This window comes from Odocoileus virginianus, chromosome 8 (genome assembly GCF_023699985.2).
Source record: "Odocoileus virginianus isolate 20LAN1187 ecotype Illinois chromosome 8, Ovbor_1.2, whole genome shotgun sequence".
NCBI lineage: Eukaryota > Metazoa > Chordata > Mammalia > Artiodactyla > Cervidae > Odocoileus > Odocoileus virginianus.
Window position 1 is genome coordinate 73,513,739 of NC_069681.1, and position 144,179 is coordinate 73,657,917.

At 46.0% G+C, this 144,179-nt stretch overlaps 3 protein-coding genes, 2 long non-coding RNA genes and 2 other non-coding genes across 13 annotated transcripts in view; 5 read left to right on the top strand and 2 right to left on the bottom strand.

Moving 5' to 3' along the window:
• Positions 1-40,557: 40,557 nt before the first annotated feature.
• On the bottom strand, positions 40,558-97,829 carry USP12 (ubiquitin specific peptidase 12). Of its 6 annotated transcripts, XM_020916305.2 has the most exons (10): positions 78,364-78,667; positions 68,818-68,945; positions 66,131-66,211; positions 58,538-58,751; positions 53,180-53,406; positions 51,175-51,251; positions 50,972-51,055; positions 47,481-47,678; positions 44,940-45,018; positions 40,558-43,769 (listed from the first exon to the last, which is right to left on the bottom strand). In XM_020916305.2, the coding sequence occupies exons 1-10, from the start codon at positions 78,392-78,394 to the stop codon at positions 43,668-43,670; spliced, it is 1,221 nt and encodes a 406-aa protein (XP_020771964.1). In that variant the 5' UTR covers positions 78,395-78,667; the 3' UTR covers positions 40,558-43,667. The 6 variants fall into 6 exon arrangements, with proteins under 6 accessions (XP_020771964.1, XP_070327814.1, XP_020771967.1 ...); XM_070471713.1 differs by lacking the exons at positions 68,818-68,945; positions 78,364-78,667 and adding an exon at positions 97,583-97,829; XM_020916308.2 differs by lacking the exons at positions 68,818-68,945; positions 78,364-78,667 and adding an exon at positions 86,748-86,771.
• Positions 97,830-101,074: 3,245 nt separating this feature from the next.
• On the bottom strand, positions 101,075-108,596 carry LOC139036256 (uncharacterized). 2 transcript variants are annotated; one of them, XR_011488959.1, is made up of 3 exons: positions 108,512-108,596; positions 104,692-104,878; positions 101,075-101,288 (listed from the first exon to the last, which is right to left on the bottom strand). It is a non-coding gene; the product is annotated as an uncharacterized lncRNA (long non-coding RNA). The 2 variants fall into 2 exon arrangements; XR_011488958.1 differs by lacking the exon at positions 108,512-108,596 and adding an exon at positions 105,036-105,256.
• An 8,314-nt stretch (positions 108,597-116,910) lies between these two features.
• Positions 116,911-124,723, top strand: LOC139036257 (uncharacterized). The gene is made up of 2 exons (XR_011488960.1): positions 116,911-117,196; positions 124,560-124,723. It is a non-coding gene; the product is annotated as an uncharacterized lncRNA (long non-coding RNA).
• Positions 124,724-131,399: 6,676 nt separating this feature from the next.
• On the top strand, positions 131,400-135,411 carry RPL21 (ribosomal protein L21). The gene is made up of 6 exons (XM_020916319.2): positions 131,400-131,461; positions 133,539-133,617; positions 133,859-133,920; positions 134,396-134,508; positions 135,019-135,169; positions 135,277-135,411. The coding sequence occupies exons 2-6, from the start codon at positions 133,551-133,553 to the stop codon at positions 135,364-135,366; spliced, it is 483 nt and encodes a 160-aa protein (XP_020771978.1). The 5' UTR covers positions 131,400-131,461; positions 133,539-133,550; the 3' UTR covers positions 135,367-135,411.
• LOC139036424 (small nucleolar RNA SNORD102) lies at positions 134,225-134,295 on the top strand. The gene has a single exon (XR_011489212.1). It is a non-coding gene; the product is annotated as a small nucleolar RNA SNORD102 (small nucleolar RNA).
• Positions 134,542-134,668, top strand: LOC139036382 (small nucleolar RNA SNORA27). The gene has a single exon (XR_011489178.1). It is a non-coding gene; the product is annotated as a small nucleolar RNA SNORA27 (small nucleolar RNA).
• An 8,325-nt stretch (positions 135,412-143,736) lies between the features above and the next one.
• RASL11A (RAS like family 11 member A) overlaps positions 143,737-144,179 on the top strand; it is a 2,599-nt gene continuing 2,156 nt past the window's right edge. Inside the window, exon 1 of the mRNA XM_020916304.2 lies at positions 143,737-144,022. Within this exon, the coding sequence (XP_020771963.1) occupies positions 143,914-144,022 (109 nt within the window). The 5' untranslated portion in view covers positions 143,737-143,913. The remainder of the gene's footprint in view (positions 144,023-144,179) is intronic.

The following is a 144,179-nucleotide window of genomic DNA, read 5'->3' on the forward strand; positions in this document are numbered from 1 at the left end:
ACTAGGGACAGAAGCTAGGAGACTATTGGAACACTTTCCAAGCTCTCCTTGTAGAACAGCTCTCCTTGTACTGTTCCTTGAAAAAGCTGATCCTGATTCCTGCCGACACACCCATCACCTGGCACTCCAGGCGGTCCCCGGATGTCATCAAATATTGACATCCTGTCCGGGTGAGCGGGCAGCCAGCTCTGGGATCCTCTAACCTCGGGAGGCCACCCACTGAGCCGTGTGCTTAGAGCCTTTTATTTGTGATCTAATTCATCAGCTAGCTTGTACCAAGAGCCCACCTTATCTCTCCAGTCAGGGTCTACTGGGCAAGTGACTTTTTCCCCTTCTTTAGATGAGTACGATCACGCCAATCTTCTCTCAAATATGTTGTACTTTAAAATGCCCACAGAAATGTCCCTGGTGGTCCAGTGGTTAAGAATCCACCTGCCAATGCAGGGAACAATGGCTTCCATCCCTGGTCGGGGAAGATCCCACGTGCTTTGGAGCAAATAAGCTTTCGAGCCACAACTACTGAGCCTGTGAGTCACAAGGACTGAGCTCACGAGCTGCAACTACTGAAGCCCAAACACGCAAGAGCCCGTGCTCTGCCACAAAGAGAAGCCACTGCAATGAGAAGCCCACACTCTGCAACTAGAGACTAGTCCCCACTCGCCACAACTAGAGAAAGTCTGTACACAGCAACGAAGACCAGCGCAGCTATAAACAAGTAAACAAATTTTAATATACATTTCTAAAAATAAATAAAATGTATTAAAATATAAATAAGAAAATATAAAATAAATATATAAAAAAACACTATGTGCCATCAATGGAAATAAAACCACCTCCTGTAAAGGAAGTAATCTGGACCCCCCCCCCCAAAAAAAGCAACAAGACCTATCAAGTTTCCAGATCTACCAACTAGTGTACAGGAAACACAGAACTAGAGAAAAATATCAAATGACACCCAGGGCTGCGCATGGCAGCATCTAGAACATTGGAAACCATATCTTGATTGATCTCTATCCTTGCTGGGTACATGGCCGGGGAGGGGGGGTTGGTTATCGTATTTACTCTGCTTCTATGAATGTGTGAAATTTTTGATAATAAGGGTTAAAAATAACTACAAGTATTTGGCACATACACATGTACACAAATACAAAGCAACACTCAGACACCTCTCCATAACCCACCGTGCTTGGAGACAGTGATAAGGAAAATGTGAAGGATGGACCCACACCCCACCTGCTGTTATGGGCCCCTTCCCTGCCCTCTCATCTCCACCTGGACCAACAGGCTCAAGGGCCCCCACGCCCTCCTTCCCCTGCAGATCCTGGCCTCGCACAGTCCCAGGGCACAGGGCTGGGGCCCACAGGCTCTGAACGGTGTGGTCATGATGGGTTCCAGGAAACACCACGTCTGGGTGCATGAATGCTGATCTGACTCTGCCAGTCACCAGCTGAGAGGCTTTGGGCAAATAACTCCTGTGAGTGTTACCTGACCTCTCTGAGCGCTGATGCCTTCCTCTGTCAAAAGAGGAGGATTATTTGTTCAGAACACACTGTGATGGGTGTGAGGACAATGAAGATAAGAATCTCTGCTCTTAGGAGGGAGACCGTGCTTCAGGAATGTCCAGCACAAGGTTGGACACCAGAAGGACCATCCCAGAGGCAAAGGCCACTAAAGAGCTCTGGGCAGAAGAGAATTATTTGTCCCTGAATATCAGGGAAGGCTCCCTGGAGTAGGTGGCATTTGAGCTGGACCCTGGTAGACAGACTGGCAGGGGACAGGAAGAGGAGAGGAAGCCAGCAGAGGGAGCCCTGAGCCCATGAGAAGGAAGATGCCTGGCTGTAGGTCTGAGAAGGTAGGTTCCATCCCTGGGTCGGGAAGATCCCCTGCAGGAGGAAATGGCAACCCGCTCCATTACTCTTGCCTGAAAAATTCCACGGAAAGAGGAGCCTGGTGGGCTACAGAACATGGGGTTGCAAAGAGTCGGATACGACTGAGCAACTAACATACACATACAGGTTACAAAGAGAGGGTGGCTTAGGGAGAAAGACCTGATGCCATTTGCAGCCAGAAAGAGGAGGGACCCAGGGCAGCCTCTGTGAACCAGCTCTGATGGTAACAAAGACAGAAGACGTCTGACAATACAGCGGGCTTCCTCCTCCTAGGGAAAAGGCACACACACACACACACACACACACAGGGGTGTGAAGACCGAACCAGGGTCCTGTGCATTGCAGGCACATTCCTTACCATCTGAGCCTCTGTGGAAGCCCAGGTTTGGGGCAGGAGTTCACAAACCAAGTGGGAGAGAAAGGACAGCTGGAAAAAGGAAAGACGCCAACTGCCACATGCAGACACATTCGCCCCCAAGATTAGGCGGGGAAATGTGTCCTCTTTTCCCCCATGTCGGACCTCTTTGCATCCTGCCCAGGTTCATTCTAGAATCAGTCCTCCAGGACTGAGAGAACGGGTCGGGGAGCCACCTGACCGCTGCAGCCAGAGCCTGGCTCCCTGAGGGGGTGACGGGAAAGAGGCCACCCTGCCCCCGCTGCCTAGCACACCACGTTCTCTCTGTTCTCTCTATAGAAAAATGGCATCACAAAATCAAAATGCACGTGGGTAAAGAAACATAAGAAAAATGTTCCATCAGGCAGCTGATTCACAGACGGGTCCATTTCTGTTTGTGGTATTTGTAGTCTTTTTAAAATTTGTAACTTGATGAGACTTTTCTCTTCTTATTCTTTAAAAAAAAAAAAACTCTAGCAAACTCGGTCTTATTTTTATTAAACTTCAGCACCCCCTCCCCAAATCCTCATCCCAAGTCCTCACAGTACAGAACACCCCCAAATGTGCACCTACCCTTGTTCCAGGGCAAGTGAAGCTCCTGGGAGCTCCCCTGCCCACAGCCCACCTCTCCTTGTCCCTCCTTAACTTGACTGACGGATGCCCAGCGCCCACAGGGAGCAATGGGCAGCTGGAGGTAGGGCCATGGAACCCTGATGGCAAATGGACTCTGTGGGAATGCAGGCCTGGGAAGATTGCAGACCCCGAGAGCCACAGCACCCTGGTTAGGTTCACTGCCCACCTTCTGGGGGCCTCTGGACACACTGCACCCCTCCCACCCCCACCCCGGCCAGCAAGAGAGCCAGAGACGACGGAGTATGAAGGAGCCAGTGGGGGACAGCACTGGTGGAGACAGAAGCCAGTGTCCTGAGGGGACCCCGTGTGGTTTCTGGCGGTGGCCCCCTCCACGGTCACAGCTTGGGACACAGTGGCTGAGGCCCCCAAAGTGGACTCTGAGGCCCAGCTTCCTCGGGAGTCCACCTCCCGGCTCTCACCCTCATCTGATGCTCTGCAGGCTGCTGATCCTCTCCAAGCTACTCCCAAGAGACGCGACTATCTCCACTGCCAGCAGAACCCAGCCCTGCACCTCCGGATTTCAGAGGCTGCTCGAGAAACACTTGCTAAATATGTGCATGCTACGTCATGTCTGACTCGTTGCAGCCCCATGGACTGTCAAGCTCCTCTGTCCAGAGGATTCTCCAAGCAAGAATACTGGAGTGGGTAGCCATTCCCTTCTCCAGGGGACCTTCCCAACCTAAGGATCGAACCTGCATCTCCCACATTTCCTGCATTGGTAGGTGGATTCTTAACCACTGGCCCACAAGGGAGTCCTCTCCAGGTGATTCTTATGAGCTCTGAGGTCTATGAGGCAGGCCTTGGCTGTGACATTCCCTTTCTGATGGCTTGCAACACCTGCTCTCTGGGTGTCTGTGGCCCATGGCACAGAACCGTGCTCCTGTGTGGGCAGAGGAGGGGTCAGGGCATCTCTGGAAGGGGGTTGCTGATGGGCTTCCTCTGAAACACTGTCCAGCACCTGGTAACTCAGAAGGAGCCCCCTGCCCACAGCAGGTGAAGGAACAGCATAGGGCCCTGGAAAAATGCTCACTGGACAGGAGTGACAGCCAGAGACAGTCCCCCATGGTGACCCCGCTGTAACCAGACGGGTTCTGGGCTGGGGAGGCCCTCCAGCCTCTTTTGCCAGCGAAGATGAGAAACCATCTTGCAGCCGCAGAACCTGATGTGAACTCCCTGGTGTATCTTTGAATTTTCTAACGATAAAGATTAAACAATAAGATGCCTGTTGGGGGTGGGGGGCAGCACCCACTGCCATCAGAGGGCTGGGTGTGGGTTCTGAGGGCCGTGGGGACGGCGTGGAACTCGGGGAGTTTTGCTCCCAGGCTGTGAGCTGCCTGGCTGGCGGGCTCCATGGGGAAAGTGCTGAGAAGACCCACCCAGGCCTCGCGGGCCCTGTGCCTGCTTGCTCCCTGGCTCCCTACTGGACGGAATCTTCAGCCCCAACCCAGGGCCTGGCAGCAACCTGCATAGGAAACTGGTCAATGTCAGGACAGCAGCTGGGCTGGAAGGAGATGCGGCTGGCCGTGGCCAAGAACTCACAGGACACGGGCCCTCCTGCGAAGGCCACCCCCCTGACCGCCAACCGACGAGTCAGAGGGTCCCTTCCCGGCTCTGAAACCCTGAGGAGCTCCAGGCCCAGCCTGGCCAGCCCTGAGCAGGATGCCCAGGCCCTGGGGGTCAGCGGTGGGGCGGGGGTGGCCAGGACTCCACCCACGGTGGGGAACAGCTTCCGAGAGTGTACCCAGGACGACACGAGCCATGACCCGCTGCCAGACTTCCCGACTGCAGCCACGTGAGGAGGGCAGCTTTCTAGAACGTTCCCACTCAGCCCTCTTCTCTCCTCTTCCTCCACTCCTATCCCCTTCCCCATTCCTCTCCCTCTCCAGTCCCTACTCAGCCCTTTTATCTTCTCCCCAGACACCATTATCAGCGATATTTTCCTGCTAAGCAGTCAGAAGGGGTGACCAGGTGGGCCGTGAGGGCAGCTGCCCCTCGAGGGGTCAGCGCCCCCCTCCACCTCCAGCCTGGCTCCTCTCACCCGAGCCAGCCCCCGCTCCAGCCGTTCCCAGGGTCCCCGGGCAGATGTTAGCTGAGGACTGCAGAGCCCTTCCCGGGAAGGACTCCATGCCACCACACAGGCCAATTAACAAGGGTCCACAGCTCCACAGCACATGCTACACTGCTCACGCATCATCAATTGATGACCCTGCTTTCGGAGATCCCCCTCCTCCCCACCCAACTCATGATTTAAATTGTATTCAAGGAAAAGGAGCTAAGTGTTCAAAAGCCCACAGATAGCAGTAAAAACCAAGCAAAAGCCTAGAGGAAAAACGGTTTACCCTGATGTGTTTTTCACCTCACAAACTGCGAAATAAACAGAGCACATGAAGACCCACAAGTGTTTTATGGCACCTCCTGTGTGTTATTTCCTGAAGATGCATCTCTACACATCTCAGCCTCCATAATTTAGCTAAAGTCACAGAGGTAAAAGCAGCTGGGCCACCTGTCCCCACATCTACCAGCGAGTCTCGTGGCTGTGTTACCCATGCTTCCGGGAATCACAGCCCTTCCTGGCTGGCCAGGGGATGCTGCGGCCAGCTGGCAGCCATACCACAGGCAACTCCTGTCCCTGGGCTGGTGGCATGCCACTCGGCCTTGTTCCAGCAGCCTAGAGTGCATTGTTTCCATTTTATAGCCATTGGCTTTCACGAAACCTACTTCCCACATGCAACCATGAAATTAAAAGATGCTTACTCCTTGGAAGGAAAGTTATGGTCAACCTAGACAGCATATTAAAAAGCAGAGATATTACTTTGTCAACAAAGGGCCGTCTAGTCAAGGCTATGGTTTTTCCAGTTGTCATATATGGATGTGAGAGTTGGACTATAAAGAAAGCTGAGTGCAGAAGAATTGATGCTTTTGAACTGTGTTATTGGAGAAAACTCTTGAGAGTCCCTTGGACTACAAGGAAATCCAACCAGTCCATCCTAAAGGAGATCAGTCCTGGGTGTTCATTGGAAGGACTGATGTTGAAGCTGAAACTTGAATACTTTGGCCACCTCATGCGAAGAACTGACTCATTTGAAAAGACCCTGATGCTGGGAAATATTGAAGGCAGGAGGAGAAGGGGACGACAGAGGATGAGATGGTTGGATAGCATCCCCATCTCAATGGACATGAGTTTGGGTAAACTCTGGGAGTTGGTGATGGACAGGGAGGCCTGGCATGCTGCAGTTCATGGGGTCGCAAAGAGTGGGACACGACTGAGCAACTGAACTGAACTGAACTTGTCCCACGCTTCAATCTAACATTGGCAACTCACATTAGTCTCTTCAGGCCCCAGCCAGTCACAAGGAGTTAGGTGACTCTGATCAGGTCTGACGCATCACTGGGCAATGTCAAGCTATGCCCTGGTTCCCTCCACCAACTTGAATAAAATGGCAGAATTCAAGTGTCTAAATACTCAGATCTTCCACAAAGCCTGAAGGATTGCTGTGGAATTGGGTTTAAAAGCAGCAGAACTGCCATCAGGAAATGATCTAAGGCTGGAGATATACAGAGTGTGTGTGTGCTCAGTCATGTCTGACTCTTCACAACCCCGTGGACTGTAGCCTGCCAGGCTCCTCTGTCCGTGGGATTCTCCAGACAAGAATACTAGAGTGAGTTGCTGTTTTCTTCTCCAGGGGATCTTCCCAGTCTAGGGATCAAACTCACCTCTCCAGCATCTCCTGCATTGGCAGGCAAGTTCTGTACCACTGAGCCACCAGGAAAACCTGTAAAAGACGTGAGTAGGTGGGCACACAGCCTGGCTGGTTGGAGGTGGTCTGTGATGACTGTGCTCAGACTCTGTGCCTGGTGTCACGTGGAGAGATGGCAGCAGGGGGTTTAGATGAGTCCTTTTGGGGGCAAGGTGGCTGAAGAGGATGGGATGCTGACTGCAGAGTTCTCACCAGTCTTATTAACAGCATCAAAAATGCCAGGTTCTCAGACTTCCCTGGTGGCCGCGTAGTTAAGACTCCATGCTTCCAGTGCTGGGGGCTTGGGTTCAATCCCTGATTGGGGAACTAAGATCTCACATGCGACACAGTGCAGCCAAAAAAATTACTTTTTATGTTAATTAAAAAGTGCAAGGTTCCTGAAGATCTTGTCAGTAACCTACATTCAAAGTCCTACTTGAAATGAGGCTCTCCCCTTCATGGACCGAAGGTTAAGAGGGGGCTCCCCCATCTCAGTCACTCCTTAAACAGCAAACCTCCTGCCCGGGGTTAAAGTTATAGGGACTGAAATAAAACAGAGGGACTCCATAGGGAAACAGGCATTCTTCACCGCTGTTATGTACACAACTGTATTGACATTTTTCTTATATTGCAATATTAAGCCCAAAGTCTACCTACAGAGTGCCCTTCCGGTCAAGGTCAGTGGTTTTCAAACTCATACATTTTTTAGTATCCTGCACAACTGTTGAATTAAAACCATTTCAGGATGCTTTATGGGAGGCTGAAGGGAATTTCAAAGGTAATTTTGGTTGGACACGAGTTTTGCCTTTCGTGCTGATATCAGCACCTAACCTGTGTGCAATCCTCCCCACCTCACCAACCGCATAACCAGGAAATCAATGAGTGTTAACATCCTGCTCACTCAGTTCTCCCGGGACGCACTTCCCCAAAGAACCCAGACTGTCTTGTATCTTCTTCTACTTCTCCGTCATCAAATACAGAGAAGAAAAAAGCAAAGACAGGAGGAGTACATTAGTAGGATTAATAGCATTCTCTCTAAGGATTCCCCTTAGATTTGGGGGGTTTTTGCCCTTTCTATATTTTGCATAAATATTTCCAGGTCAAAAAATAATGCTCACCCTACAATAAAAGGGAAAGAGAAAGGAAACCCAGCACGTGAAGCACAGCCCAGGCGCCGCTCAGTCTGAGGCTGCCCGTGTTTATCTCTGGTGTCCGCTGGCAGTTGGAAGCATTACAGCTTGCTGATAACCAGCAGTGAGTAAGCATCACGGCCGCTCAGAATGTCACCCTGAAGCACTAATAAAACGCCCACAACTTCTGCGCCGGCATCACTCCACAGCCAGCATGCTCCCAAAGGCAAGCTTACACGTTTTCAGGTTACAAATGTCCATTTCCTCTATTTTCCGCTACCTCACCTGGACTCTTGGCACTCAGGCCGGTCCCACTCAAGAGCCTTCCACACCAGCTGCAAGGTCTTTCTAATCTTGGAAGATGGAGCTGGGTGGGCTGGAAGTTCCCCACGCCTGCTGCCTCAAAGCCAAGCTTCACAAATGTTAAACCAGGAGCTGCAGTCCACGGGGTCGCAAGAGTTGGAGGCGACTTGGCGACTAAACCACCACCATCACATCTGAGCTGCTACAGAGACAATAAGTGTGAATGGGCCCCTCACTACACCCAGGCTCGCACCTCCCTTGCCGTCAAGGCTCTGGGGGATCATTCTTAAGGCAAAGTTTAGCCACAGTTCCAGGAACAGGAGACAGGGCAAGAGACTCCTAGAAGGCTCTTTGTAAATGCCTTCCCTGGAGGGGTTTAACAACTGGAGCTCCCCAGTTGGTGGGGAAGAGGTGCTGTATTCAGGTTTCGGACCACTGGAATCCTGGGCTCTGCTCCGGAGGGCGGCCACCAGCAGACAGGGGTGCTCATGCTGGCTGTGAGCCGGGTCGGAGGGAAGCAACAGGTGATAAAGAGCAAAGAGGGGAGAGAGAGATGTCCCCTGGGGCTGACTGCAGAGAGAGGTCAATGACTGGTCAGGAGAAGAAGGCAGGGGAGGGTGAGGACTTCTAGCTTCCAAGGTCTAGGAGAAAGGGACAACCAGGCTCGAGGGCAGGGGGCAGAGGGCAGAGGGGTGGAGACGAGAAAGTGCTTGACTGCTGTTCAGTCGCTCAGTCGTTCAACTCTCCACGACCCCACGGACTGCAGCACACCCGGCTTCCCTGTCCTTCACCATCTCCCAGAGCTTGCTCAAACTCAGGTCCATTGAGTCGGTGATGGCATCCAACCATCTCATCCTCTGTCGCCCCTTCTCCTCTTGCCCTCAATCTTTACCAACATCAGGGTCTTTTCTAATGAGTTGGCTCTTTGCATCAGGCGGCCAAAGTATTGGAGATTCAGCTTCAGTCCTTCCAATGAATATTCAGGACTGATTTTCTTTAGGATGGGCTGGTTGGATCTCCTTGCAGTCCAAAGGACTCTCAAGAGTCTTCTCCAACACCATAGTTCAAAAGCATTGATTCTTCAGCGCTCGGCTTTCTTTATGGTCCAACTCTCACATCCATACATGACTGATGGAAAAACCATAGCTTTGATTAGATGGACCGTTTCACATTAAAAACAACAGTGGAACTTGGATCTGTCACTACACAAACATGTAAGCACAAGGTTGACCAGCAGATGTCAGGCTAAGACAATCTATTTTCTGTGAAGCAACACCTCCCAGCTGATTAATTACCTCTGTGAACCCAAAGCTGTACCTTCACTCAGAAAGGGTGTGACCCACTTGTCAAATAAATCAAATCTCTGTCTTTATGCCAACATCCTAAGGAGCAAAGGGAACATGAAGAATTATAGCTCCTTTTCTCTATGTGTTTCTTTTCCTCCCTTGACCCCAACTACATTTAAACAGGTATTGGAAGTCAGAAAAGATCCTAAGTTAGAAAAACAGTGTAATTTGAGATGTGGTGCTTTTGAGGACTTAAGAAAAAAAGCTAAGAAAATTAAATTGTGGACATGGGCTTTGCAGCATGAGGTCTCCAAATTCGTCGAGTCAGTACCTTCGGTGTATCATCAGGAAACAACCATCAAGGGTCTTTGGGTCCTGGGGGACGAGCCGGGTGCTGGAGACACACAGGCCCCCAAGCAGGGTTCCCACTCTCTGGCTTGATGCCTCCCCCGTAAGGTCCTTGAGCACCTACATCTTGGAGCTTCCCCGCTGCGTCTCCTGCACAAGCACTGTGCAGGCACGGGGAGGGGGGTTGCTAATAAATATGCGTCGCTTCTGTCCTGCACACGCAAGAGCAAGCTCTCCAGCAGGGCACTGCCCTGACTCCAAGATGACATCAGTAACTTCTAAACTGTGCAGTTCAGGCACCAACGCACATTCAATTTCCCTCTCGGTTTCCCCCAGCTCCACATACAGCTCGAACCAGGATTCGGTGATTTCCGTACCATTTCCTGAGCACGTACATGCTCACGCCTGGAATCATGAGAGCAGCACAGGGTGCCCCCTCGACAGCCACACCTCAGTGAGGCTGTGATTATCATCCTTCCATCATAGAGATGAAAGCCGAGGCTTAAGGACGCTCAATTTGCCCAATGGCAGAAACATTGAGTCGGTCTTTTAAGTGACAGGGATGCTGCTGCTAAGTCGCTTCAGTCGTGTCCGACTCTGCAACCCCAGAGACGAACAGCAGGAGTGTGTAACTGCACACGTGGCCGGGGGGATGGTGTGGCGGTGGCCCAGGCCCCACCCTCAGTGTTCCAGATGAGGATCTCCGTGTCCAATGATCGTGCCTGGTTTGTGAATGAAGCAAACTGTGCAGTGTAGCCACACGCCTTAGACACACGGCCTCCTGCCAGGAGCCGGACGTGCGAACTCCCTGAGGAGAGACCTCCCCAAGGAGAAACGCTCCCTTTGCTGGCTGCGAGTAGCAGACACACCCACTCTCCCGAATTAATTGTACACTGGTTCCAGCTCAGGGGTTCCCAGAGGAAAGCCATTCACCCAGAACCCTGATTAAACTGAACACTCAATTCTCAGTGAAGTCACCTAAGATCTCAGCTCAAGGCTGACGCATTTGTAAAGATCTTTTGAAATAAGGGCGTTTTCTCCTCTTTTCCTCCCCAGACCTCACATACCGGCACTCAACCGCTGCCTGCTCCTAAACCTTGCCATCTCTTGCCTCCTCTCTTCAGAGAAAACATCCTAATGAAAGCCCCTGGATACCCCTGGGAGCGACAGTCACAACGAGCCTAACCTCTGCTTTCCTAGAACCAGTGATGCCCAATGTCCAGGGCAATGAAATCAAGGCAGGACTCCAACTCCACAGACCAGGTGAGCTTGGGGTCTGCCCCCAAGCCGGAGCTCCGCTCCACTGTCCTCAGGAGCTGAGCTGGAAATCCGAGGGCCCCCTGGGCTCTCCCACCCTACCTCCCCAGCGGCCAGGAGCAGAGCACCCTCCCCACCATACGTGCCCCGACCCCGAGCTCCTCCTCGCCTCCCCAAGCACCCATGTTCCCCTATTCCTCCTTCTCTACAGGGTCGTGTGTAACTGCGCCTTTCACATTTCCTGCCCATAGTTTCCCTTCGCTCCAGTTTTCTTCTCGGTTTACTTTTCTGTCCTGTTGTACATATTTGTGTCCGTGACTGTGGGGACTGGACATGGCAGGGTGTATGCGTGTCCATCACGGCCGGAGATGGAGATGTCCGTGGCAGAGGTCAGCAGCACTTCCCGCTCACACCCAAGGAGGCCGAGGTACGTGGGGCAGTGACCCTGTGGTTCAGGGGGCAGCAGGCGGTCCAGGCTCCTGGCTCATCATCCCAGGCCTCCCCTTGCCCCGCCCCACCACTGTGCACCCATCTCTCTGCCCTCAAGCTTATAAACTGTAGGGTCAAAGACAAGAGAAGGCCACCCCCTTCTCTCATAATACAGGCGGGGCCAGGGTGGACAAGGCCACAAAATAAACAGAATCAAATTTAAAAGGGCCCTCACCTGGAAATGCCCTCACCTGGAAGGTAGGCTCCTCCCCGCCCCAGTTCTGCCACACTGTGGGGGTGACGTGAACTACCCTCCCTGACCTTGAACCTTGACTCTAGTCTAGTTTCCACATTCCTCTGAAGTCATTCCCCTTTGTGAGATGAGATCCAAATGACAGGAAAGAAACCAGGGTCCCCAGTTAAACAAGAGCAAGCCCAGCAGCAACCCTGAGTCACAGACACCCAGACCCCAAGCAGCTGGCGAGGGCACCTCCTCTGTCCCCTCCTGCAGCGGGGCCCCCAGTCCCTCTCCTGCCTCAACTCGGCCCAGTTGACCAGGACCCCTCCCGACCCCAAGGACTTCTCACCCAGGGCCATGGAGCCCCCTGGGGTCTGTGGGCAGGTTTGGGATGTCATGTGTCAACTTGGACAGACGAAAAGATAACTCGATCTTCAGTCTCTTCTAACTGCAACTTAACATTTCCTTAGACAGAACAGCCTCCAGTGGAACTTCCCAGCTTTGTTCAGGTGGAGATGATGTCAGTCACTCTCCACTTTACCGCATGCTACATGGAGACCTCGCATCAACTCAGCTCGGGAAGCCTCGCCTTTGCTAACTGCAAGATTTGTGTCTAGAGACAGCGTCTGACTCGGTGGTTAATCTGTTGATCTCCAGATGTAGAAAATTAGACAGCAAGGGCCTGCACTAAGGTTCCTGACAACTCTGCCCCGTGTCTAGTGTGTTCCCAGGGAACAGACCAAAGAGGGAGCCCAGCCCCCATGTGCCCGTTGGGGCTGGATCTCTGGGAGCCTGGCTGACCTTCGGCCTTACCCAGCCCTCTGGGAAGAGTGCCTGAGATAAAATGAGATGCCCACGCTGGTCCTCAAACAGCTCGGTGTAGGCTCACCAAGTGTGATGTTTGCTCCAGTGGAGACTTGGACCCGAGGAAATTCAGCTTGTCCACACAGCATTCCGCAAACACCTGCTGAGTCCCTACTGCGTGCCAGACACTGCACAAAACATCATCAACAATCCAGGGGATTCTGGGTGGGGCCCCCCATAGATGAAGCACTGACCCAAACAAAGTCCTTGACCAGAATCCTGGAGACTCTGATGACAAGCATGCATTTTATTCCTGATGCAAAGCAAAACCTCAGGAGGGTTTAAGCCGGAAACCATCACATCCATGAGCGCTTTGGAAAACATCCTTCTGGGCACAGCTCAGAGACTCTGGGCAAGAAGCCCGGATGCAGCCACACTGGTGAGTCAGGAGACCCGTTGGGCACCGGACAAGCTGAGGTTACCGGGCAAGTCCCTCATCTCTGGACACAGGGCCTTCACTTGGGAATGGTGGGGCGGACTGGGTGAACGGCAGATCACAAGTGACCCTGTGAAATGGGGGCCTTCCTGGGGCAGCCTGATGACTGGTGTGGGCCCCGGGCACCTCTACCCAAGGCTCCTCTGAGTGGGATGGATGGCCTACGGGACCCAGGGCTGGCCATGGTTCCCCCAGACCCCGTATGCTTGGAAGGGTACCGGGGGCAAGTGGGACCTGCAGCACAGTCATCCATCGATGCGAGTCCTCCCAGGGCATCCCAACAGCCCACCAGTGACCCAAGGTGGGAGCTGTATTCTCAGTAACCACTGAGCATTTGCCCAGCACACCCTAGGCCTGCAGCACCTGCCGCTGCTGATTCCCCGCCACCCGCTGGGTCTGACCCTGGACACCCTTCCATGAGGATCCCTCCTGGGAGTCCTGAGTCGTCCAGGTGCCTCCCCTCCAAGCTGTACTTCCCGGCAGAGCATGAGCCCATAGCCACTGCCCCCCTTTCTCCAGCAGTCAGTGCCCCCGAGGGCGGGACCACCATGCACCGGAAGCAGGTGCTAGACAAACACTGGCTGAAGGAATAAGTGGACACCTTTTTAAAGCCATCAGGACTTCCCTGGTGGTGCAGTGGATAAGACTCCGCCTGCCAATGCAGGGGACAGAGGTTCAATCCCTGGTCTGGGAAGATCCGACATGCCTCGGAGGAACTAAACCTGTATGCCACAACTATTGAGCCCGAGAGTGCTGCAACTACTGAAGCCCGAACGCCTGTGGGCCACAACCAGAGAGCCTGCACGCCTAGAGCTCGAGCTCCGAACAAGACAAGTCTCCGCAGTGAGAATGTTTCTAGCAGAGAACAGGAGCCCGCTGGACACATCCCTGGGCACCCCTCGTGAACCTCCACCTCCTGACTCTGCATTCCCTGAGGGCCTGTCCACGAGTAAGGAAAGCCCTCGATTCCACAACTGGAGAAAGCTGGCATGCAGCAGTGAAGACCCAGTGCAACCAAAAATAAAATTAAAAACAAGACAAAACATTTGACACTGGGCTGCAATACACCATGATGTGAATCATAGTTCAACACCACTGAAATATCTCTTTAAGCAACAAACTGACCAGTTTCTCTGCTAAGACTTGTGTTCAGTTCAGACTAGGCAATTTGTGAGTCTTCCACTTCAAGTGGTTTATCCTGGGCAGAGAGCAGCAGGTAACTGACAGCTTGCTCAGCACCCGTAGATATCTCATCTGTCAACCCAAGCCCGGGGCCTGTACAGAACCTCAGCGATCACAAGGAGGCATGAGCTGGGGGGAAATTCAGCCATCGCCCTCAGAGCAGGTTGCTAAATGGACAAGTCACTACTCTAATTTTTAAATTCATATGATTATACTTTAAAAGCAGCTTCGGGTATTGATTTTTTTTCAGTATTCAACAATATCACTAAGCCTCCGTGATTTCAGAACAGTCAGGATGGGTTTATCTCAGAATGCCAGCTGGAGTGTGGGTGGCAGTTGGTGCCAGCCCAGGGGAGCGCCAAGTCGCCAGGTGGTGCCAGTTCAATCACTGATCACTGAGGCAGGAGGCAGGAGGAGGCAGGGTGCTGCCCGCTTCACTGCCACACCTGGTTTATTCCTTCCAACGACCTCTGCCTCCAGGCCAGGAGCCCAGGTGAGGCAGCAGGGGAGACGCCAGCCTTGCTCTGCTCAGGCAACCTCAACAAGCCCCGAGAGCCACAGCCAGCAAGCAAAGCTCTCTGCCTGCACGTTAAAAAAAATGGACCACCCAGCCTTTCTCTAGCAGGACACGTGCGTCCTCCAAACACACGGTCTCCCCAAGGCCAGAGCGGCCAGAGCCAGGGGGCTCCCTCAACCATAGCTGGCACCCTCGGTGGCCCAAAGACCAGGGGTTGAGGGGCAGACAACCCAAACAGAGACTTAGGTGTTCCAAAGAAGAGCTTGGACAAAGCTAGGTTGTCTGGCCCTCAGCAGGGACACTCCTTAGCAGATGGGGCTCTGCCAACCAGATGCGTGTGTGTGTGTGTGTGTGTGTGTTGTGTGTGTCTGTTGTATATGTGAGCGAGCATGAGGCCGGGGGCAGGGCAGGGAGCAGGAAGGCATAAAAGCAAAATCCACCCAAGAGCTTTCTCGCCAAAACTGCCTTCAAGCAAATGGGTTTTCAAAGTAAAATCCTAACTGACGGCCCTCCTTCTTTTCAAATGCTACGTCCAACCAAGACCAAGACCGAGAGAGCATTTGGGCTGTTAACAGCGCAGTGAACATGGGTGCCCCTCTCGCACCTCCACCTCCTGACTCCGCACTTCCTGCAGGCCTGTCCAGCTGCCAACCACAGGCCCCTGCCCAGCCCATTCCTCTCTCTTCCATGCAGACCAGCAGGCAAGGTTTGCTGGCCTGCCCACAGCCTGCACCTCCAGCCAACCCCTGAGACAGCACCCTGGGAATGCAGCGTGAGGAGGTGATGGGCTTCCGTGCCAAACAGACAAGGGGTAGGTTCTGCGGCTGCTACTTGCTAACTTTGGGTGCATCACTCAACTCCCTTGAGCATCAGGTCCATCATCTGTATAATGGGTATAACCCCTCAGTCATGGATCCTCGGGTGAAAGTAACAGAAGCCCACTGAACTGGCTTAAGCCAAAAAAGGGAGGTGGGGGGGGGGGGAGTTACTAAAGGGATGCTGAGGTTAATCAGAGAATCCAAGGAAGAGCTGGACCAAGGAAAGCTCAGCAGGCTACAGGCTTCATGAAGAGGGCAGATCAGAGATAGTGCTGAGAACTGGGCCAGTTCTGAGTGCAGTGCCTGGGCAGCAAAGCTTTGCTCAGTGTTCACCATCGTTATTAACAGGGTTTCTCTGGTGGCTCAGCGTAAAGAATCCACCTGTAACGCAGGAGACACAGAAGAGACAAGTTCGATGCCTGCCTCAGGAAGATTCCCTGGAGGAGGACATGGCAACCCACTTCGGTATTCTTGACTAGAGAATCCCATGGACAGAGGAGCCTGGTGGGCTGCAGTCCATGGGATCACAGAGTCAGGCACAACTGAAATGACTGAGCACACACACACATTGTTATTAACAAGCCAGCTACTCCCTCTCCCAGAGACTGTGAGACAGAAACAGAGATTTCTCACTCGTGTGAACTTCATGTCTGTTCTGTTGGCATCTTCAGTATTTCTAATTAGACAGTAGAATTAGATGGTAGCATTTTCCAGACACGGTAAGGGATTTGTTCTATCTCAGTTGTTTAATTTTTCCAATCAGAGTCTAATTTCGTTCTCATTTGCTCTGTGACAGGGGCAGACAGCGGCAGAGCTGAGCTACAGAGAGGAGCCTGTGTCGGGGCGGTGGGGGGGGGTGCGGTTCCCTAGTTTTGCCCACTCCCTCCCCTGGCCACTGAGGTCCTAGCACAGAGGTGGGGTGACATCCGGATGCTCCCGCACCCACCAGCGTGGGCATCCCTGTGGCTTCTCTGAAGCCCCCCACCCCACCTCTCAGGGTGGTGGACCACCGCCACAGCCACCTTCACGAAGGCAAGATACTCAACACAGCAACACGTGGTCAGCCTCAGTCACACAGACAGACCCACTGTGCAGCGTTTAGTCAGAACTCTGGAATCTGAAAGATCCCACTTTAAATCTGAACTCCAGCATTAACCCCTTGTGTGACTGAGAGCAAATCATGTACTACCTTTTCCCCCATTTTTTTATTACAGTAAAATACATGTAACAAAACCTGCCATTTGAATTATTTTCGAGTGCACGGTTTAATGGCCGCACACACATTCGCACGTCACCCTGCAGTCACCACCATCCATCTCCGGAACTCTTCTCACCTTGCAAAACTGACACCCTAAGTCCATTTGTGGTAGTTGGGGTTCTTCAGAGAAACAGAACCACAGCCACATAGACACACCCAGAAATAATGCTTAACCAGCTATCTGGGCACCACTGACCCACTCAGATTTGTGTGTGTGCTAAGTCGCTTCAGTCCTGTCTGACTCTTTGAGACCCCAAGGACTGTAGCCCCCCAGGCTCCTGTGTCCACAGGATTCTCCAGGCAAGAATACTGGAGTGGGTTGCCATGTCCTCCTCCAGGGGATCTTCCCCACCCAGGGATCGAACCCGGGTCTCCTGCATTGGCAGGCAGGTTCTTTACCCCTAGTGCCAACGGGGAAGTGAGAGCAGTGTTTGTCAGGCACGCTCCTGCTGTGTACAGGACCCCAGCTCCGGCTGCAGACTGGCTAGCAAAGCACTAAATGCTCTCCCGCCTGGGCTGTGTGTGATAGACCAGCAGACAGTCCCCTCCTCCTGCCGCCCAGACAATGAAAGTACCATCGATGACATTTAAAATCAAGATTCAAGCTCAAAGTCCTTCTTCAAGTCTCCTTGCCATCTGCTCCTAAGTCTTCATCTCTGAAATACTGTGCAATTGCTCTTCTTTCCAGAATCTCCTGATTCTGACATAAAAGGATATGTCTGATGCTTTGCTTAGTCTCAGAGGTGAAACCAATAAACATGGATGAGGTGTGCACCATGGGCAGGAATAAAGCTCCCCTGAGCCCGTTACTCGTAATTGTTGGCTGTTACGTTTTGTTCTGTACCTTGAAAGAAGGTGAACAGGGTTGCTCTGTTAAATGAATGAAAAAGCTGTTTTAAGTATGGGATAATTAATAGATTATCTTATATAGCATTCTATAAAATATAAAACAATGAAAGCATTTTTCAAACTAACTTCAAATTGCAGTCTTCCTCTCCGCAGAGGTTTTCTTTCCCGCTGCTCGAAGCTGATGTCCTTGTTTACTGTCAGTGTGGTAGGATGTATCATCATCCCCTGGGAATGTGACATAAAGTCCTCCCTGCACAAGGTAAGAGACTGGAAAACAGAGCAGGGCAGAGTTCATGTGAAAAAATCAGCCTTGAAACATATAGTAACATTGGCACCTCATGGCATTCCAAATTTGAGGGGCAAAGGCTATTTGCAGACCCTGCAGTAACCACTGGGCTTCCCAGGTGGCTCAGTGGTAAAGAACTTGCCTGCCAATGCGGGAGATGTGAGTTTGATCTCTGAGTCAGGAAAATTCCCTGGAGGAGTACATGGCAACCCACTCCAGTATTCTTGCCTGGGAAATCCCATGGAGAGAGGAGCCTGGTGGGCTACACAGTACATGGGATCTCAAAGAGTGGGGCATGACTTAGTGACTAAACAACAGTAGCCTCTGCTTTTTATTAGATGCCTCAAAGTATAGTTCTGATGTTTCAGATGTATTAATGTATCAGGATACATAAAGATACAATTTTTCACTCACCAAACAGAGGGAAAAAAAGAGTATCTATAAATCACTGAGAATACATGAAGAGTATAACTTAACAAGAAAATGTGGAGACTGAAATTTCTTAAATTGTTAGTAAAACACCAAGACATACAGATACACACAAACACGCATAGCACACATCCCATACCATCACTGCTTGAAATGAGAATGTGTTAGTTGCTCAGTCATGTCCGACTCTTTGGGACCCCATGGATTGTAGCCCACCAGGCTCCTCTGTCCATGGGATTTTCCAGGCAAGAATACTAGAGTGGCAGTCATTTCCTCCTCAAGGGGATCTTCTTGACCCACAGATCAAACCCATATCTCCAAGTCTCCTGCATTGCAGGTGGATTCTTTACTGCTGAGCCACTGGGGAAGTCCACTTAATCTGTATGCTTGGCCATTTCACACAGTTCCATAAATTCCATCACAGCTCCAAATGATAGTGAAATAACTCCATTAACCTTCAGAGAATTCTACCAAGCGGTGGGACTTTTAACTCCAGTAAACAGAGGACAGCCCAGGTTCTCTTGTAATGTTACCTACACAGCTGCTTCTATCCAAAAGGACCCCACAAACGGTTCATCCAACCACCCAGCACAGGTGGAGTATGAACTTGGTCTCCACAGCCAAGAAGAGTGATGATCGACAGAGCATTAACCAGTCTAGGCATCTGGATCGTGGCCATCCTGCCCTTGGGGGCAGCCACCTTCCTGTATTTCAGAGACCTTTCTCAGATCCTAAGTTGTGGAGTCTGAGTCTGAGACCTTCCTGGGATAATAAGAAACAGAGAGGTGATGGAAATTGACATGAAGCTTTAGCCAAAGAAATGTTTTAACTGAAAAAGCTATTTGTAGACCATCCTGTACTATGGATTCATTTCTACACAACATCTGTATGTGGCAGTGTGTGTTTCGAGTAAACTCTGGAGAATATTACCAAAATGTAACCAGTGGTTATTGCTCTGATTGAAGCTGAATTTTAGAGTACTTTAAGTTTCTACTTGACTTTGATACTGAACCTTTTGATAATGAGCATGTATTAGTTCTGAAATCAGAAAAAAAAAATCATTTTTTAATTTTAAAGAATAAATGTGCAAAATAAGTTTCAACCTATCATTTTACATTATATCAGATATGGTTTTATTAATGGCAAAATGAGTGACTAAAAATAAGATTATCTTAGCCCAGAGGCCCTATTTTTTTTTCATTTCCTCATTTTTTATGCCCCAAAGAATATAGAATAGTTAATAGGATTCTAATTTTTAAAGGTGGTAATCACTCTTTAGCCCTGACGTGAAGGCACCGAGCAAATGAAACAGAGGAGTTAAATAAATTCAATGTAGAAAACAACAAACTTTATCAGAATTTATATTAGGATTTTCAGTCATCATGAGGTTCAATGCTGAACCCTATTTCACTCTCCTCTTCTTCTTTAGAATAATTGAAATTTAATAAACAGTCATATTCTACAATGTCATTCCATGACAAATTGCAAGCATTTCCCCACATTGTTAAAAATTCTCCAGAAACAGATCTCGTATCTGCACAGAAAACAACTATAACAGCTGTGTCACAGACAACCATGTCTTGGTCGATTTGGCCACTAGTCTGCCATTGGCCTTCTAGGTCTTTAATTAGCTAGTGGAAACAATCATCGCCTATTCATCAGCTCCTTCATCTACCAATTCAGTGAACACCTTTTGCACACTGGCTCTGCATCAGGCACTCTGCTAGGCACGGGGATATAGCCACCAACAAAGCAGATGTGTCTTCCCTGTGGGTGGAATTTAGACCTGGTTGCAGGGCAAATATCAACAGGTCAAATGCCCATATTGTCACTCACTGTGCTGACCACTTCTGACACAGTTTGATGACACCCAATTTAAAGTCACCTCCAATTCCTCCAAAAATTAAAAAATTGAATGATCATATGATCTAGCAATTCAAGTAAATACTCCGAGGTATTTATCCAAAGAAAACAAAAACACTAATTCAGAAAGACACATGCACCTCCATGTTCATAGCAGCATTAGCTACAAGAGCCAAAACATGGAAGCAACCTAAGTTCCCATAAATAAATGACTGGATAAAGAAGATATGGTGGAGTGGATAAAGATATGGTGGACTGGATAAAGAAGACACAATGGACTACTACCAGTAGTCCAGCACTGACAGACGTCAGTCTGCTCTTTTCTGGCCCTGTCCCTCCAGCAAGAGGTTCAGGTGCCCCTCCTCTGAGACGTCTTCTGACCCCTCGGTCTGGGTTCTGTTCCCCTGGCTCCCTGTGGTCACCTCTAGGACAGCACTTCCTGCATCAGACTGTCTGTCTGTCTGTCTGTCTCCCCTGCTGGATGGGGCACTCTGAGGCCAGGAACAGGCCCTCCAGCTCTGACTCCCAAGGCCCACCCAGATCCTGGTGAGAGGGCTTGCGGGCAAACATCTGCAAAATGAGCAAATTCACTGCGGCCTCTCCATTTTCACCTCCACCCAGGGGACTGTTCCCCATGGAACTTTCTGGGGACAGATGCACGCACGTCCCGACCCCGAGTCCTCAATACTTTCTTCTACCTGCAGTCAGGCCAATTAGCACATCTGCACGTCAGGCCAGGCGGGCACCAGCTGGAGGGGCCGCTCAGCTCAAAAGCTGATTCAGCAAGCAGTCCCTGACCGGTGACGCCCCAGACGCTAGGAGCGCCCCGGTGAGGTCAGGGCCCTGCCTCAGCTGCTGGGGGACCGCAACTGACCTCCTCCCCTTGACTGCCCAGCGAGTCTACGCCCAGCAAAGGCCAACATTAAAGTCAAGCTGCTTCTGCTGAAAGCCTCCGTTTACACAGCAAGGGAGCAATGACACACCTCTAACCATGTCTTAATAAGAAAGTGCCATGAACACTCCATGCCCGTGTTGTAACTGCGGAGGGCTGGCCCCGACCCATCCTCTGAGGTTTTATCCCCACTCACTCAGCTTTTAAAACAACAGCCTGGGCCTAAGCAGCTTGATAGCCTCTACAGACTGGCCCCGATCTGGGGAGGACAGGAGCGCTCCAGCTCACATTTGTGGGGTCTCCAGATCCCCTGGAGGAGGGCATGGCAACCCAGTCCAGTATTCTGGCCTGGAGAACCCCCGTGGACAGAGGAGCCTGACAGGCTACAGTCCACGGGGTTGCAAAGAGTCGGGCACGACTGAAAGACTGAGCGCACACGCACTCTTCACCCCAGTGTTTCCCCCTCAGCTGTCCGGCGCCTTGTGACATTTGTTTCTGGGAAAAGGAGGGAGAGGGAGGCCCCGGCAGCTGCTTCTGATGTGTGCGCACTCTGGGGGCCGGGGGTGGGGTGGGGGGTGCAGGGAGGGACAGCTGCTGGGCCAGCTGGCCTCCTCTCTCCCTAACGCCACCCGGCTTCCTAACCCGTCCGCGTGCCTCCTCGGGAGCCCAGAACCCTGGTGCAGCGGGACATAGCAGCAAGGATCGCCGGCAAAGCACTCTACACCTGGCCTCTCAGAAACACTTCTTCAGCTGTTAGCTGTGCCAGATGGTGGGCAGGTGTAGAGTATGAAGAGTAAACCTCAGCTCTCCTCATTCCTCTCCCTCCTGGGTTCCAGCTGAAGAGATGAATAAGGTGAAAATGAAACAGGATACAGCAGCCACTTCAAGAAGCACTCTGCATTCTACCTGGGGGAGTCAGGGGGTCTTCCTCGAGGAGGTGATCATGCCTTAGCTGAGTCATGAAGTAGATGCAGTGGCTGCATGAAAAACTGGGAGTAAGGGACAGAGATCAGACTGTCCAAAGGGACAAGCAAGAGAGAAGGGGCCCCACATGGTCAGAAAACCACACGAGCCAAATATCCACAAATCCAAATGCGGTCACATCAGTTATATGAGGATATGCTCAGGTGCAAGAAAAATAACACCCAGCAAAAAGTCACTCAAGGGCTTTCCAAACTTCAGAGTGTATACAAATCACCCGGGGATCTCATCAAAATGAAGATGCTGATTTTTAAATGATTCAAAGAAGACCTGGGGTGGGGCCTAAGCTCATTAGAAATGTGGAACATAACTGACAATGTAATTGGCCAAGATAATGGATAATATAATCAGGGTGAGCTGTGGACCACACTTCTGGTGGCAAGGGTTAAAGTTCCAGGATATGCCTGGACCAGGTTGTTGGACCATGGGTCCAGTGACTTGACCACGTCAGCAGGGGTCAGATCTTCTGTCTTTCTACCCTGCTTCCCCAGCACCACTGTCCTAGTCTCATGTTCTTGTCATCAAAGCTGACCGTTTCAGCTCTAGACAGTTCATCTTCCCCCAACACATCCTCCCACAGCACAGCTCCTCCCAAGAGCAAAGAGTGCTTCTCCTCCCAGAGCTCTTCCTTCTCATCAAGGAGAAAAACTTCCCCACATGCTTAGTCGCTCAGTCGTGTCCAACTCTTTGCAACCCCGTGGACTGTAGCCCACCAGGCTCCTCTGTCTATGGGATTCTCCAGGCATGAATACCAGAGTGGGTTGCCATTTCTTCCTCCAGGGGATCTTCCCAACCCAGGGACCGAAACTACATCTCTTACATCCCCTGTATTGGCAGGTGGATTCTTTAACACTAGTGCCACCTGAGAAGTCCCAGTCTCCATCCACATGTTTACATATATATATATATACACACACACATACATATACACACACATACACACACGCACACATACACACACACACTTACTTATCTGTTTGTCAAGAGAGAAAAGAGAGAGAGTCATTATAAGGAACTGGCTCATGCAATCCTGTAGCCTGGGGAGTACCAAGACCTGCAGGGTGAGTTGTCGGCTAGAGACCCACGAGAGCCGATGGTACGACTCCAGTCCAAGTCTGAAGGTCTGAGAGCCGACAGAGTCAGTGATGTAAGTTCCAGTCAGATGGCCAGCAGACTCTAAACCCAGGAAGACACGATGTTCCAGTTAACCTTCCAGTGCTATCCAGACCTTCAACTGATTGGACGAGGCCCACCTGCATTAGGGAGAACAACCTGCTTTTCTCAGTCTACTGATTCCCATGTTAACCTCTAGGTCTGACATATATACCGTACCGTGTGTAAACTAGATAGCTAGTGGGAACCTGCCGTATAGCCCAGGGAGCTCAGCTCAGTGCTCTGTGATGACCTAGGGGAGTAAGACAGGGAGTGGGAGGGAGGTCTAGGAGGGAAGAGTTATGTGTATCCGTACGGTTGATACACTCTGTTGTTAGCAGAAACTAATGCAACATTGCAAATCAATTATATGCCAATAAAAATAAACAAATAAATGTCAATTGCATCCCATACACCCTCACTTCAACACACAGAATTACATTTGGCTAAATATCTGGGCACGCCCATGGTCCAGCCAAGAATACCAAAACAACTCTGAAAGTGACGATCCAATAACACCACCTAATTTCAAGACTATGCATATGCTACAATTATCTAGTCAAGGCAGAAGGCAAAGAGATGAATGAAACAGACCCACACATAAGCGCACAACTGGCTTTTTACAAAGATTCAAAGTAAAAATGATCCAAACTAAAAACCAAAACTATGATCCAAAATGATCCAAACCAAAACTAAAACCTCTGCATTTTTGAGAATATTATTAAGAGAACAAGAAAATAAATAAAACCAGTCACAGATTGGGAGAAATATCTGAAAAACCATACAGCTATTAAAGAACTTATATCTAGAATACACATTTTTAATCAGTTTTTTTCTTTCAGTTTCATTGAAGTAAAGTTGACATAGAGCAGTGTGGAAGTTTAAGGTGTGCAGCATAATGACTTACAGCTACTGTGAAATGATTATCACAGTAAATTTAGTTAACAGCTGCCACCTCATATAGACACAAGAGGAAACAAGAAAAAAAGGAAAAATTTTTTACTTGTGATGAGAACCTTTAGGACATATTCTTTTAGCAACTTTCAAATAACAACATACAGTAGTGTTAACTACAGTCATGGAATTAGTTTATAGATTCATTGTAGCTTTTCTCTCACCTTGAAAAGCTTGGCTCACTACATCAACAAATTTACCTATTGATTTCATCCTCCTGTGTAATTAGCTTCAAAATTACTAGACCAACATTACTACAGATAATGAAATTACAGTAATGAAATTACTACGGTGAATGAAATTCAAGATTTCTCTGCTATTCTTTTTGATGTTAGACCATAACCCACCGTCAGAATGCCACATTTCTGGAGAGTCAGACATGCAACAAGTTCTAGAAATAAAAACACTGCAGATGTGGCACAGGACACACTCAGCAACCAGTGGAACAGAGCAGTAAATTCACAGAAGATCTGTGTGTGTAGGATTGTAACCAGACACTGTCCTTGTCTTGGTGTTTCAGCCGAGGATCCGTGGCTGAGAACAGATGACAGGTACCCACATGATCCAGAGATGCTGGACCAGCTATGTCAATATCGCTCACAGGTGCCCCAGACACAGTCTCCATCTGAGCCGGGAGTGATGGGAGAGGATGGAGGGAGATGGTCAGTGGGAAGGAAGGATTTCCAGCAGGGACTGGTCAGGGTGATGGTATCACTCCTCGCCCGCACAGAGGAGGAGAGGTTCTGCTCCCTCCACTTCTCCCAAGCTAGTGAGGGGACTGCAGCCCCCAGCCCAGAGCAGGAAGCCACGCCAGCGGTGCAGTCAGACCTGCGGAATGCCAGGAAGTTGGACGGAGCAGCTGAGGAGGGATTAATCCTTGAGCTTCTACACAAGCCCCGACAGCTGAATACCAGGTGAGCGTGATCCTAGGGGTGGGGTGTGCTGGGGGGAGCCCCTTCCCGGCCTCTCCAGTCACCTTCTCCAGGATAATCCCGGGCAGGGGGTCAGGTTATCACAACACCATCCCACCCCAAGGCTCTTTCCATCCTTCCTGCCTCACCCTGCCTCTCTGAGCCTTCAGCCCAGTCCCCAGTGAAGACGTGAGGCTGCCATGACCTCATTCAGGCCTAAGAAAAGAGTCATACCCTCTGCTCCCTCCAGTTATGGATCTGGTGACTTCTGCTGGGGCATTTTACACATTGTGCAGGCAGTCACTCTGCCATGTGGACCCAGGGCTGCTGCTGGGAGGCTCCAGATTGCTGACGGACCATCTAAGATAGTCAGAGGCCTAAGCATCACTGACAGAGCCAGCAGTGGATGCAGGAGCCCCAAATGAGTCACTGCTCTTGAGGAATGATGCCTGGTGACCTCTTCAAACCCAGGCCTTTGGACCTGCTCTTCTCTTGCTTGTGACACCCCCTCTTGCCTCCCCCCAAATCCTACCAGCCCCCCTTTCTCCAGGATACCCTCAGCTCACAGCTCTGACCCAAGTCTTCAAAGATAATGGACCACTCTGGGAGGAGTTTCTCAAGTTGTCGCTGGTTGGTTTTGTCCCCAGTTCTCACTTCCCTAACTGGATTTTTGACGCCTGCCCTGGGGTCCTTTTCCTGGTTCTCAGTCCCAGGCTCTTTCTTGTACATGATGAGCTCCAGAGAGGTATTCTCAACATTTGTGTGTTTGGAAAACAGCGTAACAAAAATTCAATTAATAAATAAATGTGAGGCTCCTCAGAATAGTAACACTGGCTCCCCACCCCTACCCCCATACGCCATGAACCACATAGGGAGATTACTAAGCCTCCTTAAGTAACCGCAGCTGACAAACCATTGCCAAATACAGTCCGCTGTTCTTTAATGTGATGCCTGTGTTCTGAAAAATCCCCCTCTGGGCGCAAAATAAAAAAATCACTCCACGAACAGCCCTGGACTCACAGGAGTAAATGGGGCCCGTGGAACAACCCTAAAGACCAAGGACACCTTCATACACACACACAGGACCCTAGGGATCATATTTTAACATGATTAATGGTTCACAAACACACAAAAAAGAGAATGAACATGGCACTGTACCTTGGAAATGACCTGAAGCTGCTCAGGGAGGGGGCTGGCAGGGCTGCAGCCTGTGTGTCTTCATGAAAGGTGGGAAGTGTGACACCCATGGGCTGGGGGCAGGGCCCCTTATCCTTGGTTATCCTTGACCAAAGTGAGGCAATCTTTCCAGCCTTTTATCCTGAGGTCTGGTTTCCTGCCTTGGAGAGGCAGGTCCTTTGAAGCAAGTGTTTATGGTAAATATCTGTTTTTATCAAAGCTGAGAATCAAATCCAGTATTACCGACTTCTCTTACAATCCACTTGGGAATCACTACTGGAAATGTGTTTCTGACCTTCTCATTTTTCTTATCGGCACTCAGCGCTTGGGGAAATGTGGCAGGACCTGAAACCACTGAGCAACCGGGACGGCGTGGAGCCGAGCGGCTTCCACAGGGCTCGGGGATTCCTGCGAAGGTGTCCGCACACCTACAATGCAATGCCTTCCCTACACATGCTCCCTGGAGTTGTGGGCCTGGAGCCTCACACTCGAGTGGGTGTAGAATAACCATTTCTTCTTTTGTAATAGAGAAAAGCTCACATGTGCACAAGCAGAGCGAAGCCTTCCAGGACCACGGGTGCACGGAGTCCCAGTCGCTGGGAGCTGTCTGAGAGGGCTGTGCACTTGCGCGCGTGTGCTCACACCAATGCTTGCATTCATGTGGCACATGTGCTAGTGTGCATGCTCATGTGCACGTATACATGCCCATGTTCACAATCCCTACCCTGCTCATTTTATGTGGGTGCAGGTTGACGCTCACAAGCAAACACAAAATTCATGTTATGCTTAAATTTCCCCTAACAGCAGGTGTCCCCAAGGTCTGGAGACTAATGCCTGATGACCCCAGGTGGAGCTGGTATAATAATAAAAGAAATAAAGTGCACAAAAGATGTAGGCTTCACAGGTGGCTCAGTGGTAATGAATCTACTAATGCAAGAGATATGGATTGGAACCCTGGGTCAGGAAGATGCCCTGGAGAAGGAAATGGCAACCCACTCCAGTATTCTGGCCTGAAGAATCCCATGGACAGAGGAGCATGGTGGGCTACAGTCCATGGGGTCACAAACAGTTGGACACAACTGAGCATGCACACGCAGGAGCAAGAAATGTAATGCGCTTGAATCATCCCGAAACCATTCCCCCAACCACCCCCACTCCATGGAAAAACTGTCTCCCCTGAAAACAGTCCCTGGAACCAAGAAGTTTCAGGACGGCTGCCCTAATGCATCAGTTGCTCTGGAACAGATTCACAGGCTTCATAACAGAACTGCCTGTGAGTGGAAACTAACACAGAGACCACCCTTCTTCTGAGCACCACTCTCTCTTCCATATCATCCCGGTGATAATAATAATAGTGACAGCCGCCTTGTTCTCAGCACATCCTCTGTACGTGCTGGGGTCAGAGACAGAGGTTTGATGCACATGATCACATCCTGTATTTACCACAAACTTGCGAGCCAAGTACTATCACATCTGGCTTCACAGATGAGCAGACAGACACAGAGAGATTAATTAAATCACTTGCCCAAAGACACACAGTTAATCCGCGTGTGTTAAAGAGTCACCAAAGGCATTCTGCTCACTGCTGCCTCTGCCCTTCCCTTCCCTGCCCCTGCCTTCCCGTATGGTACCCTATCTGAAGAGGCACCTCTTTCTCCATCTTTACTCTGTCTTATTTGTGTTCATTGAACTTACCTGACCTGACCTCGTAGCATATTGATTATTTATTTATTGTCAGTCCTCCCACGAGACTGTCCTCCGAGGTGGGGACCTGGTTTTGTCCCTGTGGACTCTCCAACACCTAGAAGAGTCTGGTCCACAGAAGACCAGACTCCAAAAAGATTTGTGGGATGAATGAATATATCCCATGCTAACTCAAATTTTGCAAAGTTGAAATGGTGTCATGCAAAATATTAATAAAGCCTCACTTTGTTTGCAAAATGTAAAGCAATTCAAATGTCTCCAAGCTGTAAGAATTCATCAAGATCCATACAGTTGCAAAGCTGGTAGGATAGGGAAATTGTAAGTTGTGTTCATACTGCTAACTTTGGTTGGAAGATATACCTCAGCTTTTGTACTCCAGACACTTTAGAAACCAAAGTATGGGAGGGATTTTGATGGCTCGTGTGTCATTATTTCCTCATTTGCTATTATTATAATTTAAAATATTTGGGGTGTCTATAAAAATGTCATCCAAGCACTCACTGCATTCATGCGGCGAAAAATTTGCCCGACATTCATCAACTTTGGAGCAGAAGTCAAATGTGATGAAGTTTTCTGTAAGGAAGCCTGAACTACACTCTGGTCATTCATGGAGAGAGTGTGTGTGTGTGTGTGTAGTTGCTCAGTCCACTCTTTGCCATCCCATGGACTATAGCCCACCAGGCTCCTCTGCCCATGGGATTTTCCAGGCCAGAACACTGGAGTGGGTAGCCATTCCTTTCTCCAAGGGATCTCCCCAACCCAGGAACTGGACCCACGTATCTTTCATCTCCTGCACTGGCAGGCGAATTCTTTACCACTGGAGCTACTTGTGCTTAGTCACTTGAGTCATCTCCGACTCTTTGTGACCCCATGGACTGCAGCCCGCCAGGCTCCTCTGTCCAAGGAGATTCTCCAGGCGAGAATACTGGAGTGGGTTGCCATACTCTCCTCCACGGGATCTTCCCAACCCAGGAATAGAACCTAGGTCTCCCACATTTCGGGCAGATTCTTTACCATCTGAGCCACCTGGGAAGCCCTCATTTAGGGAAAGGACTTTGCAGAAGACTACAGCCCCTGGCTGAGAAAACTATTAATAAGAAATTACAAGCCCCAGATGGAGCCATTTGTGCCCCACCCCCACCCCTGCAGCAAAGCAAGACTTAATGACAGTTTCAGGCCCTTCCAGATGCCATCTTTGAAACAGCCAATCTGACACTTCCTGATCGAGTCTAGTGAGGTAAGACCCCTGCCTCCCTCCCCTTCCTCCCAAAAGAGTTGGCCTGGCCTGGAACAATCCTTTCTTTTTTTTTTTTTCAATCCTTTCTTTTCTTCTGCTAATACCTCCCCTTCCCTCACCCCCTTCTGCCTATAAAAACCCACCATTTGGTACAAGCCCACCTGGGTGAAATGCTGCTGTCCAACACATTACTCAACAAAGCACATCACATCTTCAAGTTTACTCAGTCGAATTTTGTTTTTATCACAAAACATAAGGCAACTCTAAGGCAAAAGGAGAAGGAGGCGGCAGAGGATGAGATGGTTGCATGGCATCAATGACTCAGTGGACATGAATCTGAGCAAACTCCGGGAGACAGTGAAGGACAGGGAAGCCTGGTGTGCTGTCATCCACCGGGTTGTACAGAGTTGGACACAACTGAGCGACTGAACACAGCAACAAGGCGAAAGCAATAATAGTTACAGACTTCTGCGCTTTGTCTTGTGACCAATACTTTGTATTTCGGTGGCAAAATAGGCCTCAAATCATGTGAGTCAAGTCTCCCTTGACCTGTAATGTGGCCACCAGGCTACGGGGTTCCAGACTCAGCTCCACAGGCAGGGTTGGTTGGGGGATAGCAACCTGGCCCTCCAGGAATAAGGGCGGCTCTCTAGATGCTCTGTCCCCTGGGGTGGGTGGGTCCCCAACACTTCACGGCCAGCCCCAAGCACAGGTTTCTTCTCACCCAGATTGCAGGGCTCCCACCAGCGGCCAGGACTAAGACGGACAGAAGCCATCACTGATGTGAGCCCGTGACTGCCCGAGGCCACAAAACCGTACCCCAGACCCTGCAACTAACAGGCCACTTCTTTGTCCTGAACCCTCCTGTCATAGGCTGAGCTAAACATTAGCTTCTCTTTCCAACACAGAGCAGACTGCCCACCAACACGCAGCAGAAGGAAACGTGAATGCTAACTTCCCCCACCTTCTGGAGCCCCACACAGGCCTGCATGGAGGAAACCAGAGTCAGGTGTGAACCCTGAGGCGGTCAGTCCACCTCGCTCAGACTCCCCTTGTGGCCTGGGCTTCGTGCTCCAGCCCAGTCCCCACCCTGCTCCTTCCCTCAGGCCTGGGAGAGAGCAGAGTGCTGAGAAAGGCCAAGTAGTTGGCCGTGGGGGACAATCAGAACCCTGGGGCGCAGGAGGAAAGGCTAGGAGGACCAGTGCGGAGGGATAAAGGTGGGGGCTCTGTCCACACTGAGCACTGACTGCAGTCCAGGAGGGGCTTGGCCCCGGGATGCAAAGACAGCAAGATACACACTCTGCCACCCAGCGGCCCACAGTCGGGGCCGTGATGTTCGTGTTGGGGAAGGAGACCTGGGGAGTCAGAGGCACCTGCCAGGGGTCCCACTGCCAGGAAAGTGTCCTTTTGTGCAAGCAGGAGTCTCCTCCGGAGAGCTGCTCTGGAGAGCAGGAAACGAAGGAAACAAAAGAGGCAAAGATGGCAAACATGCTGTGGGGGGTAATGGACAGATACAAGCTAAGGCCAGAAAAACGAGGGCTAACTCTGAACCCTGACTGTCACTGGCCAGGGCGGGGGTTGGGACAGAATTCTTCAGGCTCTGATCTCCTTAACCAGGCAAGGCTCTGCATCGATTAGGAATAAGCTTACAGAATAAGCTTACCATGTACGGGGCCTGACCCCGGGAGAGGACATGGAGAGGCAGTTTTGGCTCTTAACATGGGGGGGGGGAGGGCTCGGTCCTGCTTGTGCACAACTGGAGGGCGTGAAGGGCACCCAAGGGTGCATCAACTTCAAACCTGAGTCACTGATTTCCAGGCTGACTTGGCGTTATCCACACAAACACCCTCTGCCGGGGAGGTAGGAACTCAGGGCAACTCTGTTGGACAATGGTGGGCTCCTCTGGCATCCCTGGGCCCTGGGCCTTTTGGCTTTTATCCCTCGAGTTGCTCCCAAGGGAGGTTTCAGCTCTTCGCCAGCACCGTGGCATCCCATCACTCTGACCAACTCCAGTACTCAGCGGCCACTTTCAGTGTGAAAATTCAGCTGCGGGTGGTGACTTGCACTGAAGAGGGTTAAATTAGTGTTTTGGGGAGAGGGACGCATGCATCATACACTCTGCTTTGGAACAGATGGAAACTGAAGCCGGGGCTCCCATGTCTCATAAAGGAAGGCCCCAACCCCGAGGTGACCATGCTGGCGGCCAAGAGCCTGGGCCCCTCTCCGTGTCCCTGGCGATGCATGTGACCGTGGAGGAAAAACTAGTTCTAGATCCCTGGGAAAAACACATAAGGAATGAGATGCCACGTCCCACTTATTTGACCCTGAACTCTCATAACCTGTTTTTCTGCTCTTCCCTATTTTATAAGCATCCGTTAGAACTTTTTCCTGCTGTCACACCCGTGGCCCTCAGGCCTGGACCTGCCTTCTCACGTCTCCCTGCCCCTCCAGATGCCTGCACACTGGTCCCAGCTCCTCCACACAAGAGCTGAAACAGTTTGCTGCTCTCTCAAACCTGCCTCGTGGAGCTAAGGAGCTTTGTCTATAAATTCAAGACAGAGAATAAGGCCTGGAGCTCACTGTTGACCTGCCAAATAATTTCTAAGTATAGAAAAGAGATTTCTAAACACCATCCAGTGACACAGAGAGAGAGAGAAAGAAAATGAAGCAGGGTGCACAGTCCACAGGCATCTGGTTCTTGGGTGGAGATGATATTTTTAGAGTTGTGTCTGGAGGCCTGGGGGAGAATCTATGTTTACTCCTTTCTGTCCAAAAGAGGGTTTACTGAACAGACAAGAATCCCAGGTGGTTGAGACCACCATCAGACACAGCCTGATGCAAGGAGTGCATTTGGGGTTTTAGGCTCTATGTCAGATGTAAGATACATGAAGATTAAGAACACTGAAATTCACCCAGTAAGGGTAAGATGGTGTTGGTTGATCCCATATGAAATGATGGGATCACTTATTACCTGCAGGGGCACATAACTCCGATGACCGTGGGACCAGGGGACTGAAGATGGAGGGCAGGTACTCCCAAGGAAGACAGGACAGTTTCTGGGTGAGGAGGGAGCCAGGCACGACTGAGGACCCCATTCATGCACAGACACACGTAGCCTCTCTGCTGACGGGCTTTAAGGAGACACGAGGCAGAGATGAGCAGGGGGTGAGTCATAAGGCCGCCCTGCCTGTGGTGATGTGGATGGAAGCTGTGACACGCCGACTGGGCCTCCAGTCCTACCACGAGGCCAAATCCCAGTATCCCTCCTGCCTCTATGGGGGCCGGCAAGGAGCCTGAATCTCAGTTGAAGGGGTCCAGGTTCCTGTTGACTGTGCAGTAAGAAGCCCTACAAGCCTCAGGAAACCCCTACCCCGGACCCAGCTCCCCAGCCCCCCAGAGCAGAGGCCCAGCCTGAGTCCTTCCACCAGCACAACTGCCTTCACATTTTACATCTTCTCCTCTGAAAATATGGTCAATAACCACATCATAGCACAGAAACAGGAGCCTTAGAAACGGAATCTCAGGGCCCTGGGGTGAGCCCCTGGGGAGGCCGTATGCACAGCTGACCCCCAGCCAGCAGGTGTCCCAATGGAAGCGCTGGCCTCAAGTCTCTGCTCCTCCTCCCGCCTCCTTCCAGCTCCTGGAGGGAGTAAACCGAGGGTCCCCCAACCTCCTTGCGCCCCAAGGACCGGGTGGCTCAAGAAGGGGCAGCCTGACTCTCTCCTGTCCTCTTGGGCTCACTCAGCAGCTTCACTCTCTCTGGTTCTCTTTCTTCCAGGATCCTGGAGGCAACAGGGTTAGAAGTACAAAGTTGACTTTAAAGCAACTGCAGGGATGACAAGGGTTACTTCATAGTGATAATTGATAACACACAGACAGTTGCCCACTTGGGGCTGTTCAGCATTGTTGATGGTGCACAATGCTCTTACAACATTCTTTAATATTTATTTATTCAGCTGCATCGGGTCTTAGTTGCAGCATGCCAGCTCTTCATTTCACCATGAGGGATCTTCCGGTGCGGCACACAGACTCTCTAGTTGCAGTGCACAGGCACAGTTGCTCTGAGGCATATGGGATCTTAGTTTTCCGACCAGGGATCGAGCCCAGGTCCCCACTGGGAACCTTTGCAAGGTGGATTCTTGCTTGGCAAGGTGGATTCTTAACCACTGGACCACCAGAGAAGTCCCTCTTATCAACATTCTTGCATTTAAATCAAAATTGTTTTGAATATGATCAATTGACCAAGAAGATATAATAATTTTTTGTGTCTAATAACCTAGATTCAAATATATGTGTGTGTGTGCTCAGTCGTGTCCAACTCTGTGCAACCGTATAGACTGTAGTCCACCAGACTCCTCTGTCCATGGGATTTCCCAGGCAAGAACACTGGAGTGGGTTGCCATGTCCTCTTCCAGGGGATCTTCCCAATCCAGGGATCACACTCATGTCTCTTGCGTCTCCTGCCTAGGCAGGTGTATTCTTTACTGCACCACTGATGATTTGAATCACCACCTGGGAGATTCAAATATATAGAGCAATGAATAAATAACAGACAAATCTACAAACACATACAGTGATTTTGACCTATTTTCATAATTAACAAACATAAAAATCAGTCAGGATATAGATTTGGACAAGCCAGATATCTCTTTGAAAAACAACTTGGCATTATCTTTAAAATCACAGACATGCAAACCCAGAACTCCCAATTTGCGAGGTACAACCTGCAGGGAAACGACATGTGTGACTCATACACAAAAATATTCACAATAGCGCTGCTCGCTGCCAACGGCCTCGTGCAAGAGCCAATTCCCATCCACAGTCAAATGAGTAAGTCACTGGGGTATATTCACCAGAGAGAATCCTACATGGCAGTAGAACCAGAGGACTAAGTCTGCACAGAACAGCGTGGGTGAATCTCAAAGCGAGAATGCTGGGATAAAGGAACCAAGTAGGACTCCACTCCTACACAGTTCAGAAAGAGTCAAAGCTCACGTGCCGTTGTAGTGGACAGTCAGGTGGGTGGTCATTCTGAGGGGTCAGAGGTTAACTAGAGAGAGAGGCACACAGGGGTCTCCTAGGTATTAAACTGTACATATATTTGGGTTGGCCAATAAGTTCATGTGGGTTTTTCTATTACCACCCAAATGGCCTCACTGGCCAACTCGATACTGTCATGGCAACTTCAGGTATGTTGGCTATTATTTGGGACTTCCCTCGTGGCTCAGATGGTAAAGCATCTGCTGACAATGCAGGAGACCGGGGTTCAGTCCCTGGGTCAGGAAGATCTGGAAAGGGCATGGCAACCCACTCCAGTCTTCTTGCCTGGAAAAATCCCATGGGTGGAGGAGCCTGGTGGGCTATGGGTTCGCAAAGACTCGGACATGACTGAGAGACTTCACTTTCACTTTCAAAAGCAACATTTTTTTCAAACTTAAGAAAGCTGGGTGGAGAGGCCCTGGGAGCTGTCCGGCCCAGAGCAGCTCTGCCCTCCTCTTCTCTGTTCCCTTCAGACAACTTTTCCTACTCCTCCCTGCCCCGCCACCGCCCAGCCGCCCCCCAACACCACACCCTCCCCCACTGTCGTCTCCCACCAGGAAAGAGGCAGCTGTGGGTTGGGAGGCAAGGCCGATGGCCTGGGTTCTGGGCCCTGACCTACCTCCAGCCGGGAAAAAATAATTCCTCACAGGGCCACACTAGTCCATAAGAACCCACTTGGGATTTCCTCCTTGTAAAAAGCACATATCTGCCTTCATCTTCCCTGTCTTGGGCTTATCAAGGGCAAGAAAGGGATATGTTGGAGCAAATTTCAAACATTTCAGATCTTCAACCTTTTGGCATCATCTGTTCCCAAAGTCCAGTACCAAGGTGCAGAGGCAGAAATGACAAAATTAAAGCCAGGCAGGTGGGGTGACATCTCTGAAGATGTCAAGTGCCTCCCATGCTCAGCAGAAGCACCTGGTCCCCAAGAGTGACCCCACTCAGGGTATTTCCCGTCCACGATGGGGACCCAGCCAGGCCCAGAGGCTTCCAGAAATAATTCTTCTTTTTTTTTTTTAATAGATTGTTGACACCTGTATATAAAATAGATTCCTATAAACAGACATTTTCCAAAAGCTTCCCAACCGCAGGGCGTCTACCTAAAGCCTGAGAAATGTAAGCCTGGGGCTTATTTTCCCTCCACGTGGGAACCAGGCCAAGCAGCAGCCCCTGCAGCGCCGCCAAAAATGGGCAAGAGTGGCCGGCTGCACCTCCCGCCCCCTCGGCTACGGAGGCCTGAGGCCGAGACAGACGGAAAGGAGGCTTCGCCTCCGGCCTTCTCCCTTGTGATGAAAAAGTCCGCAGAGTCTCCACTCCCCGCCTCACCCGGCGCCCCCTGCCCCTCGCCGCTCCCCCACCCCAGCGCTCCCCTCCCCCGAAGCGCCCCGCACCCCCAGCACCCCTGTCCCTTCCCTAAGCTCCCTGGCCCCCTCCCTCCTGCATCCATCAGGCCACTGGTAGAGGGTCACTCCCTCCACCGTCACCTGCTCCTCTCTGCTGCCGCCCTGGGCGTCCTGCCTCCCTGCTGTCCTCCTCAGCATCACTGCTCAGCCCTGTCTGGCCCATTTCTGGCTTTTTGCTTCCACTTTTAACCCCAGCCACCCATCCCACCGGCTTCCCTGCTGGCCCAGAGGGTCAAGAATCCGCCTGCAAAGCAGGAGACACAGGTTTGATTCCTGGGTTGGGAAGATCCCCTGGAGGAGGACATGGCAACCCACTCCAGTATTCTTGCCTGGACAATCCCAGGGTCAGAGGAGCCTGGTGGGCTACAGTCCATGGGGTCACAAAGAATCCAGGAAGGACTGAGCGACTAAGCACAGCAGAGCACAGCACCCCCCTACACCCCACGCCCTGACCTCAGTTCTCCATGCAGTAGCAGAGCGTCCTTTTAAAATTGGAAATCAGGGACTTCTCTGGCAGTCCAGTGATGAGGACTCTGCACTTTCATGGCAAGAGGCACAGGTTCAACCCTGGCTGGGAACTAAGATCCCATGTACCCTGCTCAGCCAAAAAAAAAACCCTGGAAATCAGACCTAGCCAGGCTCCTCTCCGACGTGGCTTCCCTCATTTTCTGGATAAGGTCCAAAGTCAGCCCCCCATCCCCACCCCACCCCCACCCCCTGACACGGCCCTGCCTGTCCTCCTCTTCCCTTAGTCCCCATCTTCCAACCTGCTCTCCAGACTCCTTCAATACGTCCAGCTAAGGCCGGGCTGGGGGTCTTGCCTCTGGCCCCCCTGCCTCTCCAGTCTCCCCTTAAGATGTCCAGGTGGCTCCCCTCAGATTCCCTCTCTGCTCTCATGTCCCCTCATAACACAGCCCTTCCCTGCCCCTGCCTCTTCACCGCATCCCAGGGTCTGCGCTCCTGTGCGGTCCACACACGTACATGACATCACAGGTATGTTTCACAGGCCCGTTTCCTGCTGTGGCCTACACTAGAAGGTACATTCTGCACCAGGGACTTGTTGGTCTGAATCAATTACTTCTTCATTCCCAGAGCTAACAACATTGACACGTAATAGGCTCTCGATAAATACGTAGATGAACCAAGGATTTAAAAATTATATAAATACTTTCAACATTTTCTTTTATCTTAAAACACATACATGGTAATTTACTTGCCAATATTTTGACCCAGAGCTGAAGTCTTTCTTTGAGTGATGCCCTCACTGGGAAATCTTGCTGTCTCGCTCTTTGCGTAAATCACATATGTAATGAATTATCTACAATTTCGGATTTTGTTTTCTTTAAAGGGGTTGGAAATCTTAAAGACTGTTGAAAAACAATTTCAGTACAGAATCCTTCTGTTCTTAATTTCCCCCGGTGTCCCCTACACCTAATTTAAAGCAAATATTGTTACCGTTATTGCATCTTCTCAGATCATTCAACTGAGCTTTCAAAGAAGCAACTCTCCCTTCCAAACTCATTATACTTATATACATAACATATAATTGACTTATGTAGTAGGTAATCACATGTCTTAAGCATATTATCATGAACTTCAGGCATCAGCTGATTTAGGAATAAACAAAGCTCCCCTCAAAGGTATGCAGATGAGTTGGAGAGATTACAGGTTCATTTGCACCTGCCAGCCAGTTTGCTCTAGTGAGACTTCGAGCAGAGGTGGAAGACTCCTTCTGTAGAATGCAAGTCCCTGAAGCAAGCACATGGCCGTTGTGATGGAAACCAGTCTGGCGCCATGGGAGAGAATCAGAAAAGCAACCTGAGGGCAGCAAGATGGAGTGAAGGGGCTTCCTATGTGGCTCAGTGGTAGAGAATCCACCTGCCAATGAAGGAGACTCAGGAGACGTGGGTTTGGTCCCTGGGTCAGGAGGACCCCTGGAGAAGGAAATGGCAACCCACTCCAGTATTCTTGCCTGGAAAATGCCATGGACGGAGGAGTCTGGCAGGCTACTGTCCATGGGGTCGCAAAGAGTCAGACACAAATGAGCGAGTGAGGATGCTCACACAAGGTTACTGAGGAGTAAATGAGATAGTATGTCAGGGGTCTGGTTCAGTAAACGTTAGTTCCCTTATTCAACTCTTCAGTAGTCTATGAGGAACCCTGTGTTTTCATGGCTGTGTACTCAATCAAATTATGAATTCCCTGTATCTGCAAAGTAAATTTTAATAACATAGCAGTACTTCTCTTGACCTGTCTGCACATTGCCTACACTTGTCTCCTACCTACCGATGGGAAGGTTAGCCTCAACTGTGGGTCTCCTGTCCCCACGCTCCTGGTCTGGTCACTCACTGACACCCTCTTCCAAAGGCCCCCTGCTGGGGTCCCAGCCCGGTGGGTTCACACACACACGCACACACCTTGGTCATGGGAAGTTTTCTCCCCTCCCACCTTCTCAGATGTGTGGGCCTCAGAAGCTCCTGGGCTCTGGCCCGCCATCCCACAACTCAGTTCAGATGTAGGATCAGTCATGAGCTCTAAAAGCAAAGGTAAATGTTTATCATCCTTCAGGTAAAATTTTCACTGCAGCTTTCAAGGCAATTTTCAAATCCTGCTTGGGAATGAGGAGGGTGGAGTTTGAGGCCCACATCTGTCCCTCTGGGGCGTGTGTTTATGACACCCGTTTTCATCAGACAAGAGCCACCAAACCCCCCCCCCCCCCCCCCCCCCCCCGCCCTGCCCTAATGGATGGAACCACAGTCATTGTGACGAGGATGTGAGCCAGTTCTGCTGATTTGACTCCCGTTCTGGAGTCCTTTTCTGAATGACCTGATAATCTGTCACTTAGTCACTCAGTCATGTCTCTTTGCGACCCCATGGCCTGCAGCACACCAGGCTTCCCGGTCCTTCACTATCTCCCAGAGTTTGCTCAAACTCCTGTCCATTGAGTCAGTGATGCCATCCAACCATCCCATCCTCTGTCGCTGCGTTCTCCTGCCCTCAATCTTTCCCAGCATCAGGGTCTTTTCCAATGAGGCGGCTCTTTGAATCAGGTGGCCAAAGTATTTGAGCTTCAGCTTCAGCACTTCCAATGGTCCATATAGTCAAAGCTACGGTTTTTCCAGTAGTTATATAAGGATGTGAGAGCTGGACCATAAAGAAGGCTAAGTGCCAAAGAATTGATGCTTTTGAATTGTGGTGCTGGACAAGATTCTTAAGAGTCCTTTGGACAACAAGGAAATCAAACCAGTCAATCCTAAAGGAAATCAACCCTGACCATTGTTTAATTTGACGTTTCAACAGTGCTCCCATCAGGTCTACTCCAGACTGGCCATGACCTTACAGAAACATAATCTAGAACTTCAAAGGAGTCCTAACACAGGCCCCAAACTGGATGATTAGAACCACCTGGGAGCCTTTGAGAATGAGCTTTCTCAATGCCAGCAAGTTGCGATTGTCCAGAATTGGAAACGACTTATCAGTAGAGTGGGATGGTTTTTCTTGCTCTTGAAAGTTTTGCTTATTTAAAAACAATTTAGAGAAATGAAGCGTTCATTAAGTTCTGCATCAGTTTCATTATAGGCAAATCCTTGACAGCAAGTGAGGAAATTTAAGGAAGGAACCCATTATAAAGGTGGATTCTAAGTGGCTTACTTGGTAAGGCTGGTGGCTCAAATGGTAAAGAATTGCCTGTAATGCAGGGGTCCGGGGTTCAACCCCTGGGTGGGGAAGATCCCCTGAAGGGAATGGCTACCCACTTCAGTCTTTTTGCCTGGGAAATTCCACGGACAGAGGAGCCTGCTGGGCTACAGTCCATGGGGTTATAAAAAAGAGTCGGACATGACTAAACAAATGCCTAATACTTTCACTACTATTTCACTTTCATAGTAAGTGGCATATGACGAATAGCGTGAGCTTGTTTCTTCAGCAATCAGATCCATAGTGGCTGCTTGAGAGAGAATTCCTAAGAGCACTGTAGAACCCTCTTTAGGAACCAAGGGGTTAAGAGCTTGGCAGTGAACTTATACCTAGTTGACACCTTCCAGCTGAGTGACTTTGGAGAGAGTCACTTAACCTTGGCGAGACCTAGTTTCCTTTTTTTGTATCATGACCTCTGAGACACTGTCTTCAAGCTACCTTTTTAAAAAATGTAAAATGCTGAGTATAGAGTCTATCACACATTCAACTCAAAAATGATGGGCTATTTCAGCAGACCTGGAGATTTTTAAAAATGGTTGATAGCTCATCATAAAGAACAGACCAATGAAGAAAGGTGGAGAGGGTTTCAAATAACTTACACACAAGCACCAAATGACACAGGAAGGTGGAAGAGGTGAGGGGCGCTCATGGCTTTTCAACAGCCTGCGAAACACTCTCTTGAATACAGACAATGTCATTTACCCGAAGTTCAGTAAGTTACAGGTGTTTATCTCAGGTCCTCAGCCGGCTGGCTCCCGGTTACTGTGTTTAACTCTGAGAACTCTCCTTCAGAGACTCGAAGGAGAGTGCTGCCTGGCCAGACTTCCCAAGAACCATGGGAATCAAGAAACAGCAATTTTTAAGTCACTCAACAGAGGACCAGGCTTCGTCTCAAGTTCACGTGATCATTTTACAGGAGCAAGTACGCCTGTGGGAGGGAGAATGGGGTGTTAGGAACAGTGACTGCAAAGGTATCTTGCCCTCTAAGATTCTATGATACGAAATTTAAATTTTTAAACTTGGGATTTGGGGAAAGACAACACCACTAAATAAAGACCAATACATGCACGGTGTGTGCTGAATAAGTCCAGGCACGGATGGAACGCCGGTTTACGCTCATGCGATGCGTTCTGGGAAAATTTCTTTGGGCGACAGGAGTAGTAAACGTTTGCGGAAAAGCAGTAAGACAGCGCCCACAGTGTATACTTCTAATTTGTAAATGCATTTTAAGGAGGAAAAACAAAAAACACACGAAACCCCACAGGCACAAATAGACCAACTTTAATAGATATTATTTTGTATTTATATAGCGCCTTCTTCGAGAACCTTAGATGCTTTACAGACATTGTATCTAATTAATCCCCACAACAACCCTGTGAGGTAGGTATTACTCCCATTTTACAAGATCGGGAGACTGAAGCACACAGAGGTTAAGTGACTTGCCCAAGGTCACACAATTAAATTCACTGAAGAGCCAGGACCTGAGCGCCTTAGCCTCCCGGCTCCCAGCTTAAATACCTCATGAGAGAAATCTTCAATGAAAAAGTAGCTTTAAAGAAAGTATCAAGAGTAGTATGTTATGGAAGTGAGGTCTTTCTACTGCCATCAAGGAAAGGAAAAACTCTACACGGATGGTTAGAGGCGACGAGACCCATATATTACACACCACCCCCCTCCCTTTGCCTAGAGTCTCAGGGCTCCTGTCTCTGGCCAGCTTCTAAAGGTACCGCTGCCAAGGCGGAAGCCGTGTGACTTAGAAGTGAGACTTAATTTAGAATATTTACTTTCAGTTACAATAATTCATAGATATTCTTATTCCAACACACAAAACGTGGGACAGCCATCCCAACAAACATGTACACAGTCAGACAGCGATCACCACCGTGTACAAGCGAAACCCGCCTCTCCTTTCAGTCGGTCAGCCAACACACAACCTCATGTCGCTTTCCAGACGCATCACTTTTCTCCCTCTGTCTGCATTTCTCCCCCTAGCCCTAAACCCTCCGTGTTTTTAAAGCATACTGCGTTTCTGAGAAGCTTCGAGACATTACACATAGATGCAGCTGCACTTAAGAGGACAAAGTAAATGGAGAACCATCATGTCATTGTCCCGCCCCTGACAGGTCGTCCTATTAAACAGGGTGTAGATGTGAACAGTGTGCGACTACCATGGAACTCAAGAAGAACGTGAGAACTTGCTTTCATAGAAAATTTAACCTTGGCTTTTACTTTACTGTACTTTTTAAAATGCATAATGTAGTTTACAAACACAACACAGTATCCCAACACTGTACCTTTATGCAAATGACTTCATCTATCTTTCTTCTACATGCTGCGGCCCAATTCAAGTCAAAGCTGGTTCAGCTTCAGGTTACTCCTCGTCTCTGGACTGAAAGCTGCAGACCTTCAGCTTTAAATTACAAGACGATTTGGCTGAAGCCCTCAAAGCAAAAAAAAATGTATGCACCTCCAGAGCTCTGAGCTTGCCCGCATTCTTGGTTGTGATTCTCTGAGCCACATTGGTAGATTGGGCAGGCCATGTAATTTGTACTAAACCATCCCAGCCAGGGGTAAGGCTTTAGAAACTGTTATCTGCAAAAGCAATCTGTCAGAAGACATCATCATTTTCTCCCGGCACATTTATTTCAACAGCCCAATTAGCTAAGTGACCCTGTTAAAGATCTATTCGTGGAACGAATAGGTGAAGTCATTTCCTGAGCTAAAAGATACAGATAATAAATGTTAATAATAGCAGCAGACAAAAACATTCTTCTTTGTTGCTTTTTTTTTCAGATTCAACAGTATTAGTAAAATAAGTTTAGAAAATTACAGCAATTTAAAAAAAAAAAAAAAAGATTACTGCCTGAAAAAGACTTGGATAAAGAACATCTAAGACCTGATTGCTATTATCTTGAATATATATTCAATTATTTTCTGCAAGTTACATTCGGCCACTGTCAGACAACTTACTGATGTATAGGAAAGTGTCAACCACAATGGTTTACATACATCTTACATCACGCATGTCACTTCTTGAAACTCCCAACAGAATGAAGTCTTTACAAACACAAAGTTAAATTTCTAAACACTCTTCCTGTAAGATCTGTAAAGGTGGAAGGGGGGTAAAAAGGACTTGCTTTCAAAGTACTCCTGGTTGACCTCATTAATGCACTCCTCACAGGGTCTGTCAGCTCCCCAGAAAGGCTGGGGCTGGGATGGTCACTTCTTTCCAGAATAAAGAACATCTGAAAATAACGTAACTGCTGTGACATGAGTTTTCCAAACGTGGCCTCAGCCTGAAACAGAGAACTGAAGAACCCTCAAGACTAGCACACTACTACCGCACCAGGATTTCTTCCGTCATTCCACAACAATAGGGAATTTTTTTTTTTTTTAATTTTACTGAAATTAAAGCTGAATAAAACTTACAACCAGGAACAAATATTTAGAGCCAGAGATATCAGTTCCTCCTGGAAAAAGAATAATTTACCTTCTCTCACTGCAATTTTTATTAAGGTAACTTATGATTTAAAATAGTTTAAAAATTCACCTTAAAAATAAAAACAAACAAGAGGATTCATTAAACTGACAAAAACTAATAAAAATATGCTCAAATTTACCAACAGAATCATGGGCACTTCATACAATACTTAGACTCTACCAGTTTTAAGTAAAATAAATAAGGAAAAAAATTATAATTACAAAGCCAGTCTTTCCCCTTGGGGAAACAAAAAGCCACTTTTGACCAATTGTTCCCTAGATATACATATACTGTATATGATTATAAGCTTCTTCAGAGAAGCAAACGTATTTGCCTTCCTGACACTGGATTCTAGTATCTGTTAAGTCTCTTTACATCAGGAAGGCGACTGCAAGTGTTGGGCCCAAAAAGCATTTCTGGTTTACGCTCGAAAAGACTACCCAGTGTTCTCTCTCTACGTGTCCAACCCAGGCACGCACGTGTGCGGCATGTTCAGCGTGTTCAGCATCACCTCCTGCCACCGTCAGTATAACCTCGCACAGACTCCCGTTCTCTCTGCTGCACCCCCAAGGAGCTCAATCACTACTGGTGCAATGAAGGAAGAGAAAATGCATGTCGGTTACTGGAAGGCTGTTTTACAAGAGGAGCTGGTATCTCTGATTTCACTGCCTTGTGCGGAACTGCACAGACAGCATGATACCTGAGCGAATCAATCAACTACCAGGATAGGAAGAGCGTGTTAACCCACGGTCTTTGCTTTATTGTGTGCAAAGTGTGCTGCTGCCCCCCCTGAGCTTCCTGCAGTTCTCTTTTCTTGGAAAAATCGGTGCTTGATCCTTTCCCAAATAACCAGAGAAGAAATGAGGCAGAAAGTCTCTTTTCATCGCAGTTCCCTCAGTCCCGGGACTGATAGAAAAGGATGTAGCCAGACTCAGAGTTCTTCGAGATATCTGATGTTAACCCGTAGAATTCTTCAATAGCTTGTGCATCTATTTTCTACGAGGGAAAAAAACAAACGTCAGTACAAAAATGAGCTCTTTGGACCACTGGAATCCAGTAAAAGCGTCAACCTTTCTTAGGATAATGTCTTTCATTTTCTCATTTGTAAAACAGCTCTGCACAATCAGAGTGGCTTGGATGATGCCCAGTATTGGTGAGAACGTGGAACAAACGGAACTCTCATTCACAGCTGAGAGTGCAAAACAGCACCAGACACAGACAAGATGCTTTTATCTTCTAAGCCTGAACATACCCTGTGACCCAGCAATTCTATTCCTAGGTACAGGCCAAACTATAAGAAACAACTAATTGAAAAAACAAACAACAAAGAAAAGAAACAACTAATTGTCTATCACTTGGGATCTATGAATATGGCAATTTCATAAGGTCCAATCTAATATATACTCAAGAAAAAAATGAATGCATATGACCAGTGAAAGACTTATACAAGGGTAACCAAGGCAGTTTCATTTTAATAATCATTAATGGACAAAAAGCCAAGTTTCTAACATGGTACATTTGTACAATGGAAAATTAGATAGCAATATAAAAAAAAAGAACTACTACTGCAGGTAACAAGAATGAACTGCATAAATACTAATGAGTGAAAAAAGAGACCGAAGAAGTCATACTGGATGAGTCCACTTGTATTCAAACACAGACAAAATTAACCCCAGTAAGATAATAAAATTAGAAATAGTGGGTTCCAGGGGATGGGGGATGGGGGAGGAAAGCTGTAGGTACTGAAGGGGAAAAGGAATAAGAGAGCTTGTTGGGGTGTTGAAATACACCATTTCTTGATCTAGATGGCAGTTAGTGTGTGCACTCTTGTGTGTGTGTACACATGTAACAATTTAAGCTGTTGCTTAAAATCTGCATACTTAACTGTGTCTTATAGCCCAATAAATTATTTTTTTAATAGTGTAAGTTCTTTTTCTTTTCTTGACTAGCTCTGTGGTTGAAAGGTCTCACTTGTTTTATTCTAAACATTTTCAAGGCTAGCTGACTGTTCCAGCAGCACTGGAACTGGATATTAGGGAGTGAGAAGTAGGAATTCGATTACAACCTGAAAACCTATCATATACAATGAGAAGCTGGAAGGAAAAAGTCACGAGCAAGAAACACACATAACTTTGAAGGAAAACACGAAATCAGGAAACTACTTACTTCTACAATGTCGTCATCAAACAACAACCAAAAATCATGACTCTTAACTATTGCAATATAATGGCCTCGATTAGGACCACTAAAACAGAGAGAAATAAAAGTTAACTTTATACAAAGTTTATTAGTATTACTCTTCTATGTCCTAAATTCCATGTTCTGTAAAGGAGAAAAACTGAAACAGATACAAATGTTCCTTACCTATTCTTTCCCCCCCAAGAGATCAAGCTACATTGATCCAAACGTCATTTGGTTTTAAAGTAATTTGTACTCTACTTTGAGAGATATAACCAGTATTCTATTTATATAAAGCTATACTATTAAAATTCTTTGTTGCCTTTTAAAATTATTATTTTTGAAGTAATGTTCAAATTTGATTCTGCAAGATACTTAAGTAAAACTTTCTAGCATTTTTGTGGGGCAGGAGAGGCCAGAACACACTGAATTATAACTATTGAACGATGTACGTAGAATTATTTCTGAGTCTTAACCCTTGGCAATAGTTTTTCTTGAGGAAAACTTCCACATGACGCTTGAAAAAGATACTGAAACCTTGGATCTGCAATCAAGGTCCAACTTCATAAACTTCTCTAAACAAGTAACTTATTTTTAGTATTATCAGTGCTAGTTTTAAGTACTTAATTCTTAGCAACATGTAATTATTATACTTGCCTCTGTATTTCACTTTAAATAAATCTTGGATACAGAAATCTAGGAAAATGTAAAAATAAAGGTGGGGTTTGCTTTTTTTCTTTTTTTTGGCCATGCTACGTGCCTTGTGGGATCTTCATTCCCCAACCAGAGACTGAACTCGCGTCCCCTGCAGCGGAAGCTGGAGTCCCAAACACCGGACCACCGGCAAATTCCCTAAAGGAAATTCTTTTTAAAGAACATATCAAAGACTTTTTTTAGCTGCTCCCAGTTACTTAAGGACGACTCACTAGAAAAGTTTATATAATTTTTTATTAAATTACAATTCTACCACAGTTATTATATTATAGGCCTTGAAAAAATTTTCAACACAAATTATCCTTTATGGTTCTGAATACGATTTTAAAAGCAGCAACCTCAGATCTGAGAATAAGCTGCCTCCCAGTTTCTTTAGATCTTTGATCCCGTAGTTAAAATTAGTATCTCTGTTGACAGAAAGATATGAGGAGAGCACATTTTTCCTGCAGAAGAAAACATCTTAAACTTAAAAAAAAATTTTAATGCTAACATAAACCTCCAGTCTGATCATTACAATAGGATTCTGTAAGTTATCTGATACTGCTTTCCTCTGTTCAGATGTCATTACTTACTTTAGAAACAGAATGCTCCAAAAATGGAAAAGCAAGATTACTGCTGAGGATAAACGACAGGAAATGGGCCAACACAGACTGTGGAGGTTAAAGACTGTGAGAGACGTGGACCCGCCTCCCAGCTATCTCAACATATTCTGAGCAGAAGGGTGGGAGGAAGGGACAGCTAACGAGAAGCTGGGATACAATACGCTGTTAGTACGAGGGGAAATGGAGGAGTGTCTCGTTGTAAAATTATCACAAGAAGGGAATTTCTCGGTGGTCCAGTGGTTAGGACTCACACTTTCACTGGCTAGGCCCTGGTCAGTCCCTGGTGAGGGAACTAAGATCCCACAAGCTGTACAGTACAGCCAAAGTGGGTGTGTATGTGTGTGTGTGTATATATATATATAAAATAAAATACAGGAAATTATAAACAGTCAATGAAGACTTATGTTCCAAACATAAATGTTGATTATGAAATGCTCTTGTGGTCTGAGAATCTTTTTGAGTTATTTTATAAATTAAGATCTATAGATGAGACAGTACACTAAATTAGCTAATAGGAAACACACACATAGACTTGTAAAATCAGAAAACTTATCTTTGAAGGTTATTTCCAAAGCCTTCTTAAAGTGTTTTTCCTAAATTATTAACATGATGAACATATCCAACTAGTCTTAGATTTTGCAAAAATAATTTATTTTATAAAATCTCTTTAAGCAGCATTTTTTTTTTTTAAACCAACAACCAAGAAAAACCAAAAAGAAAACTAACAGGACTTAAAAGTTCTCAGAGTAATATTTAGATGGTGGTGGTGGTGGTTTAGTCGCTAAGTCATATCCGACTCTTTGCGACACTGTGGACTGTAGCCTACCAGGCTCCTCTGTCCATGGGATTCTCCAGTTAAGAATACTGGAGTGGGTTGCCATTCCCTTCCCCAGGGGATCTTCCCAACCCAGGAATTGAACCCACGTCTGATGCATTGCAGGCATATTCTTTACCAACTGAGCTACGAGGGAAGCCCCTATTTAGATAATAAGAACAAATATCAGATCCAAGCAATAACACACTATTTTAACATATAAAAGTTTTAAGGAGATGGTAAAATGGATCTGAAATACTCATCCTGAAATAAACGCATCTCGGTCCGAGAGCACCGGGGGTACAGAATCTCTGGCAGGCCCGCCTCTGAGAGGCTCTGGGATGTCCTGTGAGCACTGCCCATCCCCAGCCTCCTGCCGGCACGGCCCACGCCCATTACCTTCCACAGTGAACCACGACGGCCACGAGGTCGTACATTCTGTCAGGATTGGTCGCATCGCCTGAAGTGTTAAACAGACGAAGTTCTAAAGGAAAAACCACCCGGTAAGAAAGTTTTGTGTATCGATGAAGTTGATCCATATACTTAAATCTTTTCAGATGCAGAGCTAGAATCATGGGCAGCTTTTTCACTTTCATCCTGTCAGAATAAACATGAAGACAGAATTTAATAACAGACATTCACCATGACCTTAAAAGAACTATCAAACTGCAGGATTCAATTAACCACTGACGGTCAGTTTTATTAGCCCGGCACTGCCCACTTCCGCGTATTTCTACCTGTGCCTTTTTAAAGTTTTTTATTTTGTGTTGGGGGCGGAGTGGTGGTGGTTTAGTCACTAAGTCGTGTCCGACTCTTGCAATCCCATGGACTGTAGCCTGCCAGGCTCCTCTGTCCGTGGGATTCTCCAGGCAAGAATACTGGAGTGGGTTGCCATTTGTGTTGGGGAAGAGCTGATTAATAATGCTGTGATGGTCTGAGGTGAACAATAATCTACTGTGACTCTTACATCAGCAGAGCAACATTCTGGCAGTCTTAAGACGGCCCCCTGTTCCCCATCATCTTCAAACCACACAATGAGATGTGGAACTCCATGTGGCTCCCAAACAGAGGACTAGCCCTTTATTTTAAGAACTCTGTACTCGTGAAATAGAGGTCCCTTCTGACAAGGCAGACTACAGGCAATGCCTGTGTCTGGTAGAGGAAAAACCGGCTCCTAAGAGCTGCTGTGAGCAGAGACTGAAATCCATTTGTTTTACTCATATATGTAAGTCAGGAACAGACTGGGAACAGGAGGGAGAGAGAGAGAAGAGCAATGAAGACCAGCCACTCAGGGTGTTTCACAGAGATGTAATACAGCTCCTTACTAACAGCTCTGACTGCGTGGATCCTGGAAAGGCGATAAAATAACCTGGAAACACAGGAATGAGGTTTATACCTGTGAAGTCCAGGCCTCCTCACCCTCAACAATCCTGAAGACCCCCTCCACGCCATCTCTGCTCCCCCACGTCACTGCATGGCAGCCTCTTACAAAATTCGCTGCCAATGCTTTCCCTTCTGACAGAAACAGCCGTTCTCCTTGGTCCTCCATCAGCACTTCATAGACTCACTCTGTCTCAGTACGGTTTGCTACACTACAGAATATAGAGATGGTTGTGGTCTCTCTCTTCGTCTAGGGCCTGGACTCTGGGCAGACAGGAACCACCTCTTTCATCGGATTTCTCCACCACCCAGGAATATGCCTGGCACACAGCAGGTACTTGACAAACAGTGCAGGGCTGAATCCTGCATGTGTTCAGTGAAGCAAAACACTTTTCATAATTAAAAAAAAAAATTTACTAAGCCACTGCCTCCAATAAAGTGAAAAAAAAAAAAATTTTATAGCCTTATGTGAAACCTGCATTCTACAGATCTTAAGTGTGGAGGAGCAGCTGATGATCCCAGAAATATTTACTAACCTGGCCAGTGGAAAACATTAGTGAAAATAAATGTAAAAACCTAATCTTTCCTGGAAAACCAGTCAGCCACAGGAATCAACGGTCTTTATGCCCTTTTCTCCAATAATTCCATTTCTAGAAATTAAATCTATAACTTCAAATACAATATCCTGGAGCCCTCACTGAGACTGAGAAACAGGGATATTTACAATCTCAAAATACCTCCACACAAAATGCATATGAGTTACAACTGGGGAAAAAGCACAGCTTAACAGCTTAACACTGGGAGACAGCACCTCAGTCAAGTGACCAGAGAGAACGGCAGCAGTCACGGGACATACTGGGAAAGGCTGGCTGTGGGGCTAACCCTCAGCTGGAATCTGGGACCTTGATCTGGGGGAGCTCCCACTGTTTCCTAGCTGGTAAGCGGGTCTCGATGTGCCTGAACTTGTTCTGCAGATCAAATGGTTCATGCTGAACACCGGCTTCCCTTCCAGGAGCCTGTAGTTTTGGTACATGCCTGGAGTTTTGGTACACGCTTGATGGCTTGGCGGGTAAAGAATCCGCCTGTGATGCATTAGACAAGAGACTCAGGTTTGATCCCTGGGTCAGGAAGATCCCTTGGAGGAGGAAATGGCAACCCACTCCAGTATTCTTGCCTGGAGAACCCCACAGACAGAGGAGCCCGGAGGACTGTGGTCCGCAAAGAGTCGGACACTGAGTGACTGAGCGTGTATGCACACACACAGGCAGGGAATGCCTAGGTGACCTGCCTCCAGTAAATCTCGGGCACCGCACTGAGTCTGTGATGAGCTTCTCTGGGAGACAATGCTGTCACATTCGATGCTGAAGAAACAAGTGTGCCCATGTGACTCCACGGGGACAGGACACTTTGAAGCTGGCCTGGCTTCCCCTTTGCTGATCAGACCTGTCACTGTTCCCTGTGACAAACCTTAGCTGTGAGCAGGACTACAGATGCTGAATCCTGCAAGTCCTTCTAGGGAAGCATCAAATCCAGGAGGGGTCATGGGGGCCCTGACACATGACACGTATCAAAATCATGTACCATTTAAAAAGAACACAGCCTCACCTCTGTGTGATTCTTGCCCAGAATACATAATCTGAATCTCATCACATGAAAACATGAGATGGACCCAAAGAAGGACATTATGTAAAATAACTAACCTGTAATTTTTAAGTGTCAAGAGAGTGAAAGTCAAGCAAAGACTAACAAGGAACTGCTCCCGATGTAAAAAGATGCCAGAGACACGAATGCTAAATGCAACGTGTGCTTCTGGACTGGATCTTTCTTTTCTATAAAGGACATTACTGGGACATTTGGTGATGCTAAAATAAGGTCTACAACAACAGTAACATATCACTGCTGCTCTCCTGACGTGGACAGACATGGTACAGGGGAAACCTCCTTGCTGGCAGGACACCGCTACCGAAGTCTCAGAATTGCGGGACATCACAGCAGGGACCCGCTCTCAAATGGTTTAGGGTGGAAAAGCATTCTTGGTATATTGTTCACAAGACTTTGAGGCTGCTTCAAAATAAAAAGTAAAATAATCAGGGTGATGATGAGTCCATTTCCTGATACCAGAATACGGTCTTCACGGTGACACAATGAGAGGAGGCATGAATCCCACGGAGGAAGAGTGGGGACTGGAGTGGGCGTGAGGAAGGCACCTTTCCCCTCTTCTTTCCTCACCCAGAGAACGCTTACACAAGGAGGAAAGCTTCAAAGCAGAATCCTCTCACTCTACTGGTTATGGTGACTAACCTCTCACCAAGTGTGGATAGTCAAGGTAGCAGCTGAGCACTGTTTGCCTGGTAACTACCCAACGTGTTTGTCTAGTAATTACCTAATGAGTCTTAACAGCTGGTGATAAAATGAAGGATGATTATTCAATGCAAACTGCCAGAGATCACTTCTGGCTAGAACATCCATGGCCAAAGAATCACTATGAATTTCAGAAAACACTAAATTACCGTTTGTGTGCTTCCTGTTTGCTGCGACATTCTTCACAGTAATATTTGTATTCACTGCATAGAGTTTCTGTGTTGCTAAAACCCCTGTGTAAAATTCAAAATAAATTAGTTTTGCCTATACCAGAAAATGATGTATTCATTTAAAGATATTCTAAAAACCAAAGATAATCATTAACTGTCAAAATAAATAATTCCACGCTTACCTTAAGCAGTGAGTAATTGATGTGTTTTGTTCCACGTCAACAGAAAGGTCTAAAAAATCTTCATCTTTGCTGCTTATCTGTAAAAATAAGAGAATTAATTACCTTTGATTTCTTTAGATATCAGTAAATTACTGCTCCAAAATGACAGAATTAAATGTGGATTATTATTAGTGTTATTAAATAAATAAAGAACTTTTTTCCCCCAAGTTGAAAAGAAACTACTTGAGTCATGCAAGTTTACAAAAGGACACTGAATCAATACCGTCCGTTATATTTAGAGGAAAGCACCAAAGTGCACCTACGGCTGCTCTCCTTACTGGCAAAGGCTAGTGTGATGTGAAATCCCATCACTTCCCCGAATCCTGGTATTCAGGGTAGTTTAGTCACTCAGTCTTGGCCCACTCTTTCAACCCCACAGACTGTAGCCCGCCAGGCTCCTGTGTCCAGGGTGTAAACTATGCCATATACAGTAATTCTTAAAAGAACACAGGACAAGGCTGAATGAGAATGGCTGGTAAAGGACGATCTCTGTACTGTTTAATTATTTAAGAAAAAAATTACCATTTAAGAAAAAATATTAGCCCAACATGCCAAACTGAGCCTTCACTTATGACCTTCTTTCATTTATCCTCTGAATTTAACCATGTTCTGCTTGAATTATGAATAAATCATCTATAATGATCTAAAGTTACTACTTATTCATTGAACTGGAATAGGACACATCACTCATGCTGGCTGCCTCCCTCAACAGGATGCAACAGGAAGGACGTCAGACTCAGTCCCCCGGAGCAACCCCCATCCCCCCCAGCCCCCACCACACAACTCTACACATATAGATGGTCTGTGATGACGTTTTCGATACGACACCAAAAGCATTTAAAGAATATCAAAAGCATTTCGATGAAGGAAAAAAAACAAACAGGACTTTATTAAAATTTAAAATTAAAACATTAAAAACTTCTGATCTGCCAAAGGCACAGTTCAGAGAATGTGAAGATGAGCCACATGCTGGGAGAAATCCTTGCAAATGACACATCTGACAAAGGCCTGGTACCTAAAATGTACAAAGTACTCCTAAAACTCAACAACTAGAAAACAAACAACCTGATTTGAAAAATGGGCCAAACACTAGTACTGATACCTCACCAAAGAAGATATATAGATGGCAAATGGGTGCATGAAAAGATGTTCCACATTATATGCCATCAGAGAAGTGCAAATTAAAACAAGACAACACTACACACCTATTAGAACAGCCAAAATCCAAAACACCAACATCAGCACGTGCTGACCAGGATGTGGAGCAGCAGGAACTCTCCCTCACTGCTGGTGGGAATGCGAATGTAGTTCCTAAACTAAATGTACTCTTCCTACCACACGATCTAGCAACTGCGCCCCTGACCACTAACTGAGGCACTGAAAACTTATATCCACACAAAATCCTGCACGTGCATGTTCTGAGCAGCTTTATTCATAATTACCAAAACCTGTAAGCAACCGAGATGTCCTTCAGTAGGTGAATGGATAAACTCTGGTATATCCAGGCAATAAAATGTAATTCAGCAATCAATTAAAAAGAAATGAGCTATCAAGCTGTGAAAAGACGGCGGGAACCTTAAATATCTACTGCTGAGTGAAAGAAGCCAATCTGAAAAGACCACATACTCTATGATTCCAACCATGTGGCATCTGCAAAGGGCAAACTATGGAGGCAGTAAAATGACCAGTGGCCGCCAGGGCACAGAGCGTCATCAGAGTGGCAAGACTACTCTGTACGGCACCGCAGTCATGAGACAGCCCTCCTGTTCAACATGAAGCCTCAAAACAGTTCAAACCACAGCCAGTGTTCCTCTGCCAGCTCAGGGCTCAGTCAGCAAGCAGACAGCTGAGAGGCTCGTCGGCCACAGGCACCATAACTCTCAAGTTCACTCTCACACTCATCTTCAAAGAACTTTTAACACAATGGGTTAGACGTGTTCTATACGATATTTTATGATATACTTACGGTTTCACAAGTAAGACATCTGGTTTCATTAGTCAGTGTTCCCTGAAAGATCTCATGAACCCATGTTGGGTCTGGTGTGCTGTTATTTTCACTGTCAATGTTACCATTAGGCAAACGACCATTTTGTTTCTCCTGCTTTCTCTCTTCTTGTAAAATATCAGCAATGGTATTTAGTAGGTAATTCAGGAATTCGTGGGCATCTTGCTGCATGTAGTTGTCAAAGAGCTCTAAAAATAAGAATGCATAGAGAATTTCAGAATGAATAACTACATTAAAAAACTAAATAAAAACAGAATATCTAGTATTTTTATCAGAACTACATAAAATGTTCAGGACTGTTAGTACTGGACAAGAAACAGGTATCTTTCACATGTACAAATTATGAGTTGAATTTGGGGAAAATAAAGTTATGATGAATAAAAATCTCCTAAAAAATACTAATTGATCAAAAAAGAGAAAACCTGTCCTCATACATAATGTATTGAGGTGGTAAGAAACAACTGCTTTTTATCAGTTCACTTAATCTATCATCCCATAAATACTACAAAAAGGCAAAACGGTTGTCTGATGAAGCCTTACAAATAGCTGTGAAAAGAAGAGAAGTGAAAAGCAAAGGAAAAAAGGAAGGAAATACCCATTTGAATGCAGAATTCCAAAGAATAGCAAGGAAAGATAAGAAAGCCTTCCTCAGCGATCAATGCAAAGAAATAGGGGAAAACAATAGAATGGGAAAGACTAGAGATCTCTTCAAGAAAATGAGAGATACCAGGGAACATTTCATGTAAAGATGGGCACAATAAAGGACAGAAATGGTAAGGACCTAACAGAAGCAGCAGATATTAAGAAGAGGTGGCAAGAATACACAGAAGAACTATACAGAAAAGATCTTCATGACCCAGATAATCATGATGATGTGATCACTCACCTAGAGCCAGCCATTCTGGACTGTGAAGTCAAGTGGACCTTAGAAAGCATCACGACAAAAAAAGCTACTGGAGGTGATGGAATTCCTCCATCATTTGAAGGAATTCCTCCATCATTCCTCTCATTTGAAATTGAGCTATTTAAAATCCTAAAAGATGATGCTGTGAAAGTGCTGCACTCAATATGCCAGCAAATTTGGAAAACTCAGCAGTGGCCACAGGACTGGAAAAGGGCAGTTTTCATTCCAATCTCAAAGAGAGGCAATGCCAAAGAATGCTCAAACTACCGCACAATTGCATTCATCTCAAACTCTAGCAAAGTAATGCTCAAAATTCTCCTAGCCAGGCTTCAACTGTACATAAACCATGAACTTCCAGATGCTCAAGGTGGATTTAGAAAAGGCAGAGGAACCAGAAATCAAATTGCCAACATCTGTTGGATTATCAAAAAAAGCAAGAGAATTCCAGAAAAACATCTACTTCTGCTTTATTTACTATGCCAAAGCCTTTGACTATGTGGATCACGACAAACTGTGGAAAATTCTTAAAGAGATGGGAATACCAGACCACCTGACCTGCCTCCTGAGAAATCTGTATGCAGGTCAGGAAGCAACAGTTAAAACTGTAAATGGAACAACAAACTGGTTCCAAATCGGGAAAGGAATACATCAAAGCTGTATATTGTCACCCTGCTTATTTAACTTATATGTAAAGTATATCATGCGAAATGCTGAGCTGGATGAAGCACAAGCTAGAATCAAGATTGCTGGTAGAAATATCAATAACCTCAGATATGCAAATGACACCACCCTTATGGCAGAAAGCAAAGAACTAAAGAGCCTCTTGATGAAAGTGAAAGAGGAGAGTGAAAAGGTTGGCTTAAAGTTCAACATTCAAAAAACTAAGATCATGGCATCTGGTCCCATCACTTCATGGCAAATAGATGGGGAAACATTGGAAACAGTGAGAGACTTAAGACTTTTATTTTTTTGGCCTCCAAAATCAGTGCAGATGGTGACTGCAGCCATGAAACTGAAAGACGCCTGCTCCGTGATGACCAATCTAGACAGTATACTAACAAGCAGAGACATTACTTGGCCGGCAAAAGTCTGTTTAGTCAAAGCTATGGTTTCTCCAATAGTCGTGTATGGATGTGCGAGTTGGACTATAAACCAAGCTGAGCGCCAAAGAATTGATGCTTTTGAACTGTGGTGTTGGAGAAGACTCTTGAGAGTCCCTTGGACTGCAAGAAGATCAAACCAGTCCATCCTGAAGGAGATCAGTCCTAAATAGTCATTGAAAGGACTGATGCTGAAGCTGAGCTGAAACTCCAATACTTTGGCCACCTGATTCGAAGAACTGACTCATTTGAAAAGACCCTGATGCTGGGAAAGATTGAAGACAGGAGGAGAAGGGATGACAGAGGATGAGATGTTTGGATGGCAACACCGACTCAATGGACATGAGTTTGAGTAAACTCCAGGAGTTGGTGATGGACAGGGAAGCCTGGCGTGCTGCAGTCCATGGGGTCGCAAAGAGTCGGACATGACTGAGTGATTGAACTGAACAGATACTACAACAGGGCAAGTTTTAAAGCAGAAAGTGGACAACCTCGTGGCAGTGCCAGGGCAAATGCATACGAACCACAGAGGAAGCCGTGAACATGATAAATCACCCCGTGTGTAGCCTCTGACAGAGTTGGGTGAGGCCTGGAAACTGCACTTCTCTAAGCTCCTCCGGGTGATTCGCTATGCAGTCAGGTTTAGGGAACAGGCATCATAGAAAATCTATTTAATCCATAGAATCTCTAAAGGCCCTTCCAAACATGAGACCCGTAACTCCGAGGAACATCCCCCGCAGCTACTCAAATGAGTCGCTGTCATGGCAACACTAAGCACTTGACCTGTGCTCGCATCACATACCCTGAGCCTGCAGAGGAAGACCTTCCAGGGCAGGGCCTCATGCCATCTTCCTAACAACCCTGTGACACCGCTATTAGCAGTATTTCACAAGTGAGAAAATTGGAGAGAGCGGTAAAGACACTGCCAAGTATCGGCAGAACCAGGACTCAAGCCAGGCCATCGGGCCCCACCCAGGGGATTTGGGCAGCCAGGCTACCTGGCCACACAGGCGTCTGCACCCAGCCAACAAGATGCACTCAGACCACCACCCAGTCAGGAAGTTTCACCTCCAGAGCTCATATAAGTTCAGGAAGTTTACGGTTTACATTTTCAAAATGATAGAATAGAAACCGATTAGAAAATCGAGGGAAAACCTCCCTAAGAACATGGAATTTAAAAATTACATATTAGAAGAGCTGCAGATATGACCGCATAAGACTAAGTTCCACACATTAGAAATCATTTAAAAAGTTTAAGATGGTGAAACCTGAAAGGTATCAACATCTTCAACATAAAAAGAATTTATACAAAAGACAGAGTTGGCAAAAGACTTGAGATCAACAACTTACAGAAACAAAATTTTAAAGGTTAAATAAAATACATGAAAAAACATTCAACTCCATGGTAAACCAAAGAGGTCATTTAATATTTCTTGAATGAATGAATGAATGAATGAATGAACAGACCACAGGCACTGTGATGTAAGAAGAATAAACTTGGCCCCCAACAGCAACGTGAATGATCACACTGCTACAAGCCAGCTGTTCTGACTTCAAGCCACCTTAGGAGAAGTGACCCTCCGCAGAGGTGAAAACCCACGTAAAACCACAGTCAGCCCCTCGCATGTGAGGATCCTCCGTACCCAGTCATGCTCCTGGGATCTGAGCCACCACAGATGACGCAGGGCTGTAGTATTGACTACTGAGAAAATCCTCATATAAGTGGACCCATGCAATATAAACCCATGCTGTCCAAAGGTCAACTGTACATGAGTTTCCTACCAGGACAAAATTTTTAAGTGTCCCACCAACACAGACAAAAAAAGCAAACAACTCTCCGAGAAGACCGGAATCAGTCTCATTCAAACAGAGTTGTACTTGGCTTTCTCACAAACAGAAGATACTCAACACATCTGGAATTTAAGACAGTAAGTAGGTTTAGCCTGAATCAGGGAAATATTTTTTAAAAAAGTGCTTTTGTGAGCAATTAACCTATTTGTATATGGAGAAAATGAACAAAACTTTTAACATGGTTATCAGATTAAAAAATAGTAACCTATAATTATATTATTGCAGCATCTTCATATGTTTTAGGAAATTCAGTATGACCCATGCTTCTCTCGATTCATGTGACAATGAACAGTGTCAACTGAGTTAAGGGCAGGACTCCCCATTAATAACCAACCTTAGAAACTTCTCAAATCATATTTCTATGGGCATCATTATATTTGACCACTAACAAATGAAACTAAAAATAACACCCAATTTTCTTCCTATAGTGACTGAAATGCCTACATCCAAACAAACAAGCAAAAAGAATTCCACACATTTCTCAAGTCCATCCAAACTTCCCGAGGCAGCTCACCACCCTGGACAGATGCTGGGCTCAGATGTCAGGGAGGATGCGGACCTGACAGGTCACCTTAACATCCCTGAGTGCCAGTGACACATGGCAACTGAGGAAGTAGTGACTAAAGATGAGCTTGCTAAGGAAATCAAATGAAAACTATTTGAAGAGAGAAAAGGGAAGTGGGGGTGTAGCCAGTTACTATTTTTAAAAGGGGGGGTGGGGTAGGGGGTGGAGTTAAAAACCATATATCCTAAGCCAGAAAGTTTCATTTATTGTGTTGGCGCTTTCCTTTGCCTGGGGTGTGACTCCTGGCAAGTCTTTCAGCTTCTTTGTTTTTTTTCCCATGGCTAAAGTGGGGGAAATATAATGGCCTCTCATGAGGTTATTGTAAGGATCAAATGAGTTAATATTCATGAAAAGCATTACCAAAAAAAAAACCAAAAAACCCAAATGAACAGTAATTGGGGAAAAAAAATCAACAAAAAAACTGCAGAAGACCCCACAACTTTTCCTTTTTCAATATTTGGCTACACTGGGTCTTAGTTGTAGCATGCAGGATCTAGTTCCCTGATCAGGGATCAAACCCAGCCACCCCCAATACCCCCGCCCCCGCCCGCATTGGGAGCCTGGAGTCTTAGCCACTGGACCACCAGGGAAGTGCCTCTCAACGACTTTCCTTGATCAAAGAGCCAAGCAGGCAAAAAAAGAGAAATGATAATTTCTCATTTCCAGGCCTACAGAATTTGATCTCTGCATAGCACACTTCAGACGGCAGCCACACCTCACAGAAACCCGCCTGACTGTGACCTCACTGAGCTGGCTGGCACTGCCTTTGCGGCAGGAACACCACCTTTGGCTTCTGAGAGGCGCCGCACCATTGGGTGTGAGGACGCCCAGCCGACGCTTGCTGCACCCGACCGTCCTGTTACCTTAGCAGCAGGCTGAGAAGCAGAAGAGTTATTTACCATTTTCTTTCCGCAGTCTCGTTATGAACTTCTTAGGAGGTATGACTCCAACCTTCTTCTTCTGGGTGGCGATGCTGTGGAAGAGGTCTGCTAAGCACGTGAGAAGGCTCTCCTTCTTCCGGGGCTGACTCTTGTACGCGAGAACTTTTTCCCGAAACGGACGACAGAAGTAAAGTGCCTGAAGAACTGAATTGCAGTAGCAGGTATTGCCAAACTAGAATAGGAAAAGGAAAAAAAAAAACTTATTTGTTAAAATTGGGGGTAAAACAATTTCCAGAGAAAGAATTTCCAAGCCTAGAGTTGTTGAGAGAAGAGAAAGCAAGAGAGCGAATATTTATGATCCTCATAAATTATAAGGTACCTGAGGGTAGAACTGTGGTGTTGGAGAAGACTTGAGAGTCCCTTGGACTGCAAGGAGATCCAATCAGTCCATCCTAAAGGAAACCAGTCCTGAACAGTCACTGGAAGGACTGATGCTGAAGCTGAAACTCCAATACTTTGGCCACCTGATGCGAAGAACTAACTCATTGCAAAACTCATTGGAACTGATGCTGGGAAAGACTGAAGGCAGGAGGAGAAGGGGTGACAGAGGATGAGATGGTTGGATGGCATCACTGACTCAATGGACATGACTGAGTAAATTCCAGGAGTTGGCGATGGACAGGGAAGCCTGGCATGCTGCAGTCCATGGGGTCACAAAGAGCTGGACACATCTGAGCTCCTGAACTGAACTGAGGGTAGAAATAATTGTCCTAACTGCAAATTAGTCATTTTAACATTAAATGGATGCTCTTGACATCAGTTTCAGGTTAAACCGAAAGAAAGATACATGTGATAAGTTTGGCCTTTAGGACCACTGAGTTAAGGAACTACACAGTTTAAACAGTGAGATTAGTTAAGGTTTAGGATTCTGGAGAATTTTTTTCTTTTCCAAGTCCCACTGTTTTGATAGTATTGGTTGTATAAGAACCATTTTCTATACTGTACATTTAAAAATATAACTCTCAAAAATTCTTTAAAAAAACATAATAGTGAAGTTTACTATCAAGTTCTTTGGTGCCATACAAAAAATAAAAACAAAAATAAGAAAAAAAAACAGGATACTTAGAAGTATTAGATGAAAAAATCAGCAGTGACAGCTGGACCACCACCGACATGCTGAGACGCCGGGTCACACCGTGCCTGATGCATCAGGAGGATGTGGACTTGCTCTGGAGCTGAATCCTGAATGGCAGCCCCACCTCTCACTGGCCATGTGGCCTGAAGCAGGTGACCGCGACTCACTCAGCTTCAGTTTCCTTCTTCTTTTTTTTTTTTGGCCTTGCCCCAAGGCACGTGGCATCTTAGTCTCCCAACCAGGGATCAAACCTGCATCCCTGCATTGGAGGCACACAGTCTTAACCACTAGACGCTGGGGAGGCACGAGTTTCCTTCTATTTAATAACAAGGGAGGAAACAGTCTTACTTTGCAAAGAAAAGAACACAGAGCTTGCAAATATTTTCTGCCTTCCTTCTTCCTTCCCATGAATAGAAACGATGACGTGAAAAGCAGGCTAATAAAACACCTGGAAGTCAATCAGGGAGGATCCAGGGAGTAAACAAGGACCGAGGACAGGTCTCAGAGAACTGTCCCAGGGTGAGGTCCTGTATGCATTACCTTTAACGGGCTGCCTGCAGACGAGTGCAGAAGAATGGGAACCCTTCAACTATGTCCATAAACACAAGCGCATGTCTGCTGATATTTTAAAACTAGGAAGGCTAAATCAAAAGCTAATATAAATGATTATTTATAGAGAGAGGGAAAAGAGGAGAAAGCAATGAAAGTGAGGCCACTATGCATGTACATGGTTATAAGAAGTTTCTTTTGCACCCATATTTTTTAAAAAAGATTTATTTGGCTGCCCTGGGTCTCAATTGAGGAACACGGGATCTTTAGTTGCAGCATGCAGACTTTCAGTTGCAGCATGTGAGATCTAGTTCCCCAACCAGGGATCGAACCTGGGCCCCTTGCATTGGGAACTCAGAATCTTAGCCACTGGACCACCAGGAAAGTCCCTGTATCCATATTTTTAAAAAACTAAATTAAAAACAAAAACAGGAAGAAAAAATAAATTCCTAAAATTGAAAATAAACAGAAATAAACCTAAATGTCTATCAAGTTGGTGGCAGAATTACTTAAAGAATGACTTCAAATGACTTTAAAACACAGGATAGGTTTTTACTATCAACGCCTTCCTAGGGAAGTTACCAAGCCACTCTCTTTATCGGTTTCCTCATCTGTAAATGACGTTTATACCCGCACCAACCTCTACAATCTTGTGAAGAATTAACTCAATGATCTGCATGAAGAACTTAGTGTGGTTCCGGCACACCTCATCACTACATGGTTATTTTTGAAACAACCTTTTTGAGTCATCTGTCCCTTTTGGAAAATTAGCTTAGCTGAAACAGATTAAATCCTATAACCCCCAGGTGTACACTTAAATCATGATAGATGACAACAGCACAGTAAACCAGAGGGGTGGCACGTCAGCCTGCAGCACTGTGCATCCTGCAGTGACACAGACCACACGTGTGGATGGCATACGGGTGCCAGCACCATCCATTTATTAAGAACCAGCAAGGCTTAATCGATCTTTCATTTTTAGATAAAAGTAAACATTAGCCATGCTCATACTTTCGCCCCCACCCCCCAATGAATCATCTTACATATTCCATTTGGAAACTACTGGTTTTAACCACTATTACGTCAACATAATGTCAGCAGAATGTTTTAAATGGTTAACTGCCCCACTGTCGCCCACGCTGGTTGGTGACGGTGCCTGTCCCATGAACATACCCTTCTAAGGGAAGACCCTCTTCTCCCCACCACCATTTCTGTTCAGGTGGCTCTGTTCCATGTAACTCTAGACCCCACGTCCCCAACCACCTGCTCCCTGCAGCCAAGGGTACCTAATCCAGATTCTCAGGGACATTGTTCCTCCCCCTCACCTGACCCCCATCCTGACCCCCTCCCACCTGCTCCTCCCCCCTCACCTGCTCCCCAGCCCCAGGCCTCCTCACAGGAATTGACTTCTCTACGCAAATTCTGTAAGGGGGTCAGTCACAAGCCCTTCTGCAGATGCTGCCACAGGGTCAGGCACTTGATCCAGTCTGGCCCGAGTCCTTTGGTCAGGTTTGCTATGAACAGTCTGCAGTCTCTGAGCAGTCTAAGAACACCAGGCGGAAGAAACGAAAGGAGAATGAAATCAACACAAAAGAAAACAGAACCAAGAGACATCAGCCTACTAAACCCTGTAACCTGCAAATGGCAAGTTTCATTTTTATTTCTCTTTCCTCCATGGTGACCCTTGTTCCCTGGATTCAGAGTTCCAACTAATGACTACAATCAGTTCAGATTAGAGAAAGCCTTTTATAAGATGGTTCAGCCTCACAAAAAAATTCATTAATCCCAACCAACTTGTTTGGAGGCTTATTGTATTATAAAGTTAAAATGATTCTCAAAAGGCTACTAAAAATGGAGCGACTGCACAAAAAGGAGGAAAGAGAGTAGTCTAAATCACTCTTCACTCAACTTCACTAGGCTAAGTATTTACTGGCTACAAGATATAAAGGGGAAAAGGCAAGTTGGTTGATCAGATTAAAACCATTTGTTTTCAAAGAATTCAGCTAACTGCACAAACAGCCAACATATAAAAGAGGGATTTTACAGCAAGAGAAAGCACCCAAAGCTCCTCTGCCTCTCGAGATGGTTTCTGCACTCCCCTGTACCCCCCAGCCACACCCATATTTCTTCTGATATCCTGCAACATCAGAAATACTGACGTATCCACAAGGGTTAACTCAATAGGAAACCCCACTATATGTATTATGCAAATAACAGGGATAGACATCAGAGTTATCATGAAGAGTCAACTGCCATGAAAGCTATCATTTGTGAAAATGTTCCTCCAAGATAAAAATATCTACAACTGAAAGTAATGGAAACTAGACTGTTATTAACAAAGTGAAGAGTAACCACTCTGAATTTTCTGGTAGGTTAATCAAAATGTGGGTTTTTTTCTCTTCTCTCCATTAAAAAAAAAAAAGTCTACTTTTCTAACCGCCCAAACGCACAGTTTCCCAAAAGCAAATGCCTTTGAGTGATTCTAGTACTTTTACTAGTCACAAAAAGGGATTCAATCAGGCAGACCTAACAGGAACTGTTTTCAGTATTTGCTTTTTGTAAGAGTGATTAAAATGAAACCTGGAAACGCACACTTCGCTAAGAACAGACTGATTAGAAGAAAACAGACGCGTGCCTCATTTTAACCGAATCCAATTATTAGGAAAGATTAACCACCGAGTTCCTTAAACCAGCTGCATTCCATGTTGTTTACAAACACTAACGACTTGGCAGACAGGCATAGGGACAGCAGGAAGGTGTTCAAATGTTCTCCTCTGAATTAAGCCCTCTCCCCAACCCCTCAGAGCTCCAACCTTAGTTTTTAAGGGACTCTATAAATAGTGTGATAACTCTCCAAATAAAAAAGGGGGAAGGAAACTAGAGAGAAGGGTGATGACAATGTAAGAGTTGAAAACAGAGCTGGTGGAAAAGGGTTCAAGGCACACAACACAGGCGTGAAGTGGCCCAAGAGCACAGATCCCAGGAGCGTGTATCACGGTCCCAGGTCAGCTGTGCCTACTCTCACCACCACTGGTCTCTGAGGAGGGTCTGAAGTGCCCATCAACCCTTCACAGCCGGAGCCCTGGCTACCTCAGGACCTCAGGGATCTCAATTCTTCATCATCGTAACGAGGCACAGAGATCGGAAACTCCAGCTTTCCTTGGCTTTATTGAACCTCATTTATTCAGCTTCAGGGAGAAACACAAACTCCACCTTTTGAATTTAGACTGGTGCATAGTCTATAATGCACCAGTATTATAGACTATTATTACACCAGAAGTAATAAAAATACTGTAGTGGGTTGCCATGCCCTCCTTCAGGGGATCTTCCTAACTCCGGGATTGAACCCAGGTCTCCTGCATTGCAGGTGGATTCTTTCCTGACGGAGCTGCCAGAGAAGCCCCACAGAGCTTGAGGACTCATATCGTATCAAGTACGTTGTTTTACTTGTTTGGAGGTAATTTGAAAAAAAGTTATTTAGGCACAAAGGGAGAAAGCTGGAATGCTTATGCAGGAGAAGCTAAAGGTAAGACAGCCTTCAATATAGAAAATACTACTGTTCTAAAGGAAAGAGGTTCTCCTGAGACACTAACAATGGCTACAGCTTTACGACAATTCAAGACACAAATGAGCTTTGGGGTCTGAACCAGGTAAGGGTGGTTCCCACAGAGAAGGAGCAGTGAGACTGGAGAAAATGGGGTCTGCCCCCCTAGAACTGAAATGAAGCTTCTGATCACTAGGCAACTCTATATGTAAATGCGAACATTTCAGATACTATACAGAAGTCGAGGCAAGACCTCTCAATAAACAAGGGAAATTAAATATTCATTTAATTCTCCTCCCCACGAAACCCCAAATAAAATGACAGTAAAAGAATAGATTAAAAAAAAAAGAATAGATTAGGCAAAAGCTCAAAAGGCTAAAGAAGATGACAACAGACTAGAGACAGAAGCAAACTTACAGAAAATTTCACTCTTTTAGATGAACAAAATTTGAGAAAACCTTCCAATAGTAAAGATACTAAAAAAGAGGAGGGGGGGAAATAAACTCAGGTCTCAGAAACAATCCAGTGAGCACAAGAAAACCTTGGCAACAACAAAATCTTTGAATAATATCATAAGAAAAGGAGCAGAAGATATTGCCTCCATGAAACAAGGTTTAAAAAAAAAAAACAAGGTAACACTCTAAAAAATGAAAAATGCAAAGAGTGGACAAAAAAGTTGAAGATACAGTCTAAAATGTAGACTAAGGGAGACAATCAAAAAAGGGAGAAAAAATAAAAATAAGGAATCAGTCTGTTTCAATATGCAATTAACCATATTAAAAAGAAAAAGACAGAACAGAGACATTACAGTAATAGGAAGAAAACCATCCCAATAATGGTATCAGAAATGGCTTAGACCGGAGGCACACACATCACCAGTCTGAACGGGTCGGTAAAGAACACAACAACAGGGTCATCATCAAGAGACAGGATGAGACTTCAGAACACTGGGGACAGAGAGCACCCTTCAGGACTCCCAAACACATTCTAAAGGGCAAAAGAAGGCACGTACGTAAGAGAGAAAGAGCCAGAACGGCAAGTGCCCTCTCAGCATCAAGAGAAGTCAGAAAGCACCAGAGCAAGCCCCAAAGACTCTGAAGGACGGGTATGCCCTAGGATGGACGTCCAACTGACACTTAGACAGATAACCAAACCTGTCTTCGGTACACACGACCTCAGAGCTTATATCTGTGCATACTTCCTTAACAAGCGACTCCAGGCCGTATTCTGCAAAGCAAGGGAGGAAACCACCGGGAAGGGGTCGGGATGGAGGGAAGGAGACAAGTGCAGGGCGACGGAAGAGGCGCTGCCAGGCATCAGGAGAGCAGAGGGGACCTGCTGGGCACGGCTCCATGGAAACTGACAGGAGGCCTTCGTGGCTTTCTTTGGTTCTCTTGAAGACTTTGGTTAAGAATAAGCGACAATTAAGGCCGAGATTAATTTCATTCTGGGAGAATCAGGGAAAGTGAAGTTGGGCAGGGATGGTGGGAAAAGACAGCAAAGTTCCTGCTTCTGTTTCTGCCGAAACAGCAAGTCAGTATACATACATGTGTACATATGTATATATATTAATAGAAGTATAAGCACCTTATTTACTCTCTAAGGACACATTCCAGAAAAAAAGAGCAGAGGATTGATGAGTGGTGTCCTCCAGGGAGGGGAATACAGAGGAGGGTGGGCACTGTTGATTCTGCGTCCAGCACAGACAAAGAAGGGTCCCCTGGCAAGGTGACCCCACACACCACCTAATCTGCCCTCCTCAAATTGCACAAGAACTCCATGTGTACATAACGACGTGCTAGAACCAAGTTTAATAAAACTTACTTTCGTACCTATATTATCACCTATATATATATTTAAAATGCCACAGATCCACCCAGCAGCACAGTACAACAGCATAAACCACCATGACAAACATGTAAAGATCTGTGGTGTTCTCTGATGATTCGGGAAAGAGTTCAAAATTCTAAAGAGAGTTCTTTAGACTCTACAGACACACAGAGGCATTTACAAAACTATATTTATTTCCATCTGTACATGTGGACCACTTATATTTAGACATGTAAATAATTCTCAAAGAATCAGATCATTTGGTCTAGGCCATATGAGATTTTGGTTATGAGAAAATTCTGACACAAAATAGGGGTAAAAAAAATCAGTCTGATAAATTAGAAACTGTTCTAAAGACTCTTAAGGCTTCAGGCAGTGCCTCTCTCTCTTCCATTAGAGAGAATTCTGAAATTCCAAGTCAAGTTTCTTGGCATTAAATCTGCTGATATGAATGAACAATTTTCCTTTAATAAATTATGAACTGCATTCACCGTCCTTAAGACTACTTTCAAGCACAATTCTATAGGCTACTTACGTATTAACAGATACTTACATTGACTAATCCGAAATAGTGCTCGTTGACCGGAAACTGTTCTGGACCAATCTCTTTCTCTAATGCCGAGGCATTGGCGCCCTATGGGATGAAAAGGAGAAATCTGAGTATTTAGGGTATTTTCCCAATCCTGTCACAGTTACATACACACTACAGAGAGATCCTTAAAATGATTTTGCTTCCTGTAATAACCTAACATTATGGAAAGAAAATAAAGGGTGACAATGAAGAAGAAAGGCTTTTAATAATATGACTAAAAAAAAACAGTTTGCAGGAACAGTTGGATCAAGGAATTCTACTAATCCTGCTCCTTTTCCTACATGATTCTTATGTGATGGATGAGAGCCCCTGCTGTCTCTGTGGTCTCATAGGTGTGTGATCTCAGAGACATCCTGAAGTTAGGCATACCTTTGGCAACCTAATACTTCTTCAGCAGTGCACACATGAAAATTTCTCATGCAGAACAAAGGGGACAAGAATGTTTGCTGAGGGCTTCCCTGGTGACTCAGTGGTAAGGAATCCACCTGCCAACGCAGGAGACATGGGTTCGATCTCTGGTCCAGGAAGATCCCACGTGCCTCGGAGCAACTAAGCCCATGGGCCACAACTCCTGAGCCCATGTGCTGCCACTACAGAAGCCTGTGCGCCTAGGGCCTGTGATCCACAACAGGAGAAGCCACTGCAGTGAGAAACTAGAGGACAGCCCCTGAGAAAAAGCCCGCACAGCAGCAAAGGCCGACACAACACAGCCAAAAATAAATAAATGATAATACGAAAAAAAACTCTTAAGAAAAGAATGCTTCCTGAAACCTCACCGATGACAGCACAGCTGACAGCAATCTATTAACAGGTGGTCTATAAAATGACAGCGTACCATGCAGCAGTCAGAATAAATGAAGCTAGAGTTCATTCAAACACACGGGTATTTCTCAAATACGTAATATTAAGTACACAAAGAAAAAAGGAGATCAACACAACCACCACCACATATATACAAAATAGCACACGGCAGGGGGCTGGGAGAGTGTACATGACACGCACCTGAGTGGGGCCGGAAGAGGACCAGGATGCAGAGGTGAAGGGGGGGGGGGAAGGCAAGAGGGGAAAGTGAGATGACACCCAACAAAAGAAGGGCCCTGCTCAGAGAGTAACCGTGTGTCACAGTCTCAGCAATATGATCGACTCATGTCTGTGCATCTAAGGCCCCAAAGGAAAAGGGATGGAGGTGGGGGGGGCAGGGGTGACAAAGGCCCCGGGTACCAGCGTGTAATAGCAAATGGACTCAAGATGCAGTCTGAAAGGGAAATAAGAGTGATTCTGAAGACAAAGCAGGTGTTAACTTCAAAATTCCCCAGAAAACACAGGACCAGACAAACACAACTGACCCTACTCACAAAACAGCCGAACACTGCCTTGTGTACATAGCTGCGGACAGGGCGACACGCACACGGCGCCTCCCACGGGACCACCACGCTCAGCACCACCTGCGGCCCAGCGCGCCCCTGCTGTCTCCTAAGGCTGGAAGCCCGGCCTCCTTGGCTTCCTGACATGCCAGGCCTGAAAATAAGGCCTGAGGGAAGGGACTGGGTGGGCTGGAGGTCAAGCTCGACCAAAACAAGACATGTGCCTGAATACACTCCAGCCACCCAGCACCTGTATTTATTATTTATACATGTTTACTTGTTTAATTTAAGATGTACTATTCAGCTTTATATAAGACCCTGATACAATCCCTAGCTCACAGATACTATTTACTTATAAATTTGGCATTCCACGAACTGTTTAATAATAACACGAAATTCAGTTATGACAACAACTTCAAGATCCACTGAGCCAGAGCCCTCTGTGGGGAGTCTACCAGCCACTGTCCACAGCACCGGCTCAAGTGTCTTGTCATGGAATTCCCTTGCGTGTGCTGAAAACCATCACTAAGAATTCAAACTGACACTGGTGTCATTCAAACAAGTATAACCTCTTCCCCCCCCCCCCCCCCCCCGACACACACACACAAAAGCTAGAAAAGGTGCTATTCTCAAAGCATATCTACTTGGAACAGTAAAAGCCAGCAGGCACACCCAGGGAAAGCATTTCTGGCCCTCAGGGTGAATCGAGAACCCAGCATGCCAGGCTTCCCTGTTCTTCCCTATCTCCCAGAGCTTGCTCAAATTCATGTCCATTGCATCGGTGATGCCTTCCAACCATCTCACCCTCTGTCCCCCGCTTCTCCTCCCGGGCTCAATCTTTTCCAGCATCAGGGTCTTTTGCAATGAGTCAGCTCTTTGCATCAGGTGGCCAAAGTGCTGGAGCTTCAGCTTCAGCATCAGTCCTTCCAATGAACGTCCAGGGTAGACTTCCTCAGCAATTTTCCAAACCCCAGCTCTAAGCTCATCTGCTGGCTATTCAAGGAAGCCCTTACACACCTTAGGTTTTCACAGCTCAAGGTCAGATAACTTCTAAAGTCTCTTCTAACTCAACATTCTATCATGTCTAATCACTTTTATCCACACTTCTGAGGACATTACTAGATTAACACAAAACTCTAGGGAACTCCAAGTCAACCAGCACATGACAAGCACCATAGATGGTTACAGATGGGAGTAAGGGCAGCAGACTGCAATGGAAAGTACAGAGCGCGCGGAACTTACTGACGCGAGTGCGAAGTTAAGGTACAGCGCAGTAAACTATACCTTAGTGCAACGTGATGACACTGCAGTGCTGATTCTGTGAATGTGCGGGAGGACAGTCTCATGGCAGGAATTCAAGACTCTCTTGCAGAAACAACCAGAGCACATTCCTGCCTCTAGCCAAACGCTAACTACAAAGGCAGAGTGTAGACAGAGCAATCCAGTTGCTGATGAGCGGTTGTTTGTTGTTTTTTAATTTAGAAGTGTTTTCAACACTCTAGTTAGACATTAAGTGGTAAAAAAAAAAAAAGAAAAGAAAAAAAAACCCACCAAGTTGAAAATTCGCTACACAATTTTTTTTAGTACGTTTACAAGAGTTCTCAAACACCATCCCCTGAAGATTCTAAGATTCTGTTGAAGGTTGCCAAACCCTATCATGTCAAATAATAGTCCATCCAGCAGCCCAGGATTTAAATTGAGCCTAGAACCTGTCAACATCCAACAGTGATGGCTCTGAACAGTCTCCCATCCCCACACTTTAGAAATATGTTCCTACTGCAATTAACAACGTTGCATGAAATCACGATTCTTCACTGGGACAAAGGGAAGAAATGTTGGCACTCTCAGGAATCTCTGCTCTAAAGCTTTTGTGGGGATCAAGAATGTCATCTGTTTTGTCTGAGAACACAACACACTGAAGGATGAAGACATTCTTTCTGACTCTTCTGTCACCACGTAAGATTATCTTTAGACTCAGAACCTATTGCTACAAATTCATCAAGAAGAAGTGATTAGATATTCATGACCCTCCTGATGAAAACCACCAAAAAGTGGATGAACTTTTTAATTAAAAAAAAAAAACACACAGTAATTTAGTGAGCTGGTGAGAAAATAAGAAATCTGCAGAAACAAAAAATCAAGTGATGGGAGAACCTGGGAGATGAGCAAATGCCAAAGACGGATTTCATGAGGAGGCACCTGCTGACACCAGCGACTCAAGCGCGCTATGCTGATGGCCGGATCAAATGGGGCACGGGGACCAGGGCTGAGGTTCAGGGCCCACTCAAGACAGGGAGCGGCAGGAGACCCCCACACCGCAAGGGAGCCAAGAGGGCTGTGTCTTCAGCAAAGGCAAAACAAGAAATAACCCTGCACCACAAGAGGAGATGGCAAAGGAACCTGCCGGACTTGTCCTTGGCCTGGCGGCAGAAGAGATGACCAGTATCTTCCCGACAGTCATAACTACAAGCTTGCCCCCATCAAAGCCTGTGACCCGAATTCACACACACAAAATCAGGCAGGAAACGAAATTCAACGAGGTCCTGAGCGGATGGTGCCCACAACTAGCAACCAGTGAAATTACAGACTCACTCCAGAAGACAAATTCAAGCTACCCACAAGGAGTTCCCGCAAGTAAAACTCCCAAGAGATTGAGTTCACCATCAAAAATCACACATACACACAAAAGCAGAAAAACAAAGCACCACGTATAAAAACCAGTGAAAACACAGACAGAAGAATTAGACTCAAGATGCTAAATATCAGAAATATTTCAGACATGACATAAAGCAAATGGTTGGTATATACAAAGAAACAGCAAAAGCCTGATTATAAGAATAAACGTGAGGATTTAAAGCCTAAGCTGATTTGTTTTTAAAGAATCAAATAAAACTTCCAAATCTGAAAATTATAATTAAAAGTAAAAAACTCAATGGTAATTAGTTTAATGGAGACAGTTTAAAAAAAAACCTTCGGTACTCTGGCCACCTGATATGAAGAGCCAACTCATTGGAAAAGACCCTGGATGCTGGGAACGACTGAGGGCAGGAGGAGGAGGAGACGACGGGGGATGAGATGGTTGGATGGCATCACTGACTCAATGGACGTGCGTGTGAGCAAGCTCCGGGAGTTGGTGATGGACAGGGAAGCCTGGCGTGCTGCCATCCATGGGGTCACGAAGAGTCAGACACGACTGAGCAACTTAACACCACCACCCAGGCCTAGTCTAATTCTTAGAAAACTGAGTTTCACCGAAAATTAACCACCCACGCTTGTGAAAGAAGAGGAAGTAGAAACTACAAGGATGCCTTCTGTTTACTAATAAAGATACTATGTTTTGAGGACACACCTGCAAATAGGAAAAGAGAAAACCAGTTCGGAGATGGCTCTTCTGAAGAACAATGTTTACACAGTCAACCATGGAAAACACATCTGACTGCCCTGCATTCTGCCATTATGAGAAACAAACACACAAAAGCAAAGTGACACCCAGAAATGTTTTCAAGGAAGTAAATTAAGGCCACCTCGTCTACCATCTAAAGGTCGACTATGATTAAAAAATGGTTATGTGTAAAGATGTATTTGGAAAAGCGAATTATGTTCAGTACACACTATTTAAGAAAATAGCAAGCTTTTTATACATTTTAGCAAGAAATAAAAAGTGATGAAAACATAAAAGATGAACACCTCCATCTAGAAAATGGACTTATCAAGAACACATTCGTCCATCCACATCTGTGGGGAACTGGTTCCGGGACCTCCACAGATCCCAAAACCCAAGGATGCTCAAACCCCTCATGTGAAATGATGTGGTTCTTGCATATGACCCTGAGTCATCTCTCAACAACATGTAACACCTAGTGTGGTGTAAATGCCATGTAAATAGCTGCCAGCACACGGCACATTCAAGTTTTGCTTTTATGAACTTTCTAGGACTTTGTTCACAAATGTTTTCAATCCTGGGAGGCGGAACCCACAGATACGGAGGGCCGGCACTTCCTTCTTTCCATTAGACAGCTTACGGTTCTTTATACTAGATAGCCTGTATTTAATACAAATATGAGAAAACACATTTCCCCCACTGCTGTGTTTCGAGTCCTACATTGAAATCCAGCATTTATCATTCCTAGTTTAATACTGAAAAGCGTCAGATCAGGTCGGGAGCCAAAGGAGAACTGCCAAAACAGGCAGGAAAGGCTTCCTGAAGATCAAAGAAGCAAGTGACCCTACAAACCGAGAACATGCAGGAGGCACAGGAAGAGGCAAGGGTGGATGTGGACACAGCAAGGAGGAAGTGAGTGCGGCAGGAAGAGGGTGAACCCAGACAGAGATGTGGGAAGCAAGCTCCTGTCCCCCAAACCAGAAGACGGAGAAGGCAGACAAGGCTGAGGGCCCACGACTGTTCCCCTGGAAAACGCCATACCCCGACGCTAAACCAGAGATGCCGTGCCCGACACTAAACCAGAGACGCGCCGTGCCCCGACACTAAACCAGAGACGCGCCGTGCCCCGACACTAAACCAGAGACGCCGTGCCCCGACGCTAAACCAGAGACGCCGTGCCCCGACACTAAACCAGAGACGCGCCGTGCCCCGACACTAAACCAGAGACGCCGTGCCCCGACACTAAACCAGAGACGCCGTGCCCCAACACTAAACCAGAGACGCCGTACCCGGACAGTAAACCAGAGACGCCGTGCCCCGACACTAAACCAGAGACGCCGTGCCCCGACGCTAAACCAGAGACGCGCCGTGCCCCGACGCTAAACCAGAGACGCCGTGCCCCGACACTAAACCAGAGACGCCGTACCCGGACAGTAAACCAGAGACGCCGTGCCCCGACACTAAACCAGAGACGCCGTACCCCGACAGTAAACCAGAGACGCCGTACCCCGACACTAAACCAGAGACGCGCCGTGCCCCAATGCTAAACCAGAGACGCCGTGCCCCGACAGTAAACCAGAGACGCCGTGCCCTGACACTAAACCAGAGACGCGCTGTGCCCTGACACTAAACCAGAGACGCGCCGTACCCCGACAGTAAACCAGAGACGCCGTGCCCTGACACTAAACCAGAGACGCGCCGTGCCCCAACGCTAAACCAGAGACGCCATACCCCGACAGTAAACCAGAGATGCCGTGCCCCGACACTAAACCAGAGACGCGCCGTGCCCCAAAGCTAAACCAGAGACGCCGTGCCCCGACACTAAACCAGAGACGCCATGCCCCGACACTAAACCAGAGATGCGCCGTGCCCCGACACTAAACCAGAGACTGTACCCCGACACTAACCAGACACTGTACCCTGACACTAAACCAGGGACTGTACCCCGACACTAAACCAAAGACAATAAACATTTTCATGAGAAAACAAACCATTTCCATACCCTCAGTTTCAGGCATCCTAAAAGTCATCCCAAAGCAGCAGTCCTTCAGAAAAAATGAACCTCAGTAAGCATCTGAGAACCAACAAGGTCATACCCCTCAGCAGACAGCCGAGTATCACAACCACCGCCCCCTTCTCAGTGAGGCTGACGAGATCACAGTGCCTCTCCCTACCGAGACAGTAACTGATGGTTTGTGAGACTTCTGTTCCAATAGTCAAGTACACATACATTAGGTCTAACTGCCAAACTGCTCAATCAGAAAACGTGGAGCAACGTTTTATCACTTACAAAAACGTGAACCCCTCTGTTTTCCCCAAATCCTGTGTTACAGTAAAGTGAACTATGTGAAAAGTCCCTCACACTCCTGCGAGGAAAATCACCATCCAGCTACAACGTATTATTAAGCTGAAGTGAAATCAAAACTATGTAAATTATTGACTGAATGAATTATTCTGTTACTGTAACAACAGGGTTCATACTCTAGATTCCAGGGGCTAATTGTAATAAAAACTAAAATTATCATCAAACTGAAACAGTTCTGTTAGACACAGACAGGAACTGACTGCAGCTGGCACCTCCTGGAGTCCTGTCCAAAACACCCTGCAGAGTGCAAAGACGTCACAGAGACACAGCGGGAAGTTCCTGGGGTCAGGCCCTCCACCACCACTGCTCAGCTGAGAAATCCTCAGCATTAACTATGTCAGAAGGTTTACAACCACAGGCTGTAAAACCCTTCAGAAAAAATGAGGGGAGAATACTTTCTCATTTTATGAAACCAGCATCACCCTGACTCTGAAGCTAGACTAAGACACTAAAAACTGCAGGCGCTATCCCTTATGAATATAGATGCAGAAACCTCAACAAAGCACTAGTGAACCAAATTCAGCAACATATTAAAAGGATTACCAACCATGACCAAGTGGGATAAACACCCGGAATAAAGCACTCTTACAACTCAAGAACAAAAAAAAACAACCCAACCAAAAAACAGGCAAGTGACTTGAACTGACATTTCTCCAAAGATGATATACAAATGGCAAACAAGAACATTTAAAAATGCTCAGGATCACTACTCACTAGGGAAATGCAAATCAAAATCACAAGGTGCCACTTCACACCTGTCAAATTGGCCAGAATCAAGGGGGAAAAATGGAAAACAACAAGCGTTGGTGAGGATGTGAAGAGACTCAGTGGTTCCTCCAAAAATGTAATACGGCATTCCCATATGGCTCAACAATTTCAATCCTAGATATATATCCAAAAGGTCTGAAAACAGGAATGTCAACATTCATAGCAGCATTAGTCATTAAAGGCAAAAGGCAGAAAGAACTCCAAATGTCCATCAAGAGAGGAACAAATACACAAAACGTGGACTAATACAATGGAGTATCATTGAGCCATAAAAAGAAATGAAGTACTAATTTATGCCACGACATGCATGAACTTTGAAAACATTATGCTAAGTGAAACAAGCCAGACCCAAGAGGACAAATAGTGTAGGACTCCATTTACATGCAACACCTCCATTGGGCAAATTCACAGAAGACAGAAAATAGATTAACTTTAGATTAAGCAAAGTCTGCAGACAGGGAGGAATGGGGAGTTCTACTGCATGGCCGTGGAGCTCCGGCTGGGGTGATGAAAACATTCTAGAATGAGACAGTGGTGACAGCTGCACAACACGGCAAATGGAATTAATGTTACTGAAATCTATACGTAAGATTAACTGAAATGGCAGGGGTTTTTTGTTATATATATCTGACCACAATTTTAAGAAAAAGACCTCGTGCTCAAGGGTCAAGGCTGTCACACTGGGATCCCAAGACAAGAGTTAATCACGCGTCCTCCCCCACCATCGTTTTCCTGAAGAGCAAGTCACTACTGAAATCCATAATTTCTTGGGTAAAAAACCTCACCGTGAGGATCAGATAAGGCCAAGTGTTGCTTGTTTATAGTGTCACAAGCCCAAAAATATGAGTTAAGCCTTGAAGCAAACAACACCTACCTTCCACTGCTCTGATTGAGCTAGCTACAAGGGTAAAAAATAAAGACAACAGGAAAATTCCGGGAGGCACCGCTGTCTGAGGAAAGATGGGGACAGCAGAGCAGAGAGCAAGTGTGGTCCAGATGCCCAACAGCAAGAAGTTGAGTGACACCCAGTGTTATGTGTGGCACTGCTGAAAAACCTCAGTAAAATTCACCTTTCAAAATAAACACACGCTTCCGTATTTTAAATACAACTAGAACACAGTGTTCCGAATGCAGGGAGAAATCGGAGTGGGAGCCTGAGTCTGGGAATGCTACAGAGGTCCTGTGTGGGGGCCCCAGCGGGGCCGGGAATCGGGGACAGTCTGAGCCCAAGCTCAGCACCACCTCCAGGACAAGTCACTGCGTCAGTGCGGTCTCTACACCTCCTAATACAGGAAAACGCCTACTCTGCCAAGCTCTCGGGGCTGGAAAGCAAACGACGAGAGTGAAGCTTCCCTTTGCAAGGCTATCAGAAGCATCGGTCACTCAAGTGATGGTTTCAACCAAACGGAACAACACAACGGAAAATTCCAACAGAAGACAGCAAACTACCTCACTTGTACTTTGTTTTGGAAGCTACTGGGCAGGTTAAAGAAAACACATAGCTCTTTATCCGAAAGTCTGAAGTTAGCACCCCCTGGACAGTTGTAACAAATACTAGAACAAGCACCAAATCCCTTTTGTGCGCCTCATGTAACACCTTATTTAATAAACACTGCAAGTTCACACGCTGAAAACAATACGAAGTGCAGAGGGCAGAGAGTAAGACTAAGGTGTTGTTGGCCACCCCCTCCCTTCAGTTCCTTTCCCCAGAGACACCGGCTGCTGACAGCGTGGTCTCAGCTCTACGGTGGCTATTATCACAGCTGTAAATTACAGACGTCTCGTCACCAGCTTTAAACCTGCTCTGCAAATGAGAAGCTGGCGTGCACACACCTCCGCTTCTCCTTCCCCACGCCACCTCCTAGTTTTTATTACGAATTACTGGGTATAAGACTGCTTTAGGGAATCTAGTAATTCTATATTTAACTCTCTAGCCAGATTCACCAATCTCATAAAGTAGGTAAATTACTGCCGTGAAACTCTCCTTCTACGTCTCTCCTTCCTCCCCATCCCTACTACCTGTTTACCTGGAGAGGGGCTGGACCACTCACATCTGCTTCTGTGACAATTCACCCACCACATTTCACTCACAACACAGGAGCTCCACAGACAGCAGTTCAGACAGCAGCCAATGCCGCCCGGGAGCTCGACTCGAAAGCAGACAAAAAGACGTTGAGTAACTTCGACGTTAAGAAAAGGTGAGTTACAAAGGCGACAAAACTTTACAAGTAACTATCAAAAAACAAAAAAAAAAATCATTGCTATGACAGAGGCAGTTCAGGAAAGTCAACAAAAAAAAAAAACGTAAGGAATAGACACAGGGCCCTTGGACATTTAACTATTGTCACTTAAAGGAGAATCTTTCAAGTTTCCTGTTCTCTTTCTCGCTCCCTGGTTTCCCTTAAGTGTCTGGAAACCCCCGCTTAGCAGATCCAACTTGTGAAAGAAAGACGGCCAGCATCTGCGTCTCTGGTTGGGATTCCTCCCCACTGGTCCTGAAAGAGCTGGGAGGGGCAAGGAGCCAGAGTGCCACGGCGCATGACTGGGGGTGGCTGCATCCTAGGCTGGCCCTAGGTCTGCGGGGACCCAGCCCATCACATGGCGGTCCCTGCTCTCTCCCCAGCCCTAACGGCCAGGCCGCCCACCCCCAGACAGAAGGTCAGCCACTCTCTGCAAAGACCAGGTCTCTGGCCTGACCCCACATGCCCACTACTGTGTCAACAGTAAGCAAGAAGGCTCCCTGACCCGGCTCTCCCAAGCCAGAGGCTAGACGCGATTACCATGGTGACGGCGTCACAGTCACAGCCAACTGTGAATGGCAAATTCCAAGTTCAAGCTTCCACAGGGGCTCTCTGGGGAGGACCACGGCTGGCTGGTCTGTTTTTTGCTTTTTTTCTTTCCCATCACTACTTTCCAGTCCTCTAGGAATCCCTCAAAGGATCTGGGGCATTGGTAATGCTGCTCACCCTCTAGCTCTATTGCAGTTTAACAGACGAAGCACCAACAGCCAGCCACTCAGCACATGCACACAGACACACCTTTCTGTGACTCCCACAGATGGTGCCACTGAAGAAGCAGACGCGCGTGTGCTCACACTGGCCACAGGGTCTTTTATAGCAGATCTCATGTAAAGTAAGAGTTTTTATATCAACAAGCATCACTTCCAGTAGTCTGCTCTCCACACAACACTAATATATCTAAATCCTATAACAAGCTCTGCTAATAAACATCTACAGTCATGAAAGGAGTCCTTCTTGGTGCTAAACCAATCTCAGCGGAAACTCGCACACCATAGCAAAGGCTATTCCACTCAGACCGCTGTTATCTGCAGTCACTTCCAACAACGCTTTCTTATTACATCCAGAAATGTAAAAGAAACTCATAGATCCATTATCTACTTCAGAATAGTGTTTATAAATTAGAACACATTTGAAAACTTATTAGTCACACTACTACTGTGTCACCAAACTCCAAAGAAAAGGACTAAAGGACCGCTCTCTATAGCAAGGCTGATTCCCATGGGATAGAACGTGGAGAGAAGCAATGTGCAGACCAAAGGTGACTCAACTTCAAAAATATCCTTACCACATTTGGTTTGCTGTCTAGGATCATCTTCCACTATATTCTGAAACTGACAGAGGCGGGGAACAGGTCTCCTCTATTCAGTCTGAGGAGGGAAATGTGAGTCCAAGGTGGGCACACACACATCACCTGCCCATACACATGGTGCTCCCTCTCCCAAATCCCAGAGAATAGGGGCCTGCTCTCCATTCAGGTCCCCTAAAGTCTCTCCTACTACCAAGAATACTCTCACAGTTACTTCATTCTGAACAGCAAAGAGTAAGCCAAGGAAGTCTGAAACAACCCTAACAAACAGTAATTCTAATTCCTCTAGAGAAGAAGTAAGGAACTTAAACACAACTTGAACATAACTTCATTATGCTAGAGATGTGATGTCATTACAGAATGTGATGAATGTTATAACAAAGAAGCTTTAAAAATCACTTTACAGGGAACTGCCCTGGGGGTCCAGTGGCTAAGACTCCGAGCTCCCATTGCAGGGAGTCCGAGTTCGATCCCTGGTCTGAGAACTAGATGCCACATGCCACATAACTAAGACCCAGTGCAGCCAAATAAATAAAATAAATATTCTTTTAAAACTCACTTTTATAAAGGAGAGACTAGGTCAGCAATCAGTGATATATTATGTGGGGATATCAGCAAACAGGCAGACAAAAAACAGTGGTCCACAGTCTGTGAACAGGAATGCCATCCCAAGCCACAGTATCCACCAGCGTCATAAAAAGAGACTTACACGTGATGCACTTAAACGAGAGAGATGCCATGCTGACCAGTTGGGCCAGGTGACAGAGACATCAGGAACAAAACGCTGCTGCTAGAGGCACCTACAAGCAGCCTGAAGATGAATGCAGCTGCATCATAAAATGAATGAAAACATTCACAGTTTTGTTTTTTTTTTAAATCTCAGATCTCTAAGTGTAACAAAATTTATAAATTGAATACAGATAACGCTTTACAGTATCAGCTGCACCTCCAAACATTTTACATAAACACTTAGCCACTGAGGTCTATGAAATACACAAATCCTAAGATATCTGTTGCTCTCTATAGAGGATACAACCATACATCAAGTGCAGCCAGGAGTGCGCTGGGGAGGGGGCCAGGACACGTCTCCCCCACCCAGAACACATGAGCTTTGTGTGAATGGGGTTCCTTCTGGCTAGAACTCAGGCAGGATTCCATCTAGGAATCCTCCCACTGCAGGCCTTAGTTACTGCGGAGTCTTGTTATCAAGGGACTGCTTCGCCATCACGGGTCCATGTGGAAAGCAATACGGATTCTGAAATGACTTTGCACACGTGTGTAGCTGCCTGCCCACTTGGCACCACCAGGACAAACCAAGATGTAGACTAAGCAACACCTATTCGCAGGGAACCCACAGTGTAGGAGAGGAGAACCAGGGCCCAACAGGAAAAGTTAATTTCAGTGATAACATGGTACCTGGGATTTGCCTCAAAATAACCCAGGAGGTGTACAGCAGGTGGGAAGGAAGAAGACACAGGCTGGTCAAGAGGCTCTGGGCTGCAGATGGTGCACAGCGGCACGTGACTGAAGTGTCTACCCGAGAGACGTCTGTTTTTCTTTAGGAAAGAAGACTGCGCTTGGTTAAAACAGAATGGGAAACATGATGAACTGCCAGAGAAGTGATTCACATAACAAATTCATTTAGAAAGAGGCGGCCCCGTCATAGAAAATAATCACAAGTAGGACGTTTACAACGCAAGGGGAGAAACAGGCCTCAGTCAGGCTGACTTCACACTGACAAGCTGCTGGGACGGCATCACTGTGGTGGACAGTTAAAGGGCCCCCCTCGAAAGCAGGAAGGGCCGGCAGCTTGCTTCTAACCAAAAGAATCTGACGAAGGTTGTGGGATGAGTCTTTAGTGGTAGAAGACTCTGCACCACTCCCTGGCGTGCTGGCTGACTCACTGACTGGCTCTGAAGGAACAGGCTGCCAGGCGCTCAGAGGACCATCCCAGGACAGAGGGGGGCCACGTGGAGGGGAGGGCTACATGGAGGAGGGGTCCCACGGACAAGAGGTCCACGGCCAGGAACTGGAGGTGACCTCTCAGTGCTGAGGGTTGTCTCCTATAGACAGGCGGCCAAAAGCCAGGCCCCCACAACCTGTGCCCTCTGCAAGGCTACAGCTGGTGCCCTGGCCAGAGGTCAGCTCTCATCAGAGCCTCACCTGGCAGTGGATCTGCTAGATGACAAGCGCATGCTGGTTTAAGCTGCGAACGTTGTAACGATCTTCAATTTTGAAGCTCTCCATTTGTCACAATTTGTGCAGTGTTTGCCTCTTTAGTTTTGCCATCATTTTGTCTCTTGAGTTTAAAGAAACACTGATTCTGGAACTCCAGGATACAACAAAGATCGACGTTCACCCTGCAGGAGGACCACGGTGCCCTGCTCTGCCTGAGATGGTGTGGGCCAGGGGTCAGCAACACCTTTCAGTCCCAGAGGGCCCCAGGTGAGACGAGAACGGGCCCTGCAGCCTTGTATTCACCTTCTACACCTTAAATCGTTATCTTCCCAAGCACGACTGCACCTTTAATTCTTTTCAGTTTGCTCCAACTGAACACACTACACATCTCTAACTATTCAGTTCAGTTCAGTTCAGTTTAATCGCTCAGCCGTGTCCGACTCTTTGCAACCCCATGAATCGCAGCACGCCAGGCCTCCCTGTCCATCATAAACTCCCAGAGTTTGCTCAAACTCATGCCCATGGAGTCAGTGATGCCATCCTGCCATCTCATCCTCTGTTGTCCCTTTCTCCTCCTGCCCCCAATCCCTCCCAGCATCAGGGTCTTTTCTAATGAGTCAACTCTTCCCATGAGGGGGCCAAAGGATTGGAGTTTCAGCTTCAGCATCAGTCCTTCCAATGAACACCCAGGACTGATCTCCTTTAGGATGGACTGGTTGGATCTCCTTGCAGTCCAAGGGACTCTCAAGAGTCTTCTCCAACACCATAGTTCAAAAGCATCAATTTTTCGGCACTCAGCTTTCTTCACAGTCCAACTCTCACATCCATACAAGATGACTGGAAAAACCATAGCCTTGACCAGATGGACTTTTGTTGGCAAAGTAGTGTCTCTGCTTTTTAATATGTTATCTAGGTTGGTCATAACTTTCCTTCCCTAACTATTACCATTAACATTTTGCTGGACTTTGCCCAGATTAATGATTTCTTTGGTAAAGAAGTTCAGCATACAGATCAAAATATAACATTTAAGCTGCCGACACACTCAACAGAACTTTCCTTAGTTTACATCTAATAGAGGAAGATTAATTTCTATAATGCTGATACATCCAATATTCCTATAGTGGTAAGGTTCCTCCAGCTTGTGCTACATATGTGTATAAAACTGTGTCTATGCTGTTCTCTTGAAACATCCCACCCTCGCCTTCTCCCAGAGTCCACAAGTCTGTTCTATACATCTGAGTCTCTTTTTCTGTTTTGCATACAGGGTTATCGTTACCATCTTTCTAAATTCCATATATATGTGTTAGTATACTGTAATGGTCTTTATCTTTCTGGCTTACTTCACTCTGTATAATGGGCTCCAGTTTCATCCATCTCATTAGAACTGATTCAAATGAATTCTTTTTAATGGCTGAGTAATATTCCATGGTGTATATGTACCACAGCTTCCTCATCCATTCGTCTGCTGATGGGCATCTAGGTTGCTTCCATGTCCTGGATATTATAAACAGTGCTGTGATGAACATTGGGGTGCACATGTCTCTTTCAGATCTGGTTTCCTCGGTGTGTATGCCCAGAAGTGGGATTGCTGGGTCATATGGCAGTTCTATTTCCAGCTTTTTAAGAAATCTCCACACAGCATTGAAACATGTATATTATCTAGGGTGAAACAGATCACCAGCCCAGGTTGGGTGCATGAGACAAGTGCTCGGGCCTGGTGCACTGGGAAGACCCAGAGGGATCGGGTGGAGAGGGAGGTGGGAGGGGGGACCGGGATGGGGAATACATGTAAATCCATGGCTAATTCATTTATGACAAAAACTACTGTAATGATGTAAAGTAGTTAGCCTCCAACTAATAAAAATAAATGGGAAAAAAAAAAACTGTGTCTAAAACAGTTGTTCTTAGATAAAAATTTAATGTCAGAAACTTCTTTAGAAAGACAGAGCTTTCCTACAGCAATTCCATACACCCAACTGAAGTCACTCAGTCGTGTCTGACTCTCTGCAACCCCACGGACTGTAGCCTGCAGGGCCCTTCTGTTCACTGGATTGTCCAGGCAAGGGTACTGGCATGGGATGCTGTTTCCTTCTCCAGGGGATATTCCAGGCCAGGGATCGAACCCATACCTCCCACATTGCAGGTGGATACTTCACCACCTGAGCCACCAGGGAATCCCTAGGTCCACTCTAAATTATTTTACGTGGCACGTACATGCTAAGTCTTTTCATTTGCGTCCAACTCTTTGCTACCCCTGGGGGACTGTAGCCCACCAGGCTCCTTTGTGCATGGAATTCTCCAGGTAAGAATACTGGAGTGAAATGCCATGCCCTCCTCCAACAGATCTTAGGATATATATAAATGCAGGTGAAGTCACACACAGGTATATGCTGTACATGACAGACAGCATTAGAAAACTGCCATGGTTTGTCACAGGTGAGAAATGGATTTGTCAGGTGGAAGGAAGCCCTGATTTTGAGATGATCCATCAGAATCTGCCCACTTAGAATTCAGTTCCTTTACTGAACATGTAACTTTTAATCAAAGGGTTAATTTCTCCCACTAGAACCTAAACTAAGAAAGAGCTGAGTATAACTCAGAACCACCCCAGAGAGATGGCCCTACCTGCCAACGGCACGTGCTCTGATGCCTCAGACTTTCCAGCCACTGATGGTGCCTGACACCAAGCAACCCCACCATGTGCTGGGCAGACCCTTCACAGGGTCTGTCCCTTCCTTTCCACTCACCCCAAAACTGCCTGAATTTTGACTGGGGATTTCCACCTGCAATAAGAGGGTAATGTATAGACAGGTCAAGCCAAGTACTACTATGTTATTAAAATTTACCTTGCTGATACAGGGAATTCATAATTTGATTGAGTATACAGTCAGCCATGAAAATACAGGGTTCCTCAAAGACTACTAAAGAGCTGAAGAAGGGAGCTGACATTTGCTGAGCCAGACCCCTGACATACTACCTCGTTTACTCCTCCTAGTAACCTCGTTCAGTCGTGTCTGACTCTAGCCGCCAGGCTCCTCTGTGCATGGGCTTTCCTGGGCAAGAACACTGGAGCAGGTTGTCATTTCCTGCTCCAGGGAATCTTCCCAAGCCAGGGATCGAATTCACGTCTCCTACATAGCCAGGTGGGTGTTTTACCACTGAGCCACCAGCAAGCCTCCCAGCAACCTCAGAGCAGTGCTTCTGGACAAGTGGTTGAGTGAGAGAGTTATAAACCAAGACTTTGGACCCAGGCTCGAGGGATCTGAACCCTAGATCTGCACGATGGTAGGAAAACTCCTTCAGCTTTTGTGCCTCAGTTGGCTTCCCTGGTGGCTCAGCTGCTAAAGAATCTGCCTGCAATGCAGGAGACGTGGATTCGATCCCTGGGTTGGGAAGATCCCCTGGAGAAGAGCACGGCTACCCACTCCAGTATTCTGGCCTGGAGAATTCCATGGACCGTATAGTCCATGGGGAAACAAAGAGTCAGACACGACTGAGCGACTTTCACTTTCACTTTTCCCATCTGTAAAGGATGACAACAGTTCCAACCCCACAGAGCTACAGTGAAAACTAAATGGTTCATGTATGCAAAGGGCTTACACAAGCTCACAGTTAGCACTACCCAGCTATTATGCACACTATGTGGGGCCCACTTTACACGGAAAATAAACTCAAGGGTTGAAGGCAACAGGCCCACGGCTGTAACTAATAAATGGCAGAGGGGAAAGCCCAACATGGGTCAGCGTCACAGAGCTCCCCCTCCTCATCACACCCCCTCCCCAATGTCAGGTCCGCCTCAGGTCACTACGGAAGTGCAAGACCTTCCCCAGGAGTGTTCTTGAAAAACAACAGGCGGCAAAAACACGAGACGCTGAGTCCCACCTTCCCAGGTGGCAACAGCAGCCCCTCTGCATGAACCACGTGTCACAATGTGGCTGAACCACAGTAACTCTCCGCCTAAAACAGGCCTTACCCCTTTGGCTAAGGAACTGAATTATACACACTGTTTCTGTGGGAGAGTCAATGAGCACCAATCGACTGACTTTCAAAAAGACCTTTGGAAGTCAGTCTGTTGGCTGGAGACTTCCTGCATAACCACTCTCTTCCAATGCTTGCCATTCCAGTTTGGCAGCTTTTCAGAAAGAAGGGCAAATTAATAATAACATACACTAGCTCCCATAGAGCTTCAATCTAAACCACGATGCTGAAGGAGTTCATTCAGAATCTGCTCATCACTGTGAAATATCAGGACCTCAGATTTAGCTCCCCTGCACCAGTACTTACTGTAAGGGGACCGTTGTCAAAAGGTTCTTTTTAAACTCCAAAACTGTAAATCTGTAACACCAAACTCTGGTTGTCAGAAGAGAGAATGAAAAACAACAAAAATAAACATATCTTGGTTTCCAAGAGGTCAGAGAATAGAAAGATACAAGAGCAAATAAAATATCTATGAGAGCACTAGCATTAATAATTAACTCAATTACCCACAAGACGGTAAGAGCATATTTAATAATACAAATTGTGTTTTAAAAATCATGTCTGCCATGTATGGAAAAGACCAAGAGAGATACAAAAACATGTTACCAAATACAAGTAAATGATTAATGGGTTACTGGTGACTTTTGGCTTCTTTACACATTGCTGTCCATCACATTTTTTTCCTTTTATAATCAGTAAGACAGTAAAATTTCTTAGTAAGTATCCATGTAACTAAAAGAAAACATCACACATCTGCAAAAGACTTGGGAGTGGGAAGACGGGTAGAAGGTAGCAAATGATCAATCACAAAGGAAAAAAAAAAAATCACACAGCTAGCCAACTACATCCACTTCCAGAAAATGTCAGCCATCATTGGTTTAACACAATATTAAGTGTCCCCCACTGCAGAGGTCCAATCTTGGCTCGCAAGGGACGTTAGAGGTATCTACACTAGTTAGTTTAAAAGACACTTAAACTGGCTGCTCCCCCCTCACCACCAAAAAACTATAGCTCTTTTAAGTCCCTATCTGATTTCTGAAAGGATTGAGATGGCAATGTTCCTTTAAGCCACCCGTTATGAACTGAACTGTGTCCATTCCCGCCCTCCCCACCAAAAAAAAAAAAAGATGTATGTAAAACTTAACTCACAGCAACGTGGATTGTGACCTTATTTAAAAACTGGGTCTTTACATAAGTAATTCAAGCTAGAATGAGGTCACTAAGGTGAACTCCAATTCAGTATGACTGGTGTCCTTATAAAAAGGGGAATTGAGACACAGACACGCACAGAGGAAAAACGATGGGAAGGGACGCAAGGGAAGGTGGCCATCGACAAGCCACGGGACACCTGAGGCTCAGACTTCCAAGTGAGGCTCTCAGATGCTGGCGGCGGGGCGGGGAGCCCAGCACCTTCCAAGGGGGGGCAGTACACTGTCAAGACCATGGACTTAGACTCTGGCCTCCGGACTGTAAGGCAATAAATTTCCCTTGTTCTAAGTCATTCAGTTTGCAGCTCCTGTTACAAAAGCCCTAGGAAGCTAATACACCATCCGATAAGCATGCAGGATACCCTCAAGAGCACTGCCTTTCCAAAGAGCTCACACTGAGCAATTTCACTTGTAGCATAAATATTCAGCAAGGCTAGTCTAAAGGCATGCCAATATACAATTCATGAAAGGAATTCATACTATTATTTCATTTTAGTTTGCTTCCAATTTTCTTATGAATGTCTTCTGTGAGAATATTTGTAATATTTAACTACAGTAATATAGTCTTGATTGAGACACAATGATTTTGAATGAATTTAATCACTTTGGCCTATGAAGCTGATATATTATAACTGAAATGTACCCCCCTAAAAAAAAACAAACTTCCAACTGAATGGTATAGGCATTTAACATAAACTCGAATTTAAGAATCTATAGATCATAAATACACAGACCCACAACCAGGCCCATGATAGTGAAAACACTGAAAGTCAAAGACAAGGAGAAAAAATTCAAAGCAGCACGAGAGAAAGGATAAGTCACTTAAGAAGGGACGCCAGTAAGACTGACAGTTGACTTCTCGGCAGGAGCAAGGCTTGAGGAGGTAGGGTCTTAAAATCCTCATTTGGATAGTTCAAAACAGTTTATGCCAACCTCAGAGGCGTTATCTACCACCCCACCTCTAACACAAGGGGGAGAGGGAGGACAAGGGAGGCAGCCACCCCACCTCAAAAGTAACCATGGAGATGACCCGCTCATCACTAACACAACACCCAGGGGTGGTATAAGAACCACAGCGCAGTTCCAGGAGGGAAAAGGAGAGAAGATGACATCTGGGGGTCAAACACTGCAACCACGGGGGAGAGGCAGAAGGACACGCGAGAGGCAGCCACGCCACCTTGAAAGGACAAAAATAAAAACAAACCGCAAGCAGAGATGAGAAAAGGTGAGAGAGTCCACTTCTGTCTTTTCGGTGGAAAAGGGCAATGTAAGAATGTCTTCAAACAAGAAGACAATGAGGCAGATTTGCAAGAGTGGTCATGGGGCGGGGGCTGGATTTTCACAGGGAAATCCCCCCAGAGTGCTCACAGGTGCCTCCCCCTAGGCTTCTCCTGCTGGGCTGACCGGCTCCTGGGGGCACCCTCTTAACCAGGGAGGGGAAGCATCCTGTGGGCTAGCTGCGTCCCCTGGGAGGGAGGTGTAAGCCTCCTTCGAGTTAAAATATGCAGCAAAAACAAATGAAACTCACTAGTAAACTAGAGAAACTAGTCTCAAAAAAAAAAAAAAAAATGAACTGTCTTTTTAAAGAATGACATGCAAATTAATGAAAACAAAAATGATTAATTTGCCTAGCTGAGTCGTTAATACAGTACATTGGGGTTTCGTTTTTGATCAGCTGTATCTAGTTTTGAGCCTTTGACATTTCAAAACTGTTCAGACTTCTGCTCACCTTTAGCATCTCCCTCAGGGGGACACACAGAACACTTGATTTCCATTCCTCACCCGCTCCTGGATGAACCAAAGCCGCATCATTCACGGCCGAAGTCTGAAACAGTCTAAACATGCTGTCTTGTTCTGTAGAAACCAGAACACCCTTCCTCTGCTATTTCAAGACACATCTTCCTCGTGCAAACTTCAAAGTACCAACTGCTATGCCAAGGTACCACCTTGATCATCCTGCAGAAGAGCACCTGTGTGAAGCAGATTAAACACCAGGGAATCATCCCAACATCAGGGAAAGCAAACAAACCCCCCCAAAAAAAACTGAACAATATTGTAGGGAAAAAAGAAAAAAAAAATTTTTCAAAATGACAGTGGCTGGCTTTCTGGACTGAGGTTCAGAGCAGAGGAAATGTTTTTGTCTACAGGATCTCACATTATAAACATATTTTCCACTCCAGAGAATAGGGGGCTCTTATTTTCTTCTTTCCTTGCCCCTAGACTTACTCCACGCTTCCTTTCTTTGTGCCCAGATGGGCTCTCTTTCTATAATCCTAATTTGAAAGAATTACTAAAGCTCTCTTTTCAGGCATTCCTGAAAAACCCAGGTAGATGAACACTATAGAGATTAACACAATTGAGTCACTATAATTTTAGACCTTAAAAAAAAAAAGTCACTAGAAGGAAACGACAAGAAGTTAGCTAACATCACGAGTAAACTGCATGGTGTAGGAGAACCAAGCCCACAGACCTCATTAGAGAAAAAGAAAAGAAGAAAAAAGTCTATGAGCCACAAATTCCTAAAAGACTTTTTCTATGAAAGAGAACCTAAAACTGTGCTTCATCAGTTACCTGAGCACTGCAAGCCCAGGATCACTAAAATACTCATTTTCAAACTCGGCACTGACTGCTACTTCATCAAAGGGAACCTGGGAGCCCGCTGCCACGCCACAGCCCAGGCGGCCAGAACCGCCTCGCCCACCGTCCCTGAGGACGAATGCCCATCACCAACCACCACGGGGATCTCCATTTATGTTTCCAGTGCAAAGAAAGCAGTTCCACATGGATCATCTCCCTTCATGGGCATTCTCTCATTTGATCTAATGGGGAGAATGATTCCATCTCACGGTAAGTGGTCCATTCAAATATGCATATAATTAGTAAGTGGAGTGGGGCTCAAAGCTATACACACACACACACACACAGAAAGCTTAGAAATTAGGGACAAAAAACTTTCCAAATTCTTATTTAAAAAGGAAAGAAAACAATTTTATCTCAACCATGAAAGAGGCAACGTATTACCTTGTAGATACCATCACGGACTAGGGAGTCAAGAAACATGGATTTCACCCCCAGTCACTTTGGGGACGACTTGAAGCTTGTTTTTGTACTATGTGAAAGTGGGGCTAATATTCCCCGAGATTTCCTCGCTCTGAAAGGATCTTCAAGAAGACAGACGTGAGGAGGAGTATGAGACTAACAAAAAAAGGACTAAATGATCCTAAAATATCTAGAAAAGCTATCTGTACATTAAGTTCTTAGAGGTGTTGATAGTATTGTGTTATTGTCATATACATTGTCCTTTTGTTTTACAAAGGTTTTTAAGCTATATTTTGTTCTTTATGTAATCTGATAGTTCCTTCAGTACAATACAGATGAATTTAATCCATTTAGATATATTATAATGAATAAAACAGCTTATTTCTTCCATTTTACTTTGGTTTTCTGTTTATCTTCTTTTTTTGTTTGTTTATCTTCTTCTTTTAATCTTATCTTTCCTATTTTCCTGCCCTCAGAATTTGAGTGATAAAGTTTCAGCTAGTTTGGAAGCAAGGAAAATCATTTCTTGTGTAGGTATATATTTAGCCTTAATTTTTACCACGCATATACAACTTTAAATTTTCTAATACCATTTTTTGGGAGGTCTTTTGGATAGGGGACAAGACTTTTAACAAGTTTTTAACTACCATTAAATAGTCCCTTCTACTTCATCATGTTATTGTCACCATCTTTTTTTAAAAACAACTTTTTAACAATCAATGTAGTAAAATTTACCAATGTACCTTTATCCCAACTCTCCTCTGAACTTACACCTTCTCAGGATAAATGCAGATCCCAGGAGGCTGCACCTCTGCTCACCCCTGGAATCCCCTCTCTTCCTGCCCACACAGACTGACTTCCTTGCACTAAATTCAACCCTGAATATTCACTGGAAGGACTGATGCTGAAACTGAAGCTCCAATTTTTGGCCACCTGATGCAAAGAGCCGACTCACTGGAAAAGACCCTGATGCTGGGAAAGACTGAGGGCAAGAGAAGGGAGCAGCAGAAGATGAGATGGTTACATAGCATCACTGACTCAAAGGACACAAATTTCAGCAAATTCCGGGAGATACTGGAGGACAGGGAAGCCTGGCGTGCTGCAGTCCATGGGACCGCAAAGAGTCAGACATAACTGAGCAACTGAACAACAGCAACAGCGAAAAGTTCCGATCTCTTCTGAGAGGTTTCCTCCCGAAGCCCTCGTCTCTCTCCCAGGGAGAAATGACCACTTCCTCTTTCACAGACTGATTATTACTCACTCCTGATGTGCTGTATACGTCTGGCCGCCTTCCTGACCTTTTTCTCATCGTGGCACACACAGGGAATACTACGTATGGAGCCCACAGGAACATACAGGTAAGACCATCCTCACGCGTACTTGTCTGCTAAGTCGCTTGAGTCGTGTCCGACTCTTTGTGGCCCCCTGGACTGTAGCCCGCCAGGCTCCTCTGTCCATGGGACTCTCCAGGCGAGAATATTGGGGTGGGCTGCCACTTCCTTCTCCAGGGGATCTTCCCCAACCCAGGGACTGAACCCATGTCTCTTATGTCTCCTGCACTGGCAGGCAGGTTCTTTTCTGGATGCAACTGGTCAAAGGTCTCTGGTCAATCCAGACAGCTCCTGGTTGCCCAGCAGCCAAGAGGATTTCTCTCTGGACACAACTATGACCTATTCGGGACACAATGAACGGGAAGCTCTTGTGAGCCCACAGCTCATCATGCTCATCTCCGTATTCTCAGTACCGCGTGCACCCTGACAGCATGCAGGTCCCCGTGAATACTTCCTCAAAGCACTTATGAAGAAAAGGCACTCTTTATAGGGGGGGAAAAAAAAGACACGTTGCTATTAGCTTAAAAAGAATAAATCCATCACGCCTTCCAAGAAAAACATTTACACACTTAGCATCAGGAAGAAGCCTGGCTTAGGTCACAGAAAGAAAAGGCACTAAAATAAACCAAAGGCAACAATATTCTAACTCCTTTAAAACATACCATGATGAGGCCACTATCCACAAGTAGGAAGTGCAGGGCTGGTCCCTGAACCTATGAAGCCCCTCAATAAACACATCTGTCAGTTGGCACTGGAAAAATACCCACTTCTTATTCTGAGCTGGAAACAAATTTTTGCTGCCTTGCAGCTTTCGATGTGTGGATTACTACAGATGGAGGTCCTAAGCAAGCCTTGACATCGTTCTATAGATGTCACACAACTCTGAGAAAAAGCTGATCTTTCTTTGGAAGCCACAGCAGCAAAGGATAAGCCAGTGAACACACAGGATTATGAAGACCCACAGCTACTCATACAATCACATTCTATATTAAATATCATGTACTTCACACCATCACAAAATTCTTCTTGATTGAGTACTTCTGGGAAAGTAGACTTCAGGGTTTTTCTTCCAAGATGAATTATGTATACAAACCATCTCTCTCATCTCCTTCTAATACAAATTCTGTGCATAAGGATTTAAATGATGGCGACTTATATATGGGTATTTTCAACAGTACTGGGTCTCCAGATTATTGATTCAGCATCTCATATAACTTACCGTTATACCTAGCATTTACCTTTTTCTTCCAACACAAAGCATTTTACAGATATTTCAACAATCCTCTTCGAAAAGCAAGTTTGGTAACTGCACCGCAGGTCACCAAGAGGTGTCACCACAGTAGGGGACCGAGGCAAGAAGGAATCAAGTGCGACAATGTGGCCCCAGGAAAGAACAGGAAAATCCAAAAGGAAATAAGGCCTGAAGCTGACTTTAAAACACAAACTTCATTCTACCAATGATGACAACTTGGTGTGCTTTTTTTCAGCATAAAGATAAGACTTTTCTTCTCAAAGTACTATTCCCAACTTATCTAAACTTCTCAAACATGTTTGAGAATGTCACAAATTTAGAACATTTTTATTCCCAGACAAAAGCAGTAGTTTCTACAAACTACTCAAAACAGGGGAAAAAAAGACAATCCACGTTCTTAGTTTGAATATTATGATCTAACCCACTTAACTTCAAAATAAATGTGTGCTTTCTCAGAAGCATATACTATTAATAAACTCATGTTTCTTATGATGAAAATGAACTAAAATAACTGCATTTTATTTAAAAAATTTCCATTTTGGTTACTAGTATTTGTCAACCTGACATTAACTAGAAATGCCAATGAGTCCTTACCTCATGCAGGGGAGCAAACCACTTTACAAAGTTAATAATAACTACAAACACAACAGATGATTAATCACAGACCAGTATGATTCTAGAACCTTATAAAGTGGACGTTTTACAGATACTGTACTTTGAGAAAAGTCTTATTTTTATACTGAAAAAAAGCACACCAACTTGTCATCATTGGTAGAATGAAGTTTGTATTTTAAAGTCAGCTTCAGGCCTTATTTCCTTTTGGATTTTCCTGTTCTTTCCTGGGGCCACATGGTTGCACTAACCCATTTTACAGATTAAAAAATATGTGGTACAGAGAACTAATTTGTCCAAGATCACACTCACACCCGTGAAAATAAATGTGGAATCTCAAAAAGGGCTTGTGCCTGCTCGGTCGCTCAGTCGTGTCCGACTCTTTGCAACCCCATGGATGCAAAGGCTCCTCTGTCCATGGGATTCTCCAGGCAAGAACACTGGAGCGAGTTGTCATTTCCTTCTCCGGGGGATCTCCCCGACCCAGGGACTGAACCCAGGTCTCTTGCACTGCAGGTGGATTCCTTACCATCTGAGCCACCAGAGAAGCCCTCAGAAAGGGCAGCAATTCAAAAATCCTACTTTAAAAAATGGTATCGGGAAAGAAAAAAACGTCAAAAATAAGTAAACAGTTATGTGGACTGAGCCTCTTAGTGAGTAAAATGGCGATATCGCTAACCTCCACTAAATGCTTTTGAAAGAAGAAACATTACTTTGGACCATAATTTTCGATAAATTCCACAACATATTTGTTAGAACCGAGCAAACTAGGTATAATCCATATTTAACTATATCTAATTCCATGCTCTTCATATTATCTAAAACATGATCAGATGCAACCTACTGAACGGGAAAAACCACTGTAAATCATATATCTGATAAGGGACTAGTATCCAAAACATGTGAAAGAACGAATGCAAATCAAGAGCAAAAAACCAATCCGGTTACAAAGCAGGCAGAAGATCTCAACAGACATCTTTGGAAAGAAACACATACACATTGCCAACAGTTACATGAAAAGATACTCTACATCATTAATCATCAGGGAAATACAAATCAAAACCACGAGAAGGTATCAACTCACACCTGTTAGAATGTGTCAAAAAGACAAAAAATAACAAGTGTTGGTGGGGATGTGGAGAAAAGAGAATCTGCTCACTGTTGGCAGGAATGTAAGTTGATACAGCGACTATGGAAAACAATATGGAGGCTCCTCAAAAAATTAAAAATAGAACTACCATATGATCCAGCAATTCCTCTTCTGGATATTTATCACAAAAATGAGAACACTAGTTCAAAAAGATAAATGGAGCCCTATGTTCAGTGCAGCACTATTTACAATAGCCAAGATATGGAAAAAACAACCTAAATGTTCATCAGTGGATGAATGGATAAAGAACATGAGGTATATGTATACAATGGAATGCTACTCAACCACTAAAAAAAAATCTTGCCATTTCTAACAACATGAATGGATATTACTGTTATTATGCTAAGCGAAATAAGTCAGACAAATACCATATAAGCTCAGTTATATGTGGCATCTTTAAAAAAAAAAAAAAAGGCTCTTGGATACAGAAAACAAGAGTGGTGGTTGCCAGAGGCGACAAGGGTGGAGTGTGGAGAGAACTGGGTGACGGGGGTCAAAAAAGTAAAAGTAAAATTAATTAAACATGATTAACATTCCCAAAATGATGAAATCAACAGTTTAAAACTCCAAAAGGATCAGAGAATACTGAGTTTTAGATCTAGAAGGAAACAAACACAGAAGGAATATTTATTAATGTCTAGTCCAACCCCTTTATTTTACAGATGAGAAAAATGAACTCGGAAAGTTTTAAGAGACTTTCCCATATGCACAGATCTAAATGTCAAAATCTGGACTAGAGTTTTCCTTCTGGTCCAACTGCTCTTTTTAATTATACCATGCAGTAGAACATATTATAAAATACTATATTAAGCTTCTAGAACGGAGCTACTGAGAGAGAAATCAAAACAAAATCAGATCGTTTAAATCTAAAAAATGAAGATTTCTGGAAACGAATTAATGCTAAATAAACAAATGATTATATAATCTTTCTGGAGACAGTAAAACTTTCAGGAAAGCTTCAATTAGCCTTACTTTTAAGGGAGGCTGGTGGCTCAGTGGTAAAGAATCTGCCTGCCAATGTGGGAGACACAGGTTCGAGGGTTCAATCCCTGACGGTGGAAGATCTCACATGCCTCAGGCACCACAGCTTCTGAGTTATGGCTCCACAGCAAGAGAAACCACCACAATGATAAGTCTGGGCACCGCAACTAGAGAAAGCCCTCAGGCAGCAACAAAGACCCAGCGCAGCTAAAAATAAGTTTTTTTTTTTTTTAAAAAGGACAAAACAAGCCCTGGGAGGCAAAGTAAACTATTTTCTTTTGCCTTCAGAGTTTCCAAACTCTTTTTAATAGAGTATTTTCCAAATTTTCTATAATAAGAATAATTTTTTACATCCAGTGTATATTCTGGCCAAATTCAAAAGATCAGCCAGCTTAAATAAAACTTATTCTAAATGATTTATCCACGAAGGTCCTCAAACACATGTTCAAACATTCCCTATCCAACCATTTATATGACATAAGACTCCTTATTTTTGAAGGTTTCATCCCTCCTAAATTAACATTAAAAACAGCAAAACTAGAAAACCAACAGCAACTCACTTTAGATACTCCTGTCACAGAAACACTAATTTTACTACTAAAATATAAATAAAAATTAATTAAATATTTCGCTAATAAAAGAACTACATCCACCCTTCCCTGGTGGCTCAGATGGTAAAGAATCTGCCTGCAATGCAGGAGACCTGGGTTCAATCTCTGGGTCGGGAAGATCCCCTGGAGAAGGGAATGGCAACCCACTCCAGTCTTCTTGCACAGAGAATCCCCATAGGCTACAGTCCACGGGGTTGCAGAGTCAGACATGACTGGGCAACTAAGCATAGCACATCCACCCTATTTCCTAAGAAGGAACATAGAATGTTATTATTTAATAGAATATTCAGACTACAAGAGCCTACCCCACACCCTCACCCCCATGAACAAGGTACCATGCGTGAATGACCCATGAGACTCAATAAGACAAGTAGTCAGTCTCACCTGTGACTTTCCTGCAGTAAGTACAGCCAGTTTCAAGATTCCCATGCCTTTTTTGAAGCAAACCTGTCAGACACCAAGCTGCAGACCGTGGTCTTGGTTCAGCAGTCCCATGTTCCAGGGGACCTAGCTGACCCCAGGACTGGGGACGTGCAAGAAGCCAGGCCACCCCACCGCCTACCACCTTCCTTTGCAACAACTTCTCCTTTACTCAAGCCCCAGCCCATGCCCCCTCCCAGGCCAGGACTCCTACAACCCAAAGAAACCTAGATGCCTCTCACATCCCCGGACCCCCCACCACTATGCTTCCTGACAGCCCTGACCTGTAAGGTCACCTGGTCCCGGCCGCTACAAGCTGCTCTACAACTTCACTTCGATTTCAAGACGCAGGCCGCCGGTCTACATGCATTTGTCACTTTCCCATTATTTCACCACGATGAAGTACAGTATTAAATATTAGGTAGCTACTCCGTGCCAGGCCCTCAAGTCGGAAGCTGCTTTGGTGGCAAAACAAGCACCATGCTATACTGAAATTACTTCCTGGACATCATAAGTCAGAGGGGTTTCTAGAGGCACCCTGCAGATTGATTCCCTGCAGCCTAAACCCAATCCCTCACTCGATCAGGCTGTAACATTGACTTCAGAGCAACAAACCTGACTAACATTCCCGTGCCAGCAGAACAGTGATCGAGGAGAAGACACTTCAGAAGAGATTCGCTTTTAACAGTACTTAATCCAATCAAGGGACTGGTGATTTGCCCAAGTGCCTTATGTTGACAGGTGAAATAAAATTCTGTCAACTTTACTATTTATAGAATAAAATGTCAACTCATTATAAACGTTTTCACAGCTGCTGATTCTCTGAGAGATCCAGCCCCCTCCTTCCACCTCCCAACCCACAACCTCAATCTCAGCCACATTTAGTCAAACTCACTCCCCCCAGACATCGGCATGGGATGGAAGGGACCCGGAGAAACTGACTGTCCGCAGAAGGTAGTGCTCTACCAAACTGCACAAATAAACAACAGTCCCTCCGCTTAAGGCCTTCACAATCTATTATAACAAGGCGATAAGAGAAAACTTTACAACATAGCTAGTGTGGGACGTACCACTGAGATTACAAAAATGCTGTGAAAAGACATGAGTGGGGATAAAGGCTGGGGATGGACAGGTGTAAGATTATTCAAATAAGGCTACCTGCTTGAGAGAGAGCTGTGAATGCGCCAGAAATCTACAAAGGCACACAGGTAAATACTTTGCTTTTCTTGGCTGTCAACTTGGTGATATCTCAGAAGATAGGCTGAAGTGCTCCTTAAGCAAAGGATCGCAGGCTAGTTTGAGATGTTCAGCCCTATCTCGGACAGCGTCAGAGTTTTTATTCAAATATGAACACTGACACACCCAATTTTAACACTGCTTCAGGAGCAATCTCATCTGGCTGAGTACCGATGTTTCTGTATCTGCCAACAATACACACATCATACCACACGCAATTAATGCACCAAAGCAGAAGCCCTAGAAAGAACTCTAGAGTATAAGGTTCTTGAGATCAAGATCCCACTTACTCAGTGTTTGACGTGGCAAATTGCTCTGCCTCATTTTCTTAATGTGACTGGTGCATCTATTAAGTCATTGATGTGAATGACGCTTGTTTCCCTTAACTAGAAGGTAAACAACAGTGAAAGCAAGAGTCCCACTTGACCATTGCTGTATCCCCAGCGCTCAGCACACCCTCCTGCACGAAGCAGGTGCTAAATGTATACCTGAAATACTGGAGCGGATGAGCAGTCAGTAAAGACAGACACATACATCTCTCCAGAAACTCTAGACTTTGACAGGGAACCATGACCCGGCAATCTGTGCAGGCTCAGCAATCTGGCGAGATAATCATTTTCAAAGACTTAATTATCACATTCCTTCTGAAACAGAATATGATAACTGGCACATATAAACGTAATTAATCTACCTGACCCTTGGAAATCACCCTTTAATACGGTCCCTTTAACATCAATGCTTTCCTAAAATGTGAACTGTGCGAGAAAAACATCCACTTGAGGAAATGGGACTCTTCATGATTCATTCTTCAGCGTGATGTCTTTAAAACTGTAGATTTTAATCCCACCTGATTTCAGCCATTTTTTTAAATACTGTTTCTCGGGGTGCAGTTCAGAAATCTGCGGCTAAAAGCCATCTTTCCGATCGGATTGGCGGCTCCTTAAAGAAAGGTACAGGAAATGTAGCACCCATACGGGGAAGACAGCTGGTGGGGGGCGGGGGGAATCTCCCACACGCACATAAAGGGCTGGGCAGGCGTAAAACAGAAGGAAAGACTGCAGGAGTCTTTAATAAACGTGATCGCTAGGCCCACGTGGTAGAAGAACAACTTTTTTTTTTCTTCCTGAGACGGTTCATAACTAAGATCGCCAGAGAGATCGCCAGATGTTAAAGCCCCCACCGTGTGGAGTGCCAACGGGTCCCCCGGCCACGCACAGAATACCAAGATTTAAACGCACGCTCGCTCTGCTCAACTCAGGACTTGTCCACGAGGCAGGAGCTCTTTCCCCCTGAAGCTCTTTTCCCCTTCTACTTAAAAACACGATACAAGACAGCGGCGCTGCCTCCAGTTCCCGCACAGAAATACTTCCAAGTCACACAACGATGCGTCTGGTGCGTTCCAGTAAACAAACGACAGGAATGCTTAAGCTGTTCTCAGGATCGGCGAGCATTCCCAGACAAGACTCCCCGGCTGCAAACCGGGGAGCTCGGTCCCCTCCGAGGAGACACGGTGGGGGGTGGGGGGGTGGGTCAGTTTCGACAGCACTAGAAAGTTTCCCCCTTCGCGCGCGCACACACACACACACCCATCCCCCGGGCCCGGCTAGGGGACGCGGCCTCGCCAGGACTCCGGGAGGAGACCTGCGCCGACTTCCGTGCGCGCGGGCCGGCTGGGGGACCTGCCTACCCCGCCGCGGCCCCGCGCGCTCCGGACGCAAAGGCGGGGGCGCCGCGCGCGTGCTCCCACCTCCGGCCCCCCAGCGCCGCGGCGATCAGGAGCGCCGCCGGCCCGCGCCCCTCCCTGCCCCCGCGTGCCCCGGGGCCGCTCCGCCTGCGCTCGGGCCGCGCCGTCCAACCGCCCCCCGCCAGCCCCGCACTAGGCCCCGCGGGCGGCAAGGGCGGGGAAGCGGGCTGCTCGCCCGCCGCACCTACCATGGTACAGATGGAGGCGAGTTTGGAGACCGTCATTAGGATTTCCATCCGCCCAGCGCCATCTTCCACCCAATCGCGGCGGCGGCGGGCGGGGAGGGAGGCAGCCGGGCCGCCCGCTCGCACCGCGGGCCGACCCCGAGCCGCCGCGGACCCACGCACCGAGCCTGCTCAGCCGCCGCTGCCGCTTTCGCCGCCGGCGCTCCGGCACTCCCCGCCGCGGGCCCCAGCCCCCGCCTGCCGGCCGCCCGCCCGCCCCCGGCTCCTCCCCGGCGCAGGGCGCAGCCGCTGCCTCGGGGCCCGCGCCGGCCCGCCGCGCACCCCGCCCAGCGCGCTGTGGAGCGAGGCTCCGCCAAGGCCCTAATGCCCGGCCTGCCCGGCAGCTGCGCGGCCCGGCGGCGCGCCCGCCCCGCCCACCTTTGCGCGCCCTGCCCACTCCCGCGCCGGCCCCGCCCGTCGCCACCGCCCTGCCCCGCCCACCACCGCGCACCCCCGCCCTCTCCCTCGCCGGCCCCACCCGCCGCCTCGAGTCCCGCCCACTCCCGCGCCGGGCCCGCCCTCTCCCCGCGGACACCTCCCTCCACCTCTCTCCGCCTCCCTGAACGCGCCACTCTGGGAACTCCCGCCCCGGCTCCACCCCGCGCTCGGCCGGGGCGGGGCTCGAGCGGCACCGCCTCCCGCCCCGCGGCCCTCGCGGTCCTAGAGCCTGAGCTTCGGGTGAGGGACGAAGAGGGGCGCGGGTGCGACCAGCGTCCATCCTGAAAGGAGCTGACCTCCAGCCTCTACCAAGGCCTAGGGGACAGAGAGCCCCCACTGCCCAGCCAGAAAACTGAGGGGCGGTCTCGATAATTTTGGGTACGATGGGAGGAAACCTGCTTCTGGACGGTTAAAATAGCCCGGGTCATCCGACATCCCAAACAGCTAAAATGCAAGGTGGTTTGTCTCTTTTTACACATTTTGGGTGAATAACCTGGGTCAAAACACCATGATTTAGCGAAAGACAAATTAATTCAATAAACGTGAAAGGGGCAAAGAAGAAACTATATATATTTAGCTCTTTGAATCAAGAAAGGTAAATTACAAGGAAGGGGGCGAAGCTGCTTGCCCGTCTGCTTGTTGGCCATAAATTTAGAATTTGGTTATAAATATAGTTTCTAAATATATTTGTTCTGAAAGTCGAGTTGCAAAATAGGAAAGATCTCAACCCAGCAGAGATGATGATGTTCCCAGGGACAAGTAGTCCTGCAAGTGAGAAAAAGGTCCTGTGAGAAATGGTGAGGCTGGTGTTAGCCAGGAGGACAGTTACTATTTTCCGCTTTTGTAAAATGCATCATTGCACCCTGTCTTTCCTGTCAGGCAGCTCAGCTTCACTTCTTCCTAATTTGAGAAAGAAGTTCAAGTTAATAGAATATAAATTAGTGTATTAGCGTGCATGTGTGCTCAGTCAGTCGTGTCTGACTGTTTTGACCCCAAGACTGTAGCTGGCCAGGCTCCTCTGTCCATGGGATTCTCTAGGCAAGAACACTGGGGTGGGTTGCCATTCCCTTCTCCAGGGGAATCTTCCCCGCACAGGGATCGAACCCGCAGCTCCTGTGGCTCCTGCATTGGCAAGCGAATTCTCCACCACTGAGCCGCCTGGGAAGCCCTTATTATATTAGAAAGCTGTTATTTTTCACGATTAAAGAACTGTGGTCATGGAATGCTTTTTTTGGGTTCCCCCATTTCAGTAGGGCAGAAATTCAGACACATCTCTAAAATCAGATATTCCTCATCTCTTCAGTTCAAAACATTCAAAAAAACAAAACATTCAAACAAAATTTAGGTGAAAAATAGATTTCTGGTACATGCATGCTGTTTCCATAGTGATTTCCATTATAAGCTTTCTTGGGGGAAAATAAATTGCAAACAGAATGTAACCAAGTCCCATAGTAGCTGGCCTGATGCTCCAGGCAACCTGGGAAGCCAGGCCCACCCTCTCTGCCCTGATACCCAAGTCAGTACTAGAAAGCTCCAAAACACACATTCAGGGTGCTGGGTGCTCATCTCCCTGTTTTTCTGCCCAAACCAGGAAGTATCACCCACCTGAATTCCTTCTTGCTATGCTCCATCTCGCTTAGGCCTCCAGTGTGTGCCTGGGCCTCCTGCCAGTGTCGCCATGCCCCTCAATGCTGTCTGTCTCCCCTGTTTGGATTGAAATCTATCTTAATCTTGTCCCATCAAGCAGGTCTGCACCAGAACTTGAGCACCACCTCTATCTATGCTGCCCACTGAGATCTTTCCTCGTCCATGCAACAGAGGCCACCAGATTTACATGTAAGTGTAACCCATGGATAGAGGAGCCTGGCAGGCTACAGTCCATAGGGTCATAAAGAGTCGGACACAACTGAGTGAGCTTGCAATCACGCACATAAGTACAGGAACTTTTCTACATGGATTTCTGGTAGAATTACCTGGAGTTGTGTTGGTTGATGTTCAGTTTGCTCAGTCATGTATGACTCTTTGTGACCCCATGGCCTGTAGCACAGCAGGCTTCCTTGTCCTTCACCATCTCCCAGAGCTTGTTCAAACTCATGTCCATTAAGTCAGTGATGCCATCCAACCATCTCATCCTCTGTCATCCCCTTCTCCTCTTGCCTTTGATCTTTCCGAGCATCAGGGTATTCTCTAATGAGCCAGCTCTTCACATCAGGTGGCCAAAATATTGGAGCTTCAACTTCAGCATCAGCCCTTCCAATATTCAGGATTGATTTCCTTTAGGATTGATGGGTTTGATCTCCTTGCTGTCCAAAGGACTCTCAAGAGTCTTCTCCAACACCACAATTCAAAAGCATCAGTTTTTCAGCACTGAGTCTTCTTTATGGTCCCTACTCTCACATCCATACATGACTATTGGAAAAATCAGAGCTTTGACTGTACAGAACTTTGTAATTTAGAGTTATCAAAATTCAGGTGAGGGACTTCCCTGGAGGTCCGGTACTTAAGACTCTTGTGCTTCCATTGTGGGGGATGAGGGTTTGATCCCTGGTTGGGGAACTAAGATCTCTCATGCCTCGCAGTGTTTTCAAAAACTTAAAATAAATAAATTGGGTGATATCACAGATCCTAAAGGCAAATATCTCAATGCCTTGGGTCTCCAGCCTAAGGTTGAATAGAAAGATACAAATGTAAAGAGAGTCTTCCATGCACTAGGTGCTGTGCTGGTGTGTGTTTTTTGGTTTTTGTTTTCTACCATCTGTAATGCAGTTGAAGATAAGATTAAACTGAAATGTCAACACTTTCGCACCACCACCCCCCAGCTTGAAAGGGATTATCTGGGCTTAGAACACAGTTTTCACCTGCAGCCATATCAGCTTCACAAAGGGCTTCATTGTATGCAGGGAAAAGATGAGTCTGTGTGCAACTGAATTCTTTCAGGCCTTCCTGAGTGTATCAGCTCCAGTTTACAGCCAGACAACTTCAGGGACCAACCAAGTAAACAACCTAGGGCCAAGCTGATTCCATTTGGTCAGCACGATATTTATTTAAATGGCTTCATCTGAATAATTTTGCACAATCTTTTACTGTAGAGTTCCTTGCAAGCCACTTTGTATTTTCTGTTCTCTTCCTGCCTCCAGTTCACCATGTGTCACTTTGTATACTTCTGCTGCCTCTCTCTCCCCTGAAGGCATTAGGGTTTGCAACCAGCTGACATCAGTGAGTGATATGTTGCCTGTGATGGAGAGGAAAGGACTTGGTGAGGCGGTGGGAAGAAATGCGGAAGATACCCACAATGACAGGATGTGCTTATCAAGGGCTTCACTGTGCACCAGGCATGGAGTAGGTGCCACCATCACCTTATTCTAGATGAGGAAACAGAGGCCCAGAAATAACTTTCCAAGCTTGCACAACTAGTAAGCAGTGGAACCAGGATTTTAACCCAGCTTCAGAGGTCACACTTGTATATACTCTGCTAACCCGGAAAACGTCAAAGTGCCTCATTTTGATTCTGACAGAATGAGGTTGAAAGGTACTCACTCCTTTTGGACCCAAATGCAGGTTTTAGCTACAAAATATACTCAGAGATAGTGCTTTGCCTTACTCTCCTCAATTGGAAGATAAGGGTAATGTTTATGCCTACCCCAGAGGGGTGTGACGGGTGTGATGTTGAGATAGCATCACCGACTCAATGGACTTGAATTGGAGCAAACTACAGGAGGTAGTGGAGGACAGAAGAGCACAACTCAGTGACTCAACAACATGTTAAAAAAAGAGAGAGAGAGGAGTGTTACTAGGATAAAACCTGGAGACACGGTTATAAAAGTGTCTGGCACTCAGCACAGACTGGCAAGCTTTTCAACGTTTTAATAGTCAGGATGGGCGAGTACAGCTCACAGGCTGCCAGCTCACTCCCTGCAGTGGGACAAGGCTCTGCTGTGTGCCAGTCACCTGATCTGTATTTTAGATGCATTTTCTAATGTAAGCTCCCAAGGCCTTTGGACCTGGATCATTTTGTGCTCATTTTACCATGTTCATCTCAGCACTGCCCACACAGTGCAGGGCCAGGGGCCAGACCCAAACACTGAAAACCCAGGGTCTCTCCCCTTCTCTCTCCCGATGCTTGACAGTTGAATGAATTAAACTTCTTGGTGGCACTAATTAACATCATCCACCTGTCCAGCTGGATGTGAGAGCTGGATCATAAAGAAGGTCGAGCACCAAAGAATTGATGCTTTCGAACTGTAGAACTGATACTTTCAAATTTGAGAGTCCCTTGGATAGCAAGGAGATCAAACTAGTCAATCCTAAAGGATATCAACCCTGAATATTCATTGAAATGAATGAATGATGGTTGGATGGCATCACCAACTCAATCGACATGAGTTTGAGCAAGCTGCAGAAGATGGTGAAGGATAGCCTGGTGTGCTGCAGTCCATGGGGTCACAAACAGTCAGACATGACTGAGGGACTGAACAACAAAATTCATTGGCAGGACTGATGCTGAAGCTGAAGCTCCAATACTTTGGCCACCTGATGCAAAGAGTCAACTCATTGGAAAAGACCCTGATGCTGGGAAAGATTGAAGGCAGGAGAAGAAGGGGACAACAGAGGATGAGATGTTGGATGGCATCACCGACTCGGTGGACATGAGTTTGAGCAAGCTCCTGGAGACAGTGAAGGATGGGAAGCCTGGAGTGCTGCAGTCCATGGAGTTGCAAAGAATTGGATATGACTGAGCGACTGAACCACAACAAACTGTCCAGCATGCTAAGTTGCCTCAGTCGTGTCCAACTCAGTACAACCCTATGGATTGTAGCCTGCCAGCTCCTCTGTCCATGGGATTTCCCAGGCAAGAAAACTTGAGCGGGTTGCCATGCTTTCCTCTGGGGATCTTCCTGACCCAGGGATTGAACCCACGCCTCTAATGTCTGCTGCATTGACAGGCAGGTTCCCACTAGCGCCACCTGGGAAGCCCCCTGAAGTAGAAGTTAATCAAAACAATGATGTTCTTTTGTTGGTTTCAATTGACAAATCAGTGACTGTCTTTTCATGGCTGATTTCTAATTCAGACGAATGAAGTTGAAACATAAGCTCTATGAATACACAACTCCACTTTGCTGGGCAGCATGGTGTTGTAACTAATATATCTAAAACTTTGTCATTGTTTAAATCTAGGTTTTCAAATAGAGGGCCAAAGTCACAGCCCCTTTATACTCTATTTAAAACTGAAAAAAATTAGTTCATTCCTTAAAACCAATATCAATTGGTCATCTACTGATGCTTAAGAGAAATCTGTGCCCTCAGTAAGTACACGGTCCTCTGGGGACGAAACAGGTGAGTTTTATGGAAAATGAGCTGAGAGAATGAAGAATGTCTGCCTGCAGGAGGGACGAGGTGAAGCCAGCTTCCCAACCTGGAAGAACAGGATGAAGAGTGGTGAGGGAAGGGACCACAGAGGACACCCATCTGCGCCTGAGGCTCGTCTAAGGCTGGGGCACTGAGTGGCCCATGGTATCTGTGGAGGTGAGGGCGGAATGTTAAGGGGACGCAATCCGACCTACAATGACCAGCGAGGACTATGATCTCTGAACTTCTACAGCCATCTCCATCTGTATTAAGCGGTAGAGGCAGCGAACGCCACTGTTTTCTGGGACTTCCCTGGTGGTCCAGTGGCTAAGACTCCATGTTCCTGATTCAGGGGGCCTGGGTTCAATCCCTGTTCAGGGAACTAGATCCCACATGCTGCAGCTAAGACCTAGAGCAGTCAAGTAGATAAACACATGGACACATGTATATGTATGGCTGCGTCCCTTCACTGTTCATCTGAAACCATCACAACATTGTTAACTGGCTATTGTGGTACCCCGATACAAACCGAAATGTTCAATAAAAATAAATAAATGTTAAAAAAGAGAAAAACCTGTTTCTTGTCCTTCCTCTTCTCCATTTGGATTCCTCATCCTGCCATTTTTGAGCCTAAACATGGTAGTGAATCTCAAGGAGACATCAAACTAACTGGTCTGTAACTGGGGAGAAAAACCTCAACTTCTGGTGAGCACAACGGTAACCCAGAATGGTTTATTCAGTACTTGGCTCCTTACTAAGCAGGGCCTGACTGTGGGAGACTGGGGCGAAAACTGGGGAGCATCCCGGCTGATTAGAAAAAGTGCGAAAGCTGCTGAGCATGACTTGAGAAGTGGGTATGTTTTCAAATGTTTCAATCAGCCACTCTAGCTCCTGTGAAGAGGGGAGAACACAGAGACAGAGCCACAAGGACAACCTCGGACACAGACGTGAGCCATTCCCGTCATGCGGTTACTCAGCTTTGTGCATCTGAATTGCATTTTTTTAGTGACATATCTGTTGAATACTTCCGACACTTCAGGAACAAAAAGCTTGCTCCTTCGAGAAGCTTGCCATCCAGTTGAGAGAGAAGACGTGTACACAAACCACTCTAAGTCAGCTAAGTACCAACTGTGTGATTTGTAGTGTTATTGTGCAGAGAAGAAAGCGCTTGTTTCTTCTTTAGGTCAGCCAGAATTCTACCACTTACTAGAGAGTAGGGTCACCTGATCCAAAGGGGAAAATTGGAAAATCTCAGAGTCACATAATTATATCTTTTAAGTAACACTTACCTCTGTCTTCTTCCTCAAACACCAACAAGCTCCAAGCCATTTCTGAGCCTCTGTACTGGCCATTCCTTCTCCCAGGAACATTCTCCTCCTTTACATGGTCACCTCCTCCAGGAGGCCTGCCCTGATGCCACCATGTGTAAATTTGTGATAACTGGAACTCTGTCTGTTTTAGAGCTATCCCCAAGGCCTAAGAAAGAACAGTTAAGTGCTCAATGAACAAACGTCAGTGAATGAACAGAAACCGATAAACACCTACTCTTTAAGCGTGCCCCCTCCAGAGCAGGCAGAACTGTTTTATGCTGAATAATCCACGCAGTGAATGTGAAGTCTCTGAAAGCACTCACAGACACTCCAATGCTTCTCTTCAGTCTTTTCCGCCTGGAGTTTCTCATTTTCATTTCAGCGTTTGCTCAGCTCTTGTAAGAAAGTGCATCAGGAAATAAAAGAGAGAGAAAATGCACTTTGTGGACTCTGAAAGTCTGAAGCACCTACATCTAACTTTCCCAATCATGACTTTGATTTTCTTGATTGTGCCTTTAGGATTTTTCTGTGGAGGCAGCATCTTACTTCATCCTTCCCTCTCCTTATGACTTACTTCTCAAAAATGTAAGGGCAGTTTTTCTATATGATTCACCAGAATTTAACCATGCACTTGGAGTTTGTATTGTAAACATTTGCCTCTGACCTGTGATTTTACTGCCATTTTTGCGTCTTACCACCCACTGGGCCTCCTGTGCACTTGACTTTGAGGAGCCTGCTGAGGACACCTAGTATGGGGCAGTGTAGCCCCCGGGGGTTTCCTGAGACGCACAAACTCTGTCATCACTTGAGACAGACAGGCATAACTCCCACTTCTTCTTTTTAGAAGAATCCTCTATTAAAACAGCCGAGCATAACAATGTTAGACAAAGGCAAAAATTCCAAACTATATTTAGCATACAGTAACTCTTGTCGAACATACAGGAAACCCTTCATGGTGATTTCCCAGGACTGAGGAAGTGGGAATGGGTGCGTACTTTTTATGCTTTTTGAGTTTGGGAACATGCAAAAGTATGTCAATTTCAAAAGTTGAGTAAATTGAATTTTTTAAAACCAAAAGATGTCGTTATGTGACAATATTTTAAAATGATTGGGCGCAATCTAAATTTTTAAAAAATTTTAAGTAACTTGTCAGTGGGAGCCTAGTTCAGTTCTGGTCCATCTCTGCCTAAATAGAACACACATTTGATGTCTGACAGCACCTCCTGCAAGACGCTGGGCTCTTCTGTCTGCAATGGCTCAGACTCTGCGAGTGAAGAAAGATAGCAGTCTCTTTACAGAAGGGCAAGCTTTTGTCTGCCTGCCTCAAGAGGGCTAGCCATGGGTACTTCTCCTGCTCTGTCAAAAGGAAGAGGTCATGGAGGAAATGAGAGATGGGAAGAAAGGAGGTGAGCCCAGAAAACCCTGTCTGTTCTGTTACTGGTGCTCCATCCTCAAGGCCCAAATGGAAAAGAGATGATATTTCTTTTCATCTCTTTTGAGATCACCCTCACGTGATCACATAACCAATGAACCCACAACCACCATCGTGTGACCTCCTGCCTGACACCTGTCCAGGAAACAGCACAGTGCAGAAGAGTGCTCATCCTCCCAGGCACTTCTGCATCTTAATCTTTTCTGGGTGTTTTTGTAGGACTTTTTTTTTTTTTTTGGCTTTAGCCTTATCCCAATTCCCTCTGGCCAATTCTACTAAGCGTAGTGTGTGTGTGTGTATGTGTGTGTGTGTCTGTGTGTGTGTGTGTCTATGTTAGTCGCTCAGTCGTGTCCGACTCTTTGCGACTCTATGGACTGTCACCCGCCAGGTTCCTCTGTCCATGGAATTCTCCAGGCCAGAATACTGGAGTGGGTAGCCATTCCTTTGTCCAGGGGATCTTCCTGACCCAGAGGCCAAACCCAGGGCTCCTGCATTGCAGGCCAATTCTTCACTGTCTAAGCCACCAGAGAAGCCCACTGAGCATAGTAGAAAATTTATTTCTCTTTTGAACAACAGTTACACACAGGAGCAGATATATCTGCTTACTGGCACACAGCTTGAGCAAAAATGACAGATGATACCAGAATTTCTTTCAACAGATCTTCCAGGGAACAGGGAAATGCACGCGCATCTGTTTAAGGCTCCAGCCAGAGGCTGCTGCTTCTGACATACTGGCCACACCTGGTCCCCAGCGCTCCCTCATCTTTGCTGCCTGCAAGCGGCAAGGAGCTTTTTATTTTTAAGGATTCAATACTTAATCATTCGTAAGAAATAGGAAACAGACATCAAAAATAATAAATAAGGGAAAAACAAAATTGTATAAAACTCTCTGGTAGTTAGCAGTGGTCGACTTCTGAAATACCAGAGGGTTTCAACTTAAGAATTAGGGCGTCTCAGACTTCCCTGGTGGTACGGTGAATAGGAATCCAGCTGCCAACGCAGGGCACATGGACTCAGTCTCTGGTCTGGGAAGATCCCACATGCCTGGGAGCAATGAAGCCCATGTACCACAACTACCGAGCCCACACACCCCCAAGCCTGTGTTCACAACAAGAAAAGCCACTGCAGTGAGAAGCCCATGCACTGCAGCAAAGAGAACCCGCTCACTGTAACTAGAGAAAGCCCTCGAGAGGCAATGAAGACCCAGCGTAGCCAATAGTAAGTAAATAATTTTTTTTAAGTATTAGGGTGTCACCTTGGTTGGATCCCTCCCCTTCGCCCCCACAGGGTGTCCAGTTTGTGATCCTGAACAAACCCTTCACCCTCTAAGCTCCAGTTTCCTCTTTATTGCAAAGGGAAGACCCTGACATCATCAGCTTGTTGGGGAGATTCAATGAGATACTGCATGTAAGGACTGGCCTCCGCTGGCCCCCAGGCTGAGTGGCATAAGAGAGTGCATGACTGTTCTCGTGAATTCTTTCCTCTTTTCTCTTCAACAAGATGATTCAGTCAGAACAGTGTGTGGTTGCTTGATTCAAAGAACAATGAATTTAAAGTACCCAGAGGTGGAAACAACCCGTGTCCATCGATGGGTTGGTTAAACAAACTATGGCAAACACACATAATGGAATATTATTTGGCCTGGAAAAGCAACAACATTCTGATGCATGCTACAACATGGAAGTGCTTTGAGGCCATGACACTAAGTGAAATAAACCAGTCACAAAAGGCCATACTGTATAATTCCACTCACATGAAGTACCTAAAATGATCAGAGGCTTCCCTGGCAGTCCAATGGTTAAGACTCTGTGCTTCCACTACAGGGGGTATGGGTTCAATCCCTGGTTGAGGAATTAAGATCCCATGTGCCATGGAGTGTGGCCTATAAATAAACAATAAAATGGTTGAATGCATAGAGACAAGGAGAATGGTGGCTGCCAGGGGACTGGGAGGAGGGGAATGGAGAATTAGTGTTTAATGAGTACAGAGTCTCTATCGAGGATGATGAAAAGGTCTGGGGTATGGACGGTGGTGATGGTTCACAGCAACATGAACACATTTAATGCCATTGGACTATATACTTAATAAAGGTTAATATGGTAAATTTTATGCTATGGATTATACATTTCACCACAATAAAAAATAATAATTAAAAATACTCACAAGGACTTATACACAGACAATGTCAATATGTTCATTTAGACTGAGTTCCTCCACCCTCTGGGCCCCACACTGACCTACCTACAGCTTCTCTTCTGCCACCCAGTATACCTCCCCATCCTAAGGCCTGCCTTCAAGTGCCCCCATGCTTGAGGGGTCCCCACTCCATTCTGAATCACCACTAGGATGCAGAGGCTACGAACTCACCAGGCACACCTGTGGCTCAATGTGAAACCAGGCCTCCCTCGGTTCCTGCCTCACTGCCCATCTGCTTCAGCGCTTCTCCTTCACGGGCTTCCCTGGGCCCCGTGAGTCACCTGACTCCTCTTTTCCACCTGTGCTGACCACTTGGATGGTGTGACTCAGCCCTTGGATTGCCCGCTTGGCTGGGCACTTGGCCTTGTGAGGTTCAGCTTCCTGTGTCTGCTCCCTGTGGCAGACTCTCAGAGTCTGCCAAGCAGCTGAGGGCATTCTCTGCTTGTCTCCAGCAGAAGCCACCAGTCTCCGAGGCTGGGAACGTAAGCATCACCCATTTCTGCCTTCCCCCCTCTGCCCCTCCATCAGGGCCACCTCAGGAGCACCTAGTGGATACGTTTCCTTTGGAACACGCCCTTGCATCCTGCCTCAAGCCTCCGCACGCACTTCCAGCCTGGTCTCCCTCCTCCAGTCTGGTGTCCCCCCTCTATTCTGTGTTTCTCCTCCAGTCTTGTCTCTCTCCTCTGGTCTGTGTCCCTCCTCTGGTCTGGTCTCCCTCCTCTGGTCTGGTCTCCATCCTCTGATCTGTGTCCCTCCAGACCTTTCTCCCCATCATGGCCAGAGCTGTTGTCCCCAATGCAGATCTGGTCCTGCTGCTGTCCTGCCAAGAAGCCCCACAGGCCCCAACTCTAGAGGACACGCCTGGGCTCCTTGCTTGCCAGAATACACCCCTCACACAGGCCCCCACCTGCCATGCCAGCCTGGCCCCTCCCCCACCACAACACACTGACATCGCCCCATCCCTGCGGGCCTCCACCAAGGCACATATGGCATGTTTTGCCCAGAGTGGTCTCTGCTTACACCTGTTGTTCAGTGTAATTATGAATAGCTTTCCTTTCACTCTCCACAGTGTCCTGGTTTGGGCAACAAGGTAAGTGGTCACTGCATCTTCCCTAATTCTTCATCCTCCACGATCTGCTCCATGTTGGAGGTGTTGGGAAGCCTTGCCCACTCAGCCTTCTCTGTGTGACTTCATGACAGTGTTTACCATGGCACATTGTTAGGGAACTGTCTGTCTTCCCTGCTAGACTCCTTGATCTTAGGTGTGCTCAGTCACTCAATCATGTCCAACTCTTCATGACCCCATGGACTGTAGCCCACCAGGATCCTCTGTCCATGGGATTTCCCAGACAAGAATACTGGAGTGGGTTGCCATTTCCTCCTCCAGGGGATCTTCCCGACACTGGGATCAAACCTGTGTCTCTGACTTCTCCTGCATTGGCAGGTGGATTCTTTACCACCAAGCCACCTGGGAAACCCATCCTTAAGTCTTACATATCTTCTCATCCCCAGGACTCAGAAGAATCCCTGACATAAAGTAGGTGGTCAATTAAAGTTTGCCAAAGAGGAATGGAAAAGATGAATTCATTCATTGAGAACTCTGTGCCCAACACTATTCCAGGTTCTTGGCAAAGCAGATGACCATCCACATTCTCGTGGAGTTTCTCCACGTTTAAGTGGAGAAAACGGACACAAGTTAGTTTCTGAGCAGATCACTGGTGGGGTACAGGTGTAGAATTTGCTGGGTGACTAAGCAGGCTTGCCCCCAGACCTGGGCTGTAGGTCAGCTCTCCTTGAGGCATGAGACTGTCTGGGGGATGAGGGCCTCCCTGGCCAAAGCAAGCATTCAGTCAGAAGGAAAGAAGCAAAATGTGATGACGAGAGGGGGGGGTCACGGAGATGCTAGGATGCTGGCTTTGAAGATGGCGGAAGGGGACAAGGCAAGGAATGTGGGTGGTCCCTTGAAGCTGGAAAGGGCAAGGAAATGACCCCTCCCTAGAGTGTCCAGAATGGAATGCAGCCTGACCCAGACCTTGGGTTTAGCCTGGTGAGGCATTTATCAGACTTCTGATCTTCAGAACCAGAACACAAAACATTTAAGCTCTAAAAAAAGGGGGAGAAGAGAAGAAGCAAGGAACAGAGGCTAGAAAGGCATCCACTGGGAGTAGGACTGGGGGAACGATCCACCTCCAGGCCAGAGCTGCCTCTTGTAGTGTCTTCTTTCCATCCTGTCAGCATACTTCTGGGACAGTGCATTTAACGGTATGTTTGAATGTTACTCAGAGTGTTATCATAAAGCCCTGGGTGAATACCCTGTCTTCCCACCCAGGCACATGCCATGTTAGAACCTGTTCACACTAGTTACATGCTCAGGACCTGCCAACCTTGTCCTGAAAACTTTCCTTAACCATCCCTGCTCCCTAACTCTTAAATCAAACACCACTCATAGTCATTTTTAGTAATTAGAATATCAGAGCTGCAGGAAAATATCTCCAGAGAGATTGCTCCCATTCAAATATAAAAATGAAAACAATTCAACAGACATGAAAGGGGCAATATGGTCTATTCTGTTGACATGGTTCCGACAGAAGAAGCCATCCAGGGAAAGAATCAAGGTACCAGATCTCTGTAGGATTAAGCATACCCTGGAAAGCCCTAAATATCTTTCCTCCTGGCTCTACTATGAAATGGTCTGAGAAAACCCTAAAACCAAAGTACATCAAGGAAAATTTCTTCCCACTGTTTTCTATTTTTCTTCCCTTGAGAGATGGTGGAGTAGCAGTTCTCTGGATGAGAATATCAAGCAGGCATTTTGATGATGCCGGCAATGAAGCTGGTTGGAGAAAATGGGAATTGCATTGGAAAATGCAAAATGAATTCTTTTGTGCTCTCCTGTTCTAATGCAGGGGTCAAAGCGACCCAAACCAACCATAGTTCTGTGACACCAGGTGAATGTTCCAGGGAGGCCAAATCCTGCTCCATCCAGCAATCCATCACCTGTTTGAACCTAAAAGATCTCACTTTTTATCTGTCTGCCTTCTTTCCATGCCACTACTCTAATTTAAATAATTTCCCTGCTGCCAAGACTGCAGTAGATTCTTTCTTCTTCTTTCCTTGTTGCTTTGTTGTTATGAAAATTTTCAAACATATTTTAACAAGTAGAGGGAAGAGTAACCCAATTTAGAGCCCAATTTACCCACTGGGTAAATACAACCCAACTTACCCACTGAATAAACAAAACTCAATTTACTCATCATCCAATTTTTCTACAGAAAATTTTCATGTAGTAAAAATGCATGGATTTTAAGTGTACAATATGCTTTGACAAATCATATACTTGTTTGAGGCTTCCCTGTGACACAGTGGTAAAGAATCTGCCTGCCAATGCAGGAGATGCAGGAAATTTGGATTCAATCCCTGGGTTGTGAAGATCCTCTGGAGTAGGAAATGGCAACCCCTTCCAGTATTCTTGCCTGGAAAATGCCATGGACAGAGGAGTCTGGTGAGCTCCAGTGCATGGGGTTGCATAGAGTTGGACACAAGTCAGCATGCATGCATATACTTGTCCCATGGCCACACCCTATCAATACAAAGAATTTTCCCATCACCCCAGAAAGTTCCTTTGCCATCACCCAGTTTGGCAGTTATCAATACATAGCCAGGCTTGTTTCATTTGTACCCCTAACCCCTGGACACCGCAGGATGACTTTGAAGAAAATCCAGATATCTTCTTACTTTACCTGTAAATATTTCCTTGTATTTCTTTGAGATCACCAAACTATTATTATCACGCCTAAACAAACAATAATTGTTTAACATTGTCAAATACCCAATCTGCATCTACACTTTCCCAATTTTCTTTTAACAGATTTACACTTGGTTCTTCATCTTTGGTCTATTTCATTGATTTTGAAAACCACTGCAGGTGAATATTTCCAGTCCAGCATCGTGATTACCTACAGTGTGCTCCTTAGTCTAGTACTTGGACTTGACAGATAACTTTCCCATTTAAATTCCAATGCTCCTGTTCATGCAAGCTTATCCACCTACCAAAGAAAACTAGGCTTTATATGAATAAACCTGCTTCCTCATGGCTGGGAATTTGATTATGTGTCTCTTCCCTTTACCCTGCCCACAAGCGTTTGTTAAATAAATGTTTTCTGGACACCTACTAAGCACCAGGAATGAGCTAATAGCTAGGGAATCAGTAGGGAACAAGAGAAACATAATTCCTGCCCCCTGGGAAATCATGACTTCCTCCCCTCTCTCCCTGTTGGAACCTTAGTTACTTTAAGTGATCGTTGCTCAGTAGTGTCTGACTCATCGGGACTGCATAGACTGTAGCCCACCAGGCTTCTCTGTCCATAGGCTCTCCCAGGCAAGAATACTCCAGTGGGTTGACACTTCCTCCTCCAGGGGATTTTCCCAACCCAGGGATCCAACCCACGTCTCTTGCATCCCTCGCACAGGCCACATCGTCTGTCTCCTCTTCCTGTTCCTTGCTGATGAGTCTCACCCTGCTTCTTCTTTCCTACACTGTGTTCTACTTCTTCCCCCACTGAACGCAGATCTGTGGGCTTGTGACCCTAATCTAAGTCTTCCCTCAGCCTCTGGTCCCCAGATCATGTCCCTGGTCAGGATCTCAGAGCCCTGTCACTTCAGATCCATGCATCTCACCTCTTTGACTCTGAAGCCAGACTTCTGGACCAGAACTGATCTTGATCATACTCCCCCCCACCACCACTTACAAGCATTAAAAAACTTCTGCAAATTGAAAAGGAATGGTTGCATATTATTCCTTTATGTTCAGCCGTAATTGTCTTAACCATCCTCCTAATACTGACCTTACATTAGTTTCCAGTTTATCACTATTACGAATAACATTTCAATGAATATTTTTGTAAATAAATCTTTAGGCGTATATCAGATGACTGTCTTAGGTCTGGTTTGTGGAAGTAAAAGCGCTGACATAAAATATGGCACAGGGACTTCACTGGTGGTCCAGGGTTTAGGATTTAAGCTTCCACAGCAGGCAGTTCAGTCCCAGGTCAGGAACAAAGATTCCTCATGCCCCAGGGTGTGGCCAAAGAAAAAAAAAATTAAACATATGGCACATATATTTGATACACAGTGCTAACTTGCTTTGAGAGAGAGTGTGCAAACATACACTCCCACAGCAGAGAATCTGTGTCTGTCTTGTGACATTGTTGCCAACCTTGAGCATTGTTGGCAAATCAGAAAACAAAAGGGAATTCTGGAATAAAAAGAAGCTTTTTCAAGGGGATCAAGAGTATCTATGAAAAATGTACAACTAGCCTCATAGTTAATGGCTTCAGACCAAAGGGTTTCTCCCTAAGATCAGAACAAAGTAAGAATGTGCACTCCAATCACTTCTATTTAACGGAGCATCACTTTAAAATGCTTGCTAAGGTGAGATATTTTAAACCACTGTGCATTTTAATTTGCATCTCTTTGTTTTTTAGAATAACTTTTGTTATGTTTATTAGCTGTTTGTACCTCTTCTTTCATGAATTTTCTATCTGTAGTCTTTCCCTATGCTTCTGTTGGTGTCCTGTGGTTTGTTTGTTTTTTTGCCTATGGTTTTTTAAGTTATTTTTTGTGAGCTCTCTATATTTTTGTCTTGTATATTTAGTTTTACAAATCTGTAGTTTGCTTTTTTGAATGCCATATTTTTGCAATACAGAATTTTATTTTTTAATAGTGATCAAAACTATGGAGTTTGTCTCTTTTTAAGTGGTTTGGAAAAGACCCCCATGCTGGAAAAGATTGAGAGCAGAAGAGGGCAACAGAGGTTAAGTTGGTTGGATGGCCTCAGTGACTCAATGGACATAAGTTTAAGCAAACTCCAGGAGATAGTGAAGGACAGGGAAGCCTGGAGTGCTGCAGTCCATGGGGTCACAAAGAGTCAGACACAACTGAGTGACTGAACAACAAGGAGTGGTTTTTATGTTCCACCATTTGTTCTTACAGTACTGCATGATACTATAGAAACTATACTGCTTCCATATTCAAGTACTAGTTGGGTAGTTCAAAGTCCTATAACCAATTTTGCTATGAAAAGTAGCTTTTATATCCTGCAGCTGATATTATTTGTATCATTACAGTGCATCAGCATAAAAAAAATGGCTCAGAGAATCTAATTTGCAATATTGGTTCAAAGTTAAAATGTGTAGGATTTATACTCATGAGTCACACTTTCATATGTAGCTCTCAATTAAAAAGATGGTGAGATCAATTATTCAAGAAGCAGAGGAGCATAAAAATGTATGACAGAATTTCATGGGGAAAGATAGCTTAATTTGGTCTGAAAGTTCACCTTACTAATTGTTCAAAATGCAAATGGAGAAGAGTTTTCTCCTGTTAAAGAACAGCTAAAGGAGAATGTAAAAAGAATGGTTACTTTCAAGTGTCATCAATCAATAGTTTATTGAGTATATTAAGTACTGAATTTTCCCAAGGTTGTTAGTCTTAAAGGGGATGATTTTTAAATGTTAGTTCATTAAGTGACACCAAAAAATCTTTTATTTGACTTTATTTGTAGCTTAAGTTGTGTATAATATCTGCAGGTTAATAGCTGAGAAATTACTGTATTTTTGTTATACTTCATGTTCTTTTGTCTTGTGATGAGTTTGGATATGAGTCAGTAAGACAAGATGTACCTCAGAGTAAGTACTTTCCAGAATTAATCTAAGCATTTGATGAATAAGATTTGTAAGATATCAGTATTCTCAACATAAAACAAAGGGAGAGTCCAGATGAAGCAATTTAAGAGAATAATTTAGACAGAAATACAAGAAAGAATAGTGGGTTACTGAGCTTCAAAAAGAATACATCTATCAACCACAATTTCAAAATACATCAGTGGAAAGAGAGGAAAATTGTGCTAGCCAGCACTGTTGAAAGGTACTCTGACGGAAACACGTGCCATCCGGGCCCCTGGCTACCTTGCTTGCTCTGCGTCCCCTCTGCCCAGTTCAGTCCAGCCTTTCTAGAATTTGCTTTCGGTCCCAGCACTGTGCCTGCATGGAGCAGGGACTCAGTGAATGGAAGCTCTTATGCACACCTTTTTGATAGCTCCTTGGGGAACAGAATCCACATTCATATGAAGTACCAAGACAGTGGGCTCTGGGGCCTGGCTGTCAGATTCCAATTCCCTATCTGCTCTTAACCAACTATGTGACCTTGAGCATGTTATTTAACCTCCGGGTGTCAGTGTACTTTCATGGAAAATGAAAATAAAAGCAGTATCATAGAAACATGTATGTCAGGATTATTATCAAGGCATACCAAATAGCTGCTAGAGAGTAAGCATTTAGTGGTGCGTGCATGCTCGGTCATGTCCGACTCTTTGTGACCCCATGGACTGCAGCCCACCAGGATTCTCTGCCCATGGGATTCTCCAGGCAAGAATGCTGGAGAGGGTTGCCATTTCCTCCTCCAGGGGATCTTCCCAATCCAGGGATCGAACCCTCATCTCCTGTGTCTCCTACATTGGCAGGCAGATTCTTTACCACTCAGCCACCTGGGAAGCCCAGTAAGCATTTGGTACACTTGGGCTATTCTTACACAGAGGAGAGGAAAACATAACCAGCTGGATAGTCTCTGTATCATTCTCTGTAAGTGAAACAAATCAAAACAAAACATATACAAACACCTCCTAAGGGCCACTGAGTCAAGTTGAGCTGTGAAATAAATACATACTCTTGTCCCTACGTACACACACACAGATACACACACACACACAATAGGCTTATGAAAATAGAAATGAACATCTCTCACACATGAAACAAGCCAGAAGGTAGGCAGCCCAGGCTGCTCTGACATGACCATCTGGGTCCAGGCCACTAGTTGTATAGCTCTCCCTCCGCAGGCAGCATCCTCACGGCCCCCGAAGGTGCTTGGTCCCTACCATCTCATCTCCTTTTCCAGGCAAGGAGAAGGGAGAAAGGGTCGCAGGGCCTGCGCTTACCCTTTAAAATTATTTGTCAGTAGTCACATGCAACACTTCCAATAACATTCCACTGATCAGAGCCCCATTGAGCTAGGAAGGAGCCTAAGAAAGAGTCGCTACTCTGAGGGGTCACTTGTCCAGTCAATAACTGGGGGTTTGATTACAAAGGAGAAAATGGACATCGTGGAGGACAGCAGCCTAGCAGATAAGGACCTGGTTCAGAGCAAGAAACATAGCGGGAATATTTAAGAGAAATGAGGGTAATCCCCCAACTCCGTGTATTTGCTTCCTTATTTGTCAGTACACAGTTGTCAGTGGTTTACTTCATTGTGTTTTATGTTTTAATCCTAAGAGTTATGAAAAGGATTATGGTCTCAGCCCTCCTGGAAACGCTCTGCAGAAGAGTATCCAACTCATTCGGACCTCAATGCTTAGAGAGGAAAAGCGCTTAGGGAGGATTTCAAAGAAAAGCCATCCGCTGACTAAGATGACTAACTGCTCAGAATGATAAAACCGAGGTCGGACCTTTAAGAAAGGGGTGTGAGTCGTCCAGGGAGGGAGAGGAGAGGGGAGGGGAGGAGGGGCGCAAGGATGGCCAGCCAGCCGTTCACTTCCACTGAGACCGGAGAGAAGTGAAGGAGAAGCAAAAGTGACTTAGGGTGACCCGTAAGGAGAACCAAGCTGACAAGGCGGCTTTAAATCCTGCAAGTGGAGAATATACGTGACCTCGGCGTGCACTCCTCCCCCCAGGCGGGACTGGGGGCAGGTGGAGACAGCAGGCGAACCCCCTGAACATCGAAGGTCTTCTCCCCCACGCCTCAGTTTCCCTCGTGGAGTAACTATGTTTTGGAGTTCAGAAAAGGGATACTGGGATGATCTGAAAGGTAAGTTCTGGTTTTGCCTGTGCATGAAAAGTAAGAACGACACAAGGTCAGTGTATTGCAGAACAGACCCTACAAGGAGAAAGGAATGAATTTTCCCTAATTTAAGGTACAAATTATAATAATAATACTTGGCTTTCCAGTCAGGATGCACTTCATTCTCTGCAGATGTTAAGCAATGCCAAACAAAATATACACTTTGAAAAGAAAAACAGATAGAACATGGCTCAGAAATAAGACGATTATTTATAAGGGCAAGAAAGAGTAAGAGCCAAGTTGGACCTGGGTCATGGGTCTCAAAACAGGCAGTGGCAGCTGGGAGTCTTCTCTGTTCATGGGATTCTCCAGGCAAGAATACTGGAGTGGGTATCCCCTTCTCCAGGGGATCTTCCCGACCCAGGGATCCAAACTGGGTCTCCTGTATCACAGGCAGGTTCTTTACCACTGAGCCACCAGAGAAGCCCTTAACATCAGAATCCAATTATTCACTCGTTTATCAAGTGTGCGCTACGTCATGCTGGTTTCCATTTGCATCTCTGACCCAATCTCTGCCTTCTCTGCTCTGCCTCCTATCCCACGGTCTAACCTGTAGGACTGGCTTTCATTTGGACTTGAGTACCTGGAGGCACCAGCAAGAACTTGGAGACTGGCTAGCGTGTTTATAACCCTGGCTTCCTCTCATCAGGGTTACTGTGGATTGGCTGCTCCAAAGGCAACACTTTCTGGCACCTCAGTTCAGTTCAGTTGCTCAGTCATGTCCAACTCTTTGCGACCCATGGACTGCAGCATGCTAGGCCTCCCTGTCCATCACCAACTCCCAGAGCTTACTCAAACTCATGTCCATTGAGTCAGTGATGCCATCTAATCATCTCATCCTCTGTCCTCCCCTTCTCCTCCTGCCTTTAATCATTCCTAGCATCAGGGTCTTTTCAAATGAGTCAGTTCTTCACATCAGGTGGCCAAAGTATTGGAGTTTCAGCTTCAGCATCAGTCCTGCCAATGAATATTCAGGACTGATTTCCTTTAGGATGGACTGGTTTGATCTCCTCGCAGTCCAAGGGACTCTCAAGAGTCTTCAACACCACAGTTCAAAAGCATCAATTCCTCAGCACTCAGCTTTCTTTATAGTCCAACTCTCACATCCATACATGACTACTGGAAAAACCATAGCTTTGACTAGACACGCCTTTGTCGGCAAAGTAATACAGATACAGAGACTATATCTACTTTTTAATATGCTCTCTAGATTGGTCGTAGATTTTCTTCCAAGGAGCAAGCATCTTTTAACTTCATGGCTGCAGTCACCATCTGCAGTGATTTTGGAGCCCAAGAAAATAAAGTCTGTCACTGTTTCCATTGTTCTGGCACCTAGTATGCACCAAATTATCTGTAAAATACTTTTGCTACTCCCCTTCTCTATTAGCAAAAAAATTAAAAGCAGTTTGTCTCCGTGTGTCAAGGACAACACTCTATCGTAACTGTTCTGCCTCAGAACTAAATCAAATCCTGCTGTTATGACACAATTGGGAGGACACTTGTTCGCCTTGATACTCTGCAGAACCTCATGCTGGTCCATTACTCTGATGGCATTATGCTAATTGGATTCGGGGAGCAGGAGGTGGCAGGAGCCTTAGGTGCGTTGGCAAAACACGTGCCACGGAGTTGGGAGCTAACCCCCTGGGAAGTCCAGGGGCTGCTGCATCACTGATGGTCCCAGGGGCCTGGGACATGCTGGGATGTCTTCTTCTGCAAGTGGGAGACAGCTGCTGTGCCCCACCCCACAGCCCCCAGGAGACACAGCACCGAGATATTAGAGGCGACCTCAACCACAGGTTGCTGTGTGCCCCTCTGATGACTCACCGGGTAACCTACCAGGCTGCCCATTTTGAATGGACACAGGGTATGAAAGGTTCTGAAACAAATCCAGGCTGTGTTACAAGCCCTGTGAGCTGCAGACCCAATGACTTGGGAGAATCTGGGGCAGACGGAGATGCTCCGGGGGTGGGGAGGGCCTGGGAACACCCAGTAAGATCCAAATAAAGCCAACTGCTGATAATTTTTTTTTCCAGTAATTTTTTTGTTTTTACTCTCACTGATTCTTCGTTGCTGTGAGTGGATACTTTCTCTATTTTCAATGAGTGGGGGCTACTCTTTGTTGCAATGAGCAGGCTTCCCAGTGAGTGGTTTCTCTTGTTGCTGAACACAGGCTCTAGGCTCATAGGCTGCAGCAGCTGTGGTGCATGGGCTTAGTTACTCACTCCTCAGCATGTGGGAACTTCCCGGACTAGGGATTGAACCCTTGTCCCCTGCACTGGCAGGCAGATTCTTAACCAGAGGACCACCAGGGAAGTAGTCCTGCTGGTAACTATTTTTCCAGTTGAGAAGCAGCTCCTGGACAGTTTGAGGGCCCCAGAGGGACTGACCATCTGGCCCACTGCCCCTCACACCCAGGGTATGCCCAGCAGTGTGCTGTGTGTGATGCACTGAGCCAGGCTCTGCAGATCTGGAAACCTCAAATCCGGCGGTCCAGGCTCCGTGGCACCTCTTCCTAAGGCTTGATTGCTCCCCTCTCAACACACACTGGTGGACCGATGGAAAGCTCCCTGCAGCCACTTGCAGAGAAGGAAAAACTGGCCGGATTTTTATTCATGGATGTACACGGTAGGATGGAACCAGACAGCAGGGATGAGCCGAGGAGTTACAGCTCACGTAGGGGCGGCCCAAAAGAAGGGAGGATGGGGCGGGTCCTCCTGCTTTACTGTAGAGAAGGGAAGGGGGTCTGAAGAATGACCACCTGACTCACGGGCAGTGGTAGCAGGTTCACCACGCTGATCGGGGATTTGGAAAAAATAAACAGTTGAGTGGCGGGAGGGCTTGGGAGAGATGTGTGGCTGGCCGTTTTGGAATACGTACAGAATCTGTACAGGTGGCCAGATTATAATTCCACAGCCTGGCAGGCTTAGACAACAACCATTTCTTTCCCCACGTTGTGGAGGCTATCAGTCCCAACAGCAAGGTGCCACGAGGGCTGGTTTCCCGTGAAGCCTCTTCCTGGTTAAGAGAAGGCGGCCTTCTCTCGGTCCTCACCAGGTCTCTCCTCTGAGCGCCAGTGGTGAGAGCGCTCTTTGAGATCTCCTTGTCTTTCTTCCCCTTTGTTCCTCATTTTTGGTTATTCAAATTTTTTCCAGCTCTGCTGAGCTATAATGAACAGACCGTCTTCCTCCTCCTCTAAAGGGACAATCGTCCTGCCGGATTAGTGCCCTCCCTGTAGGGCCTCATTTATCTTGAATCATCTCCATAAGGGGCCTCCCTGATGGCTCAGATGGTAAAGAATCCTCCTGCCAACGCAGGAGATGTGGGTTCCATCCCTGGCTTGGGAAGATCCCCTGGAGAAGGAAATACCAACCCACTTCAGTATTCATGCCTGGAGAATCCCCATAGACAGAGCAGCCTGGTGGGCTACAGTCCATGGGGTCACAAAGAGTAGGGCATGACTTACTGGCTAAACAACAACAACCATCTCCTTTAAGGCCCTTCTCCAAATACATAAACTCAAGGATATGAGGAGGGGAAAACCTAGCCCCTGGCAATAATCAAGTAGTCAAGTCGATCCACCCTATGGACCTGTGTCAGTCTTTCCTCGTCACCCACGAGCCTGCTCCAGGGGCTCATGAACAAAGGACATAGGAGGTGGGGTGGAAACTGTACACAGGCCAGTAGCTTATTCCCTCCCCAACTCTGGCTTCTGCGGGGGCGGAATGTCCAACCTGCCGGCATCTGATCAACACTGAGACCCTGAGAGGGCACCGCGCCCCACGGGGTCATCAGGAGACCCCTCCAGCAGAATCAGCCTCAGTGGGCTAGATCTTGGCTCCAATCCTATGCTTGCCCTCCCTGCCCACCAGGAGTTCCACCAGCATTAGCATTCCTGAACTCAGAGACTGTCTTCTCTATCACCACAATGTTGTAAAGAGATACATTTACAGAGGCTGTCATTTGCCAGTGGGATCTTGACCATGGAACTCACTGGCTTTATCACACGCTTCATTCTCTAGGGAAAAAATGAAGTTAGTCACTCAGTTGTATCTGACTCTTTGTGACCCCATGGACTATAGCAAGCCAGGCTCCTCTATCCACGAGATTTCCCAGGCGAGATTACTGGAGTGGGTAGCCATTTCCTTTTCCAGAGGATCTTCCCGACCCAGGGATTGAACCCACGTCTCCAGCATTGCAGGCAGATTCTTTACCATTTGCGTCACTAGGGAAGCCTTAGAGGAATATTTTTAGGACCAGGTGACATAGTTGATTACTTCCAATTCGTTAATGATGTATTTTGAATCAACCATTCATTCGATTATCCATTTATTCAATCTCCAACTCTATGACTTTAGAGAAATTATGTCTATGAATTCTTCATTTTTCAAATAGTTTTCAGCATCTTATAGAAGTATCTACATTCTTCCTGCTGGATTTTCATGGGGCTACTCCATAATGGCATTAAACTCTGAATAGCAGCCTTCCCACAAATTTCACATGAAGCCGCTCCTTTTGGAACTGCTGCTGCTGCTGCTGCTAAGTCGCTTCAGTCGTGTCCGACTCCGTGCGACCCCATAGACGGCAGCCCACCAGGCTCCACCACCCCTGGGATTCTGCAGGCAAGAACACTGGAGTGGGTTGCCATTTCCTTCTCGAAAGCATGAAAGTGAAAAGTGAAAGTGAAGTCGCTCAGTCGTGTCTGACTTTTCGAGACCCCATGGACTGCAGCCCACCAGGCTCCCCTGTCCATGGGATTTTCCAGGCAAGAGTACTGGAGTGGGGTGCCATTGCCTTCTCCCCTTTTGGAATTAGACAATAGCAAAGGAGAACAAAATTAAATAGTCAAGACAACAAAGGAAAAAAATCTGTTTTGTTTATATTTTATTAGAGGTGACTCGCCAGTCTGATGCCATGTTAAAATTACCCAGAGTACAAAAGGAATGTGTAGTTCTATGAAAATCTTCTGTTTATTTTTAAGCACTTCCCTAATGAGTTATGCATATAACTAAAATTCTAGGTCACTTCATCCACAGAGATAGACTCTGCATCTATTCAATGCTTGCAGAAAAGAAGGTAGAAATACCATTTTCATCTTGCTATGAATGTCGTTATGGATGTCTCCTTGTGTCCATGTGCGGAAGCAGTTGTAGGGTACTTACTGATAGAACTGCTGAGTTATACAGGTAATGGGAACATTCAACTAGCAAAGTGTTATCAAGTTGTGCTCAGGGACTGCCCTGGTGGTCTACTGGTTAAGAATCTGCCTTCTAATACAGCAGAAGTGGGTTCAATCCCTGGTTGGGGAACTAAGATCCCACATACTATGGGACAACTAAGCCCACCAGGCCACAGCTACTGAGCCTGCTGACCCCAAGGAAGATCCCACGTGCAACAACTAAGACCGGATGCAGCCAAATAAATAAATCAGTAATTTTTAAAATCACCCGTAGTAACACTGAACCAATTGGGCCATCCTGTTGCTCCCATCCAGTTCCATTTTTTCCATCCCTATTTCCAATTATTTCTTGAGCATTTACTACATGCTAAGCCTGGAAAATTCCATGAATTGTACAGTCCATGGGGGTTGCAAAGAGTCAGACACGACTGAGCCACATTCATGCTCCACTTTCTAAGCACTGGATACAAAGTGACTAAGTCCTTACCGTTATGAAACTTACATTTAAATTTTTTGGAATCCACTGTGCCAAAGAAATCAGACCACTACCCTAAGAAGTTTCCTATCCAGTTTATTCTCCAGTTTCAAATATCTTCTCCTAGATCAATTAAAAATAAACAGAATTTTACCAAATTATTTAAATTGAGCCTTACCAATTTCATGCACCTAAATCAGCTTTCAAATACTACAGAAACCAACTGTTAAGTATCACAGATGCTTGAAAACTAGTTTGAAGAAAATAGTTGGCAGTGGGATTGCATTTGCAAAATGTGAAAGCTTTGTGAAAATTAGCAGCACTAAAATAATGTCTGACAAAGATTGTTCACATAACACTTTTTGCTTCAGCTACAAACTCCAGCACTAAAAATTTTCAAAACCACTTTGTATCAGTCATTTTGCAGAAGCATTTTGATGTCATTGTGGTTCCTTACAATGGTTAAAGTTACTGTCAGTTTTCCAAAAAATTCTATTTCAGAAATTCCTGGCATTATGAAACTGTAGCCCAAGTAATTTTTCTAATGGCTAAAAAGGTTTTAGTCTTTTGTCAGCAAGTACTGCAGTGAAAATATTTCAACCACAAACTCTTCTTTATTCCCTGAGAGTACAGCCAAGGACTTGAATGATAGCAGAGAGGTGGAGACAGGACACGGCTAGTCAGCAGAAAATTCTGAGTCTACTCACAGGACCAAAGCCTAATTGAGCACCTATTTCATTTGACAACCAGAAAGACTGTTTTGAGAAAACTTCTGTGGATTTCTTTTTAATGTGTCTCCAAGAGAAATTTTAACAAGTCTCATCAAGCGCTAGTTCCCTATTTATGTGATTTTCCCAGAAATTTGACCTAACAAGCAGTTTCACTGGAAATTTACAGACACAACAGGATAATAGTGAAGCAAAATTAGCCTGATTACAGTATAAATTAAAAATCCAAGTCAGTTCAAGCCAATTCAGCAGCTGTACAGTTGCACTGGAATTTTGATAGGAAATGCATTGAAACTGTAGCTTGCTTCAAATAGTTTGGACACTTTAACAGTATTAATTTCATTTCAATCCTTGAAAATGGAGTTATTTTTCCACTTATGTGTGCCTTCATCAGTTTCTTTCCTTACTGTGGTGTAGTTTTCAGCATACAGGTTTTCATTTCCTTGGTTAAAATTATTAAGAATTTTATTCTTTTTGATGTAGTTAAAAATGGGAATTTTCCTTAATTTCTCTGATAGTTAGCAATGTATATATATAGAAATATACCAGACTTTTATATATTGATTTTGTATCCTGCAAACTTATTGAATTCATTTATTAGTTCTAACAGTTTATTGATGTATCTTTAGGGTTTATTTGTATATACACACACATATTGAAAAAAATATGTATTACTTACTAAAAAATAGAATATTACTCAGCCATAAAAAAAAGAAAGAGTTGTTAATCATTTGTGACAACATGGATGACCTTGAGGGCATTAAGATAAGTGAAAGTCAGAGAAATACTGCCTGATCTCTTATGTGTGGACTCTAAAATGAAAAAAAAAAAAAAAAAAAAAAAGACAAGATACAGGGAACAGATTGGTGGTTGCCAGAGGTGGAGGGGGATGAAGGGTGGAAAAAAGGGGTGAAGGGAGTGAAAATGTAACATTTTAACTTTTTTGGCCAGGCCATGCAGCATGTGGGATCTTCGTTTCCTGACCAGTGATCGAACCTGGACCCCCTACAGTAGAAGTGCAGCATCTTAAGGGCTGGACCACCAGGGAAGTCCCCAAAGTGCAACGTTTTCCTAAATAAATAAATAGGAAATGAAATAAATTAAGGATAACTTAATCCACTGTGCTTGATTCATTTACACTTAACTCATCCAAATGCATTCTGTAAGACCCACTTATTATCCAAGAAATCTTTTGAACATTTCTAAGACAGTCTTTTGTCTCTGAACCAGTACGATCTAATTTTCCACATGAATGAAGCTTGGGCCTTGAGAGACCGATTGATTTTCAACTTAGATTCTTGAACTTTGAAGTGAAATAAAGACTCGATATTAGGTTTATTGCTTTGAGCATTGAATAAGGTCATTAAAGAAAAAGAAAAAAATTCTCAATGCAGGCCCAGGTAACCATAGTCAATAAGGGCTAACAATAGACATGAAATTGGTCTGTCAGCCCTATTCAAAATTATTATGAAGCAAGAGTATGGGATCAGAGGGATAGTCTCTTCCTTCTTTCTCTACAAATACAAAAAGTAAGTTTGCCTGGAAGAGACGGGAATGGCTCCAAGTGATGGTGTTACCTGGAAAAACCAATGTAATCGTTAGCAATAAGTTGACTCCAATTGACTAGTTTTCTCCTTGAATTTATTACAAGTCTGACCATCTCCTAGATGATTCCTGCAAACTAGAAAACCCTACATTGTATCTGTTTCCACACTTCCAATTTGTGCCTTACTGTCAAAGCATAACGAGGTCTCCATAAATCACTGCAATGGCGTTCCCAACTTTCCCTTCAATACTTTTTCTGCCTCAAAGCTCCTGATATTTGATTCCGTTCTTCCTCGTGGTGCTCTGGCCTTAACGTCTAGGGCAGTTGAAGATATTTTAGAAGCTGGAGGAAGAAGCAGGATTGGGGAACAGAAAAATCTGGATGCAGATAAAGTGGATCTGAGTTAGGGAGTTGAGATTCAGTTTGGATGCCTAATCCCATGGTCACAAGCTTGTTTATGCCTGTTTTCAAGGAGAATCAAATTCTGAAGGGGTACAATCTTTGTCTTCCTTGATTTTTAAAAGTTAATTAATTTTTATTTTTGGCTTCACTGAGTCTTCGCTACTGTGTGGGCCTTCTGTGGTTGTGGCGGACGGGGGCTTCTCTTGTTGCAGAGCACAGGCTCCAGGCAGGCAGGCTTCAGTAGTTGCAGCATGTCAGCTCAGTAGTCGTGGCACACAGGCTCAGCTGCCCTGAAACATGTGGGATCTTCCCAGACCAGGGATCGAACCTATGTCCCCTGCACTGGCAGGCAGACGCCCAACCATTGGACTACCAGGGAAGTCCTGTCGTACTTGATCTCTTTTTTTTTTTTTAAAGGAGTTTATCTTGTTCATTTTTTTTTCTTCTTCTCAAGATCTCAAATGAAAATTTTAATGGAAAAAAGATCATTTTGCATAATTATTCTTCACCATGTGTTTTTCAATTATTCATGGTATTTCTGCCTCATTACTTTGGCTATCATTACATCTACATTCTCCCAGAGACAAGAATTCTCATTATATGCTTTTTACACTAGAAGCTCATCAGTTCTTGAAATTGTCCTCGTGCCAATCCACCAAGACAAAGGCAAATCCGGTAGGGGTTACTAATACTCAAGCAGAGTCTTCAACTAGAGTCTCACACATAAGAGGACACATTCATGCTTTCTCCTAGCTTAGAAAATTTGCCTTGCTGGAGTTAAACTGCCAGTGTCTTCTGAAAACCCAAATAAAACAAACATACACTTCGTTAGTATCTTCCCACAGGAAGGAAATAGAGATGTGAGCTACATTGTTATTTGTGAGCCACGCACCATGAGGGATCTTAGTTCCTCAGTTCAGTCGCTCAGTCATGTCCGACTCTTGGCAACCCCATGGACTGCAGCATGCCAGACTTCCCTGTCCATCACCAACTCCCAGAGCTTGCTCACACTCATGTCCATCAAGTCGGTGATGCCATCCAACCATCTCATCCTCTGTCGTCCCCTTCTCCTGCCTTCAGTCTTTCCCAGCATCAGGGTCTTTTCCAAGGAGTCAGTTCTTCACATCAGGTGGTCAAAGTATTGGAGTTTCAGCTTCAGCATCAGTCCTGCCAATGAATATTCAGGACTGATTTCCTTTAGGATGGACTGGTTTGATCTCCTCACAGTCCAAGGGACTCTCAAGAGTCTTCTCCAGCACCACAGTTCAAAAGCATCAATTCTTTGGTGCTCAGCTTTCTTTATAGTCCAACTCTCACATCCATACATGACTACTGGAAAAACCATAGCTTTGACTAGATGGACCTTTGTCAGCAATGTCTCTGCTTTTTAATACGCTGTCTAGATTGGTCAGGGATCAAACCCATGCTCCCTGCATCCCTGCATTCGGAGTGTGGAGTTTTTTAACCACTGGACCACTAGGGAAGTCCCATGAACTTACTTTAATGAGCAAACTTATGGATTTTGCTTAGTATTTTACTCAAGCCCAGTGCGAAATCATAAAATTGGCTTCATTTCATTATTTTTAAAAAATATTTTTTAAAATTTATTTTTGCTGTGCTGGGTCTTCGTTGCTGCATGTGGGTTTTCTCTAGTTGCAACCAGCAGGGGCTGCACTTTGCTGCGGTGCACGGGCTCCTCATTGCAGTGGTTTCTCTTGTTGCAGAGCATGGGCTCCAGAGTGCGAGCTCAGCAGTTGCGGCACAGGTGCTTAGTTGCTCCACAGCATGTGGGATCTTCCAGGCCCAGGGATCGAACCCATGTCCCCTGCGTTGACAGGCAAGACTCCTGTCCACTGCACTACCAGGGAAGTCCAAAATTGGCTTTATTTTAATGTCACACTCCTGTTCGTTTGTTGACCTTATTTTCTAAAGCTATTGGGTGACTTTCATTTCTCTGAGTTTTTAAAGTTATTATCCATCTGTATGCCTTTACACAAGCAATGATACTTTCTGCCTAAAAATACCCTTGCTACTTGTTCTCTGATCAAACACTGCCTCCTTCATCAAGTTCAGCCTTCTCTGCGAAGCTTCCTTTCTCACCCAGGACTCCTCTATCCCACCCCTTCCACTCACCCTGGCGCAGCGGATCAGCCACGGAACTTCTGTGTTGCTCACACTGCATGTCCTCTGCTAGTCCACCTAGAACAGTCTGTGGCCTTTCTCTTCCACCAAGCTCTTTGGAGTCCTTGAGAGCAAGGATCATGTTTTATTCATTTTTATGGTCCCATCCCTTAGAACGGTACCTGTTTTAATCTAGATGCTTATAAATATTGTATGAATTTTGAGTTATCCTACTTTCTACATTTAATTTACTTCACATTTCTTTTTAAGTTTCAAGCCTTTTCTTATTCTTTTTACAGTTAATGATCTCAAATGGGATAAACTGACCATCAGACATTTAGGAAACCACTTTGGTTTTCAGATCTGTACAATGGAGCTAATGACACAACCTACTTTAAAAGGCTGTGTTAAAAATAAACGCTGTAGTCTCTCTTCAGAGGAAAATGCTAAATAAGTAAAATAAGGGTTCACTTTGGAAAACCATGTGGCAATTTTCTCTGAAGTTAGACATACCTTATGATCAAGCAATGCTCTCAGTATTTACTCGAGAAATGAAAACATATCCTCAAGAATATTTCAGTTCAGTCACTCAATTGTGTCCAACTCTTTGCGACCTCAAGGACTGCAGCACGCCAGGCCTCCCTGTCCATCACCAACTCACAGGGTTTACTCAGACTCATGTTCACTGATGCCATCCAACTATCTCATCCTCTGTCATCCTCTTCTCTTCTCACCTTCAATCTTTCCCAGCATCAGACCTGGGTTCAATCCCTAGGTCAGGGAGATCCCCTGCAGAAGAGAAGGGCAAGTATTCTTGCCTAGAAAATTCCATGGACAGAAGAGCCTGGCGGGCTACAGTCCATGGGGTCACAAAGGGTTGGATACAACTGAGTGACTAACACTTATTCATACAGCATAAAATTAAGGGGGGGGGGCAGGGAAAGCAGCCAAATTTCCATTAAAAGAAGAATGTATAAACAAACTGTGGTATATTCATATAGTGGACTACTACTTAGAAATAAAAAATAAATTCAACTGCTGATACTAGCAACAACATAACTGAAACTCAGAAACACTAAGTTGAAAAAAAAAAGAAAAGGCCAGACAACAAAGAGTACATACTATACATACATTCCCATTTATGTGAAATTTAAGAATAGGTAAAACCAATCTATGGTTATAAAAATCAGAATATTGGATTAGGGGAGGGGGATTACCTGGGAAGAAGCACAGGGAATTATTGATAGAAGGGCAATGTTCTAATCTTGCTTGGAGATATTGGTTATAAGATTGTATATATTAGTATATACACTAATTGTATATATAGATAGTATGTATTAGTATATTGTATATATACTAATTGTATATAGTAGATTGTATATATTAGTCAAAAATCATCCAAATGATCACTTAGGATCTGTGCATTTCAGGGTATATATATTTAAAAATTCTACCTCAATTTCTCCCTCCCTACCCAAATATATGTATATAGACATATATCTATATAATACACACACCCATATGTACACACGTTTGTACTAAGATATGTAATATACACGTACATATGCACAAATACATATGTACAAAGTCTAAAATGGTAGGCCACAGCAAGAACACATTTAATTTTGGAATTCATTTTGTTATACTATTATTTCCATACTAATTATGTTTTTCTTAGGATAAGAGTAATACCATTTGTTACCCTTAGTCCAGATCCACTGATGAGTGACATAAATAACAGGATCTGCTAAAAAACAGAAATTTGACATAAAACAATTTTACTATGACAAGTAAGGATTTTTTTTTTTACTTCGCAGCTTGCAGGATTTTTTCATACTGTTCATAGGGTTCTCAAAGCAAGAATACCGAAATGGTTTGTCATTCCCTTCTTCAGTGGACCACGTTTTGTCAAAAGTCTCCATATTTTGTCAGAACTTTTGAACTGTGGTGTTGGAGAAAACTCGAGAGTCCCTCAGACTGCGAGTTCAAACCAGCCAATCCTTAAGGAAATCAACCCTGAATATTCATTGGAAGGACTGATGCTGAAGCTTAAGCTCCAACACTCTGCCCACCTGATAGGAAGAACTGACTCATTGGAAAAGACCCTGATGCTGGGAAAGATTGAAGGTGGGAAGAGAAGTGGGCGACAGAGGATGAGATGGTTGGATGGCATCACCAACTTGAGGGACATATATTGGAGCAAGCTCTGGGAGTTGATGATGGACAGGGAAACCTGGCAGTGCTGCAGTTCATTGGGTATCAAAAAGACGGACACGACTGAACTGAAGTGCAGGATCTTAGTTCCCAGACCAAGGTTAGAATCCATGCCACCTGCAGTGGACTCAGGAGTCCTAACCACTGGACCACCAGGGAATTCCCAGGATTTAAGTTAACTAAAATCGTGTGTATGTGTGTGCGTGCGAGCTAGTCGTTCGGTAATGTCCGACTCTCTGTTGTGACCCTATGGACTCTAGACCGCCATGGGATTCCCTAGGCAAGGACACTGGAGTGGGTTGCCATGCCCTCCTCCTGGGCATCTTCCCGATCCAGGGATCAAACCCAGGTCTCCCGCATTGCAGGAGGATTCCAGGCAGATTCCTTACCATCTGAGCCACATGGCTTAACACTGCTATCTATTGAAGAAAACAAAAGCCATGTGCGCAACTACAGCCCAGAAATGACTTATTATAGTGACTGCAGTTGACCTGTGTGTCACTGAGGTGGCACAGCCACAGTCACTGAGGGTGATGCTCAGCCGTGGAGATGCGGTCAGGGAGAAGGCAGAGGCTGCGTTTATCCAAGGAGCCTTAGCAAGGAGAATCATAAGAAAGGAAAGATGACCTGTAGGAGCTAGAAGGGAGAGATTGTAACGACCAACAACTAAAAATGCCAGAACCTGGTATTTTTAAGAGTTCTTTATTTGGCTCGCCCCCCGCCCCCCCATCTTAGGGCCTTAGCTGCAGCAAGCAGGATCCTTATTAAAACCTGCGGAATCTTTGGTTGCATCACAAGAACTCTTAGTTGCGGCAGATGGGAATCTAGCTCCTCCACCGGGGATGGGACCAGGGACCCCTGCATTGGGAAAGAGGGGTCCCAGCCACTGGACCGTCGGGGAAATCCCCGGAATCTGATTGTTCGTAGATCTTCCGTTTCACTAGATTTTGCCCTGCGACTTTCCAAAGTGGTTGTAACACGCACGAACCTACCAAAAGGTGTGTAGTATGCTTTTACGCACTAAGAGAAAAAAAGGTCTGAAACACGTACAAACCGGACAATACGCTTTCTTCACTATAGCCTGGCTTTTCTGCCCACGTAACCATCCCCACAGACTGCAGCAGTGAGCACAAACTTATAACCACGCACGCCCGGGTGCGGCCAGAGGACGCGCACAGACGCCCGCACCCGGCGTGGCGTCTGACGCAGGCGCTAACGTCAGCACGCTCGGGACGTCGGCGCCCGCTGGACGCCTTTGAAGGCCCCTTTCCGGGCTGTCTGGCGAGAGCCAAATGTCAGCCTGTATCGGTCGATTACCTCGCCCTCTTTTTCTCAAGAAAGGACAGTATCCTCACAGGCTCCCCTCGTCCTCAGGGACGATGCCCTCCCCCCCAGGAAAAAAATGGCTGTCGGTCGGCGTTTCTTCAGGCAGCGCCGTGGGCAGCCCACAGGCCCTTGAAAGGCGCATGCGCGGCCCCGCCTCCTCCTTTTCGGCCGGAACCGCCATCTTCCAGGTAAAGGCCCGCGCGTGGCTCCCGCTGCCTCCCGTCTCTCCCCTGGCCCCTCAGGCGTGAGTTTCAACCCTGTGGGCTGAGGCCGCGCATGAAGTCCTAGGGAGGCCGTCTAGCTTCTCTGGGGGCCACTGCCCCGAGTGGTGGGGCCGTGTCTATCCACACCCGGGGCCGCGAGCGCGGGGCTGGGCCGAGGCCGTGACCTGCGGAGGGGATGGGCCGGGGAGAAGCGGGGCCGCGGCCCCTGGGTGACCGACTTGGGTCTGTCGGGGCAAGGGAACTGGTCCCTCCTGCGCTTGCACGGCTTCATCCCCTTTGTCCTGGGATTCCTCGGACCGGCTCTGGGGCCGCGTGACCCTTTTTTTTCGAATCCCTTCAGGGTGGCATCCTTATCCTCGTTGCAGAAGCTGAAGTATATGTGCTGCGGGCTAGGGGCTTCAGGGTGGTAGGAACGGGTTGGCGAGGCCTGTGTGTGTGTGTAAGCCTGGAGTCCTTGTCGGAGAACCGCAGAGGTGCCCAGAGTCCACCTGGACTAGGAAACCCGGGCCGTTAGTCGTTCATACATAGGGAGTGATTTCGGGTCGTTTAAATGTCCCGGGCCCCCAGTTGGACAAAAGGAAAATGCTTTTGTTGGCTATGGGTGTATTAATGCATGGCAGCAAGTGTCGAGCGAAGGGATTCTTGAATAGTTGTCTGATTTAGAAGCTTGGGGGGGGGTGCGGGGAGGGGGTAGTTAGGTGAGAAACCACTTAGTGTTAAGTTTTTGCGTCTTTTTGTCTAGTTTGTGGACTTCCCTGGTGACTCAGACGGTAAAGCGTCTGCCTACAAGGCGGGAGATCCGGATTCAATCCCTGGGTCCGGAAGATCTCCTGGAGAAGGAAATGGCAACCCACTCCAGTATACTTGCCTGGGAAATCCCAGGACAGAGGAGCCTGGCAGGCTAGTTTGTAGCAGCCAGCTGCCAGCGTTGCCCAAACTGCGAGATGCGCTCTGTAGTGGATCGCATTTTGATTTTGAGAAAGGCAAGTCATGTGTCTTGGGTCGTGAATGGATTTCTAACTAGTGGCTCAGTAGTCAAGAGATGACTTACATTACTGATACCCAGAGCATGTTTCCTTGTTTATGAACGTAAGGCGAGTTTATATGAACTTAATGCACACGTAGGGTTGAGAATTGAAGCAGCATTTAGGCTTGATAGATTCTTCTTGGCTTTCTTTTTTGTTGTGAATCTTAAAAAAAAAGTTTCTATAGGCGTATAGTCAGTCAATTTACAATGTTATGTTTGTAGTGTACAGCAGTGTGAATCAGTTATACATACGTTTTTCTTTTTTTAAATATTCTTTTCCCATATAGACCATTACAGAGTAGTTAGTATGTAAAGTAAGAGTGTGCACAGTGGTTTGACTCTGATGGGTTAGCTAAAACATTGTTTCCTTGCCAAGCAAATCATATGAAAAAGATTCTTGGGAGTCACTTTTCTTGAAGATATGGTAACATATTGAGAGATTGGTTTAGGTTAGAACACTTCTAACTTGTGTTCTCCTTGTGGTAGGAGTCGTTGCCAGCAATGGTAGTTCTCTTGGGTGATCTGAAGCAATTAAAACCATTATTTTGACCTTTTGGGAAACAAAGTGAAAAGTTTTACAGCATGTAGATAAACCTTGCACTTCCTGTTAAACAACTGAGTAATTAGATATGTGAGGTGAGTTAGAGATTTTTGATAGTTAATGGATGCTGTACAAGAGAAATCTGTAGGTTGAAAGGGGGTTTTATCCAATACGCAAAAATAAAAGACTGAGTTTTATGCTTTGCCTTAAAGTAATTCCAGTGCTCTTGGCAGTCTCCGAAATAGTATGCCAGAGTCCTGTTTTGTTTCTCATAGGGAAAGTACCGGTTCGGATTCTGAAATCCAGTTCTGCTTCTTAGGCTTTTTAGGCAATCTTGGCAAGAATCTTGGTAAAATTACTGCTTTTTACCCTTTTATAAGAGCTGTTGATTGGTGAGCCAACCTTGTAGATTGTTGCCTAATTCTGATGTTGCTACTGATATGAGTGCATTTGTAATTAGATGTTTTTTGGTTAAAGGAGATGTCAGTGTTGATACTGTGTTTGACTGTTCTATGCTTTCTGGTTTCAGTAATTCGCCAAAATGACCAACACAAAGGGAAAGAGGAGGGGCACCCGCTACATGTTCTCTAGGCCTTTTAGAAAACATGGTGAGTAGAGCCACCCTCCTTCTGTTTTATTACCTGTGTGTTGCAGTTCATATAATGTGTTCTTAATAAATGATATTGATTAATCAGCATCTGCCTTTTAATAAATAAAAAGCACGCATTTTATATATAATTTCTAAATTGTTGGCTATCAAGATAAAGTACTTCTAACAGCCAAAAACCAGTGTGTTGAAGGCTAATAAGTATTTCTTTTACTCGATATTGACTATTTTTTTTTTTGCAGGAGTTGTTCCTTTGGCCACATACATGCGAATCTACAAGAAGGGTGATATTGTAGATATCAAGGTAAATTATAAAACTGGAAAATTAACCACAGAGTAACATTAGAAGTTAGAAAAGTTGTGTTTAATATTGAAATTTGAACAGTGTGTGTTATATCTTTTTATCTTCTTAATTGAGGGGAAATCCATTTACTGAGAAGGAACTCCTTAGAGTATGAAATGGCTATTGTAATTTTACTTTCAAAAACAAGCTTTTAAAATGCTATTTTTGAGTCTTAAGAATTTTCTCATTACTTGATTTTAACAGCTGGTGGAAAAGTTAGGGGGAAAATCATAAGAACTTGAGTGTATGTGTCCTGGCACTCCAGAGCTTAATGATGATTGTCTTTTTGATTGCTTAAAGCAATGTGAAAATGACATTTCACCGGCTCTGAGAGCTCTTGAGTTGCCTTTAAAAGAAAATAAAATTAAAATATCTTACTTTGGGTTTAAAAGGAGGGAGGAAGTGGCTGGCATGACATTGATTTCCTTTCTAACAGGGAATGGGTACTGTTCAAAAAGGAATGCCCCACAAATGTTACCATGGCAAAACTGGGAGAGTCTACAATGTTACCCAGCATGCTGTTGGCATCATTGTAAACAAACAAGTTAAGTAAGTAAGGTCTAATTCTTTGTGTATTGCCTCACACCCCCTTTCACTTTGCCAATTGGACTTATGTCTTTATTGGTCATTCAAGTGGGGCAAAGGAAATAACCTTTTAAAACTCAGGCAAACTGGGTGTTTGTCTTGTAACCTGTCAGAGGAAACATTAACTTAGTTTGCATCTTACAATGTTAAAGTCTTGTGGAGGATGTTAACTAAGTAGTTATAGTTTTCAGAAAGTAAGAAGTTTAATAAGTTGTAGATTAGTGGTCTGGTTTTGCTTAAATTATTTGGTATTTCAGCGTCTCATCTCACAGAAGAGAGCTGATGAGTGGGAATATTTGCCTCAACACCCAAGTCAGCAAGATTTAATAAATGATTGTAAATTTGCTGTCATCTTGTTGGTTTATCCTGTCTGTGGGTAGAGAGGTTCATGGTTTAAAGTGAAACCAGTGAAAGGATTCTCTGAATTTAGGCTGTGTTTTTGATGAAGCACTTACAAGGCTCTTTTTTCTCCAGGGGCAAGATACTTGCCAAGAGAATTAATGTGCGTATCGAGCATATTAAGCACTCTAAGAGCCGAGATAGCTTCCTAAAACGTGTGAAGGAAAATGATCAGAAAAAGAAGGAAGCCAAAGAGAAAGGGACTTGGGTTCAGCTGAAGCGCCAGGTGAGTGCTTGGCAGGGTTTCTTGGTGTTGAGTGTGTTATTGGTTCTGGGGGCAGTTTGATACTGAGTTATAGTACTTTATATAATTATTCCCTTGTGTTTTTTTAGCCTGCTCCACCCAGAGAAGCACACTTTGTGAGGACCAATGGAAAGGAACCTGAACTGTTGGAACCCATTCCCTATGAATTCATGGCCTGAAGGGTGTAAAAATAAAGACCTGGACTGTACAAATGTTTCTCTTAATTGAGTAGAGGTGTTGTGTCCAAATTCAATGGGTGATGTCTTTTCAGATTTAGTGTTTTTTTCTTCCTTAAAGATGTAAGATAGTTTGTTGTTCAGTGTGCTCCATTTTTTAATAAATTGACATTATTTATAAAGTATTTTTACTTTTTGGAAAATAGCCAAAATCCTTGTGGGGGGTGATATAATGAATGAAAGATATCTGTTGCATTATAGTTAAGTTCAGGAAAAGTTGATTACTCCTAATCGCATCATAAATAGATGTGTTTTGAGGATCAGGAACTTTGAAGCCTAAGCTGTTTAGACCATTCATGCAGCAGTGTTCAGTGGAGTGTTAAAAACCAGAAGACCTGTTTTATTTACACTAATGTGGCCTTCTAAGCAGTTAACAAAATGTACTTAAAAAACTTGGAATAAGTTCAGTTTTGCTCATGTGCATGAAAGGAAGCAGAGGCACAAGTCAAGTAAGTTGCCAAGGTTCTGAGGGGAGAGTGTTGGGCAAGGATTTATTGCTTCATAGTAATAATAATATTTTAAAGCTACTTCGTGTATTTGGAGCACATTTTAGGTTCTTGTTACTTTCTGGGTATTTTTAATTGGATGTGGTAAACATCCAGTAGGGGCTTGATCCCATCCCACTCCCCTGCTTTCAATATTCTGTAGTAAACAATTCCAAGCTTGTTAAAAGGGTGTTTTCTCCCCACTGTTAGAGCCTTGGCCCGAAACACCCATACTTGGCTTTTTTCATTTGATGGAATTTATGCTTGTCCTTCATTTACCTTGAATCATAGTTGAATCATCCCTGATAACATGTTAAGGAAGGGTATGAAAGTGCTTGGGATCAGAGATGACATCTGGTTTAAGTTGATGGAATGAATTCCACTCCCTCCGCCCCCCCCAAAAAAACTTCCTAAGACAGGTGTTTGATCCCTGGGTTGGGAAGGTCCCGTGGAGAAGGGAGAAGCTACCCACTTCAGTATTCTGGCCTGGAAAATTCCATGGACTATATAGTCCATCGGGTTGCAAAGAGTCAGACATAGCTGAGCGACTTCTTTACCAGCTTGAGCCACCAGGAAAGCCCAAGAATACTGGAGTGGGTAGCCTATCCCTTGTCCAGCTGATCTTTCCAACACAGGAACCGGGATCTCCTGCATTGCAGATGGATTCTTTACCAATTGAGCTATGAGGGAAGCCCCTGGCACATAAGTGAAGTCGCTCAGTCATGTCTGACTCTGCGGCCCCATGGACAGTAGCCTGCACCAGGCTCCTCTGTCCGTGGGATTTTCTAGGCAAGAGTATTGGAATGGGTTGCCATTTCCTTCTCCAGGGAATCTTCCCGACCCAGGGATCAAACCCAGGTCTGCATTGTAGGCAGACACTTTACCATCTGAGCCACCAGGGAAGTCCAGGTCTTCAATAAATGCTATTGAATGAGAAAAGCACTGCTGTTTTTTTTTTTTTTTTTTTGAAGTAGACATCTAGTTTAGGTTGTTTTATTATCTAAAAACAACCTAAAATAGATGTCTACTTGTTTTGTTTTAAAAGGCAGTGCTTTTCTCATCCAAGTGCATTTATTGACTACAGTGACTTATAAACTACAGTGTTTCTGAATTTTGAGGGTTAACCAACCATGTTGCTCAGGAGTAATTGGGGTTATTAAATATTTCATGTAATGTGGAAACATCAAGATACTTGAAAACTTTGTTCATTCTCCAGAAAGTCATGTTGACCTTGTTTTGTGTTGCTCCTGTAAAATGAGGATTGTCTGCAAGTCCAACTTTTTGGACCAAAGGATTTTCTAGAAGTCCTTTGTGCGCTTTGAGTCTGATTCCGCATTTAACTCACTAAAGGAAAGGAAGTGTAATCTGACTTGTCAAAAAGGAAATGGAGGAACGTAGGACACCTCAGTGCTGGAGGGCTGTTGAGGCTAGACCAGAGAAAAGGCTGCGGATGGGGCCAGCCTCACCAGGAAATGGGAACTCTTCTGTCTGGTGTGCAGTGCAGCAGTTTTGTAAATTGCTGTCAATGGTGAGGCTGAATCTGCATCCTCAGGCACAGTACTGAATTTCAGATTCTTGATTGATTTTGATTGCTTTCCTAAAGGGTTGTACCAGTCTGTACTCTGAGCGAGTGAAAATGCTTGTCTTTGCACTCTCCTCAGTTGTTGCTAATTTGTTGCTGCTTAGTCGCTCAGTCATGTCAGACTCTGCAACCCTGGGGACTGTAGCCCGCCGGGCTCCTCTGTCCACACTGATTTTCCAGGCTAGAATACTGGAATGGGTTGCCATTTCCTTTTCCAGGGGATCTTCTTGACCCAGGGATTGAACCCACGTCTCCAGCATTGCAGGCAGATTCTTTACCGTTTGAACCACCAGGGAAGCATAATTTAGTCCTTGCTAATCTGGTGGGAGAAAATGTTGCATTACTGCATTTGCCTTTCATTAGCTTCTGGACCACTTACCTGGTTTCCTTCTGCCATCTCTGCTGGACCTTCCTATCGTTCTGACCTTTATTCTCACATTCAAAGCCGTGTATCATCTGGCCTCTACCTGCCTTTCTGACCTCATCTTGTACCACTTCCAGCCAAAGTCAGATTCAGTAAGTTAGGAGATGGTTACTGTCAGCTCTCCTACTTTACCCTGAAAAGAGGTTAAGCACCCTTAAGGAAGTTACAACCTAGGAGGAGTCCAATCAGAAATCCTATTTAAATCAAGGCAGAATAAGGCTTCAAGGAGTGCATTGACACAGGGCCCTTGTTTTCACCAATTACTCTTGATTTCTCTTGTTTGCTTGACCCTTTCCACTACTGCGGCCCTCGTTCATTTCAGCTGATGGACTACTGAGAGCCAGCAAATGAAACCAACAGCTTCTCTTGTGTCTCATTTCTTTTGTATCTTCAATTCCTAGTCTCCCACTCAAATCTGGCTTCCGCCTACACCACTCTAATGAAACTACTGCAGGTCACCAAACACCTGCTAATTAAATCTGGAGACTTTTCCAATTTGGCTTCATCTCCCTAGTATTTGTCAGAGCCAGGGAATTTTTTTCCTTCCAAAGGCTTCAGCCATCATGCATGTGTGTATCTCCTGCACTGGCAGGTGGGTTCTTTCCACTATGCCACCTGGGAAGGCCCTTCCGCCATCATCCTTTCACCAAGTTCCTTGCCTGTCTAACTCCCTTGGCCACTTTATTTTGGATCTTCCCCGAGGTTCCACATCTGTCCCTCCTAAATTCTTTCTAGGAGCAGTGGTTCTTCAAGTATGGTGCCCCAGAGGCAGCATCCACATCTAGGAACTTGTTAAAAATGCAGACCTACCCCAGAGCTACTGAGTCGGAAATTCTGGGGGTGGGGCCTGGCACTTGAAACAAGCTCTCTGGGTGATTGAGAAGCATTCTCAAATGTGAGATCCGCTAGATTTATCTTTAGCCGTCTCTAATAAACTTGAGACTCAATTTCAGAGCTCACTTTCTCTGAAGCTCTACGTCTGCATTTCCAGCTCTCTTGGGCATCTCTCGTTTAGTGCAACTATTTTACAGATGAGCCTGGAAGGTTTTATTAGCGGAGAGATGAACTAAATTGAAACCCTTGAGCTTTGTGTGTGCTGATAAAATTATGTGCCTGCCTTGAAATGCAAATCCTTTAATGAGTCACCATCACCAAGTACGCATTTATAAATGAATCCCTTGCTGTACAATTCCCTTTTTTTCACACATACCAGTGAGATTGAAGAAAAATATTCTAACTATAAAAGTTTTCACCCTGTTCTTATTAAGAGCCACGATCGTGATTGAGGCTGTGTGGCTTCTTGGACTTTCTCTTCTGATCTAGCCAGGTATCACTGAAGGCCTTGTGTTCGTGTTCAGTTGAACCCAATCCGAAGGGTTGAATAAACTGTATCTCTGAAATTTCCTTCTAAATGTTTGGCAAAACAAAAAAACCTCAGTTTCATATCTCTTCTATATTCCCATTAGCATAGATTTGCATTTTCCTCTGTACTAGGATAAGAAAGATTCTAAAACATAAACAATTGCTAAAATTTAGCAATAAGCATCACTATAACAGGTTTATCTTATTTTTTTGAGCACAGGAGAATTTTAAGCTGAATTTTATTTGTTTGGGATATGAGTGTTAATAGCATATTCATCCCAGCCCTATTTAAAAGGGAAAAATTGGTATTGTTCAAGCGAGAAATCTTCATAGAATCTTAGGCAGATTGTTTGGTTATGAAAAGAGTGAGGCAGCAACTGCAGCTATTATGCTGAAATGGAGAATGTACAGAGGCGGGAATAAGCATCCAAGACTCTACTGTGGGTCTTTTCAAACAGCAGGAACCATGTGGTGAGGAGCCACGGACGGGCCATCTCTCAGAGTCCCACCTAAAAAAGGCACAAAGAATCCTCACAGAACTTTCCCAGCAAGAATGCAGTTTATGGAAATCATTTGGGTTAGAAAAGGGGTGCCATGGGGTACTCTTTGCTGTCTATGAAATGAGATGATGGCTTAGCTCAAGGGGGGGTGTGATTGAGTGTCTGCTCCTGAGAAAGAACAAGAGTTCCAATTAATTTCTCACAGGAGATGAGTAAGCAAACAGCTTGAAGATGCCTGAGAGCAGAGACGTCTCCTGTCCTTTGCATACAGCTCTGGCACTTGCATGTACTAGGGGCCACCTCCTCAGGGACAGGTCAGGGGTGTTCAGGGGCCCCCAGATGAAGCCACAATATGGCCTTCAGTACCATTTACAGTCTGCTTCCCAACCTTTGGGGTCATTTTATTGTTGTTCAATTACTAAGTCGTGTCCAACTCTTTGCAACCCCATGGACTGCAGCACTCCAGGCTTCCCTGTTCTTCACTATGTCCCGGAGTTTGCTCAGATTCATGTCCATTGAGTCCATGATGCCATCCAACCATCTCATCCTCTGTCGCCCCCTTCTCTCCTCTTGCCACCAATCTTTCCCAGCATCAGGGGCCACTGCATCTAATCTGAGACCGTGTGCCACACATGTCCTACCTTCCTGGTTTTGCTCATGCTGCTCCCCCAACTAGATAAGACCTGTCTCTACCCTTGTGTTTCCATCTATCCAATATGCTCAGAGACCAGTCTTTTCTCCCTGTAGCTTTCCCTAATAACCTGACCCCCACCTCATATTTCTAACATAAGGTCAAAGTATGCAGCATTATAAACCTGTACATTGCAAAGCGATACTGCCAAAGCTACAGTTAACCATCTAACAGCATACCGGTGGCTCCCTTCAGTCTTTTCGCCTCCCTTCCAACCTTCCCCTCTGGTAACCACAAGTCTAGCTCTCTGTATCCATGATTTTATTTTTAAGTATAGCTGACTTATAATATATTAAGTGCACAGCATAGTGTTTCAATACTTTTATAGATTATACTCCATTAAAAGTTATTGCAGAGACTTCCCTGGCCATCCCGTTGGTTAAGACTCTGTGCTTCCACTGCAGGGGGGTTTGATCCCTGATCAGGGAACTAGATCCCACATGCCTCTCAACGTGGCTGAAAAGTTTAAAAAAAAATTTTTTTTCCCCCCATTTCACAGGATTAAGATGAAAAGGTTAAAAAAAAAATTTTTTTCCCCCATTTCACAGGATTAAGACTAAGGAAGAATTCAGATAATTGAGAACTTTTTTGTAAACTCAAGAATAATATATAAATGATAATTTGATAATTAATTAACATCACAATGCGGATGTCTGTGAAGGCAGGTGAGAGTGTCTTACACATTGTTGTCCTCTCGGTAAATGTTTGATAATAGAAAGCTGTCCTCTGTGTTCTGTACCAGCGCTTAGCAGCTTTGCTGAGAGTAGATTTTCAATCATTTGACTGCTGAACTGAAATAAAGTAGGCAGTGGGTAGAGGACAGAGCCTAATTTTTATACTGGGGAATTTAGGATACACAGGAAAGGTAGCTGATATTGGGTGATGGTGCTGGAAGAGATGTTCTTGAAGTCCAGGAGGACCCCTGGAAAAGTTTTGTCTAGGGCTGGAAATCAAGCTCCTGTGGCTGGTGAAGGTTAATAGCATCCGGAGCCTGCTATTTGCGTATTACCAAATCTACTCTTCACACTTCTAAACACCCACGGATCTGTATATTCATATCTGTGCCTACACACTTTTATTATCTTTTTAAAACCACTTCAGCATGCCTGTGCTATGTTGCTTGCACCGCCATATTACATAAGTGGACACAAATTCAAATGAAATAGAAGACAAGCAAGGCTGTTTATAATTCTACCATTCAGGTACATGTCTGCATTGGAAGGTCATGGGTGATCTCGTGTGTTTGCAAATGCAAACAGCTTTCCAAGGAGAGTGGAGTAACGTTTCGAGCTCTCTGAGCAAGGTGCAGTGTAAGTGCAGGCAGAACGTAACTGCCACCAGGTAGAGAAGAGTCAGGAATCTTCCCTAAGGGGCGACCTTAACCTTAACGATCATATGTATATATATATATATATATATATATACGTGACAGAGAATGTAAGAAAGTCAGGTGAGGAGACACGCCCACGATTCAGCCAAGAGAGGGCTCTCTAGTCCCTTGTAAGGTCTGCATTTTAGCCTCAGGAGAGTGAAGGGTGTGTGGACAGAGCCCAGGACTGCTGCTCAGCACGTGTCCCCTCTTCCATCGCTGGGTTCCTAGCGTAGTAGCAGCATGTGTCACCTCCAGGAGGATCTGACTCGAGCTAGTCTTGGTCTTCTCTGCTGGGCATTGGAAACACTGGTTCCCAGCTTCTCAGTTCTGGCCACCTGGATGTAACAGAGCCTGCTGGGTTCTTCTGAGAGTTACTTAGTTTCAAAATAAAAAGAGACAGAGGGTTCCCTCCTTCCCTTCTGGCTTGGATGAATACTTGATGTCTGGTGAAACAGGAGCCATTCTGTGCTCAAGAAGCAGAGGGCAAGGGAACCTGAAAGGCAACAGCCCAGGCCCCTGTCACTGAACCCGGTGGTTTCAAGGTGGCTCTGTAAGTCACCACCATCTTAGTGGGACTTCTCTCTGGTCAGGGAAGGCGGGTCAGGGCTTCACATCTCTCCTGTCAGACTGAGGCTGCAGAGAAAGGGACTGCCTTGTGCAGAGCCAAAAGCCAGTTCAGCTGACACAAGGCAGTCCCTCTCCGGGTGTTTCTTGGAACTCTTTATCCTAGAGCAAGTTAATCTCAAAACCAGGGTTTGGGGACGAGGTTACACATGTGACTTCTGTCTTCTCCAGTTTACACAGTGAAGATTCCATTCCTTCAGAAAGTCAGTCAGTGAACTCAATTATTAACGGCCTCCTAAGATACCACTATGTGCTGGGCACCCAAGACCAAGCTAGAAGCCCTGCTTTCCGAGAGACAGACATGAAATAAACACTCCAGCAGGCAGTAACCACAGCTGGGGGTCAGTGCTGCTGAGGGTGCCCTGAGAGTGCATCACTGGGGTACAAGGCTGGGGATGACAGTGATCAGAGGAAGCGATCCCGGGGGGAGGGGGAAGGAAACCAGTCCACTCTCAGATTCTTCAGGCGGGAAGCCAGGCAAGCAGGAGGGAGGGAGCAGAGGAGACCCCAGGAGACTGAGGCAGAAGAAATGAGGGAACTTGGCGATTGATTAACTCATGTGGATGTGAGAGGGGTCAGAGTCAAGGCCTTTCAAGGACAAGAACTGAGAGCCAGTCTGTTTAGCCTGGCCACTGTGGACTCAGAAACCCAAGACAGGCCAGCTTTTGCTTTTGTGTCCTCTTCCTCCCCCTTCCAAGCCCACCCTAAACTCCACTTTACACCTAGAAGTAAACACTTGTGTAAGGAAGCGAACGAGTGACTCAGGTCCTAGGACGAGATCTGATGGAGAAGTAGTCAGAGCTCTCAATGGATGGGACGCTGATTGAGTGTCGCTAACGAGTCAATTCCGCCGGCGTCAGCAGCCAGGCTGGGTCTGGAGACTGAGCTGTGAACGACCGCTTCCCCAAGGGGCCTTCACAAATCTGGAGCGAGGTCACACTGACCGCGCCTCCCTTCCACTGACAGTCAGGGCACTTCTTAATAACGCCGCCCCTCAGCATCTTTCAACCATACAAATGGCAACATTGGACAGGAGTTTATCCTTCCCATTGATGCGGAAACATCTGACCGATCGCCTACTTCCTCGTCCTTTCGTCCCCCAGCTCATAACTCTGATCTCAGATTCACCCACTGGTCTAGTGACCCAGGGCTTGCCTCTGCGGGTTGCAGGGGCTGCCCGGCGACGCGGGCGCAGTGGAGGCGGGGTCTCCAGGGACCGGGGGCCGGCGCGGAGCGTCAGGCGGCGGCGCGGCGGTGACGGTCGCCCGGGCCCTCCGGCTCCGCCCCCAGCCCGCCGCTGCGGGAAGGGGCGGGAAGAGGAGGCGGCCGCAGCGCCCCCAGTGCGCCCAGCCCTTTAAAAGCCGCGGGCCTGGCCAGCCTCGCCGGCCGCCGCGGTCCTCGCGCACGGGTGTCCCCGCGCTCCAGAGCGCGCTCTGTGCTGCCGCCCACCATGTCCGGGCACTTTCTCCTCGCGCCCATCCCCGAGTCCTCCTCCGATTACCTCCTGCCCAAGGACATCAAACTGGCCGTGCTGGGCGCCGGCCGCGTGGGCAAGAGCGGTGAGTGCCCCAGGGACAAGGGGGGCTCTCCGCGGAGCGGGGGAAGGCAGGGGAGACCCGCTCGTGTCCGCGCGCGTGCCGGCCTGCCGCCCGCCCCGCTAGCCTGGCTTCCCGCGGCTTCCCCCGGAGCATCCACGCCCGGGCCCTGGCCAGTGGG

Coding starts and splice junctions, on each gene's coding strand:
- USP12 (XM_020916305.2), bottom strand. CDS start 78,394: ATGGCATCTCTCTCGTTTAAGTGCATCACGT. Junction 53,407..58,537: donor GAGACTGCGGAAAGAAAATG/GTAAATAACTCT, acceptor TCTTATTTTTAG/AGCTCTTTGACAACTACATG. Junction 47,679..50,971: donor AAACAGGAAGCACACAAACG/GTAATTTAGTGT, acceptor TTATTCTGACAG/GATGAAAGTGAAAAAGCTGC.
- RPL21 (XM_020916319.2), top strand. CDS start 133,551: ATGACCAACACAAAGGGAAAGAGGAGGGGCACCCGCTACATGTTCTCT. Junction 133,921..134,395: donor GTGATATTGTAGATATCAAG/GTAAATTATAAA, acceptor CCTTTCTAACAG/GGAATGGGTACTGTTCAAAA. Junction 134,509..135,018: donor ATTGTAAACAAACAAGTTAA/GTAAGTAAGGTC, acceptor TTTTTTCTCCAG/GGGCAAGATACTTGCCAAGA.